This window comes from Manacus candei, unplaced genomic scaffold, assembly GCF_025592945.1.
Source record: "Manacus candei isolate 608988 ecotype Guabito, Panama unplaced genomic scaffold, ASM2559294v1 h1tg000064l, whole genome shotgun sequence".
Lineage (NCBI taxonomy): Eukaryota > Metazoa > Chordata > Aves > Passeriformes > Pipridae > Manacus > Manacus candei.
Window position 1 is genome coordinate 1 of NW_026138112.1, and position 105,901 is coordinate 105,901.

The 105,901-nt window shown below is 57.2% G+C and overlaps 1 protein-coding gene across 5 annotated transcripts; it reads left to right on the plus strand.

Moving 5' to 3' along the window:
- The first annotated feature begins 3,336 nt into the window (after nucleotides 1–3,336).
- Nucleotides 3,337–103,593, plus strand: KSR2 (kinase suppressor of ras 2). Of its 5 annotated transcripts, XR_007907417.1 has the most exons (22): nucleotides 3,337–3,547; nucleotides 12,375–12,515; nucleotides 14,705–14,855; nucleotides 25,446–25,950; nucleotides 43,608–43,789; nucleotides 53,564–53,633; nucleotides 54,232–54,315; nucleotides 57,222–57,289; nucleotides 57,453–57,551; nucleotides 58,806–58,924; nucleotides 60,314–60,482; nucleotides 63,233–63,274; nucleotides 63,585–63,651; nucleotides 66,677–66,725; nucleotides 67,503–67,870; nucleotides 83,456–83,552; nucleotides 87,948–88,081; nucleotides 92,094–92,225; nucleotides 95,864–95,993; nucleotides 96,832–96,965; nucleotides 98,682–103,381; nucleotides 103,463–103,593. XR_007907417.1 is itself a non-coding variant. In XM_051805275.1 (21 exons), exons 1-21 carry the CDS (start codon nucleotides 3,371–3,373, stop codon nucleotides 98,686–98,688), a joined length of 2,925 nt encoding a protein of 974 aa, XP_051661235.1. In that variant the 5' UTR covers nucleotides 3,337–3,370; the 3' UTR covers nucleotides 98,689–103,593. The 5 variants fall into 5 exon arrangements, 4 of the variants coding, with proteins under 4 accessions (XP_051661235.1, XP_051661237.1, XP_051661236.1 ...); XM_051805275.1 differs by having other exon boundaries at nucleotides 98,682–103,593; XM_051805277.1 differs by lacking the exon at nucleotides 57,453–57,551 and having other exon boundaries at nucleotides 98,682–103,593.
- Nucleotides 103,594–105,901: the final 2,308 nt, after the last annotated feature.

A 105,901-nucleotide genomic window follows, 5' to 3' on the forward strand; every position in this document is an offset into this window, starting at 1 on the left:
ACCCGTCCCCGGTCCGGAATAATTCCAGAATGTGTTGGCCGGGGCTTGGCCCCCCCTTGCACCAGGACCCCCAAGGATGCCCCAGTGCCCCAGACCCCCCCATTCCACCCCCCATTGCAACCAGAACCCCCAACGCCTCAGATCCCCCCAAATCCCCCCATTTCCAACCCCCCTCACTGCCCCAGCCCCCCCAATGCCCCAGACCCCCAATTTCCAAGCCCCCTAATTGCCCCAGCCCCCCCAATGCCCCAGACTGCCCATTTCCACCCACCCCCAGTGCATCAGACCCCTCCCATTCCACCCCCCAATGCCCCAAATCCCCAACTGCCCCAGAGCCCCCTATTTCCCAACCCCCCTATTGCCCCATGTCCCCCCCAGTGCCCCAAATCCCCAACTGCCCCAGACCCCCCCATTTCCAACCCCCTCCATTGCCCCAGAGCCCCCAGTGCTCCAGACCCCCCCCTTTTCCACACACCCCCCATTGCCCCAGCCCCCCCCCATTGCCCCATTGTCCCCTACATTGCCCCAGGTCCCCCCCATTCCCACTGCCCCCATTGCCCCAGGGCCCCCACCATTCCCCCAGCCCCCCCCTCATTGCCCCCAAAGCCCACAGACCCACCCCATTTCCAGCCCCCCTCATTGCCCCAGCCCCCCCCTATTGCTCCAGACCCCCCCAATGCTCCAGACCCCTCCTTGTCCTATTGTCCCCTAATGCCCCAGGACCCCTCATTGCCCCCCAATGCCCCAGACCCCCCCATTTCCAGCCCCCCCAATGCCCCAGCCCCCCCCAGCAGCAGGGTCACCCCATTGTCCCCGGTGCCCCCTGTGGATCAGCCCCCTCCCCTTGCCCCATGGTCGACCACCATTGCCCCCCTCCACTGCCCCACTGCTCCCCCCAGTGCCCCAGACCCCCCCAATGCCCCAGACCCCCCCATTTACAGGCCCCCCCACTGCCCCAGCCCCCCTCATTGCAACAGGGTTCCCCCACTGCCCCACGCCCCCCCTTTGCTCCACTGCTTCTCGTTATCCCAGACACCCCCCACTGCAGGTCCCCTTGCCCCCCACGTTGTACCAATGACCCCAATTGCCCCATGCCACCCCCATTGCCCCATCGCCCCCCCCAAATGCCCCAGACCCCCCCATTTCCAGCCCCCCTCATTGCCCCAGGCCCTCCTATTGCCTCCAGACCCCCCCCAATGCTCCAGACCCCTCCTTGCCCTATTGCCCCCCATTGCCCCAGGCCCCCCTAATGCCCCATTTCCCTCCCAGTGTCCCCCCGTTGCCCCAGCCCCTTAATGTCCCAAATTCCCCCCATTCCCCACCAGCCCTTCCCAGTTCCCCAGCCCCTCTCCTTGCCCCATTGCCCCCCATTGCCCCATACCCCCCTAATGCCCCCAGTGCCCCCCCAGTGCCCCAGCCACCCCACTGCCCTATCATCCCCCTCATTGCCCCAGGCCCCCCATTTCCAGCCCCCCTCATTGCCCCAGGCCCCCCCCATTGCTCCAGACCCCCCACAGTATCCCAGACCCCTCCTTGCCCCATTGCCCCCCATTGCTCCAGGTACCCCTAATGCCCCAGTCTCCCCCAGTGCCCCCCACTGCCCCAGCCCCCCTAATGCCCCATCAGCCCCCATTGCCCCCAGCCCCCCCTATTTCCAGCCCCCCCCCATTGCTCCAGACCCCCCAATGCCCCAGACCCCTCCTTGCCCTATTGCCCCCCATTCTCCCAGGCCCCCCTAATGCCCCTAATCCCCCCGGTGCCCCCACTGCCCCAGCCACCCTATTGCCCCATCACCCCCCCCCTCAATGCCCCAGACCCCCCATTTCCAGCCCCCCTCTATTACCCCAGGCCCCCCCATTGCTCCAGACCCCCACAGTGTCCCAGAGCCCTCCTTGCCCCATTGCCCCCCATTGCTCCAGGTACCCCTAATGCCCAGTCTCCCCCAGTGCCCCCCATTGCCCCAGCCCCCCTAATGCCCCATCACCCCCCCATTGCCCATCACCCCCCCCCCATTGCCCCAGCCCCCCTATTTCCAGCCCCCCTATTTCCAACCCCCCCATTGCTCCAGACCCCTCCTTGCCCCATTGCCCCCATTCTCCCAGGCCCCCCTAATGCCCCTAATCCCCCGGTGCCCCCCATTGCCCCAGCCACCCTATTGCCCCATCACCCCCCCTCAATGCCCCGGCCCCCCATTTCCAGCCCCCCTCATTACCCCAAGCCCCCCCAAGTGCAGCCTCCCCAGAGCCCCCCTTGTCCCCCTCATTGCCCCAAGTCCCCCCCCCGCAACCTCCCCACAAATCACCCCCCCTCACCCCCTCCCTGCCCTCACCCACCCTGCCCCGTGCCCGGGGGGCAGAGGGATGAGGATGGGAGGGGGATACAGGGGAATGAGGGGCTGGGGGGGAGGTGGGGATGAGGATGGCGGGGTGTGGGGGGAGATGGGATGGGGGTGATGGGGGAGTCAGGAGAGCGATAGGGATGGAGAGGATGAGGATGAGGGTTGGGGTGGGGGGTGTGATAAGGATGGGGAGGTGTGGGGATGGGGGGACGGTGGGAATGGTGGGAGGGGGACGGGGAGGGGGGATGGAGGGGGGATGGGGAGGTGTGGGGGTGGGGGGATGGGGCTGAGGGGAAGGTGATGGGCTGGGGAGGTGGGTTTGGGATGGGGCTGGGGGGATGATGAGGATGGGGAGGTGTGAGGATGGGAGGGATGGGGGAAAGGTGACAGGGATGGGGAGGATGGGGGGGGATGGGGATGGCGGGAAGATGATGGGGCCGGGGGCTGGGAGAGGGGTTGGGATGGGGCTGGGGGGGCGGGGTGAGGATGGGGGGGTGAGTTGGATGGGGGTGGCAGGCAAGGGATGGTGCGGGGGGGGCGGGGTTGGGGGTGATGGGGGTGACGGAGTCTGGGGGGGATGATGAAGATGGGGAGGTGTGAGGAGGGGAGGGATGGGGGGAAGGTGATGAGGATGGGGAGGTGTGAGGATGGGGGGGATGGGGGTGCCGGGGATGGCGGGCAGGTGGCGGGTCCGGGGGTGGCGGTGCCGGGCCTGTGCCGTGCCCGCGGCCGTGCCCCGCGGCCGGGGGGTGTGCGGGGGGTTCCCGCGCGGAGCGGCGCGCAGCGAGCGCGGCCCCGCGGAGCCGGAGCGCGCCGCCCCCGCCCCCGCCCCGCCGCGCCCGGTGTGGGGGGGGAGCGGCGGCGGCGCCGCGCTGACGGCTCGGTGGGCACCGCGATGCTGCGGGGCCCGGCGGAGCGGGGCTGAGCGCCGGGGGGGGCCGCCGGGGAAGCCGAGGGAAGGGGGGGGCCGCGGCGGCGGCGGGCGGAGGGGAGGGAGGGCGGGCGGGGAGGGAGGGGGGGGCGCGGCGAGCGATGGATGAGGACAACATGACGAGGAGCGAGGAGCAGGAGCTGAGTCTGCAGAAGGCGCTGCAGCAGTGCGAGCTGGTCCAGAACATGATCGACATCAGCATCTCCAACCTGGAGGGGCTCCGCACCAAGTGCGCCGCCTCCAACGACCTCACGCAGAAGGAGATCCGCACCCTGGAGGTACGGGCCCGCCGAACCCCCCCTCCCCCCCCCCAATACCAACATCAACACCCCCCCATCACCACCCCCCCCCCCCGGGCCGCGGCGGGTTCCCCCGCGGCGCTGCGGTGCGACCGAGTGAGGCTGCGCGCTCTGCAGGTGGCCCCGAGCTGGGTCCGGGACCACCGAACCCCTCCCGCCGGCACCGAGCGGGGGGGGCCCGGCCGCGGCACCGGCCCCCGCCATCCCCTCGCCATCCCCCCGCCATCCCCTCGCCATCCCCCCGGCCCGGCCGCATCACTCTGCCGGGCTCCTCCCGGCTCGGCAGGCAGCATCCCCGGCCCTCCTGCAGCCCCCCGGCCCACCTGCAGCCCCCCGGCTCGCCTGCAGCCCCCCCGGCCCACCTGCAACCCCCCCGGGCCCGCCTGCAGCCCTCCCGGCCCACCTGCAACCCCCCCGGCCCGCCTGCAGCCCCCCGGCCCGCCTGCAGCCCTCCCACCGCGCTGCATCCCCCGGGCCCTGGCCGCGTCCCTTCCTCCCAGCTCCTCCTTCAGCCGGGCTGCATCCACTTCCACCGGGCTGTATCCCCTGGGCCCACCTGCATCCCTGCTGCCTGGCTCCATCCCCCCGGCCCGGCTGCATCCTTTTCCCTGGATTATATCCCCTCGGCCCACCCCGCATCCCTTCTGTGGGGCTGCATCCGTTGGCTCGGCCACATCCACTTCCAGCGGCTCCCACCCTCCCCTTTGGGCTGCATCCCCCTGGCCTGGCTGCCTCCCCTCCCACCGGGCAGCATCCTGCTGGCCCACCTGCATCCCTCCCACCGGGCTGCATCCCTCGGGCCTGGCTGAATCCCTTCCCCTGAGCTGCATCCCCTCGGCCCCCGCCTGCCTCCCGCCCACCCCCCTCCGACCACCCCATCAGGCCGCATCCCCCCAGCCCACCTGCATCCCTTCTTCCCTCCTCCATCCCCCCTGGTCCGGCTGCATCCCCTTCAGTCCAGCTCCTACCTCCCCCGAAGGCAGAATCCCCTCCAGCCCATCTTCATCCCACCCGGCCCACCTGCATCCCCATGGCTCACCTGCCTCCCTCCAGCCCCTCTTCATCCCCCCAAAACCACCTGCATCCCTTCAACCTACTTGCATCCCTCCTGCCTCACCTACATCCCCTCCAGCCCACCTGCATCCCCCTGGCTCCCTTTGCCTGCCCTCCAGCCCCTCTTCATCCTCCCCAGCCCCTCTTCATCCTCCCCAGCCCATCTTCATCCCTTCCAGCCCCTCTTTATCCCCCCTAAACCACCTGCATCCCTCCATTCCCACCTGCATCCCTGTGGCCCACCTGCTTCCCTCCATCCCCCCTGCATCCCCCATGGCTCACCTTCATCCCCTCCAGCCCATTTTCATCCCCTCCATCCCACCTGCATCCCTGTGGCCCATCTGCATCCCCCCAAACCACCTCTATCCCCCCATCCCACCTGCATCCCCCCCACCAGGAGCACCCCCCTGGCTCACCTGCATCCCTCCATCCCACCTGAATCCCCCCAGCCCCTCTTCATCCCCCCAAGCCCCCCTGCATCCCCCCTCCCTGGCCCCCCAGCCCTCCCCCCAGGAGCATCCCCCTGGCCTGGCCGCATCCTCCCCTCCGTGCTCCTGCCCCCAAAGGGATGAGGTTCCCCTTGGAGTGTGCTGAGCCCCAGCTGGGATGAATGGAGGGTTCAGCAGGAGGTGGCTGGGATGGGATGGGATGGGAATGTCCAGGGAATGCCCAGGTAGGCTGGGCTGGGCAGGGAATGCTCAGGGAATGCCCAGGCAGGCTGGACTGGGATGGGAATGCCCAGGGAATGCCCAGGCAGGCTGGGCTGGGCAGGGAATGCCCAAGGAATGCCCAGGCAGGCTGGGCTGGGCAGGGAATGCCCAAGGAATGCCCAGGCAGGCTAGGATGGGCAGGGAATGCCCAGGGAAAGCCCAGGCAAGCTGGGCTGGGCAGGGAATGCCCAGGGAAAGCCCAGGCAGGCTGGGATTGCTGGAGCAGGAGCAGCGAGGCCGTGGTTGTGCCCTGACCCTGAGGAGCCGCCGGCGGGGCCGTGGTGCTCTGGGGGCGGCTGATGTGGAGCCAGGGCTGTGGGTGGGGGGAATTTTGGAGCCTGGCCCTGCTCAGGCCTTCTGGCTGGTCCTGCAGCCCCTCTGTGGGGCAGCTTTTGGCTCTAGGCCGTGGTTGGACCACCCTGTCCCACTGCCTTCACTCCCGAAGGTCCCGTGGGAGCAGGTGGGGCATCGCCACCCACTGCTCTGCCACTCGGGGGGTGATCCCAGGTTTGGGAGCAGCTCCTGCTCTGCATCCCAGCCTGTGTGCATCCCACTCTGATCCTGCTGTCACCTCCCCTTGATCCAAGCTCTGTCCCATCCCACCTCTCTGTGTGGGCTCAGCCTGGAGCCGTTGGTCCCGGAGTGACCTCGGGAGAGGGGCTGCAGCGGTTTTGGGGTGTGCAGGGGACTTTGTGGGGGGGCAGGCAGGCTCAAAACCCCCCAGTGGAACCTGCCTGGAGGTGCAGGACTACAGGAGTTTATCCCACATAGAATGATGGCCGTGTTGGGGTCAGCACAGCCGAGAATTCCCTGTCTCCCTGTCACGGATGGGACTGAGGGAAGGCAGAGTGTGCTGAAGTCCGTCCCGGTGGGATTCCCCTTCCCAGCATCCTGGTGTCACTGGGGCAGCTCAGTGTGGGCTGGATGAAGGGTTTGGAGGAGATTGGGGTGATGCCACCCTGCAAATCCCTCGGGCTCCCAGGCAAACCCCTCTCCAGCCCCTATGGATTGTGCTGTGCCCACCATGGCATCGCCATCCCTGAAACACCCCCAAACCTTGGGATGTCTCATCCATGGGCATCCCTGCTTTCCACCACAAAACCAGGGGGATTCCCACACAGGGAGTGGCAATGGATGAATCCCAGGGCCGGATTCCCGATGCCAGCACTCCAGGATGGGTCTGGTGTTGTCCTGGGTTGTCACCAGTGGGAGCAGGAGCTGAGCCTGGCCCTGAGTCCCTGAATCCCTGATTCCCTGAGTCCCTGAGTCCCTTGAGCCACTGCTGCATCCCAAGGACATGACACAGACTCCAAGGCTTCACTCAGCACCTCTTCCCTTCCCATCTGGTGGCAGCAGAGCCAGGCCATGGCAAAGGGAATGGTGACCAGGAATGTGTGGACTGGGAGGGCATCTCACCTCCAGGGTGACCTCCCAGCCCTCCCACCAGCGCAAGCCTGGAATAAAATGGGTGAATCCATGGTTTTTTGGCTGATTCTCATACGATAAACCTTGATTTTGCTGGATTAATAGAGATTTTTCCCATCTTTTTTTATTTTAAACCACTTTAAGGCAGACATGAGCCCCCATCCTGCTGGTAACTGCTTCCCAGGACACATCCTTTGGAACGGGTGCCACCACTGCAGCCTGGCTCCAGTGGCAATTCTTAGAGCTGGGAGGCTTTTTGGGCTTGCTTGTGCCTTGGGAAAGGCTCCCGTGGAAGCCAAGGTAGTGTCTGGGATCAAACCATCAACCAACAGCACCTGGGGTGGGAATTGGGGCTGGTTGGCTTCCCATGGGTGGGAGCTGAGTGTCCATCCCAGAGCCCTGCCCGGGCTGTGGGGTTTTAGCCCTGTCCAGGTGTGGCAGGTCTGGCTTTGTGGCTCCAAATTTGGGATTTGGGGTGTAGACACGGACGGGGGGAGCTGCTACAGGCGTGTTTGCCAGAGGTTGGGAAGAGCAGCTGGAAAAGTTGCTCAATGCTGGGTGATATTCCCAACCCTCCCACAGAACTGTCCTCTCCGTGCTACCCCCACCCCAACTCAGAACATGTCCCAAAACCTGATGGGTGGCTCCAAGGACAACTCCAGGATTGGCACTTCCCCCTCCCCAGGCTGCCAGGAAAGGGGGAACCCTCCCGGGATACTTTTGGCTGCTCTGTGAGGATGGGAAGGGACACCTTGGGAAGTTTGGTCCTTTCCAAACTTCCACGGGCTGTGGCCAAAGGAGATGCTGCCCCAGCACTGGGATTTGCCAAGAAGCTGTGGCTGCCCCTGGATCCCTGGGAGTGTCCAAGGCCAGGTTGGAGGGGGTTTGGAGCAACCTGGGATGGTGGAAGGTGTCCCTGCCCTGGGGGAGATGAGCTTTAAGGTCCTTTCCAACCCAAACCATTCCGTGATTCCATGATTCCCACTCCTGAGGGTGTGGATTCTCTGGTGTCTAATCCCATGGATGAGCACAGCACACTTCTCCCTGGGTTATATCCTCCCGGGAGTCTGGATGGAGACAGCTCAGCCCCTGTATTCCCGGGGGGAGCCCCAGGGACCCTTTGGCAGCCCCTGGAATAGCGGCTGTGCGGAGGCAGAGCCAACACGGGAGCCCTTGGGAGAGCCCTGAGAGGGAAAACCGGAGCCGTGGGCAGGAATTCCCGACCCCCGGGGCGCTCCAGGTGGCTCTGGAATAACGAGCCCCTCGGCGGGAGCCGGGAAGGAGCCGCTCCCGTTGTGTCTCTGATCCACGGGAAGGAATATCGGGAAGGAATATCGGGAAGGAATATCGGGAAGGAATATCGGGAAGGAATATCGGGAAGGAATATCGGGAAGGAATATCGGGAAGCGCGGGGCGACCTCTGCCCCTCGCGGCACGAAGGCAGGGGCTGATCCCGCCGTGCCATCCAGGCGGGACGGGCATTCCACGGGCGCGGGGCGGCTCCGGCCGCCGTGGCTCTGATGAACTCCCACAGGTGGATTTTCCACCGCCTCTTCCCGGTCTCCCGGCAGGCCGGGCTGACGTCAGGGAGGGGGGAACAGCCGCCCTCCTCCCGCTCCTTGGAGACCTTGGGGAGCGGCTGCTCCGCTCCCGGTGCCCGCCGAGCGGGGGGAGAGAAGCCGCTCCCTGCCCCGTTGGGCTTTGGGGGGGACGGGAAAATCCTGCTGGGAGCCATGGGAAGAGGCTGGAAAGGGAGCGGGGACATCCCTCCCGTGCCAGAGCCCACCCCCGGCCAGCGGGCACCTTGTTTTCCAAGGAGCTGCGGGAGCCCGGGAGCTGTTGGCCCTTCCAAGGGGAAGGGGATCCCCGCGGCTTCATCCCGGTTTATCCGTGGAAGTTTGGGAACGGCCTCAGCTCTTCCCAAGGCGCCTCTTCCCATCCTCACCCCCCGTGTTCCCGCAGCATCCTGGGAGGGCTCCCCCTCCCTCGCCGGAGCTGGAGAGGGAACTGCCAGTGCCGGGGTTGTCCTTGGAGCCACTCGGCGGTTTCTGGGAATCCCGATCCATGTTTTGACGCGGAGTGGGGGCAGTGCAGAGAGCGCAGTTCCCTGGGACAGCCGGGAATATCACCCAGCGCCGAGAAGAACGGGGAACTGCCGATCCTGGAGTTATCCTTGGAGCCACCCGCCGGTTTGTGGGAACCCCGATCCATGTTTTTGCGTCCTTTTCCTTCTCGCTGGAGCAGGGAGAGACACTGGGAAGGGTGTGAAAAGCGACCCCCAGCTCCAAGGAGGGGGTTGGAGTGCCCTCCCAGTGCCCTCAGCAGCATTCCCGGCTGCACCAGGGGTGTATTCCCACGCAGTGAGGAGCGGGGGGATCCATGGAATTCCAGCCCATCCCCGCAGCCCCCCGGGGTGTCCCTCTGTCCGATTCCAGAGGGGGAAGCTGAGGCAGGGGGGAGCTGGGGGGGGGTTGTGCCCCAGCGGGAACGCGGCAGAGCAGCACTTCCCACCTCTGGAAAAGCTCCATCCCGGGATGAGCGGCGGCTCCAGGGGCGGGACAGCCCCTCTGCAGCCGCGGGATGGGGTTTTCCCTGCGGGATGGGGCCTTCCCTGTGGGATGGGGCCATCTCCATTCCCTGCGGGACGGGGCCATCTCCACGGCTTCCCTTTCCAGCTCCAGCAAAACACCGGGCGCTCGGGGACTTCACAGAGGATTTTTTGGGCTTGATTTTCCCTGGGAGGAGTCGATCCATGGGCCAGAGCACCAGCCCGCTCCCGGGGGTCCCAGCTGGGTCCTCGTTGGAAGGGTTTGGGATGAATTTCCCCCACCTGGAAATGAACCCCCCTGCACTTTCCCCACCTTTCCCCCGTTCCCAGCTCCCAGCACTGGTGGCTCAGCCATCCCCTTTATTCCCTCCCGGGCTCCCGGACGGGGAGGTTGGATGGAGAACAGGCTGTGGGGGGCGGAGCTGAGCTTTCAGGATGGATTTTCCCGGTGTTTTGCCGCAGCTGTGTGTGGGTAAGGACGTTTTTTGGGAGGCAGGAGCTGCCCGTGTGTGTGTTTGAGGCTCCTGCCGCCGTCCCAGCTCCGAGGGCCTGGGGTGTGTCTGGGATGTGCGAGCAGGGATGACCCCGAAACCTTGGAAGGGTTGTGTTGGGAGAGTGTTTTTTGGGGCCGGGAATCCCCCGGCTGGAAAAGCAGGAGCGGGAAATCCCTCTCGGCAGGGAAAGGAGAGGGCAGGAGGGCTTGATTTTGGGAGCTGCGAATGTCCCCTCGTGGTGGGAGGGCTCGGGGGGACAATCGAGGGGGTAAAAAAGAGCCGAGAGGGGCGGTGATTTCAGTGCTGGTGATGAGGAGCAGGGGGAGGAAGGAGGGAGGAAGGAGGAGCAAAGAGCCCTGGCCCAGCCTTGGCACCGTGTGGGGCTGTGCCCGGTGCCCTGGGGGGGCTCGGGGGGGGCCCTTGGCAGCGAGTCTGGGTGTGAGAGAGGAGTGTGGCCTGTGGGGAGGTTTGGGGGTCCCTTGGCACTGGGTGTAAGAGGGGAATGTCTGAGTGGGAAGACTGGGGGGGTCCCTTGGAACCAGGTTTGGGTGTGGGAGAGGGGAGTGTGTCCTTTGGGGGAAGACTGGGGGGGTCCCTTGGCATCGAGTCTGGGTTTGAGAGGGGAGTGTGTCTTTAGGGCATGTTTGGGGGTCCCTCTCTCTTGAGTCTGGATGTAAGAGGGGTCTTTGGGGGGGATGTTTGGGGGGTCCCTTGGCACTGAGTCTGGGTGTAAGAGAGGGGGGGGTGTTTTGGGGGATGTTTGGGGGTCTCTCTATACTGAGTCTGGGTCTAAGGGGAGTGTGGCCTGTGGGGGATGTTTGGGGGTCCCTTGGCACTGGGAGTAAGAGGAGAGTGTGTCCTTTGGGGGGTGTTTGGGGGTCCCTCTGTCTTGAGTCTGGGTGTAAAAGGGGAGTGTCTTTTGGGGGATAATTTGGAGGGTCCCTTGGCACCAACTCTGGCTGTAAGAGGGGAATATGGCCTTTGTGGCATGTTTGGGGGTCTCTCTCTCCCAAGTCTGTGTGTAAGGGAAGGGTGTCCTTTGGGGGATGTTTTGGGGGATCCCTTGGCACCAGCCTGGGTGTAAGAGGGGAGTGTGTCTTTTAGAGGATGTTTATGGGGTCCCTTGGCACTGAGCCTGGGTGTAAGATTGGGGAATGTGACTTTGGGGGATGTTTGGGGGTCCCTCTGTCTTGAGTCTGGATGTTAGAGGGGAGTGTCTTTTGGGGGGATGTTTGGGGGATCCCTTGGCACCGAGCCTGAGTGTAAGAGGGGAGTGTGGCCTTTGGGGGATGTTTGGGGGGTCCCTTGGCACTGGGAGTAAGAGGAGAGTGTGTCCTTTGGGGGGTGTTTGGGGGTCCCTCTGTCTTGAGTCTGGGTGTAAAAGGGGAGTGTCTTTTGGGGGATAATTTGGAGGGTCCCTTGGCACCAAGCCTGAGTGTAAGACTGGGGAATGTGTCCTCTGGGGGGTGTTTGGGGGTCCTTCTATCTTGAGTCTGGATGTTAGAGGGGAGTGTCTTTTGGGGGGATGTTTGGGGGATCCCTTGGCACCAAACCTGAGTGTAAGAGGGGAATGTGTCTTTGGGGCATGTTTGGGGGTCTCTACCAAGTCTGGGTGTAAGGGAAGCGTGGCCTGTGGGGAATGTTTGGGGGTCCCTAAACCGCTTGGTTTATGAGGGAAGGGTGTCCTCTGGGGGATGTTTTGGGGGATCCCTTGGCACCAAGCCTGGCTGTAAGATTGGGGAATGTGTCCTTTGGAGGATGTTTGGGGTTCCCTCTGTCTTGAGTGTGGGTCTAAGAGAGTAGTGTCTTTTGGGGAAGATTGTGGGGTCCCTTGGAACCAACTCTGGCTGTAAGAGGGGAGTGTCTTTTGGGGGGGTGTTTGGGGGGTCCCTTGGCACCAAGCCTGGGTCTAAGGGGAGTGTGGCCTTTGGGGGATGTTTGGGGGGTCCCTTGGCACTGGTTTTAAGAGGGGAGTGTGTCCTTGGGGGATGTTTGGGGGTCCCTCTGTCTTGAGTCTGGATGTTAGAGGGGAGTGTCTTTTGGGGGATAATTTGGAGGGTCCCTTGGCACCAACTCTGGCTGTAAGAGGGGAGTGTCTTTTGGGGGGATGTTTGGGGGGTCCCTTGACACCAAGCCTGAATGTAAGAGGGGATTGTGTCCTGTGGGGGATGTTTGGGGGTCCCTTGGCACTGGTTTTAAGAGGGGAGTGTGTCTCTTGGGGGTTGTTTGGGGGATCCCTCTGTCTTGAGTCTGGATGTAAGAGGGGAGTGTCTTTGGGGGATAATTTGGAGGGTCCCTTGGCACCAACTCTGGCTGTAAGAGGGGAATATGGCCTTTGTGGCATGTTTGGGGGTCTCTCTCTCCCAAGTCTGGGTGTAAGGGAAGGGTGTCCTTTGGGGGATGTTTTGGGGGATCCCTTGGCACCAGCCTGGGTGTAAGAGGGGAGTGTGTCTTTGTGGCATGTTTGGGGGTCCTCCTATCCCCAGCCTGGATGTCAGAGCTCCCTGTGCTCACCCCCCTCCCGCCTTTGGGGGATCATCCAGGGGGATCCCAGGGTTTTTTCCCTTCTTTTGCAGAGCAAGCTGGTGAAGTACTTCAGCCGGCAGCTGTCGTGCAAGAGGAAGGTGGCGCTGCAGGAGCGCAATGCCAAGCTCGAGGGCTTCCCCCAGCTCCTGCACTGGTTCCGCATCGTCGACATCCGCAAGGAGGTCATGGAGGTGGGGCTGGAATCCCCTCCGGGGGCCTCAACCCTCCCCGGGGGGGTTTTCCCAGGGGGTTTGTGAGTCCTGATTCTCTCCAGGGTTTTTTTTTTTTTTCCCTGGAGTTTGAGAGTCTTGACCCTCTCTAGGAGTGTTTTTCCCAGGGGGTTGTGAATCCTGACCTTCCCCAAAAGTGTTTTTCCCAGGGATTAGTGGATCCTGACCCTCTCCAGGGGTGTTTTTCCTAGGGATTTTTGGATCCTGACCTTCCCAAGGAATGTTTTTCACAGGGATCTGTGGATCTTGACCCTCTCCAGGGGTGTTTTTCCCAGGGATTTGTGGATCCTGGCCTTTTCCAAAAATGTTTTTCCTAAAGGATTTGTGGATCCTGGCATTCCCAAGGAGATTTTTCCCAAAGTGTTTGTGGATCCTTGACCCCTCAGCTCTGTTCCACCCACCAGCAAGGACACCCTGTGGATGTTCCCAGGGATTAGTGGATCCTGACCCTCTCCAGGGGTGTTTTTCCCAGGGGGTTGTGAGTCCTGATTCTCTCCAGGGTTTTTTTTTCCCTGGAGTTTGCGAGTCTCGACCCTCTCTAGGAGTGTTTTTCCCAGGGGGTTGTGAATCCTGACCTTCCCCAAAAATGTTTTACCCAAGGATTAGTGGATCCTGACCCTCTCCAGGGCGTTTTTTCAGGGTTTTGTGGATCCTGGCCTTTTCCAGGAATGTGTTTCCCAGGGGTTTGTGAATCCTGACACTCTCCAGGAATGTTTTTCCCAAGGCTCTGGGAGTCCTGATCCTCTTGAGGAGTGTTTTTTCCAGGGGTTTGTGGATCCTGACCCTTTCCAGGGGTGTTTTTCCTAGGGATTTTTGGATCCTGACCTTCCCAAGGAATGTTTTTCACAGGGATCTGTGGATCTTGACCCTCTCCAGGGGTGTTTTTCCCAGGGATTTGTGGATCCTGGCCTTTTCCAAAAATGTTTTTCCCAAAGGATTTGTGGATCCTGGCATTCCCAAGGAGATTTTTCCCAAAGTGTTTGTGGATCCTTGACCCCTCAGCTCTGTTCCACCCACCAGCAAGGACACCCTGTGGATGTTCCCAGGGATTAGTGGATCCTGACCCTCTCTAGGAGTGTTTTTCCCAGGGGTTTGTGAATCCTGACCTTCCCAAGGAATGTTTTTCTCAGGGATCTGTGGATCTTGACCCTCTCCAGGGGTGTTTTTCCCAGGGATTTGTGGATCCTGGCCTTTTCAAAAAATGTTTTTCCCAAAGGATTTGTGGATCCTGACCCTCTCCAGGAATGTTTTTCCCAGGAGTTTGTGAACCCTGACCTTCCCCAAAAATGTTTTTCCCAGGGATTAGTGGATCCTGACCCTCTCCAGGGGTGTTTTTCCCAGGGGGTTTTGAGTCTTGACCCTCTCCAGGAATGTTTTTCCCAGTGGTCTGTGAATCCTGACTCTCTCTGGGGCGGTTTCCCAGGGATCAGTGGATCCTGACCCTCTCCAGGGGTGTTTTTCCCAGAGGTTTGTGAGTCCTGATGCTCTCTAAGAGTGTTTTTCCCAGGGGGTTGTGAATCCTGACCTTCCCCAAAAATGTTTTTCCCAGGGGTTCGTGAGTCTTGATCCTCTCCAGGAACGTGTTTCCCGGGGGTTTGTGGATCCTGGCCTTTTCCAGGATCCTTTTTCCCAGGGGTTTGTGGATCCTGACCCTCTCCAGGTGATTCTCCCAAAGGATTTGTGGATCCTTGACCCCTCAGCTCTGTTCCACCCACCAGCAAGGACACCCCATGGATGTTCCCAGGGGGTTGTGGATCCTGACCCTTTCCAAGGGTGTTTTTTTCTGGGATTAGTGGATCCTGACCCTCTCCAGGGGTGTTTTTCCCAGGGTTTGTGGATCCTGACCCTCTCCGGGGGTGTTTTTCCCAGGGTTTGTGGCTCCTGAGCTGAAGTTGCCGCTCCCTGTGTGTTCCCAGGTGCAGGGATGGGTTTTCCTGCTGCCCCCAAATCTCCCAAAGCTGAGCTGGCTCTGGATATACCCGAAACTGTGCCAAAACTTGGGATAAAGCCGAGGCTCCAGCCCTCCCTCCTGCTTTACTGGAGACTGAGAAGGAAAATGAGGATTTTGGGGGGCCGTGACCCGATTTTGGGGGGTTCTCAGGCGTTTGGAGGTGGATTATTCCCGTTCCTCACCCCTGTTCCTCCTTCAGGAAATTGCCCCGGGGCAGCTGAGCCTGGAGGAGCTGCTGGACATGACGGACGAGCAGGTCTGTGCCACCCTGGAGAAGTTTGGTGCCAACAGCGAGGAGTGTGCCCGGCTGAACGCGTCCCTGTCCTGCCTGCGCAGCGTCCACACGGCCGGTGGGTGCACGGGGGGATGGGGTGGATCCAGGGGGATGGGAGGGAGCCAGGGGGATGGGATGGATCCAGGGGGATGGGAGGGAGCCAGGGGAATGGGATGGAGCCAGGGGAATGGGGTGGAGCCAGGGGGGATCGGGGTGGATCCAGGGGGATGGGGTGGATCCAGGGGGATGGGGTGGAGCCAGGGGGATGGGGTGGAGCCAGGGGGATGGGGTGGAGCCAGGGGGATGGGGTGGAGCCAGGGGGATGGGATGGAGCCAGGGGGAATGGGGTGGAGCCAGGGGGATGGGATGGATCCAGTGGGATTGGGATGGATCCAATCGGATCGGGGTGGATCCAGGGGGATCGGGGTGGAGCCAGGGGGAATGGGATGGAGCCAGGGGGAATGGGGTGGAGCCAGGGGGAATGGGATGGATCCAGGGGGAATGGGGTGGAGCCAGGGGGAATGGGGTGGAGCCAGGGGGAATGGGATGGATCCAGGGGGAATGGATGGATCCAGGGGGATGGGATGGATCCAGGGGGAATGGGATGGATCCAGGGGGAATGGGATGGAGCCAGGGGGAATGGGATGGATCCAGGGGGAATGGATGGATCCAGGGGGATGGGATGGATCCAGGGGGAATGGGATGGATCCAGGGGGAATGGGGTGGAGCCAGGGGGAATGGGATGGATCCAGGGGGAATGGATGGATCCAGGGGGATGGGATGGATCCAGGGGGAATGGGATGGATCCAGGGGGAATGGGATGGAGCCAGGGGGAATGGGATGGATCCAGGGGGATCGGAATGAATCCACTGGGATTGGGCTGAATCTGCTGGGACTGCCCTTAATCCACTGAAATTGGGCTGAATCCAATGGGATTGGGCTGAATCCAATGGGATTGGGCTGAATCAAGTGTGACTGGGCTGGACCCACTGGGATTGGGCTGGATCCAGTTGGACTGGGCTGCATCCAATGGGATTGGGCTGAATCCAATGGGATTGGGCTGAATCCAGTGGGATTGGACTGAATCCAATGGGACTGGACTGAATCCAGAGGGATTGGGTTGAATCCAGTGGGATTGGGCTGAATCCACTGGGAATGGGCTGAATCCACTGGGACTGGACTGAATCCAGTGGGACTGGGCTGAATCCAGTGGGATTGGCCTGAATCCAATGGGATTTCCTGAATCCACTGGGACTGGGATGAATCCACTGGGATTGGGTTGAATTCACCAGGACTGGGCTGAATACAGTGGGATTGGGTTGAATCTGCCTGGACTGGGCTGATTCCACTGGGATTGGACTGAATCCAGTGGGATTGGACGGAATCCAGTGGGATGATGTGCCCAGGACAAGAGGGCACAGCCTCGAGCTGTGCCAGGGCAGGTTCAGGTTGGACATTGGGAAGTTCTTCCCAGGAGAGTGCTCAGCCATTGGAAGGGGCTGCCCAGGATGGGGGAGAGTCCCCGTCCCTGGGGGTGTTTAGGGACACTCTGGACGTGGCATCAGTGCCATGGGCTGGGTGACACAGCGGGGTTGGGTCACAGGTTGGACTCGATGATCTCAGAGGGCTTTTCCAACCTGGTTGATCCCGGGATTCTGTGGGTCAGGGCACCCCTGTGCCCTCGGGCTGGTGGGGGTGAGTGGCACCGTCCCGTTGTGGTGGCACAGGAGTGTGGCTTTGGGGAGTGTTTTCCATGGACTGCAGAGCTCCTGCATCCCGGGGGCCTGCTGGGCACCCACTGCCTGCAGGGATCATCTCTGACCTCCTGCCCTGAGAGCAGCCCTGGGGAGGAGGATTTTTGGGGGGCTGGTGGGTGAGGGGCTGGACCTGCCCCAGCACCCAGAACCCCCCCCATGCCCTGGGCTGATCCCCCAGCGTGGGCAGCAGGGCAGGGGGGATTCTGCCCCTCTGCCCCCTCGGGTGAGACCCCCCTGCAGAGCTGCTCCAGCCCTGGGAACAGCACAGGGAGGACGTGGAGCTGCTGGAGAGAGTCCAGAGGAGGCCCCGGAGATGCTGCCAGGGCTGGAACCCCTCTGCTCTGGAGCCAGGCTGGGAGAGCTGGGGGGGTTCCCCTGGAGAAGAGAAGGCTCCAGGGAGAGCTGAGAGCCCCTGGCAGGGCCTAAAGGGGCTCCAGGAGAGCTGGAGAGGGACTGGGGACAAGGATGGAGGGACAGGACACAGGGAATGGCTTTAAATTGAAGGAGGGTATATTTATACCAGATATTGGGAAGGAATTCCTGGCTGGGAGGGTGGGGAGGCCCTGGCCCAGGTTGCCCAGAGAAGCTGTGGCTGCCCCTGGATCCCTGGGAGTGTCCAAGGCCAGGTTGGATGGGGCTTGGAGCAACCTGGGCTGGTGGGAGGTGTCCCTGCCCGTGGCAGGGGTGGCACTGGGTGCGCTCTGAGGTGTGTGCGGTGCCAGGCGGTGGCAGCAGAGCTCCGTTCAGTGTCTCCGCTCGAAGCGGCTCCTGCGGGATCCGAGCGGGGCCGGGACCGCCCGGGGGGGCAGCCGGGGCTGGGCTGGGTCCGGCTCTCCTGGCACCGGGTCCAAGCTGAGCCTTGGTGGGTCATCGTGGAATCACGGAAATCGTTTAGGTTGGAAAAGATCCTTCGGATCATCGAGTCCAACCATCCCCCAGCACTGCCAAGGCCACCACCGACCCATGTCCCCAAGTGTCACATCCACAGGGATTTTAAATCCCCCCAGGGATGGGGACTCCACCCCTGCCCTGGGCAGCTGTGCCAGGGATGGACAGCCCTTTCCAGGAAGGAATTTTCCCAAATGTTCAACCTAAACTTCCCCTGGTGCAACTCCCTCTCCTCCTGTCCCTTGTTCCCTGGGAGCAGAGCCCGACCCCCCCCGGCTCCCCCCTCCTGTCAGGGACTTGCAGAGCCAGAATGTCCCCCCTGAGCCTCCTTTGCTCCAGGCTGAGCCCCCCCAGCTCCCTCAGCCCCTCCTGCTGCTCCAGCCCCTTCCCAGCTCTGTCCCTTCCCTGCACACGCTCCAGACCCCACTGGCACAGCCCATCCCAGGGATGGCACCACAGGACCACGGTGCCAGCTCGGGGGCACCACTGCCAGCACAGGGGGTGACTCTGGAGCAGCAGCAAGGTGGGATTGGGGGGGAATTCACTTTTGGCTCAGTTTGGGGGTCAGTGACCCCCCACTTCTCAGTGTAACCCTCCCACTGTCCCTTTCCCGAGGGTTCCCGAGGGTTCCCCTCCTGCTCCCAAGCTGGGGGATGGTTGTGGGCTGGTTTAGCCGTGGCCCCTGCTGGGAGCCCGTAGGTGGAGCCCAGTGCTGCCAGATCCCCTGATCTGGGGACCCCAGAGCCCTGTGCCTGTCTCCTGTCCCCTCTGGAGGGGCTTCTCCAGAGGGTGGGAGGCTGGAGAGGGAGCCCAGTGGGGTTTCCAGCTGGAAACCTTTGCAGGTTCTGACCCTTGGGGCCAGCAGGGGCCAGGGAGAGGAGGGGGTTGTGCTTTCAGTGAGGAACATCTCTGGGGGACCAGCAGCGTCCCCACGTCCCCCCTGCTCGGCACAGCCTGTCCCAGGGAGGGCTCCCAGCTCCTGCCCTGGAGGGGCCTTGGCCAAAGCCCCTTCCAGGCTTCTGAGGTGGGCACAGCTGAGCCCGACCTGATGGGCACCCCTGGAGTGCTGTGCCCAGCTCTGGGCCCTCAGCTCAGGAAGGACATGGAGGGGCTGGAGCAGGTGTAGGGAAGAGCAACGAGGCTGGGGAAGGGACTGGAGCACAAGTGCTGTGAGGAGAGGCTGAGGGAGCTGGGGGGGCTCAGCCTGGAGAGGAGGAGGCTCAGGGGAGACCTCCTCACTCTCTGCAACTCCCTGACAGGAGGGGGGAGCCGGGGGGGGGGTCGGGCTCTGCTCCCAGGAAGCAGCAGCAGGACAAGAGGGCTGGGTCTGAAGCTGTGCCAGGGGAGGGTTAGGTTGGATATTGGGAAGAAAGTTTTTCCAGAGAGTGCTCAGCCATTGGAATGGGCTGCCCAGGGAAGGGGTGGATTCTTCCCCCCTGGAGGTGTTTAAGGACAGACTGGATGTGGCATCAGTGCCATGGGCTGGGAACCACGGTGGGGTTGGATCAAGGGTTGGACTTGATGATCTCAGAGGTCTTTTCCAACCTGGCTGATTCCATGATTCCATGATTCCCTGTGGAGCACAAGTCCCTCCACGCTCCAACTCCCCAAATCCAGCTCCGCCTGCACTCCTGCCCTGCTCCCCTCTGGCATTTGCACTCGGTCCCTGTGCTGTTTGAGGAAGGGCAGCAGTTCCACCCCGAGGAGCCAGGGCAGGCTCTCAGCTGCTCTTTGCTTAAACCCCTTTGACTTTTAAAGGCTCTTGCAAACAAACCCTGCTTTCCCCTCCCACCCCCGGCCGAGGGAATTCCCTGCTTTGCTTTGGAAAATCCCCGCTGGCCTTTGGCTCAGCAGCTGCAGTGAAGGTGCTGAAGCATCTTTGGTTCCTGTGCAGGTTCCCAGAGGGATGGGGGATCCGGATGGCTGTGGGATGGGGGATCCAGAGGGCTGTGGGATGGGGGATCCAGAGGGCTGTGGGATGGGGGATCCAAAGGATTGTAGGATGGGGGATCCAGAGGGCTGTGGGATGGGGGATCCAGAGGGCTGTGGGATCCAGAGGGCTGTGGGATGGGGGATCCAGAGGGCTGTGGGATGGGGGATCCAGCTGGCTGTGGGATGGAGGATCCAGAGGGCTGTGGGATGGAGGATCCAGATGGATGTGGGATGGGGGATCCAGAGGGCTGTGGGATGGGGGATCCGGAGGGCTGTGGGATGGGGGATCTGGAGGGCTGTGGGATGGGGGATCCAGAGGGCTGTGGGATGGGGGATCCGGAGGGCTGTGGGATGGGGGATCCGGAGGGCTGTGGGATGCCGCCTGCTCCATTTGCTCCCTAATGGGGTGGGTGATGGGGGTGCCAGCACTGCTGGTGGCACGTGGCTGGTGGCCCTTTGGCTCCCTGCAGGAGGGAGTTTTGCTGCTCTCCGGGCGTGGAATGTTTGTCTTTCCCGGCGCTCCATTTAACTCCATCCATCATCCCTCTGCTCCCGGGGGAGCTGCTGCTTCATCCCTCTGGCATTGCAGAGATGCTGCAGTGGCTGTTCCTGCCGTGCTGGAGGTGGAGGTTTGGGATCCTTGGCACTGCCAGCTGGGGTGGGTCTGTGCCTTGCTGGCACTGTGCTCCTGGAGTGTGTTTTCCGATGGGTGACACCAGCCCTGGGGACAGGGAGGGGACAGGCAGAGCCTGAGGGGTGCAGGAGCTCCAGGCAGTGGAGGAGACCAAATCTCCCTGAATTCCTGGAGGATCTGGGGGCAGGAATCTCCACCCAGGATGGCAGATGGCTCCCTGCATCCTGCTCAGCACAGTGGTCCCCGTCTCTGCCGGGTCAAACGGTTCCATCTCGGGATTCCCCCTCTTTTTGTCCCCTGGGAGAGTGGGAGCACAGTCCCTGCCTTTCTCCTGGAGCTGGGAATGGTGGGATCCCTGGCCAGAGGTGGGTGGTGGGAGCAGATCCCACCTGACTGCTCGGGGTCAGATCTGAGATTCCCCACGGTCCAGGCAGCGTGTTTGGGTGGGATGCAGGATTGGGACTGGTGGGACAGCACTGCTGGTACCCTGGGAATGTCCCCTGGAGTTCTTGGGGACAGCTGGGACTGAGCAGGGCGGGGCTCTGGCTCTGGGGGGGGGCTGATTCCGTGCTGCATCCACCCATCCCTCCATCCATCCACCCATCCACCCATCCCTCCATCCCTCCATCCCTCCATCCACCCATCCATCCATCCACCCATCCCTCCATCCATCCACCCATCCACCCATCCCTCCATCCCTCCACCCATCCATCCATCCACCCATCCATCCACCCATCCACCCACCCATCCATCCATCCATCCACCCATCCATCCACCCCTCCACCCATCCATCCCTCCATCCATCCCTCCACCCATCCACCATCCATCCCTCCATCCACCCACCCATCCATCCATCCCTCCATCCCTCCATCCCTCCCTCCATCCCTCAGCTGCATTCCAATGGATGCAGAGCTCCTGGTTGGCTCCACAGCTCCAGGAGCACCCCCAGGTGCCCGTGAGGTTGGCACAGCCCCGAGGAGCTCCCTGGGAGCTTCACCTCCGGCTGCTGTGTGGGATGGGGGGTGGAAAAGCTCCCTTGGGATGCAGTGCTGGGATCTCAGGTCCCCCAGAAGGAACCCCAGACGTTCCAAATTGCCCTTCAATCTGCATTTGAGCTGCAGTTTCTCTCCTTGCAAAGCCAGAGGCCGTCCCAGTCCTAAAAATATAATTAATGACCAAGTTGCAGCCCCTCTAAAATCCATCATTCCTTGGCAAGGGTGGCGGTGGCCGATTTTTGGACGCCAAGATTTGTGTTAATAAAGCAGGAACGAGGCTCTGCATTAACCTTTCCCATCAATCTTTATTTGGGGAGTCATTAATTAGAGCCATCTGATTTCCCAGGCCACTCCTGCCCGGGCAGGGGAAGGGGCTTGGATGCCGTTTCCCGGTGATGGATTTTGCCAGGATGCTGGAAAAGGAGACTTTTCCCATCCCGAGCACCCAGGGAAAGCCCTGGGGCACCTTATAAACCGAAAGCACATTATATTTATCAAAAACAGTGGCAAATCTACATCCCACCCCCCCTTTATTGTGTTAACGAGCCCGTGTTGGATTTTCCCGGGGCGCTGGATCCTCCCCCTTGGCAGGGGTGTTTGATCAGCAGCCGAGGCGTCGGCTCCGAGCTGGGAATGGGATTAATTTGATATTAAATAAGAGCCGAGCGGGGCCTCTGCGGCTCCAGGGGTTGATGGGCCGTGACTGCCGAGCTCCGTGTGCGGGTTTCTTGCTGATCCTCCCGGGAAAAACGAGCTGGAGATGAATATTTAGGAGCTGCCGCGGCCCCGGGAGCGGCTCGGGGACAGCGCGGGGTCAGGCGGGGCCACGAGCAGCAGGAAAAAAACCCCTGTTTGGGGCGGATTTGGGAGTGGTGCTGCCCTGGTGGAGAGGCTGGAAGAGTCAATCCCTCCCGGAATGCCGGGGTCATGCCGGAGTCTGTTTTGCCCCGCGGTTCAGGGCGTTATCCCGGGATTTTTGGTGCAGGGAGAGGTGGCCGTGGGGACAAAACCGGCCCAAATCCTGCTCTGTCCCCATCCGGACCCCTGGGAAGGTGCCTTTGGGAAGGGAAGGAGCAGCGGGGCTGCCTCGGGCATTCCCAGCTCCCACAGCTACACCCGGTTATTCCCGGGGTTTTATTGGGAGGAAATCAAAGGAAAAGTCGCTTTTTTTTTGTTGCTTGGAGCAGGTGGATTTTGGTGCAGGGAGAGGTGGCCCTGGGGACAAACCCAGCCCAAATCCTGCTCCCTTTGGTGCACGTCCCCATCCGGTCCCCTGGGAAGGTGCCTTTGGGAAGGGAAGGAGCAGCGGGGCTGCCTCGGGAATTCCCAGCTCCCACAGCTACACCCGGTTATTCCCAGGGTTTTACTGGGAGGAAATCAAAGCAAAACTCAAAAAAAACCCCAAACAAAACTTGTTGCTTGGAGCAGGTGGAAAACAGGTGCTCTGAATTCACCTCTGGATCCACCTCTGGATCCAGCGGCTCCTCGCTGCCTCCTCTTCCCAAGGGTTGGTTTTCCCGTTGCTTTTGGATGAAGCGGTTCAGGAAAAGCTCCTTCCCTGAGGAAACCGGAGGGAGAGAAGCAGGGAGGGATCCATCAAGGTCTATCCAAGGGGCCCATCCCGCCCTTTGGTGGCCACGGGGACAGCAGAGGTGGCCCGTGGGGCCGGGAGGGGGGGGTGGCTGTGACTAATTATCCCAACGGCCAATTAACATTTCTGACACAAAAAAAACCCCCGAATAAGTCGTTTTTTTACGAGCAAACAGCCCGGGGGAAAAGCGGCCGGAGGGGACTTTCCGTGGGTTTTCCAGCTGGGAATGAGCTCGGGGGGAGCGCCGGGATCCCAAAGCGTTTAAGGGGCTTTGCACGGGGAGGAGCTCGGGGATGTTTGGGTTTTTTTTCCCCCTTTTTAAGCGCGTTCCCGGTTAAACCGATCCCAGCCAGGCGCGTTCCCGCTCCCCGCCGCATTCCCGCTTTAGGAATGGCTTTTCCCGGTTTTTCCGGGGGGTTATTTTGGCTCCAGGGACGGGGGGGGTCAAGAGGCCGGCGGGGCACGGGGAGACCCTCCCTTTAATCTTTGTTAATTACCGCTAATTAGCGGCGCGCGGGCGGCTCCGAGTTATGCAAATACGCGCGCGCGGGGCGGCCAATGGGAGGCGTGGTCATTTGCATATATGCAGAGTGATTTGCATACGCGCGCGGCCGCTGGGTGCGGGTTAATTAAGCGGGGGGAGTTAATTTTATCCCTATTTCTGTTTATTAATTTCTTTTTATTTTACATATTTTTCACTGTTATTTTTATTTTCTTTATTTTTTATTTCTTTATTTTAATCAATTTACGTTTCTTTTAAATGGTTGTAATTTTTAATTTTAATTTATTTTATTTAATTCTATTTATTTTAATAAATTTGTTTTTATTTTAAATGTTTTTATAGATTTATATGTTTATTTCCTTTATTTTTCTTTCTTATTTATTTTAATTCATTAATTTTATTTTAAATGTTTTTATAGTTTTAAATGTTTATTTTCTTTATTTTTCTTTCTTATTTATTTTAATTCATTAATTTTATTTAAATGTTTTTATTATTTAAATTATTTTATTACTTTAATTTTTTATTTTATTTCTTTTTATTTATTATTTATTTTAATTGATTTTGTTTAAAAAGTTTTTATTATTTTAAATTTTTATTTTCTTTACTTTTATTTCTTATTTATTCTAACTAATTTTATTTAAAATGTTTTTATTATTTTAAATTTTTATTTTCTTTATATTTCTTCCTTATTGTAACTAATCTTATTTTAAATGCTTTTAATATTTTAAATGTTTATTTTCTTTATTTTTACTTCTTATTTGTTTTAATTAATCAATTTTATTTTAAATGTTTTTATTATTTTAAATTTTTATTGTCTTTATTTTCATTTCTTTTGATTAATTTTATTTTAAATGTTTTTATTATTTTAAATTTTTATTTTCTTTATATTTCTTTTAATTAATTTTATTTTAAATGTTTTTATTATTTTAAATTTTTATTTATTTTATTTTTATTTCTTTTGATTAATTTTATTTTAAATGTCTTTATTATTTTAAATTTTTATGTTCTTTATTTTTCTTTATTTTTTAATTAATTTTATTTTAAACGTGTTTATTATTTTTAATTTTAATTTACTCATTTTAAATTCCTATTTATTCTCATTAATCTCAACTTTTAACACTTTCGATTATCATTTTCCCTTTCCATTTCATTTCCCTTCTTTCCTGTCGATACTTTATTTTTATTTCCTCCTTTCACTTGTTGTTCTTATCCCTTCAATATTATTTTTTAGTCTTTATTTGGATTTTCTGCCCTGTGTTGCCAAAGGGCCCCTGAGCTCGGATCAGCCCTGGATATCCCATCCCTGGCAGTGTCCGAGGCCGGGCTGGATGAACTTGGAGCAGCCTGGGGTGGTGGCAGGGGTGGCACTGGGGGGGCTTTAAGGTCCCTTCCCACCCAAACCATTCCAGGGTTTTGCAGTATGGAAAAGCTTCTTGCTGGGCTGTGGTGCCAGGGTGGGATCATGGAATGGGTTGGGACCTTGAAGATGATCTTCTTCCACCCCCTGCCATGGGCAGGGACACCTTCCACGAGCTGGGGTTGCTCAAAATCCCATCCAACCTGGGCTTGGACACTTCCAGAGATGGGATGTCCTGAACACATCCAGGGATGGGATGTGTTGAACACTTCCAGGGATGGGATGTGTTGAACACTTCCAGGGATGGGATGTGTTGAACACATCCAGGGATGGGACATCCTGAACACATCCAGGGATGGGACATCCTGAACACAGCCAGGGATGGGACATCTCAAACCATCCAGGGATGGGACATCTCAAACACATCCATGGATGGGATGTCTTGAACACATCCAAGGATGGGATGTCTTGAACACATCCAGGGGATGGGACATCCCAAACAATTCCAGGGGATCGCCTTGGGCACTTCCAGGAATGGGATGTCCCGAACACATCTGGGGATGGGATATCCTGAACATATCCAAGGATGGGAAGTCTCGAACACATCCAGGGGTGGGGCATCCCAAACACGTCCGGGGATGGGACATCTCGAACCATCTGGGGATGGGATATCTCAAACACATCCAAGGATGGGACATCTTGAACCATCCAGGGATGGGATATCTCAAACACATCCAAGGATGGGACATCTCGAACCATCCAGGGATGGGACACCTCAAGCACATCCAGGGATGGGACATCTCAAACCATCTGGGGATGGGACACCTCAAACACATCCAAGGATGGGACACCTCAAGCACATCCAGGGATGGGACATCTCGAACACATCTGGGGATGGGACATCCCAAACACATCCAGGGGATGGGACATCCCAAACACATCCAGGGGTGCGTTGGGAACGTGCCTCTCCCCCCCGCCCCACACGGCCGTGTCTCTGTGCTCTGTCGCAGGCGGGAGCCTCTCCAAGCAGGACTGGACCATCCAGTGGCCCGCGGCGGAGCCGGGCAAGGAGAACAGCCCGGGGTGCCCGGCGGAGCAGGGGCAGTGGGCACGGACGCACCTCTCGCAGAGCCCCAAGGTCCCGCCCAAGTGCGGGCAGCACCACTGCCACGGGGGCTCCCCCCACGCGCCCCTCCACACCCACGTGGACCGCCTGACCGTGGAGGCCCACCCGGGGCTCTGCCCCCCGCTCGAGTCCGGCCACCGCTCGCTGCCGCCGTCCCCCCGGCAGCGCCACGCCGCCCACACCCCCCCGCGCACCCCCAACATCGTCACCACCATGACCCCGCCGGGGACGCCCCCCGTGCGCCGCAGGAACAAGCTGAAGCCCCCCGGGACGCCGCCGCCCTCCTCGAGGAAGCTCATCCACCTCATCCCCGGCTTCACCGCCCTGCACCGCAGCAAGTCCCACGAGTTCCAGCTGGGCCACCGCGTGGACGAGGCGCACACCCCCAAGTAAGCGGGTGTGGGGGGGGTGAATCCCGTCCCTGCTCCCTGGGGAAAGAGCTTTTATCCCGAAATGCCGGAGCGCGGAGTCTCGGTTCGAGCGGTGCGGTGGGAAAATCCCTCGCGGTTCCGGCGGTCGGCAGAGATGGTGGGGGGAAGGTGTGTCTGCTTTGCTCCCTCGTTTTGGGAGCTTGGGGTGGACGGGGAGCATCCTGAGGGGCACCGGGGCTGCCGGTTGGCAAAGCCCTGGAATGCTGGAATGTGGGATGGGCGGGCTGGACGGTGGGATTTTGCGGCCAGGAGTGGCACTGGGGTGCGAGCACACGCCAGAGCGAGGGGGGAAGGATCGTCTTCCAGCTGAAGTGTGGATATATGGACATGGAAAGCCTTATGGGGATGACAGTTAGCATCCCGGGCACCTCCCGGTGTGTTTTCCGTCCCCGGTGGTGTTTGGAGGAGTCTCTGCCCACATTCCCGCCGCTCCTGCTCTGCGGCTCCGGTGCCGGCAGAGGCTGCTGCTGTGCAGGGAAAGGATTCCCCTGTGCCAACGCTCTCCCCCTCCATCTCTTTCCACCCCTTTTGATGTCCGTGCTCAGAAACCCCTCCTGCTGCCCCTGGGGTGGGGGGGAACGACAAAGGGGACCAGCGGCCGCCTTGGGGCATCGTCTGCTCCCCCTGAGGATGGAGTGGCTGCTCCCCTCCCGAAACAGGAGCCCCGGGACAAACTGCCCTGTTGTCCCTAAATCTGGGGTCATTGAGGATAAAAAGGCTGTGGCAGCATCCCTGGCAGGGGTGTGGGGGCAGCCTGGTCACCCTGGCACGGCAGCTCAGCCCCTCCTGCCCAGCCACGGTGCTCCAGCTGGGACACGGGAGGAGTCAAACCCCTCTGTCTTCCTGAGCTGCTCCGACTGCCAGGCCCTGAGCCCCCCTTGGCTTTGGGGTGGCAGATGTGTCTGGTGGCCTCAGCACTGTGGTGTCACTTGTTCCCCCCTTGGCTGTGGTGGCTGTTGGGCTGCGGTCGTTGCACAGAGCGAGGGTGGTCACCCTCCTCCTCCCCTGGGCTGGGAGGTTTTGGTCTCTAAAGGCTTTTAGCTTCTGGAAATTAAACTATTTCAGCTGGAAATTCCTCCTGTGAGGCCACCCCTGCCCACCCCCACCATGCTCAGGCACTGCCAAGTCATGTTTGCTTTGGTCCTTCCGAGAGCATCACCACGGCTGCAGGAGGGAACCCTCACTGAGGTTTTCCTTCTCCTTCTTTCTCCTTTTCCTTTTCCTTCTCCTCCTCCTCCTTCTCCTTCTCCTCCTCTTCCTCCTTCTCCTTCTTCTCCTTCTCTTCCTCCTCCTCCTCCTTCTCCTCCTCCTTCTCCTCCTCCTTTTCCTCCTCCTCCTCCTCCTCCTCCTCCTCCTCCTCCTCCTCCTCCTCCTCCTTCTCCTTCTCCTTCTCCTTCTCCTTCTCCTTCTCCTTCTCCTTCTCCTTCTCCTTCTCCTCCTCCTCCTCTCCTTCCCCTTCCCCTTCTCCTCTCCTGTTTTATTTCCATTTCAGTTCCCAATCCATGCTCTCCCCTTGGCCAGAGCAGTCCTTGCTGAGGACAGAGCTTCCCTCTGGTCCCCCCAGGCTGGTTGATCCCCCAGGTGGGTGGTCCCCACATGCTCCAGGTCACCCTGACACGGGGCTGGGGCAGGTTTGGACCAGAAAACTCCTTGTGCCCCAGTGGGGATGGGATTCCTCGACATCCTGCAAGGGGAAGGAGCAGGGAAGGGCGTGGAGGTGGGAATCCCACACGGGGTTGCACAAACAGGGCGATGCCCCTTTTCCTTCATCGCTCTCCACCCTCCTGGCACAGGTTGCCCAGAGAAGCTGTGGCTGCCCCTGGATCCCTGGAAGTGTCCAAGGCCAGGCTGGATAAACTTGGAGCAACCTGGGCTGGTGGGAGGTGTCCCTGCCCATGGCAGGGGGTGGAATAAGATCATCCTCAAGCTCCCTTCCAACCCCAACCATTCCATGATTCCATGGGCTGGCTTAGATGAGCTATTAGGAAGAAATTCCTCCCTGTCAGGGTGGGGAGGGGCTGGAATGGATTTCCCACAGGATGCCCCATCCCTGCAAGTGTCCAATGCCAGTTTGGAGCACCCTGATCTGGTGGAAGCTGTCCCTGCCCGCGGCAGGAGATGGAATAAGATCCCTCCCAACCTGAACCACTCCGTGACTCCTCTGATCCCTGCCTGACTCTCTCCAGCTTTCCCGGTGTCTCCAGTGCTCCCTTCCCGGTGGTGCCGGGCAACCCGAGCCCCCGATTAGTGAATTAACAGAGGAAGGAGCCGATGTTAATTGGGCTCTGCTGTGCTCACACCCCGCCAGGGGCCACCGTGGCGCTGCGGAAGGACCCGGCTTCCCGAAAGCTGCCGGGAGAACGGGGGAGCTTCATTTGCTCTGATGGCACTTAATGATTTTCCAGGAGACAACCACTAAATCCTGCTTTCTAATCCCATTAGTGCTTCGGGATCGTAATTAGTGCGTTAAAGAGGCAGCTCCTTCTTTTCTCCAGTTCGAGTCGGAGTTGTTTGTTGACCTGGATGTGGTGGATCAGACGTCTGGAACAGAGGGAAAAGTGGTTTTTTGGGGGGCTGTTCTTGGCTAGTTCTTGTTTTCCAGCCGTGCAGTTGTAGGGTGGGGTTTTTTTATTGACACCCTTCCGTGGTGCCCGAGTCCTCTGTGCTCTCTGGGTTCCTCCAGACCTCAAACACGGAGTGGAGCTCATCCCTGGACAGATGAGTTCTCTGATCAACCCCTTCTGGTCTCAGCTCTGCTTGCTTTGGGCTGGGGCTTTCTGTTCCCTGTGTTCCAGCGTGGAAGGAGGTCCTGGACCTGAGAGCTGATGGTCTGAGGACACTACCGGGGATCCCAAGGGCTGGGTGGGATCTCCTGGGGTGATTTGGGGTCTGGATTCCCCCCCCTCCTGCCTCTCTGCTGACCATTCTCTGGTAGGACCCATCGGGTTGGTGTCCCTCAGGCTGCTCTGTGGAATCACAGCCTGGTTTGGGTGGGAAGGGACCCTAAAGATCATTTAGTTCCAGCCCACAGGGACACCTCCCACCAGCCCAGGTTGCTCCAAGCCCCGTCCAACCTGGCCTTGGACACTTCCAGGGATCCAGGGGCAGCCACAGCTTCTCTGGGCAACCTGGGCCAGGGCCTCCCCACCCTCACAGCCAACAACTCTTTCCCAATCTCCCATCTCTCCCTGCCCTCTGGCAGTGGGAAGCCATTCTCTGTCTCCTATCCCTCCAGTCCCGTGTCCCAAACCCCTTTCTCTCCTCCCCAGCCATCCCCCATCCCCGGGGTGGGGCCAAGAGGGCTCAGCAGGGTTGGGGAACCCCTGGCAAGGACAGGAAGGTCTCTCCCCACAAGCTGTGGGTTGGGATTGATGGAGGGAGTCTCTCAGGGTGCTCTGGGACTTCTCTCCCAGATTTTTCCACCAAAGAAGGAAAACACCCCCCTATATTTGTGGCAGCAGCAGCCACCGGTTCCTCTCCGGAGCGAGGTCCCCACGTACCACTTGACCCTTAAACTTCCTGGAGTGTCGTGTCCTGGACTTTATTTCCAGCCTTTAATCCATCATTTTTTGTGCACCAAGACCTTTCTGAAGCAGGGGTTAAGTGTTCTTTGGAGCTCTCAGCCTCCCATTTCCCTGCCCGGGAGCCTCCAGCTGGCCACTGTTTAACTCGGAGGAACAGAACGTTTCCTCCTAAAATGAAAAAAAAAAAGGATCCCCCGGCTTCCATAAATCCACCATCCATAAACATTCTCCTGAGTGGTCTCCTGAAAGGGAAACAAACCATTTGGAGTGGCTGAGATAATATATAATGCCCGTTTAATGGCTCCTGGGTTCCACGGGCCATTGACATCCTGCAGGGCTGGTTAATGATTGTTCACCAGGAAGGAGCAAACTGGGAATGGAAGGGGCTTAAAAATGCAGAGGTGGGGAACTGAAGCCCAGCTGGTTCAGGGTGAGGGGTGTTAACCCTTGGAAGGCAAGGTCTGCCCTGGGGTGTCCTGCCCAAAGAGGTGCTTGGGTGGTCTTTACCCTTAGACCCATCCTTGGAGACATCCTTTGTCCTTGGACCTGGACTTAGACCAACCTTTGTACTCAGACCCACCCTTAGAAACATCCTTTACCTTTAGACCTGTCCTTGAACTCATCCTTGGGCCCCTCATTAGACCCATCCTTCATCCTCTAACCCATCCTGCATCCTTTGACCCTTCCTTCTTCCTTTGGCCCATCCTTAGACCCATCCCTCATCTTTAGACCCATCCTTAGACCCCCTCCTTCATCCTTGGACCTGTCTTTGGACCCCTCCTTCATCCTTGGACCTGTCTTTGGACCCCTCCTTCATCTTTAGACCTGTCCTTTGACCCACTGTTCATCTTTGGACCCCTCATTAGACCCGTCTCTTGTCCCATCCTTGATCCCCTGCCCCAACCTTTGTCCTTTTACCTGTACTTAGACCCACCCTTCGCCTTTAGACCTGTCCTTAGACCTCTGCTTCATCTTTAGACCTGTACTTAAACCCACCCTTCATCTTTAGGCTCATCCTTAGACCCATCCTTTGTTCTTGGACCCCTCACTAGACCCATCCCCTGCCCCATCCTTGTCCCCTGCCCCATCCTTGTCCCCTGCCCCATCCTTTGTCCCCTGACACATCCTTAGTCCTTAGACCCATCCTTCAGCCTTTGACCTGTATTTAGACCCACCCTTCACCTTTAGGCCCATCCTTAGACCCCTCCTTCACCCTCAGCCCCCTCACCAGCCCCATCCCCTGCCCCATCCTTGTGCCCTGCCCGGTGTGAGGGGGAGCTGATCCCACCCCCCCTCTGCTCCCCAGCCGTGTTCCCGTGTCCAGGCCGGTGTGTGGCCCAACCCCTGGACTCCGTGGCCTCCAGGGAACACCGAGCAGCTGGGGGGGGGGCTGGGGGCCAATCCCCAGGGAATTCCAGCAGGCTGAGCCCTGCAGGAAGCACTGGCCTGTCCCCAGGGCACAGAGAGCAGCTGCTGCACAGCACAGGCTGTTGTTGTGGTGCCCCCAGGCCGGGTTTGGGCCGGGGGGAGGCCCCTCTGGCTCGAGGCAGCCGGATTTTGGAGAAGTTTTCCGTGGAGTCTCCTTGCCCTGAGTCCTTGCAGTCACATCCCAGGTGTTCTGGTGGAAAATCCCGTCGATTCGGAGCCTTCCCGTGGTTGTTTTCCTTCCCTTCAGCCCCTTTGGCACCAGGATTGTTCTCTGGGGTGGGTTTTCCACACCAGGGAGTCCTGGATGGGTGAGGTCGGGTGGGGAGTTCACATGTGATCAGGTGAAGGGATCTGATCCCCGTTTCCTTCTTTTCCTTTTTCCTTGTGCTGTTTCCAACTCTGAGCCGACTCCCAGCTCGACCCTCTCTGTCCTTGTGGGTGTTTTCCTCCATCCCACAAAGAAACCCCTTGGAACAGGACATTCCCTGGGGGGCACCTGGTGAAGTCTCACACCCTCCTGGGACTGTTCAGGCCAGGATTGAGCCCAGCAGATTGATGGCTTTTTGACCGACTTAATTGCCCAATATTCTGCATTAAATCACAGCAAGGAGCAGGTGAAGCTTCCCCTGGGCCTCAGGAGCTCACCCACAATGGGCAGCAGCTCCAGCCCCAGCCACCAGTGCCTGTGAGCAGGGGCAAAAAAAGGAGCAAACCCCTCCAATTTCCTCTGGGAATTTTGAAGGCAAGAATCAGGGGATGGTTTGGGTTGGAAGAGACTTTAAAGAGGAGCTTATTCCACCCCCCTGCCCTGGGCAGGGACAGCTTCCACCAGCCCAGGGTGCTCCAAGCTGGCCTTGGACACTTGCAGGGATGGGGCATCCTGTGGGAAATCCATTCCAGCCCCTCCCCACCCTGACAGGGAGGAATTTCTTCCTAATAGCTCATCTAAACCAGCCCATGGAATCATGGAATGGTTGGGGTTGGAAGGGGGCTTAAAGATCTCATTCCACCCCCTTCCCTGGGCAGGGACACCTCCCACCAGCCCAGGTTGCTCCAAGTTTATCCAACCTGGCCTTGGACACTTGCAGGGATCCAGGGGCAGCCACAGCTTCTCTGGGCAACCTGGGCCAGGGCCTCCCCACCCTCACAGCCAACAATTCCTTCCAGTGGGAAGCCATTCCCTGTGTCCTGTCCCTCCATCCCTTATCCCAAGGCAGGTGAATCACAGACCCCCAAAAACTGGCACCAGGGGTCTTCTCACCCCCCCCTGCCCCTCCCAAGCAGCTGGTGGTTAAACTGTCCCTCAGAGTTAATCACCTAAGCTGGTCTTAAACACCACTGAGTGACAGGTCATTTGTTGTGCTGCTCATTTAGGGTGTTCCTATCCCAGGTACATCGATTAGCTGATGTTCTGCATGGGTGGGATTTGGGAGGAGGAGACAGCTCCTGTTCCTGGGGGTATTTCTGACGGTTCCCAGCTGTGGGAAGGCAGGTGGGGCTCTTGGCATCGGGGAGGAGCAGGAGGTGGGTGTTTGCAGAGCAGGTGGATGCAGCAGGGCGCTGGGAATGTGTGTGGATGATCCCTGTGCTGTGTCCTCCCGGGGGGCAGGAGGCCAATGGCCCCTGGGCTGTGCCAGCCCTGCTGTGTCCCAGCCCCAGGGCAGGGCCTGTCCCTGTGCTGGCACTGCTGGGGCACCTCCAGCCCTGGGGGCAGCTCTGGGCCCCTCAGACAAGAGAGACTTGGGCACTCCAGGGGTGCCCATCAGGTCGGGCTCAGCTGTGCCCACCTCAGAAGCCTGGAAGGGGCTTTGGCCAAGGCCCCTCCAGGGCAGGAGCTGGGAGCCCTCCCTGGGACAGGCTGTGCCGAGCAGGGGGGACGTGGGGACGCTGCTGGTCCCCCAGAGATGTTCCTCACTGAAAGCACAACCCCCTCCTCTCCACCAGCCCTGGCCCCTGCTGGCCCCAAGGGTCAGAACCTGCAAAGGTTTCCAGCTGGAAACCCCGCTGGGCTCCCTCTCCAGCCTCCCACCCTCTGGAGAAGCCCCTCCAGAGGGGACAGGAGACAGGCACAGGGCTCTGGGGTCCCCAAATTGGGGGGATTTGGCAGCACGGGGCTCCACCTACGGGCTCCCAGCAGGGGCCACGGCTAAACCAGCCCACAACCATCCCCCAGCTTGGGAGCAGGAGGGGAACCCTCGGGAAAGGGACAGCGGGAGGGTTATCTGAGAAATGGGGGGTCACTGATCCCCCAAGCTGAGCCAAAAGTGAATTCCCCCCCAAACCCCACCTTGCTGCTGCCCCAGAGTCACCCCCTGTGCTGGCAGTGGTGCCCCTGAGCTGGCACCGTGGTCCTGTGGTGCCATCCCTGGGATGGGCTGTGCCAGTGGGGTCTGGAGCGTGTGCAGGGAAGGGACAGAGCTGGGAAGGGGCTGGAGCAGCAGGAGGGGCTGAGGGAGCTGGGGGGGCTCAGCCTGGAGCAAAGGAGGCTCAGGGGGGACCTTCTGGCTCTGCAAGTCCCTGACAGGAGGGGGGAGCCAGGGGGGGTCGGGCTCTGCTCCCAGGGAACAAGGGACAGGAGGAGAGGGAACGGCCTCCAGCTGTGCCAGGGGAGGTTTAAATTGGACATCAGGGATAATTCCTTCCTGGAAAGGGCTGTCCAGCCCTGGCACAGCTGCCCAGGGCAGGGGTGGAGTCCCCATCCCTGGAGGGATTTAAAACCATGTGGATGTGACACCTGGGGACATGGGTCAGTGGTGGCCTTGGCAGAGCTGGGGATGGTTGGACTCGGTGACCTTGGAGGTGTTTTCCAACCGAAAGAATTCCATGATTCCAGTGTTGCTCATCCTGTACTGAAGATCCCCAGCTGGCCCTGCACTGAGGGGAGGGAATTTGGAGAGCAAAACGAGCAGCATCCCCCCTGGGCTTCCAAATCCCCTCGGTGATTAATCCGGGTGAGTCAGGGCTGGGAGCCTCTGCAGCTCCTGGAATGTCTCCTGGAATGTCTCTGGCTCTCCCGAGGCACGGATTGCACTCCATGCCCTGGCAGGGATGGGCAGCCTCCCCAACAAACTGGCTCTGGCCTGTGATTTTCCCGATTTTCCCGCTGCTCTGGGCTGTGGTTCCCCTCAGGGGTGTCATTGTGCTGGTTTAAAGGTAAACCGGCAGGGGAAATGAACCTGACTCAAAAGAGAGATTATAAGTCAGAATAACAATTTAATAAAATAGTACAATAAGTACGATTATACAGACAAACAGTTGGTTTTAACCCACAAAACCCAAATGTATAACCCAGCAGCTTGGGGCATGAACAGAGTGGTGTTCTTTGGGCCCCCTGAGTCCAAAGGAAAAGGAGAGGGGAAAAACCTGTTGGTGAGAGTGGAGGTGCAGTCTGGTCAAGAGTGGTGATTGCAGTCTGGTTCAGAGTGGTGGTCACAGTCCTTCTCTGTTTCCCACCAGTGGTTAAAAAAAGTCCCAAGTCTCCAAGATTATGTATCCTCCAGTTCAGGCAGGAATGCCCAGTACCTCCCTCAGGATGGGGAGTTCCACACTGGGTGTGAGGACAGGAGCACCCTCCTGTCTGTGTCCAGTTCTGGGCCCCTCAGTCCAGGAAGGACATTGAGGGGCTGGAGCAGGTCCAGAGAAGAGCAACAAGGCTGGGGAAGGGACTGGAGCACAAGTGCTGTGAGGAGAGGCTGAGGGAGCTGGGGGGGCTCAGCCTGGAGAAGAGGAGGCTCAGGGGAGACCTCCTGACTCTCTGCAACTCCCTGACAGGAGGGGGGAGCCAGGGGGGGTTGGGCTCTTCTCCCATCAGCAAGACAAGAGGGCTGGGTCTCAAGTTGTGCCAGAGGAAGTTTAGGTTGGATATTGGGAAGAGTTTCTTTCCAGAGAGGGTGCTCAGCCCTTGGAATGGGCTGCCCAGGGAGGGGGTGGATTCTCCATCCCTGGAGGTGTTTAAGGACAGACTGGATGTGGCATCAGTGCCATGGGCTGGGAACCACGGCGGGGTTGGATCAAGGGTTGGACTTGATGATCTCAGAGGTCCCTTCCAACCCAGCTGATTCTGTGATTTTATGATTCTATGATTCTATGGTTCTGTGATCTCCCAGGCCTCTGAACACCCAGTTTACAGCCTGAGGGGTCAGTGCTGCTCTGGGCAGAGGGTGTAGATGGTTCATTGATAACAGTGTCTGGGCAATGGCATGGAAGGCTCTGGAATACACAGCTTTGGGTTACACCCATCCAGCCATGAACTGGTCCCAGCTGTTGTAACCAGGACAGTCATCCATGGTAATTCCTGCCCTGGTGTTCCATCCAGAGGCTTGGGGAGCTTCCCATGTGCTCCCAGGAGGAGGAACTTTGTGCCCTGCCCTTTAAGGAGAAGTTGAGTCTCTGTGATGGGGAATCAAGATGAGGATTAACACCCCCGGGGGAGGGGAGGGGAGAGGGGGCAGAGCTCTCCTGCTGCCTGCAGGCTGTCCCTGTGGCAGCAGAGGGCACGGGGAGGGCAGAGCTGTGGGCAGTGCCCCTGGGTGGTGACCAGGAGGTGGATGCTGGTGGCACAGCTCAGGCTCTTCCCAGCTCTCTCTTCCAGCAGGAAAGACAAGAGGCAGCTCCTCTGGCCTTTTCTTTGTGGCCCAAGAGGTCTGTGGGTGCTTTTCATCCCCACCCTGTAAAGCCCTGGCTGGGCCAAGCTCCGTGTGCTGCCCTTTCCATGGCAATGAAAGTGCTGGAGTTGATCCCATCCCTTTTCTTGGGTGGGTTTTACAGCCATGGAGGTGGTTGGGGCTGGGAAATGGGATCATGTGCTGATGGAGAGCTCTGTGGTCTTCAGCCCACCCTCCTCTGCTCTGGAGCCAGGCTGGGAGAGCTGGGGGGGTTCCCCTGGAGAAGAGAAGGCTCCAGGGAGAGCTGAGAGCCCCTTGCAGGGCCTAAAGGGGCTCCAGGAGAGCTGGAGAGGGACTGGGGACAAGGGATGGAGGGACAGGACATGGGGAATGGCTTCCCACTGCCAGAGGGCAGGGATAGATGGGATATTGGGAAGGAATTCCTGGCTGGGAGGGTGGGGAGGCCCTGGCCCAGGTTGCCCAGAGAAGCTGTGGCTGCCCCTGGATCCCTGGGAGTGTTCAAGGCCAGGTTGGACGGGGCTTGGAGCAACCTGGGCTAGTGGAAGGTGTCCCTGCCCATGGCAGGGGATGGACCAGACCCTTAAAAGTCCCTCCCAACCCAACCCATTCCATGGTTTGGAGGCAAAGCTGCTCTGCCGGGCTGAGGTCCTGCTGCCTTGGGGTGGGAAAACCCCCTCCCTGGGGGCACCCACAGAACATTCCAGGGCCAAACCGGTGTGGAAGAGTCTCCAACAGGAGGAATTCACCCTCCTCACCCTCTGTTGGCCAGGGCTGGTGCTGCTCCCCCCCCTGCCCTCCTGTGTCCCTCCAAGGGACGTAACGGTGGAAACCAAGAAAACAGAAGGGCCTTAATGAGAAACAGGTCCTGCTCCAGGATCCTGGAGGCAATTACCTCCTCCAGCTCCTGCCCTGCTCCCAGCCCCATTCCCTGCCCTCCTGCAGCACCATCTCCTTGGATCCCTGGGAGGAGGGAGGGAAAAAAAAAACCCCAAACCTGCTCGGCTCCAACTCCCTTCAAAGAATTTTTCCCCGGCTTTTTTATAATTTGCAGCCGTAAGGAGAGGAAAAAAGTCAAGTTCCACTTTGTGCTTGGAAAAGAGAATAATAGATCAGTAAGGCTTGAACCTTCCAATTCAGCCTTCCAGGGAAGTGGGGACAGGCCCTTGGATAAATATTTAACTGCTGAGGGCTTTGATATGAAGAACCTGCTTTTCCTCCGGCCCGGGGAGGGGGGGAGGGAGGGTTTGTTGCCTCTTGTGATAAGGAGGAGGATAAATGGAACATCTGCTGGAGAGTCCCTGTTTGTTTTTTTTAATGTCAGGCCCGGTGTTGTGGGGGGTTTGCTCGGAGCTGGGGGGTGTAATGAAGAAGTTTCAGCTCTTCAGACAGGTCCAAATAATCCAAATAATCCCAATGGCTTCGCCCTGAGCCCTAAAGCAGCCGGTGCTGTCCCTGCTGGACACTGGGATTGGGATGGCACCGGGAATGGGAGCTGGATGCTTGGTTTCAGGGGTGACAGGTGACCAAGAGAGGGTGGGGAGGTTGTGTTCCTCTTGTTGGAGACTCTTCCACGCCCCTTCAGCCCTGGGATGTTCTGTGGCTGCACCCAGTGAGGGGGTTTTCCCATCCCAAGAGCTTTCCAGGCTGGGATGTGGCTCCAGCCTGTTTGGGGAGGCTCAGGCTGCTTGGCCAGGGAGGCCACGGGGGGTTTGGGGGTTTATTTGGGAATTCCTGAAGAGAAGAGTTGGATTTTGCCAGAGTGGGAAGCCAAGAGGAAGGGAGAGCTGAGAGCTCTTCTTCTGGAGAGGGACTTGGGATAAGGGATGGAGGGACAGGACACAGGGAATGGCTTCCCAGTGCCAGAGGGCAGGGAGAGATGGGAGATTGGGAAGGAATTCCTGGCTGTGAGGGTGGGGAGGCCCTGGAATGGATTTCCCAAAGGATGCCCCATCCCTGGGAGTGTCCAAGGCCAGGTTGGATGGGGCTTGGAGCAACCTGGGCTGGTGGAAGGTGTCCCTGCCCATGGCAGGGGGTAGAATAAGATCATCTTTAAGCTCCCAAACCATTCCATGGGCTGGTTTAGATGAGCTATTAGGAAGAAATTCCTCCCTGTCAGGGTGGGGAGGGGCTGGAATGGGTTTCCCACAGGATGCCCCATCCCTGGAAATGTCCAAGGCCAGCTTGGAGCACCCTGGGCTGGTGGAAGGTGTCCCTGCCCAGGGCAGGAGGTGGAATAAGCTCCTCTTTAAAGTCCCTTCCAACCCAAACCATCCCCTGATTCTTGCCTTCAAAATTCCCAGAGGAAATTGGAGGGGTTTGCTCCTTTTTTTGCCCCTGCTCACAGGCACTGGTGGCTGGGGCTGGAGCTGCTGCTGGTTGTGGGTGAGCTCCTGAGGCCCAGGGGAAGCTTCACCTGCTCCTTGCTGTGATTTAATGCAGAATATTGGGCAATTAAGTCGGTCAAAATCCATCAATCTGCTGGGCTCAGTCCTGGCCGGGGCCCTGTGCTCCAGGCCAGGCAGGAGCTTTAATCCCTTGCAGCTCAAATACCGAGGAGAGGATTTTTCCCCCCCCTTTTTCACTCCATTTCCCTTCCTTTAAGAGAAATTGGAGCGTGTGGTGAATAAAACATAGCCCGGCTCGCTCAGCTGCAGGGTCAGCTCCCCTCTTTTTGGCTACACTTTAAACCTAAACCTCCTTTAATTTGAATGTAAATGCGAATTAAACCTCTTTTAATTTTTTTTTTTAATGGCAATAAGAGCGGGAGCGACAGCAAATACCAGCGGAGAAAAGAGTTATTTACCCCATTTTCGCCTTTTTTGAAGAGCCGGGCGGGGAGTGCAGGGGGCTGGGGGCGGGGGAAGTGTCCCCTTTTGGGATGCCCTTTGGGATAAACCAGGAGCATTCCCGTTGAACCTCCCCTCCCCGCAAGGCGCAGATCCCCCCGCGTCCCTCCTCACATTCCCGCTGGGAACGCGCTTTCCTTTCCCAGCGCATCCCGCTCTTCCCGCCGGGATCCACCCGGGCACATCCCACCCAAAACTCGGCGCGTCCTCAGCGGGCACCTTCCTGCCGGGAGACCCCCCAGCACCCCCGGGGTATCCCAGCCCTCCATCCCTGCCAATCCTCGCTTCCTGCCGGGAGACTCCCCAGCATTCCCGGGGTATCCCAGCCCTCCAACCCTGCCAATCCTCGCTTCCTGCCGGGAGACCCCCCAGCATTCCCGGGGTATCCCAGCCCTGCATCCCTGCCAGTTCTCGCTTCCCACCTTCCCGCCGGGAGACCCCTCAGCATCCAGGGGTATCCCAGCCCTCCATCCCTGCCAATCCTCGCTTCCCACCCCCTTCCCGGCCCGCGGAGCCTCTCCGGGGCTGAAAGGAGTGACGAGCCCTTTGTCCCGCTGTCTGCTCCTGTTTTTTCACCGCCTCTCGAAACCTTCTATTTTATTTATTTTTTTTTCCGGTGATAAACGTTTGACTGATCCCAGGGAACAGCCGGGAACGAGCCATTCAGGCTGGAATGACACCTAAAGGGATTTGCATGAAGCGATTCAAACTCGCTGAGGCTTTTTTTTTTTTTCCCCTTCCTTTTTTTTTTTTTTCTTTTTTTTTAAACCCATCATCATCTATTTAGCAAATCCTCGCACGAAATGACGGCCCGCAGAGGTGGCATTCAGGTGGCACCGATTTGTCCCCGAGCGTGGCAGGAATTAGCCCTGGAATGTTCTGCTCTGGGGGGGGGTTGGTGGGGGGTGTTCGCTGTTCCCGCCGAGAGATGGGTGGGATAAAGGGGGAAAACGAGGATTTTTTGGCTGTGGAAGGTGCAGGCAGCTGGTTTAGGAGCAGATCCTGGTGAGGGAAGGGCTGAGAACCGGGGATTTTAGGAAAGGTTTGTGGGGCTGGACGCCGTTCCCAGCCCCATCCCGCTCGGGGAATCCTGGGAATACGCAGCTTTGCAGCCTCCTGCAGCAGGGATGGGGCTGGGACAACCGTGGAAAGGCGTCCCGAGGCTCCCAGAGTGGCAAAAAAAACCCCAAACAGTTGGGATGTTCAGGTTTGTCCTGTGGCAGGAATTAGCCCTGGAATGTTCTGCTCTAGGGGGGGTTGGTGGGGGGTGTTCGCTGTGCCCGCCGAGAGATGGGTGGGAAAAAGGGGGAAAACGAGGATTTTTTGGCGATGCAGAGGGTTTGGGAATGGTGGAAGGTGCGGGGAGCTGGTTTAGGAGCAGATCCTGGTGAGGGAAGGGCTGAAAACCAGGGATTTTAGGAGAGGTTTGTGGGGCTGGATGCTGTTCCCAGCCCCATCCCGCTTGGGAATCCTGGGAATACCCAGCTTTGCAGCCTCCTGCAGCAGGGATGGGGCTGGGACAGCCGTGGAAAGGGGTCCCGAGGCTCCCAGAGTGGCAAAACCCCCCCAAAGAGTTGGGATGTTCAGGTTTAAGGATCCAAACCCGGCAGGAGAGGAGCCCTTGTCCTTTTCCTGCCGTCCCCGGGGGATGCTGTGGTGACCCCCCAGGGTGTCTCTTAGATTTTGGGGGGCTTCAAGCCCAGAGGTGGATTGTGTGTGGTTCTATTTACTCCCCCCAAACCTTTTAAAGCTGAAATAAAATCGATCTGGTACAAACCCACTCCCCTCTCCCCCCTCCCGGTCCCTCACAGCCCCCGGGTGTGGGTGGAGGCTCGTTTTGGGGGATGTCCGGCTGTGCCTGGAGGGAAATGGTCCTTCCCTGGGGCTGGGAAGGATCTCCACCGTCTGAGTGGTCCCTTGGCTCCTCCATCAGTGACCCTAAAGCCCCCCAGGGCCCCCTCAGACCTCCCCAAATCCTCCCCAATCCACTTAATCCCCTCCCAGACACTCCCCTCAAATTCCCTTAGTGCCAAATCCCTCTCCAACCCCCCTCTGGGGACCCCCAAACCTCCCCCTGAACACCCCAAAACCCCCTTAATCCCCTCCAAGATCCCAACCAAATTCTTACAAATGCCCTTAATTCCCCCCACATCCCCTTCAGTCCTCCCCAACTCACCCCCAAAACCCCTTTAATCTCCCCAAAATCCACCCTAAAAAGCCTTTGGGCCCCTCAACTCCTCCCTAGGGATCTCCAACCCCCCACCTGAGTGCTCTCAAATCCCCCTCAAACCCCTTAATTGCCCCCCAAACCTCTTTAATCCCCCCCAAATTCCCTCTGAACCGCCTCAATCCCCCCAAAAGCCCCCAAATTCCCCAGGTCCCCTCAACCCCCTGCTCATAGCAGGATCCTCGGGTTTTCCACAGGTGAGGATGCTCATCCTGCTCCTCTCTGGGATTCATTCAGCTCTCAGGATTCCCTGCTCCCCCTTTTTCTGGGATAAGGAGTCAAGCCCAGGGTGAGACAGGCAGCTCACCCTGTTGTCTCTTGGTGTTTGTGTGGATTTATTAATTAATTTTTTTTTTTCCTTCCCCTGAAAAAACAGAGAGAGAGAAAAAAAAGTCTCTCCCTGTCCAAAATCCCTCATCCTTCCTCCTAATGAGAGCTGTCACCAGCCCTGCTTGGTGAGGAAATGATGCTCCCACAGTAAAGATTCCATCTGGGACTGATTTATGGGTGGGAAAACAAAGAGAAATGAGCTCGGGGGTTGATTGGGAAGAGCTTTGGGAAGAGCACTGGGAGCTGCTCCGGGGGTTTGGGGGAGATGTTGGGGTTGTATCACTGAGGGGGGGTGGAGGGGATGATCCAGCTTTGGGAGCACCAGGGGGGGTTGGATGGGATGTTGGGAAGGAGTTGGATGCTCAGAACAAGGGGCTGCTGTGCCAGGGGGTCCTGCAGGAACCACAGAGTGCAGGGGGTCATAAAGGGGGGGTATAAACCTGGAGAAGGGAAGGCTCCAGGGAGAGCTGAGAGCCCCTTCCAGGGCATGAAGGGGCTCCAGGAGAGGGACTGGGGACAAGGGATGGAGGGACAGGACACAGGGAATGGCTTCCCAGTGAAAGAGGGAAGGGTTAGATGGGAGATTGGGAAGGAATTGTTGGCTGTGAGGGTGGGGAGGCCCTGGCACAGGTTGCCCAGAGAAGCTGTGGCTGCCCCTGGATCCCTGGAAGTGTCCAAGGCCAGGGTGGACGGGGCTTGGAGCAACCTGGGCTGGTGGAAGGTGTCCCTGCCCATGGCAGGGGATGGAATAAGATCATCTTTAAGCTCTCAAACCATTCCATGATTCCATGGGCTGGTTTAGATGAGCTATTAGGAAGAAATTCCTCCCTGTCAGGGTGGGGACAGGCTGGAATGGATTTCCCAGAGGATGCCCCATCCCTGGAAGTGTCCAAGGTCAGGTTGGACGGGGCTTGGAGCAACCTGGGCTGGTGGGAGGTGTCCCTGCCCATGGCAGGGGATGGAATAAGATCATTAAGGTCCCTTCCAGCCCAAACCATTCCATGATTCCATGAACACCAGCTGGGGGGCTGCTGATGTGTTGGACCCCGAGGGGTTCCAAGCCAGGAGGAGTGTTCAGTGGGAGCAGCCTGGGGGGAATCATCCCCCCCATCCCGAGCCCAGCACACCCAAAGCCGCCGTTCCAGCCACCCCCAACACGGCAGCAGCTTTTCCTGTGTGAGGAAATCATTAACTTATTAAAGGACAGTTTAATTTTCTCCTGCTTTAAGTGACCATTTCCCATGGCCTGGCAGGGCCAGATGCCCCTGGGCACTGCTGGCAGCCCAGAGCCAGAGCTCTGGGAAAGGCTGGCTCACCCTGGGATGGGAGTGAGGGTCTGGGCTCTGGGGCATCTCTGCTCCAAGGTGCTGGAGAGATGGAGCAGGTGCCTGTGGATCCACGGGCAGGAGAGCAGCTGTTGGACATGGGATGTGGGCAGGGATGTGGGCAGGGATGTGGGCAGGGACACCTCCTGCCAGCCCAGGTTGTTCCAGCCTGGCCTTGGACACTTCCAGGGATCCAGGGGCAGCCACAGCTTCTCTGGGCAACCTGTGCCAGGGCCTCCCCACCCTCACAGGGAGGAATTCCTTCCCAATCTCCCATCTCTCCCTGCCCTCTGGCAGTGGGAAGCCATTCCCTGTGTCCTGCCCCTCCATCCCTTGTCCCCAGTCCCTCTCCAGCTCTCCTGGAGCCCCTTTAGGCCCTGCAAGGGGCTCTCAGCTCTCCCTGGAGCCTTCTCTTCTCCAGGTGAACCCCCCCAGCTCTCCCAGCCTGGCTCCAGAGCAGAGGGGCTCCAGCCCTGGCAGCATCTCCGGGGCCTCCTCTGGACTCTCTCCAGCAGCTCCACGTCCTCCCTGTGCTGTTCCCAGGGCTGGAGGCAGTGCTCCAGCTGGGAATGTGTGGAGTATTTCATGGAGTACATATGGAATATTGTATTCCAGGAGTCCCTGATGACCATGACTGTGCTCCAAGGATCTCAGCCCCAAATCCTGCACATCTCCAGAGGGGCTGAGCTGCCTTTCCCAGGGGCTGTTTTGGGATCTCCTCCCCGTGCCATTGGGATGGGGGGGGCTGCAGTGCCAGGAACCCACACCCCGACCCCTCTGGGCCCATCTGGGGTGGCTGGTCCTTGTCACAGCACAAGGCAGGTGGAAAACTGGGCTGATGGAACATCTCTGGTGCTCAGCCTTGTCCACACCACTGTCCTGCTTCCTGGGATCCCACTGGGGCTGCTCCCGTGCCCCTCTGCACCCCAGTCCTTCCTTGGACTCAGTTCTCCTGCTTGGGCCCCAACATGGATGTAGGTGGCACTGAATGTAGGTGGCATTAAATGTAGGTGGCACTGAATGTAGGTGGCATTAAATGTAGAGGGTTTAGGGGACGTGATAAGGTCAGCGAGGCTGGGGGTGATGGGCTTTTGGGCCAACAGACCCTTTACAGCCAGGTTTTGCAAGAGGAAAAGCTCTGGAGTGTTCCTTAGTGAGAATTCCCTTTGTTTTGGTGGTGGAGAGGGTTTGGAAATCCTCGTAGGGAAAGGGCTTTAATTCTCCCAGGCTCAGGAACTCCCCCATCCTACAGGTGCCACCCTCACCCACACCCCTCCCAATTCACTTTTCTCTCCTTTTTCTCCCCCCAGGGTCAAGAAGAAGAACAAGCCCCTGAACCTCAAGATCCACAACAGCGTGGGGAGCTGTGAGAACATCCCTGCCCAGCGCTCCCCCCTCCTGGCCGAGCGCTCCCTGCGCTCCTTCTTCGTGGGCTACCCGCCCTTCCTGCCCTCCACCCCTCCCGTGCACACCGAAGCCACCTTCTCAGCCAGTGAGTGTCCCCCTCGGGCCCCTCTGCCACTTTGGGGGGGGTGGTGGGGGCCAAGGAGACCCAAGGAGACCCTCCTTCCCCTCCCGTTCCTTCCTTCCTCCCTTTCCCCTTTTTCCTCTTCCTCTTTTTTCTTTTCCCCCTCTCCTTCCCCCTGTTTCCTTCTCCCTCCTTTCTTCCTCTCCCTTTCTCCCTCACTTTCCTTCCTTCCTTCCTCCCTCCCTCCCCCTCCCTTCTTTCCTTACCTCCTTTCCTCCCCTGCTTTCCTTCCTTCCTTCCTTCCTTCCCACCCTCTCTTCCTCCTTCCCTTCCTCTCTCCTTCCCTCTCTCCTTTCCTTCCCTTTCTTCCTTCCCTTCCTTCCTTCCCTTCCCTTCCCTTCCTTCCTTCCTTCCTCCCTCCCTTCCTCCCTTCTTTCCCTACTTCCTTCCCTCCCCTGCATTCCTTTCTTCCCTCCTTCCTTCTTTCCTTTCTCCTTTTCTTCTCTCCTTTGCTTCTCTTCTTCCTTTTCCCCTTCCCTCCTTTTCTTCCCTCTTTCCCTCCTTCCTTCTTCCCTTTCCTTTCTTCCCTCCTCCACTTTCCTTCCTTCCCTCCTTCTTTCTTTCCTTTCTCCTTTTCTTCCCTCCTTTCCTTCCCTCCTTCTTTTTCTCATTTCCTCCTTCTCTTCCTCCTTTACTTCCCTTCTTCCTTTTCTCCTTCCTTCCTTTCCTTCCCTTCTTCCTTCTCCCCTTTCCTTTCTTCCCTCCCCCCTTTCCTTCCCCTCAGCTGCTCTTTGGGATCCCTGAGGAACCACCAAGCCCTTCCCACCATCCTCTTCCTCCCCTTCCTCTGCCTTTGGGGACGGTGGGACCTGGCAGGGGACACTCTTGTTTTCCTGGGAACACCTTTGCATGAACAGCTCCTCTTGTTTTTATGGAAAAACCATAAAAACTGCACCAGCAGTTTCTTTTTAACCAGTAATAGGATCAGTAAAACAGAAACTAAATACAGACAAAGCTTCCTGTCCCTTGGAAAGGTTCTAAGATACCTTTTTTTTGAAAAAAAACAAAACAAAACAAAACAAAACTAGATTATCCTTCTGAACATGAACTCCGTGGTGAGCTTAGAACTGATGAGTTTGTTGTGCCCAAACCTCTGGATTCCATTTCTGATACTGTTTTTGCACATTGGCAATTCATTGTTCACTGTGCCTTCCTTGGCCCCAGTGCAGTGACTTAGTCTTGGAAGGAACATTTTACCTGATTATTTGTGGGTTTTACCTGCACAAACCACATTGATTGATGAAGCAGAGGCACTCCCCTGCCACAGCAACGCTGGGGGGGTTGTTGTCCCTTGGGAAAGGGACCTAAAAGGGGCTTTTCCAAGGGTTTCTTTGGAAAGCCAGCTTTGTTTTTCCCTCCGGGCAAGGCGGTTCCAGCCTCTCCTGCTCGCTGGGTTTGGAGCCCAGGCAGAGTTTTGGGATAAGCCAGCCCCGGTGCAAATCCCACAGAGCTCCATCCCAACCCTGATCCCAACCCCGTGAGGCTGCTGGGACGGTCCCTGCTCTTCCAGGAGGTGCTGTGATGGGATCAGAGGGTGGGGTTGGCTCCACGAGCTCGCCCGGGGCGTTGCTGCTGCTCAGGGACAGACAGGGACAGACAGCCTGACCCTCACTTCCCGCTCTCCATCCTGTGCCTCAGTGCATCCCACAGGGATTGAAGGTTTTACAAGCCAGACGTGGCTCCTGCTCCAAACAAAACCTCCCAGGGAACACGTGGTAGCTGCTGGGAGTGACTCCAAGCCAAGAGCTCCGAGGAGAGGGCGAGGTCCCCCTGCCTCTTGCTCCCCAGCTCAGAACCTCCTCCAGCTCCGTATCCAGGCTGGGTTTCTGTCACCTTTCCCTCCCTGGACTTTTCCCTTGTTTGCTTTCCCAAAGTGTGGCCTTTCTGGCTCGTTTTGGGCTCTCCCAGCTGCTCTCCCTGCTCAGCTGTTGGCTGAGGGAGGGCTTTGCATCCAACCCCCCTCCCTGCCCATCCAGCCCCCTGGAACCTGCAGCTTTTCCTCCTCTCTGTCCTTCTCACCAGGGTGGGAAGCAGCACTGGGAAGGCTCCACTGGCCCCCCTGAGCACCAGTTTGCAGGTTGTGGGTGCCAGTGGGATGGGGCAGCTCCTTCTCCCTTTCCTTCCTTTCTTCCCCCCTTTTCCTATTCCTCCTTTTCCCCTTCTCCTTGCCCCTGTTTCCTTCCCCCTCCTTTCTTCCCCTTCCTTTCTCCTCCATTTTCCTTTCTTCCTCCCTTCCTCCCTTCCTCCCCACTCCCTTCTTTCCTTACCTCCTTCCCTCCCCTGCTTTCCTTCCTTCCTTCCTCCCTCCCTTCCTCCCTTCTTTCCTTACCTCCTTCCCTCCCCCACTTTCCTTCCTTCCCTCCTTCCTTCTTTCCTTGCTCCTTTTCTTCCCTCCTTTCCTTCCCTCCTTCCTTTTCTCATTCCCTCCTTCTCTTCCTCCTTTGCTTCCCTTCTTCCTTTTCCCCTTCCTTCCTTTCCTTCCCTCCTTCCTTCTCCCCTTTCCTTTCTTCCTTCCCCCCTTTCCTTCCCCTCAGCTGCTCTTGGGGATCACTGAGGAACCACCAAGCCCTTCCCACCATCCTCTTCCTCCCCTTCCTCTCCCTTTGGGGATGGTGGGACCTGGCAGGAGCTCTGCAAGCAGATGTTATTCCCAGAGAATTCCAACTGCCTGCCTCAGATGTTATTCCCAGAGATATCAGCATCCCACAGGATCAGCATCTGTGTGGGAGTTCTGCCAGGCAGGGCAGGAGCACGTTTGTTTGTGGGAAGGAATCATGGAATGGTTTGGGCTGGAAGGGATCTTAAAGCTGATCTTATTGCCATGGGCAGGGACACCTTCCACCAGCCCAGGTTGCTCCAAGCCCCATCCAACCCTTCCCTCAGGTCCTGTCGCTTCTCAAGAGCAGGGATTGGAGCTGCCCCTCCTGAGGAAGTGGCAGAAGGGGTGAAGTCCCCTTCCCACGGGGCCAGGAGCCCTGGGGATTTGGGGTTTGAATTAGTTTTCCCTTAGTAGCTCTTGGAGGGGAAGCAGAAAAGGGGAAGCAAAGACTTTTGAGGCGCCTTTGAACTCTCATTTGTCCCTGAAAGAGCCCAGCCCCGTGGCTGAGGGACAGAAGATGTTCTGTCCTGCATCCAGGGCCTCTCTGGGTGCATCTGGTCACTCCCAGTGACCAAGTGATGGCCAGAGTCGTGTTGTTACTTTGAAACTGGATTTAAGACACCCCATGTCTTGGCTTAAGCACCCAGAAATCAGGTTGGACCTTCTTTTTATTGTAAAGGCTCAGGACCAGCAGGTCCATTGTCTGGTGGTCCTGGGGGGGGCTGGCATTGCCAGAACACTGTCACCACGTGCCCCCAGCTCAGGTCACCTGCTTGGAGTCCTCCAGGACGAGCCAACAATGACATTCCCACCCTGGACCCCGTAAAACAAAAGTGGGTGGAAGGGAAGGGCCAAAACAAGGCTGGGAGTGACTTCACTGGGGAAAACAAGCAGCTGGGCACGGGGCCGAGCAGGGAATGTCCTCCTTGCTGCCCTTCCAAGCCAGGAAAGGAGCAGCCAACCCAACCCAAGCGTTTCTGTGCACCAGGAGGGACCAACCCACCCCTTGTCCCCAGGCTGAAGCCACATGTGAGGTCTCTCCGTGACCCTCCTGCAGCACAAAGGCTCTTCCCACGTCCCAGGAGCCAGGCAAGAGCCATGGAACATCCCCTGGATGTGGAGTCACGGGCAGTGACCCCTCCAAGCCTCTGTTTGTCCCTGCAGAGCCAGTCCCTGCTGGTTTGATGTGGTCTCAGGTGATGCCCAGCTCCCAGCCCTGCCCATCAGCTCCATCCCGTGCCCCCGGTGCTGTCCCTGGTGGGCACTTCTCCTCAGTCCTGCTCCTGGCTCTTCCTCTTGGCTCTGTGGCCAAAGGATTTGCAGGTTGTGGTGCCAACCCCCTGCCCTGGGGAGCAGCCTGGCTGTGCCCACCGGGGGCCTGGGTGGGCGACCAGGGATGGCCAAGCCAGCAGCGAGGGCTGGGATGCCACCAGAGCTCTTGGAGCCTCCTCAGCCCCCGAAGGGTCACCTCAGGTGGGTGTGGCTGGTGGAGAGGGCATCAGGATTATGTCCAGTGGGTCCAAATAGGAGTCCAGGAGCCCTAAATGCAGCCTTTGTGCTGGGAAGGACCAGGCAGGACCCCAGAGCACTGAAGGTGCCGTGGGGCACAGGAGCAGCAGTGGGTGCCATTCAGACCATGGTCCTGCTCCACAGGCATCCCACCCCCAGTGTGGGAAGAGAATTCCCCTTAACACTGCCCTGGCTCAAACCACCCTCATTCCCAACATTTCTTAGTGCCCATCAGTGGTCTCCTCCTCCCTGAACCTCCCCTGCTGCCAGGCCAAGCCAGGAGCACTCCAGAGGTGTGCTGGCAGCCTAGCTGGGAGCTCCCACATCTGGCCACATCTGGCTGCCTCACCACGGGGGTTTTTCCAGCCAGCAGTGAGGCTCCAGAGGTTTTCCTACCCCGGCAACGCTGTGTGGAGCCACAGAACCCAGCCTGGGTGAGCCTAATTGAGCCTGCAAGGCTGAGAACTGGGAGGGGGGAAATCCCACTGCGAGGCTCCAAGGCATTGGAGCAGCTGAACACGACGTTCCAGCTGCACAAACAGGATTGTCACGCTGCAAAGAGGAGCTGCTGGGATTAGGGAGAGACTCTTTTCTTCCCAGAGAGACACTCTGAGAACAGCTCTTCCCTCTTTGCCTGCTGGGGATGATCCCCTCGGCTACAGCCGGGGTTTTGTTCCGTCCCACTGGATCATCTTTCCACCCACAGCCCCCGGGTTTGGGCCTGGCTGAGATCCACGGCAGCCCAGAATGGTTTGGGTTGGAAGGGACCTTGAAGACCATCTCATTCCAACCCCTGCATGGACAGGAGCACCTCCCACTGGACCAGATTCGGTGCAGAGTGTTTGCCACGTGCACCGATGGAGGGAACGGGTGACTCCCTTTGGGGCTTGAATCCCGCATGGATTTTATATCCCGGGCAGGGAAAGCTGCTGGAGCTGCTGCTCTGAGTGTTGCTCCAGCTGAGCTATTCAGGGATCTCTCCCATCATGTTTTGGCCCTAAAACCAGCGTGAGCAAGGACCAAGGTGTCCCAGGGAGGGGCTTTGAACCCTTTGCTGCAGAGCATCTCCCTGGTGGGGAGCCTCCCTTGGCCCCTCACCACCATCAGGGTGGTGGTGAGACGTGGGAACAGCGTCTCTGGCACAGGCACAGCTTGCCTGGAGAAGCTGCCCCATCCTGGAAGTGTCCAAGGCCAGGTTGGACGGGGCTTGGAGCAACCTGGGCTAGTGGGAGGTGTCCCTGCCCATGGTGGGGGTGGCACTGGATGAGCTTTAAGGTCCCTTCCCACCCAAACTTTTCCAGGGTTCTGATGCTGTGCTTTGGCTCAGGACTGTGATTTCTGCCTGGGGCTGTGGGGGTGGAAATGCTCCTGATACTGGATCTCTCCTGATGTTGAACTTTCCTGGGAGGAGACACCCTGGTGTCTCCCCATCATCTCTCTGTGGGACTCAGCCACCCTGGGGCTGGCACTGGGAGCATTCTGGTGGCAGCCAGGGGTGGACACAGGTCTGTAGGACGTCTACAGACAGGTGCAAAGTCTCCTGGCCATTCCTTGGCCTTGCAGTGATTCAGCCCGGGATGCTTTCCGAGTTCACCTCCATGGATTCCATCTGTCCCATTCACACTGGGAACGTCTCCTGACGCCCTTTGCTGTAGGAGGAGGAGGAGGGTTTGTTTGTCAGGCTGTCTCCATGATGGAGAACACGTTCACACCACTTCCCTGGGCGCCCAGAAAGGTGCCAGGAGATGGAGAAGGGGGGAAAACTGTGACCAAACACGGTCCCCATCGCTGTGGGGCCGCCCCCGGAGGACGCTCCTGGGCTCCTTGGTGAGGGTGTCTGCTCTCTGAGGGCATCGCTGCCCTCCTGCTCTGCCCCCGGGGAGGGCGGCAACCCAAAATAACGAGGCAGGGAAGCTCCAGCTGCTCCTCTCCACGCGGGAGATGCCCGGGCATCCCAGCTGGCAGCCGGGGAGTGACGGGAACCATCAGGGCAGCGGGGGCACGGAGGGCCGCGGTCCCCGTCACCTCCGAGGCGCGCGGGTGCCACTCAGGGAGCGGCGGTGGCTGTCACAGCTGCCTGTCACCGCCGGGGAGGCGGCTGGCAGGGCTCTGCTCCCGCGTCGCCTGTCAGAGCCGCGCCGGAGGTGGCTGTCACCCTCTGCCCGCTCGGCTTCCCCCCTTCCCCGCTCCCCTCCCGGCGCATCTGATCCCATCAAGCTCCGGCTGTTGACTCAGGGATAAGCCGTGCCGGAGCTGTGACCTTTGCCGCTGCGGCGAAGGCGCCGCGGAGATTTTTGGGGCGGTTTTGGGGCGGTTTTGGGGTGGCCACCGCCTGGCACCGGGGGCTGCGCCGCCCTGATGTGCTGGATGTGTGTGTGGGCTGCGACATCGGGGAGCGGGGTTTGGCTTTCGGGAGCCCCTCCGGGTGCTGGGGAGGCAGGAAAGGGATGGGGGCTCGCCCTGGGCTGCTTCTTCCCGGGGAAATTCCACTCGTGGCCCTTAAGTGTCGTCCCGGAGGAGGAGAGCGGGGCGGGGGGGGTGGCGTGTGTGCGAATTATGCGAGGGGAAGAGCGAGGGGAAGAGCTTGGAGTTTGAAGCCGTGCAGGAAAGGTTGCCGGTGATAAAGGTTTAAGTAATGACTGACACGCGGGCAGGGGAGGTCGGGAGACATCAATAAGTCGGGAGCAGCTCGGCGTGGCTGGTGCGGGGAGGAGGAGGAGGGAGAGAGGAAGGGGGAGAGGGAGAGAGGGATGAGAGGCAGCCGCTGTCACGCTCCAAAGCTTGCGAGGATCAACTGATCCCGCTGCCCCCGGGTCTGGCATCTCTCCAGCCCGGGGTCCTCACGACCAAGCCTGGCCCCCCCTCCTGCAGCAGCCAGACGTGCTCGCGGGGGGTTTTGTCGCAATTACCTCTAATTGTGGCAATCCGGGGGCTTTCTGTGAGAATATTCCTCACCTTCCCTCTGCTTATCACCCCGATTTAACACCGGCAGGGAGAAGCAGCTTTTCCTCGGGGTGGGAATCTCAGTGCACAGGTTAAAGGGGAAGGAATTGCCAATTAACCCCGCAGCTCCCCAGACTCTCGGGGCTGTTCCCCGCGGCCCTGGGGTGCCTTCCCCTGCCCTCCCGCCCCGCTCGGCTGCTTTTCCCTCCTGCAGACAGCGGGTCTATTGTTAAACGCCGCCATCCAACGTGTATCGCTGCCTCTAATGAGCGTAATTAGCCGCGAATCACGCAGGTCTCATTTGTGTTCGGAGATCAAAATCCCCGATACACTTTAATACCTTTTTGCAGTGAGCACATTTAGAAAGTAATTAAAAGGCTCAGCAGCCGCCTTTGCCTCCGTTCCCTCTCCCCCCTCCCCGGGCTGGCAGGATTTAATTGAGGCCAGCTGAAAGTTTAGTGGAAAATAAATTGTGGCTGATAAAGCGGAGGATGTAATTTAATTCTGGGAGAGGAGCTGTTCCTGCCCGGGTGTTTAGTTCTTCGGGGACCGGGGTTGGAAGGGGGGATGATGACAACTCATTTGTGTAATGTGATTTACTGATGAGACGGGGACGTTCAGGGAGAGATGGGGCTGGGGAGTGGAGTGGTGACACTCTTTGGAGCGTCACCTCTGGGATTTGGGGACCAGCTCTCCACCCCCGGGAGGCTGCAGGCGCTGGGGCAGTGGGAGGTGGGTCGTCTCAATGGCTGGGGAGAACCACGGGTCAGAAATATCGGCGTGGGATGAGACGGCCGAGGCAGGGATGGGGAAATCAATCCCCCTCATCGGCTTGGAAGGGGCTCAGAAAGATCAGCCAGAATGACTTTTACGTGGGTAGTGACAGGACACAGGGAATGGCTTCCCACTGCCAGAGGGCAGGGAGAGATGGGAGATTGGGAAGGAATTCCTGGCTGTGAGGGTGGGGAGGCCCTGGCACAGGTTGCCCAGAGAAGCTGTGGCTGCCCCTGGATCCCTGGGAGTGTCCAAGGCCAGGTTGGACGGGGCTTGGAGCAACCTGGGCTGGTGGAAGGTGTCCCTGCCCATGGCAGGGGGTGGCACTGGATGAGCTTTAAGGTCCCATTCCATGATTCTGTGATCTGACATCTTCATTGCTGGCTTTGCCTGTGGAATGTCCGGGACGGACACAGCGGAGTGAGAGAAGGAGCTGGAGCAGCTGCTGGAGGGAGGTGCTGGAGAAGGAGACAGCTTGGGATGGTGCTGGGGAAGGAGGCAGTTTGGGATGTTGGAAAAGGAACAGTTCAGGATGATGCTGGAGAAGGAGGCAGTTTAGGATGATGCTGGAAAAGGGCAGCAGTTTAGGATGATCCTAAAGAAGGAGGCAGTTTAGGATGTTGGAAAAGGAACAGTTTAGGACGGTGCTGGAGAAGGAGGCAGTTTAGAATCCTGAAGAAGGAGGCATTTTAGGATTATCCTGAAGAAGGAGGCAGTTTAGGATGTTGGAAAAGGAAAAGTTTAGGATGGTGCTGGAGAAGGAGGCAGTTTAGGATCCTGAAGAAGGAGGCAGTTTAGGATGTTGGAAAAGGAACAGTTTAGGATGGTGCTGGAAAAGGGAGGCAGTTTAGGATGGTGCTGGAGGAGGCAGTTTAGGATCCTGAAGAAGGAGGCAGTTCAGAATGTTGCAAAAAGGAACAGTTTAGGACGATGCTGGAGAAGGGAAGCAGTTTAGGATGGTGCTGGAGGAGGATGGAGCTCAGGACGCTCCCAGGACTCGGTCCCTGGCACAGGAAGCAGGATGTAAATGTAACCTTCAGCAGGCGAGTGCAATTAGAGCTCCCCTCCGCCTGCTATATTAAAATGGGATATTGGAGCAAACAGTGGCTCTCTGACTCCCAGGGATAATATCCAGCGCCTGTTTGCCCGGGGATTTGCCGGCACACGGAGCAAACGGCCGGGCTGTGCCACAGCCCTCGGCTCGTGCTGGGCCTTGGGGCCTGGGCCTGGGAAACCTCTCCAATCCCTTATTGAGAATCCAGCCCTTGAATCCCAGCACAGATTCCTGCCTCTCCATGGCCTCTTCTCTGGGAGGGAGAGGAGGGACTGTGCCCTTGCGAGGCTGAAGGGGGATGTGGAGCCCGAGGCCACGCTGCTAATTAATGTCCTGCTCCAGTGCTAATGAACTCACCTCTTCTTCCTCACCCTTTCTCCCTCCTTTTCCCACGGAAGGAGAGCACCGAGGCTGCTTTTTGCTCTCTTCTTCTCTTGGAATACGAGTGGAATCTCCTCCTGACCGCCTGGCACTCGGTTTTTTGCTCAGCCCTCCCCGCCAGACGTGACGTCTTATTAGAAAGTGTAAAAGATGTTGTTCCAGCTTTATTTTCCCTTTCCCGTTTGGACATCACCACGTGGTCTCAAAAACTTTGCAGTCCTGCTCTGCCTGCACGTGGGGGCATCACCCCCCTGGTCCCAACTGGGTTATGGGGGGACAGGAGACCCCCCTCTTTCCCTCACCCCCAAACACAAACCCCAGAGGCCTCTTCTTTCCCGAAGGGAAGCGTCTCCGAGGGGAAATATCAGGAAAACCCCATTTGGTTTTTTTTTGCTGGTGTGCATCCTTTGCTCCCCTCCCCAGAAAGCTGAGCCCTGGCTCTGGTTTGCCCTGATGGTTTGCCCTGTCTCTCCTGCAGATACGCTGTCAGTGCCTCGCTGGTCCCCGCAGATCCCCCGGCGGGATCTGGGAAACTCCATAAAACACAGGTACTCCCACCCTGCCGTGCTCCCGGGGCAGGAACATCTCCCTTTCCATCTCTGAGCCAGGGCAGGGGGCTCAGGACTCTTCCCCATCTCTCCCCTGCTGTGCTGTGCTGTCCCAAAAGCCCAGTTCAATTCCCTTTCAGTCCAGATCTGGGTTAGATAAGGCCCTACCAATAAAAGCTGGGTATTATCCATGACCTTGCCAACCTCCAGCAAATTCCCCATCTCTGGATTACTGCCCTTCCACATCCACCTGAAGAGGGAAAGCCACTGGAAATGGTCTCAGTGCTGCTGTTTGATGGGGCAGCTGCTGGGCTGGGCACGGGTCCCCAGGGCAAGGAGGGGTTTTGGGGGGTGCCTGGGCTGGGCAAAGCTGCCTGAGGTGGGCAAATGCCCATCCTGGCTGGCTCAGAGCACTTTGGAGCAGGTTGTGCCCTTCTGCATAACCAGAGCGGGGTCAGGTTTGGGGTTTGGCATCCCTGGAAAGATTCCTCAGCACCCGCAGCGGTGTCTGAGGGCAGCAAGGGCGGGATAAATCAAGGCTCAGGAGATAAGTGGGGCTTCATCCCTCCCTTCCCACTCTCTGTGTTTCCCTCCGCAGGTTTTCCACCAAGTACTGGATGTCTCAGACCTGCACTGTCTGTGGGAAAGGAATGTTGTTCGGCTTAAAGTGCAAAAACTGCAAGTACGGCGGGGCTGGAGCTCGTTGGGTCTCTCCTGGAGCCTGGGAGGGGATAAATTCAGGATCTGCTGGTGGAGCCCAGCAGGAACTTGGGCGTGAGGAGGCCAACCAGCTCATCCTCCCAGGAAGCTTTAATGAGAGAGGAATGGGGTGAACACCAGCTGAGGTTGGGGGGTCCTTGGGGACGGTGTCGCTCACCAGAGCCCGGCTCTGCTGGCACCAGAGCTCTGAGTCAGATCCTGGCAGTGCCCCCTGCTCGCTGCCATCCCTGGCCTGGCTTTAGCTCCTCACATCACGTGTTCCACGTGGAATTATCTGCAGGAGATGGGGATGGATGCACTGGACTGGGCTGGCTCTGGGTGTCGGGGGGGTTTTGCCCCCAGCCTTGGGCTGCAGCTTCTGCTTTTTTCTTGGGGGGGTCTCTGTTTCCTGGCACTGAGGAGCCAACCCACCCCACCCTAAATCCCAATTCAGCCACGAGGCAAAGGAGAGAGGCTGTAAAACCAGAGAGAACTGGGCAAAGAGAGGCTGGGGCCACTTCACTGCTCTCAATCCGGCAGAGCCCAGCTCAGGCAGTGCCACACGGCCACCAGCTCTTGGGCAAGCTGCTGCTGGAGACAGGCTTGCCCTTCCTAGGGCTGGGAGCTGGGAATAGGCCCGTTGTCTGCAGGTATCTGAGCTGGCTGGAGCTGTGGGGTGGCCACGATCGCTCCTGCCGTTGATTAAATGCTGACGAGTTGGGAAATTGGGATTTAAACCTGCCCAGAAATGCCTGGTTACTCCACAGCTGGGGGTGGCTTTCTGGAAGTGATATTACCAAATCCAGAAGTTTTAAAGGGGTGATTCCTGTTGCAGTCCCCATCTCAAGCAACTGGAGGCTTTGCTGCCTGCAAGCCCTGCCCGGTCTCCGTGTGGGAAGAGGGATGTTGTGCCTGGTCCCTGCCAGGAACAGGGATGCTGTGCCTGCCCCAGCAGTGCTGTGGCTCTGGCTGTGTCAGTCCCGCTCCCTGCAATCCTACAGAAAGGAACAAATCCATTCCCTGGCTGTAAGAAGTCGGGGTGAACGCAGGTATTTAGGTTTTCCAGCTCTGCCGTAGCCAACCCCGGCACCGCTTCCCCCAGAAACCAGGGGGGGAACCAGCAGGTAAAACAAACCACCAGACCCCAAACCCCCCAAGCCTCAAATACCAAATTAATTCCTGCCTTTCCCTCTAGGAACAGCTTTGCAATAAAAGCTAACACGCACAGCTCCTGAATTTTCATTACCCAGCTCATTGGCTTGGAGCTGCCGTTCCTTTTTTTTTTTTTTTTTTCCCCATCCTTCTCCCTTGTTTTTATAAATCTTTTCCTCCTTTTCTCACCTTTTCCCCCATGGCTTTCCGCAGCCGTGGCAGAGCAGGAGCCTGGGATGCATTTCCATGCCTAATTAAGGAGGAATGGGGAGCTCTGGGGAGTCTGCTGATGCCTAAATGCATGACCCAGGGGTGAGCCCCTCCATGGATCCCTGCCCCTGCTCCAGGAACCAGGCAAAGCTCCACAGGATATTCCGTGGAGCCGTAAATGCTCTCATTATTTTGGCTAAATGGCCCTCAGAAAGCCAAGTGGGGAGGGCACAATGACAGGGACACATCAGGGGCCAGGGCAGCTGCTTCCTCCCCTTCCACTGCCCCTGAATTTTGGTGGTTGGAAGGGTGGGGGTTTCATGGAATCATGGAATGGTTTGGGCTGGAAGGAACTGTAATGACCATTTAGTTCTGAGCCACTGCCATGGGCAGGGACACCTCCCACTGAACCTTCACCCCCGGGCACGGCTCTGCTGCTTTTATTTCAGCCAACACTGGCAGGAGGGGGAATTTGGGGCACCCTCCAGCTGGTGGGTGCCTGGTCCTTGACAGGCAGCAGGAAAAGGGGGAGCTGGGCAGTGCCCCCCGATTTGGGAGCTCCTGTGCTGCTCCATCCCAACAGATGCATTTGCCAAGGGGTTGCAGCCCCCGTGTCCTGCCAGCCAGCCCACCCTGCTGCTCCACCCTGGGCTGCTCCCTGTCCCTGGGCTGCTCCCTGTCCCTGGGCTGCTCCCTGTCCCTGAGCTGCTCCCTGTCCCTGAGCTGCTCCCTGGGAATCGTGGGGCTTCCCAGGCCCCCGGGGCTCCCCAGGGTTGGCTCAGGCAGTGACACCCAGGGGCTGTGCCCGGCCAAGGCCTCCCCTCCAGTCACCTTCCCGGGGGCAGAGGGGCTGATGCTGCTCCCTGTGCCACGGCACATCATGGATTCATAGAATCCCAGAAGGGTTTGGGTGGGAAGGGACCTCAGAGTTCATCTGATCCATCCCCTGCCATGGGCAGGGACACCTTCCACCAGCCCAGGTTGCTCCAAGCCCCATCCAATCTGGCCTTGGACACTTCCAGGGATCCAGGGGCAGCCACAGCTTCTCTGGGCAACCTGGGCCAGGGCCTCCCCACCCTCACAGCCAACAATTCCTTCCCAATCTCCCATCTCTCCCTGCCCTCTGGCAGTGGGAAGCCATTCCCTGTGTCCTGTCCCTCCATCCCTTGTCCCCAGTCCCTCTCCAGCTCTCCTGGAGCCTCTTTAGGCCCTGCAAGGGGCTCTCAGCTCTCCCTGGAGCCTCCTCTTCTCCCTCACACCCTCACAAGCCGCTCCCTCTGTTTCCCCTCCCAGCTTTTCCCGCTGGGATGTCACTTTTGGAAGGGGACATTTCTTCCTGCTAATCAGACAATCCTTGAACGTGCGCCAGGACCTCCCCACCCTCCCAGGGAGGAATTCCCTCCCGATATCCCATCTGACCCTGCCCTCTGGCAGCGGAAAGCCTTTCCCCCTTGTCCTGCCCCTCCGTGCTCTCCATCCCGGGACGCTCCGTGTCTCCCTCACTCCTCTCTCTCTGTTCCCTGCCAGGCTCAAGTGCCACAACAAATGCACCAAAGAGGCCCCTCCGTGTCACCTGCTGATCATCCACCGAGGAGGTAAGGGCCTTTCTCCCGCCCCCCTCGTGCCTCCACGGGACGTTGCCAGCAGGTAAAACTTCCAGCAGCCCCCCGGGGCGATTCGGGAGCCGGGCCCTGGGAGGCTCCCGAACCGCTTCGGGCGCTCTGGGAAAACTTTACCCACCGTTTTTTCCGCTTGTAGGGAGACGAGCCGTGCGGGGCGAGGCAGATTTGCATTGCAAACCACTTCCACCCACCCTCCCCCTGCCTCCTTTTCTTTTCAGATTCCCCACAGCACGGGGTAAGTCCAACAGGTTTTAGCCTTTTTTTTTTTGCTCAGGGCGGACGGTGGGACCCCGAAAGCGGTGCATGGGGGTCCCCCCACACGACGGGGATGTGGCCACGTGGATGCTCGTGGTGCTTTCGGAGCTGCCTTATCCCGCTCTAAAATCCGTCCTAAAACCCGCAGAGGAGGGAGAACTTTGCAGCAGGAACGACCGATGGGGCCGCCGCTTCCCCACCCCTTCTCTTCCAGATTTTGGCTGCCCCTTGACGGCCAGAGGACTGTGACCACCTGCCAGTTGTTGCTGCCTCGAATTTTGAGCTCTTAAAGCTGTGGCTTTGTGTTTAAATATCCCCACAAACGTTGTTGGTTTGCTGGCGGGGGAGTGGATCGTGTTGGTGGCACCTCACGAGTGGGGACGTTGAGCCTCGGAGGGGGCAATTTTACAGCTTCCACTTCACCCCCCTCCCCCTCCCCAGGCCCTTCCCTGCAGCAAATTTGGGTGGAAGGGGTTGAAGGCCCCCCCCGTCACGCTGAGAGCTGCTGCAGACCCTGACCAGGAGGCAGGGAAGGCAAGATCCCACTGTTCCAGGGCTCCTGGGATGGGCAGACATTGGAGTTTGTGGCTGTGGGACGTGAGGTTGTGAGAGCTGGAGCTGCCCACGGTGTCTTTGAGCATGGGCACAAGGAGCAGCGGGGCTTTGGGGTGGCCTCAGCACCAGTGAAATAGCTCTGCCCCCCCAAAGCAAAACCCCCCAAACCCAGCTCTTAAACACGTTTTCTTGCACACCAACCGTTCCTGAGCCCCCCAACCTGCAGGCCGGCTTTCCCCCCTGAAAAGAAGTCTCCCTGCTGAGAGCCAGCTCTTTCCCCTCATCCCAAAAAAGCTGTGGGGAGGAAGAGGATTGTGCCTCCTCCCGGTGCTGGCTGATCCCTGGCTCTGGGGGTGGCTGTGGCAGCTGCTGAGCCCCCCCAAACTGCAGCCCCTCGGTGGGGGGAGAAGTGGGCACTTCACAGCCCACCACGAGGGGCTTTAAGCCCCCCACATCCCAGGGGGATTGGGCTGTAGCCTGGGAGCAGGGGATCCCAAAGCCCAGCTGCCATCCCAGGGCAGGATCCGAGCTGGAGGTGCCAGGGGGAAGGAATCGCTTGGCAGAGCGATTCCAGAGTGGTTTGCAAGCACAGGGTGACCCCGAGGGCCCCTGCAGAGCTTTGATGTCTCTCCCTCTCTCTCCCCCTCCTCTCCATCCCCTCTGTCCCTTCCCAATCCAGCGAGGTTAGTCCGGACAGAGTCGGTGCCCTGCGACATCAACAACCCCCTGCGGAAGCCGCCCCGGTACTCGGACCTGCACGTCAGCCAGACCCTGCCCAAAACCAACAAACTCAACAAGGTGAGCTGCTCCCCCAGCCCTGAGCACCCCCTGTGCCCACCCCCTGTACTCACCCCCCATGCCCACCCCCTGCCAGAGGGGGCCAGACCCCCTGCACCTGAATATCGGTGGCTCTTCACGGAATCATGGAATTGTTCTGGTTGGAAAAGGCCTCCAAGATCATCGAGTCCAACCATCTCCAGCACTGCCAAGGCACCACTGACCCATGTCCCCAAGGGCCACATCCACATGATTTTAAACCACTCCAGGGATGGGGACTCCACCCCTGCCCTGGGCAGCTGTGCCAGGGTTGGACAGTCCTTTCCATGAAGGAATTTTCCCAATACCCAACCTGACCCTCCCCTGGCACAGCTGGAGGCCGTTCCCTCTCCTCCTGTCCCTTGTTCCCTGGGAGCAGAGCCCGACCCCCCCCGGCTCCCCCCTCCTGTCAGGGGGTTGCAGAGCCAGAAGGTCCCCCCTGAGCCTCCTTTGCTCCAGGCTGAGCCCCCCCAGCTCCCTCAGCCCCTCCTGCTGCTCCAGCCCCTTCCCAGCTCCGTTCCCTTCCCTGCACACGCTCCAGCCCCTCCGTGTCCTTCTTATCACATGGACATGGATCCAGACAGGGACTCTCCCAGCCCTCAGGGTCTGCCAGGATCAAACCTTGCAGATGTCCCCGTGTGTCTCCAGGCACATCCACAACTATGGATGTCAGCACCTGGGAAGGAGGTGCCTATAAACCTGCTTGGAGGCTCCAATTAATCCAATAATCCCATGGATTGGTGCTAATTGAAGGAGCAGGGTGAGGGTGAGCTTGGTGGTGAGGGAGGATGAGTTGAACTGCAAACCCCTCGCCCCTTGGGGTTCCTGTTGTGGGATGCATCCCACGGGGTTCTTTCTTCTAAAAATAAAATGGAATCAGCACTTTTAAACCAGCTGGGTCCTCCTGTCCTGGTCCTGCTCCGTTGTGGCCTCTCAGTCTCCGGATCTGAGCTGAATTTGGGGTGTTTTGAGGCCTCTGCTACCACCAGAGACTTGAGTAAATGAGGAATTTATTGTTACAAATAAAACAAGGCTGGAATTTGATGGTCCCTGGCAAAGCTGGTCAAGGTTCTTCCCCCAGAGGGTGGTTGGGCACTGCCCAGGCTCCTCAGGGCAGTGGGCACAGCCCCAAGGCTGCCAGAGCTCCAGGAGGGTTTGGACAGCACTCTGAGGGGCAGGGTGGGGTTGTTGGAGTGTCTATGGACTGGATGCTCCTCGGGTGTCCCTTCCAGCTCAGGACATTCCATGGCTGTATGACCCATGTAGCTGTCACTTGTCCCCGGGGTCCTCTGCCCTGGAGCACCTTTGGGGTGTCACCAACCGCTCTCACCGGCCCCTCTCTCTTCTTCTCTCCCGCCCTGTGTCCCACAGGACCACATCCCAGTGCCCTACCAGCCGGATTCCAGCAGCAACCCCTCCTCCACCACGTCCTCCACGCCCTCCTCGCCGGCGCCGCCGCTGCCGCCCAGCGCGACACCCCCGTCCCCCCTGCACCCCTCCCCGCAGTGCCCGCGCCAGCAGAAGCAGTTCAACCTGCCAGGTACCTCCACGTCCGCCTGGGCAGAGGGGCTCGTGCCCCCAGGGGGTCCTCAGGGTGAGGAGCTGCTCCCTCTGGGCCTGGGTCGGGATAGGGAAAAGGCGGAAGCGGTGATGAGCGGCAAGGATGAGTTTAGGGGACTTCAGGTGAGGAGTCTCCATCAAAGCTCTGGCTGGAAGAAGGGTGAGAGCCCAAGATTTGGTTCAGTTGGGTCTTGGAAACCTCCCAAGGATGGAGCCAGCACAACCTGCTGCTCTTGAGGCTACGAAATCCTTCCCAGGTTTGGGTTCTCCAGGGCTCGTTGACTCAACTGTGAACGGAAATCAAGGTCTTCCTCCCTCTCCAGGGGCTCTTTGGGTTGACTTCTCTGTGTCTTTGGGGTGATGGGCCCCCAAAATCTTGTTGGCAGCACATGTGGGGTGATAGTGGAGGGGAGGTGATGCTGGGGGTGTCTGACATCCTTGTCCCATCGAGGCTTCTCTGGGTACCTGGGACCCGTCTGCTCCTGGAGAAGGGACAGCCAAGGATCAGGCTCTTCAGGGGTGGTGGGAGGGGCAGGTGGGTCCTGGTGGCTGCAGGACACAGGAGTTACAACATTAAATGACCAAAAAAAAATAGCTCCTCCTGGGCTGAGGGAGTCTCAAAGCCTGTCCACCTTTGGGATGGCCTCGGGGCAGTGCTGCTGCTCCAGGGAAGGTCCCTGCCTGGAGGGGAACGGCTCAGCATCACTCCTGGCGGTGTGGAGGGGCTCAGCTGTCCTCAGCCACCCACCTGCCTCTCCAGCCGCTCCCAAAAAAGTCCTGGAGAGTGGAGAGGAGGGGGAGCCCTGGCCCTGACCCATCCCTGAGGTGCTGAAGCACCCACAGCTGCCCTGGGGCTGGTGGCCCCTCTGTGCTCTGTGACCTCAGGCCTCTTTGCTGGAGCAGAAGTTTGGGGTCCCTCCTGCACCCCCAAACCAGCAGTTGATGAACTGGTCCAGTGGGAAGAGGGATCAGGAGAATTCCTCCAGAGGAACCAGGTGGCATCTTCCTGCTCTGCTGGTCCTGCTGCACCCCGGTGATGCCACCCTTCCCTCCTGACAAGCCCTGAGCTCGAGATGAGGAGGAGGGAGAAGAGGAGGAGGAAGTTGACTGGCAGGATTCATCCCAAAACAAAACAAACCTTTCCAAAAGCCTGGAAAAACCCCAACGAGCAAGCAGCAGGTCCTGGTGTGCCTGGAGAGGCTGCAGCCACGCCCGAGGCTCCCTCACTGGAGTGCCCAGGACTCGAGTGGGGGGCTGGAGGGGCCTGAGGAGGACAGGGGAGGAGCTGGGAGGAAGCTCTGAACACCCCAACCCTTGAGGCCGGGATTTTGCCAGCAAAGCTCTGGAGTGTCCACGTTCTGGGAGGACAATCCACAGTGCCAGTGAACTCCTGAGTGGGTTTCCATCCTGGTACAACCCCAGTGTGTGGTGGTCCAGTCGGAGCTGAAGCATCCTGAGGTCTCCACAGTGGGATAATGGGGATCAGAGCGATCAACATCCCCAATCCACCTGCTGGGCCAGCCCTGGAACCTCCCTGGGCAGGGAAGAGGGGCCTGAATTTGGTGACCCCATCGTGTGTCACTTCTGGAGCAGAGACCTCCCCGAGGGTCTTTTTGAGACATTATTTCATGTTGTTTAAAGCAGAAACAACAGAATTTACCCCCAAAAATGGCCACCTTATGTGGACCTGGCAGGTTTTCCTGGCCAGCAGGGATGGAGCAGGGCAGGATCAGACCCCGGCAGCTCTGGGAGTGCTTGTTCCCTGCTTTCATTCCCTGCTTTCATTCCCTGCTTTCATTCCCTGCTCCAAATGGGAGCTGGACCGACACAAAGCAGAGCTCGCTGTGCTTCCATGAAGTTCTCTGTGGTTCATCCCATCAAGATGGTCATCCCGGGGATTAGGATTTGAGCTCGGAAATGGCGACACGGGGACCTTTTCCTGCCAGAATTACCTCCGAGGCTCCTTTGATCTCGGCTCAGGTCCTGCTGCAGAGCTGAGGTCGGGCTCCAGGGTCTCAGAGCTGGAGAGGGGAAGGTGAGGGTTGGTCCTTGGGGTCTTGGAGCTTAAGGAAAAAGTGGTTTTTGAGCCGGTGCCAACCTCTGGAGGCCTCGGCAGCTCTGACTTGCTCCGTGCCCCTGCACACAGGAGCTGAACCAGCCCTTGGATTTTGCCCACTGGAGATGGGGAGCCAGTGGAGGGTCCCACCACCCAGAGCCCTTCTGCAGCAGCCCCTACAACTCCTTTCAGTGCACCAGGAGCTTGACAGGGAGCCCAGGAAGGACACAGTTCCAAAGATGGAAAAAAAGGGCTGAATTGGGCCAAAATGGGCGGCAAAATCCATCTCTTGGTGTCTCCGTGATGCCAAACGACCCCCAAAGACTGGCAGAGGGCCAGCACTCAAACCCCACGGCCTTTTCCTGGCAACCAGGTGTCCAAATCCCACCAGTGACTTCACAGATGACATGAACACTCTCCAGAGGGTGTAGAAGAGCAGCTGATGGGGGCAAAAATCAAATTATAATCCAGCCAGAGGTCTTAATTTTTGTCCTGGGCACCCAGCAGGGGTGGCTTCCTCTGGAGAGGTGAGGTTGGGAGAGGTTGGATCACACAGGTGGGGGTCACACAACAACTCCCCCTGGGGTTGAGGCTTCATGGAGCAGGACTGGGCGTAGTTTGGAGCCTCTCCAGCTCTAGAGATGGATGTTTAACCCCTCTTCTCTCTTTTCCAGCTTCCCATTACTACAAGTACAAGCAGCAGTTCATTTTCCCAGGTGAGGTTCCCTGGATAACGTGGGGTGCTGGGATCTCCCCTGGAGGGGTGGGTGTGTGGCTGGCCCTCCTAAATCCCTGGATTTGTGCCAGGGAGGTTGTGCTGGGCTGGGATTTGCCCCCCCAAGAGCAGTATATGGATGCAGGGCCGTGCAGTGGGAGGGTGCTGCGGGGTTGGGTGGCCCTGAGTGACCCCCAGCCCCGGGTCGGGGTGTCACTAAAGCTGACCTGGGGGCGAAGGGAGGTTTTAAGCGGGGTTTAGTCACCCTGGGTGCCCCCCAGACCTCTCTCACTCCGCTCTCCTCTTTCCAGATGTGGTGCCTGAGACTCCAACCCGAGCCCCACAGGTTGTCCTCCACCCCGTCACCTCCAACACCATGTGAGTGGCTTCTCCTTCCCGTTCCCAAGCGGTGCCTCCTCCTGCACCCCTGTCGCTGTTTGGGTTTGACTTCCCACCAAGTCCCTGAACCACACTGAGCGTTCCCCCCCTTCTTATTAAAGGAAAGGGAAAAAGGGAAAAAAAAAAACCCCAAAGGACCCGAAATAAACCGAACTAAAGCAATATATATATATGTATTTACACATACATGCAATTACAGAACTATATACACATAAGAAAAGAGAACCCCAACACCCCAAAACTAAAACAGAAAAGCAGATATATGCAGATGTACACAGCTAATGGAGAGCTAGCAAACAAAAGAATCTTAATACTTTCCTTAGGAAAGAAGAACTGCTCTTGAGTTGGCAAAACAACAGGCCTGACCAGGCCTGACCAGGCCTCGCAGGCCTGACTAGGCCTCACCCCCACACGAGCAAGACCGGCCACAGGGACCTGCTGTCTGCAAGTCAAATGGAAGAGAAAAGGGAAGACCCTCCTCTCTCCTCCTTATTTATACTCTTGCTTGCATAAAAAATAGGATGGAACACCGGGACATGGCCACTTCCCTTGTTTCGACCTGGTTACCAAGTCTAGTCGGTTGTAGTTGGCCTCTTGCCAAACCCCAACAGACCACAGCGAAAAAAAACCCTCCAAAGGAAAAAAAATGGAATAGCAAAAGCTATATTAAAAAAATATATATATATTTTACATATATTACAGATATATACAATTAAAATACTATGTGCATATAACCAGAGAAACCCCAAACGGCTCCCAGAAATGGGGAAGGGGAAGGGAAAAAGGAAAAAAGGGACAAAAAGGGACAAAACCACAAAACAGATATGCACAATCAACAACTCAGGAATTAGCAGAATAAAGAATTAGCAAAAGAATATCTTACTACTTTCCTTGGGACAGCAGAATCGCGCTGAACGACCGCCAGCAACCTCCACCTCCCAAGGTCTACAAGGCCTCACTAGGCCTCACTAGGCCTCACTAGGCCTCACTCCCCCACACAATGAGAACTGACAACAGGGAACCTGCACCTTCAGAACCACCGGAAGGGAAGAGAGCGAAGACTTCTCTTCCCTTCTTCTTTATACCCTGGCTTAGGTAAAAATCATAGGCAATACCGGGAACATGGCCGCTTCCCTGGTTACAAACTGGTCACCAAGGAAGGCCTAGACTAAAACTATCACACCAAGGAAGGCCTATATCAAACCATCACAACCCCACATCCTCTGGGCACCCCGGGGTGCCCCCCTGGCTTCGCTGGGGCTCAGGGAGGCCTTTGGGGTGGGTGTTGCTGCTGCCCTGACCCAGCTCACAGCTCTGGGTCGTGTTTTGGTGAGGAGAAGAGTTGAGAGGAGAAGAGAGAAGGTTCATTTATAACCCACAGAAACTAGAAAAAAAATGGCTTTCAACCCACGAAGCCGAAACCCAAGTGATTAATTAAATGATAATAAAATTACGAGCAGATAACCAGGGTCTTTGAGACAGTTTTAGTAAAGGCGGTTCTTGCAGCCCCACCTCCAATATTTTCGAGTCCCATAAGTTTTGCACTTAAATGAACTGTGAAATGCAGTGTCTGATCAACCTTAGGACTGTCTCTTCCCAGCAGGTTGAGTCCTAATCCAGCATTCCCTGAAGTCCTTCCACTGCAGGGTCACCTGCTGAGCCTTTTGCTAAATGCCATTTTGGGAGGATTTGACAAGGCAGGAGTTTAACAGACAAAGATCTGACTCCAGGGGGATCTCCCCTCTGGAGAGGGGATGGGAGGGACAGGGATGAAGCCACTGTCCCTCGGGAAATTATTGGAAGAGTGGTGAAGTCGAAGCCCTGAAGTTTTTTTTTCCTAAAGCAGGGTGGCAGGTGTAGGGCTGGCAGGATTTGGAGTGGAAATAACTTTTAATATGTGAAATCTCTGATTCCTCTCTCCCTTCTCCCACTGAAAACAATTCATGGGAGTCACTGAGGTTCCCCCGGGCTTGGCTGAGTTAAACAGCAGCCTCTGCTCTGGATACTCAGGATACTCAGGAGACAGGAATTCGTGCCCTGGATGGGTTTCAGGCAGGAGGAGCTGCTGCCCCTGCAAACCACCTGTCCATCCTGATGCTCTGCAGCCGCCCTGGGCTTTTCCTGCTGCTCCAAAAATCAGGATTGGCTCCTTTTGTACAGGCAGCTGGATTCCCCTGGGATTTATGGCTCTTTAGAGGCCATGGAATGGGATAGGACTCACAGGACCACTGAGCCTGAGTGGCTTGGGGAGTGTTGTGCTCTGCTGTCTCTGGGAAAGGACGTTGTTATTTATGTTATGGATAATAATAATTATTATTAATATATTTATATGATGCTTGAAAGCACCTGAGCTGCTCCAGCCAATTCCCTAACTCAGAACATCCCTAATTCCCTGTTAACTGTTGGATGCTGCAAGACCCTGGTGGTGGGAGGTGCTGAGTAAACAGAGAAGGCAAAAAGCAGCTCCTGGCACAGGGAGCTGGAAAACTCATCAAATTTGGGTGCTTTTACTGCAGGGAGGGTCTTTGAAACTTCCACTTCTCCAAAATAATTGAAAAAACTTGTTTTCTTCTCTCCTGGCCGCAAATCAGTGTTGTTTTTGGAATTCTGACCTTGGAAACCCCTAAAAATGCCACGAGGGTGTCAATCTGTCCCCAGGGTTGGCCAGGGGTGACACCTCCCAGGGCACAGGGACATGGAGCCTTCTTTCCTTGGGAGGTGGGAAGGAGACCCGTGTGTGCTCCCAAGTCACCAAACCCACCCTGGAATGTCACACATCCGACCTGAACGGATCATTTTAATCATCCCTGCTCCCTCCCCCTCTCCCACGGGAGCACCCAGGGATGGAGGGTGGGAAGGGGCTGCTGTCCCAAATCAACCTGACTCTTCTCCCGTCTGCTCCCTGGAATCCTGGTGCAGGGATCAGGCCTCCACGCCCACACACCTTCCCAACCTCCCCGTGGTTTTTACCTGTTTTTTTTTACCTCAGTAATTCTTTCAACAGCCTGGAAGGAAACCCATTGCTTCAAATTGAAGTGGAGCCCACCTCGGAGGTGAGACGCTCGCTCCTGTGCTTAATGGAGCTTTATTTGATCTCCATCTTGGGGCACATTTTGCAGAAAGGGGAGAAGTCGAGCAGCTGTGCAGGGAAATTGCTGATAATTGAATTAAAGGCCAGGCATCCGTGTCCCCACCCCGTGCAGAGGGACCCTCACGGGCTCTGTGGGCGCCTTCAAAGTTTATCATTCACTGGGGGCTTTTTAAGACGCATTAAAAACGTGGTGGAGGGGAGGGAGGGAGGGTGAGGATGGAGCTTTTAAAGGCTGTTGGAAATCCTGCAGAAAGCATAAACATGAAGGGAAAAGTCAGAGCCATTCTGGGGTGGGAGCAGTGGCACAGCTGGGCCAGGGTGGGAGGAAACTCAGCTTCCAGAGGAATTAATTCAATGCTCTGATGTGGCACAACCTCATGTTTAACCCGGGGGTAAATAAATGCCTTCCTGCAAACCACAGGGACGTGGTGGAGTCACCACCCCTGGGGGGCTATAACAGACTTTGGGGACACGGCTTAGTGGTGGCCTTGGCACTGCTGGGTGAATGGTTGCACTTGATGGTCTCAGAGGGCTTTTCCAGCCTGAAGGATTGTGTGATTCCCTGAAAATCTGGGATTCTACCGACTACATAGAATGCAGTTGGCTTTGGAAGCAAAGGGAGCCTGGCTCCTCTGGGGCTGAGCGAGTGGTAGGTGGGTCGGTGGGGTTTGATCCGGGTGTTATTCCTCATCCACAGTTTCCCCACACTCACCACCCTTTCCCACCCCCCCCCTTCCAGAACGAGGAAGGCCCCGAGGAGGCGCAGGAATCCGAGGACGACTTCGAGGAGATGAACCTGTCGCTCCTCTCCGCCCGCAACTTCCCGCGCAAGGCCAGCCAGACCAGCATCTTCCTGCAGGAGTGGGACATCCCCTTCGAGCAGCTGGAGATCGGGGAGCTCATCGGGAAGGGCCGCTTCGGGCAGGTCTTCCACGGGCGCTGGCACGGCGAGGTGGCCATCCGGCTCATCGACATCGAGAGGGACAACGAGGACCAGCTGAAGGCCTTCAAGAGGGAGGTGATGGCCTACCGGCAGACGCGGCACGAGAACGTGGTGCTCTTCATGGGAGCCTGCATGAGCCCCCCCCACCTCGCCATCATCACCAGGTAACCAGCCTTGGTGCCCAGCTGGGAGCGGGTTTGATTCCCACAGTGGTCAGGCTTTGGTGTTGGTCAAACTTTGGTGTTGCTCAAACTTCCTGTGGTTCGAGCGCTGGTGTTGTGTGGAGGGACCTGCCCCCACAGAGGGGTGTTCTCCCCGGGCCGTGGAGCAGAGAGCAAACCCACCAAAGTGTGTCCGGGCACGTTCTTGTCCGGGCTCACTCTTGTGCCAGTGCAGCTCGAGACAGGAATGGTTTGTTTTATCCAGGGATGGGAATAATCATAGAATCCTGGAAAGGTTTGGGTTGGGAGGGATCTTAAAGCTCAGCTCGTGCCACCCCCTGCCATGGGGCATCTTCCACTAGCCCAGGTTGCTCCAAGTTTATCCAACCTGGCATTGGAGACTTCCAGGGATCCAGGGGCAGCCACAGCTTCTCTGGGCAACCTGTGCCAGGGCCTCCCCACCCTCACAGGGGAGGATTTCTTCCCAATATCCCATCCAACCTTACCCTCTGGCAGTGGGAAGCCATTCCCTGTGTCCTGTCCCTCCATCCCTTGTCCCAAGTCCCTCTCCAGCTCTCTTGGAGCCACTTCAGGCACTGGAAGACTGGAAGGTTTCTTGCATCTTACAGGGGAGCAAGCTGGGATATGAGGGTCTCCCAAACCATGGAACACCTCCAGAGCTTCCTTAGTCTCCAAGAATTCCCCCGTACCTGCCATCACCCACGTGCCTGGTGGGAAATGCAGCGTGGAGCCTCCCGCTGTGCTCCTTCCATGGATGGGCAACCACAAAATCCCAGCTGGCCTTGAGGCAGAGAGGCTGCAGCAGCTCCTGGAGCAGCTGCTGTCATGTGAAATACATTTATCCCCGAGAATTCCCTTATTTCCTTCACCCCCACACCACGTTTTCCACCCCAGTGCCGCTTCGCGTCCCACCACGGGTGACTCTCTCTCGGAGAAGTTTCCCCAAGGTGAGGTTGAATTTTCCTCCTGACAGCATTTCCAGGAGCAGTGAGATGGCAACGCTTCCAACAGCCATCAGTGATGAAATATTGCATCATCCTTTCCTAACATTCCCTTGGAAGTGGCACCTCCCAGCCCACCCCGAGCCCAGCTCTGCGGGGGTCGGGGCGAGGGGGGAGCTTTGCTCTGCTCCTCAGGCAACAGCAAAGGATTCCAACCCAAATCCGTGGCCCCTCCTGCCACTCCCTGCCCTGGTGGGTTCATGGGCTGTGTTTGCCTCGGGAATTACATCCTCAGGAGACAGGGTGACTCCAGAGCTGGGCTGGCTCTCTCCCCCCCCAGCTGGAGACTGGGAAAATTATGCCTTTTATTCCGGACCAAAAATTAGCCATCTGGGAAAATTCAGCAGCGTTTCAGATCTCCATCTATTAACCAGCTTCGGGCCAAAAAGCTCTCGGAAAAGTGTGCAAACACATGTATTGATGGATGAGTCAGAGCCCCCATCCATGTGTTACACCCTGTTCCCAGAGGAAAACGCGGCGTCTCCAGCCCCGCTCCCCGATCCCTTTGCAGCCCCTGTTTGCTCAGCTTTTCAGTGCTATTCAATATCAAACCCAATATATTCAGTACCAAACCCAATATATTCATTTAGTTATTTTTTTTCTCTTTTTGAGCCGCGTGGTGTCTTCTATCCTAATGCCTCTTTATAAAAAAACCATAAAGGTGCCACTTGTGACAGTTTGACAAAATAAATCCGTGCTCTGCAGCAGCCTGATGCCTTAATATGAGGGCTGGGAAGTGCTGCTTGCCTTGTTTCTCTTCCCAGCTGCACTTGGTCCCTTTTTTTTTTTAAGGTCAAAGTACAACTTGATTGAATTGCCCCAAATATAACCCGAGCTCGGAGCGTCTCCGGGCATCACTTTGCTCTTTGCCTACAGCCAACAACCCATTTTTATCCACATTCTTCAAAAGCTGAAGCAACATCAGCTTTAAGGTGAAGGAGAGGAGATTTAGATGGGATTTTGGGAAGGAATCCTTCCCTGGGAGGGTGGGGAGGCCCTGGCACAGGTTGCCCAGAGAAGCTGTGGCTGCCCCTGGATCCCTGGAAGTGTCCAAGGCCAGGCTGGATAAACTTGGAGGAACCTGGGCTAGTGGGAGGTGTCCCTGCCCATGGCAGGGGGTGGAACTGGATGGGCTTTAAGGTCCCTTCCCACCCAAACCCTTCTGGGATTCTGGGACCGTGATAATTCTGCAGTTGCAACTGGAACTGTTTGGTTTTGCCCCACTGGGATTCCTGGGGCACAATCAGCTCATGGCCAGGGCTGGTTGGCACTGAGGATGCAGGAAAGCCCATGGAGATGCTGGAAGGGGACTCAGCTCAGTCTCAGAGAACTTTTGGGAAGCCCAGGACTGCATCAGTGTGTATTCCTTAGCCCAGGGCTGATTTCCAGATGCAATTTTCCCGCTTTGAAGCTTCCCATGGGGCTGGTGCTTCCCCAGGAGGCACCTTGGAGCTCTCAGTCTCATCCTTCCCATTTTCCAGGGTGACAGCTCAGGGATCATAGGATTATGGAATAGTTTGGGTGGGAAGGGAGCTTAAAGCATATTCCAGTCCCAACCCCTGCCATGGGCAGGGACACCTTCCACTAGCCCAGGTTGCTCCAAGTTTATCCAACCTGGCCTTGGACACTTCCAGGGATCCAGGGGCAGCCACAGCTTCTCTGGGCAACCTGGGCCAGGGCCTCCCCACCCTCACTGTGGAAAACTTCTCAGGTCCAACCCAATCCTTATACCTAAGGATGGTCCTTGCCCTCGTGCCCACAGTCCTTGTCTGGTCTGTCCTTGGTTGAACATTTTTGGGGGCTTCCTGGGACATCTCTGATCCTCTCCTGTGGGGAAAACCCTTCTCACTGTGTGGAATTCTCTATCCCATGAACGTTTCAGGTGTTTCCTAAGGGATAGGACAGCCCTGGGGACTCTTCTGCCATGGCACAGGTGGGAGCTGTGCTTGGGAATGAGTCTGGGGAGAGGATAACGTAGCAGGAGATGGATTGGGAATGGTCGAGGATATTTGGAATGGTCAAGGATATTGGGAATGGTCAAGGATATTGGGAATGGTCAAGGATACTGGGAATGATTGAGGATGTTGGGAATGGTCCAGGCTGTGGCACTGGGAGAGGAGGGAGACCGATGACCCCGAGCAGTGCAGAGTGTCACTCTTCAAACAGGAATTTTCCAAAGGGACTCAAGTTCTCCCCGTGGGTTTATTGGGATAACTTTAAACAAGGCTTTGCTTGGAGTGGGGAAAAACCATTCCCAGCTGCCCAACACAAAGCCAGGATGTCTGGAATTCCTCACCCACTCCTCCCTGTGCTCCTCCCCGGGGCAGGACTGGGGCTGTGCAGCCCCTTTTTAATTCTGGATGCCCAGAGGTGGTCGCTGGAGGCCGTTTTTTTTCCACCAAATCCAATTTCTTGGAGCTGTTAAAGAAATCTCTGCTTTCCTGCCGGCACCCTGGGAGCAGCTGCCTGTCCCTGGAAGGGGCTTCACCACGTCGAGCCACCCGGCGCTGCCGGAAGGGGGTTATTTATAGAAGGGTTTATTTTTACTTTTTCCCATCCCTACGTTTTCCTTCCTGATTGCTGGTGATATTCAAGGATTGTCTGATTAGCAGAAAGAAATCTCCCCCTCCAGAACTGACATCCCACGGGGAAAAGCTGGCAGGGGAAACTGAGGTAGTGGATTGCTGAGGGTGTGGTGGAGAAGGGAAGGCTCCAGGGAGAGCTGAGAGCCCCTGGCAGGGCTTAAAGGGGCTCCAGGAGAGCTGGAGAGGGACTGGGGACAAGGGATGGAGGGACAGGACACAGGGAATGGCTTCACAGTGCCAGAGGGAATATTGGGATGGGATATTGGGAAGGAATTGCTGGCTGTGAGGGTGGGGAGGCCCTGGCCCAGGTTGCCCAGAGAAGCTGTGGCTGCCCCTGGATCCCTGGAAGTGTCCTTGGCCAGGTTGGACGGGGCTTGGAGCAACCTGGGAGAGTGGAAGGGATTTGGAACTAGATGATCTGTAAGATCCCTTCCAACCCAAACCATTCCATGATCCCAGAACATTTCTGAGGTGCCTGTCAGATCCCACCCCTCTCTCCCCACTCCTGGGTGTATTTTGGGAGCAGAAGCCACGGATTCCTGCCTCCCCTAACCCTGCCCATGTCCCAGCACCCACTCTGGGAGCTGGATCATCCTGCTCTCCTCAAGTTGTTTTTCCCTTCTCTCTTCCCACTGCCAGAGGGTTAGATGGGATATTGGGAAGGAATTCCTGGCTGTGAGGGTGGGGAGGCCCTGGCCCAGGTTACCCAGAGAAGCTGTGGCTGCTCCTGGATCCCTGGAAGTGTCCAAGGCCAGGTTGGACGGGGCTTGGAGCAACCTGAAGGTGTCCCTTCCCATGGCAGGGGGTGGGATGAGATGAGGTCCTTTCCAACCTTCCAGGTCCCTTCCAACCCAGACCAGTCTGTGGTTCCTGGGTTATGTCTGAACGCGACCGGCAAAGGCAGAAATCCAGCATTTTTCAGCACTGGGAGGTGGTGACTCCCAGGAACACTTCCATCAGAGCCACTAATAGATCTTCTCTGGGGTAATGAGCAGTGGGGACAGTTAACATTCATCTTAATTAGTCCTGAGCAAGAGGAGTGGGAGCCTCGGTGCTTTGAGCGCTGCCGAGCGGGCGGAGCGGAACAGCATCAAAGTCCTCGGCTCGGTGGAAATGAAAGCACTGAAAAAACACCCTGTTTGCTGCTCCCAGGGAAATAACAACCTGGGCTTGCTGGTGTTCAATGAGACAAAGCCAGGCCTGGCTAAGCTCCTGTCAGCTCTTTGAGTCTCCTGGCCCCGGCCTGGGATTAGAGGTAAAGCCTCAGCCACCCAGGGGTCCTTCAAAGGACAAAGTCAACCCCTTTTCTGTTCCCCACAAAGGTGGTGGACTGCAGAAATCACCATGGTTTAGGGTTCTGGGGGTTCCTTCCAGGAAAAAAAAAAAAGGGGGTGTGTGGATTTTAATGCTTATTGATCCAAGGCTCCAAGTTCTCATCAAGTCTGGGATGGAAGAGGGGGGATCAAACACGCTGGATGCGGGAGCACCGGTGTCTCCTGTGGGTTGGGAATGTTGTTTGGAAGGTGGGAGCGAGGTTTTCTGCTCTGAAGGGCAGGAGAGGAGGTTGGGGCTGGAGTTTGCCTGCACTTGGAGCTCCCTCTGCCTTGTGGGGTGGGGGACACCGGTGCAGCTTTGCTCAGATTACTCAGTTTTTGGTTAAAAGCCCGAATGTGGCACTCGGAGTCTGCACAAAGAGCCTGGGATTTGCTCCCTTGGATGTTTCCAGCTGAGTTTTGGCCCCTCTCTTGTCGTGGTGTGATGCCAGAGCGACCTCAGCTTCACAGGAGCCCCCTCGATGCCACTGGTGATGCCACCAGGGCCGTGATTTATGTCCCTGCTGTGACGTGCCAGGAAGACCAAGGGGAACAGGGAAGAACATTAGGAATTAAGCTTGACCTTGGCAGAACTGTATAAAGAGAATTAATTTGCTGAAGGTGCCTCTCAGCAGAGGAACTCGGAGTGTTTCTGTCAGAGAGGGAGCATCTCCCAAGCCCTTCCCTGGAGCTGGCTGGCAGTGGGGGAACACAAACCCAGTCCCTCTCCTAATGTGAGACACTGAAGATGAAACAAGAGTTTTTTGTTTTGTTGTTTTTCTTTTTCTCTGTGGCAAACTGGCTTTAATAACAGGGAAACAAATTACCTGGTGCTAATTAACAGGGAAGGTGTGAGAGTGAGGGATGGGAAGAATATCCGAGATGTTACAGCTGCATTTTCCTGGATAACCTTCTTGTACCACGTGGGCTAAATATTGGGGGTTGTTTTGATTTTATCATTTCTTTCCATGCTGGATTTTGGCAGCATCTGATGCTTGGCTCTGCTGCCTGGAGGAACAAGCCCAGCTCCTCAGAAGGGATGCTCTCCCATCCCTGGACCCTGCTCCCTGTGGCCGTGGAAGAGCTCTGGATAAAGCTCAGCTTTAAACCCTCGGCTCTTCCAAACCTCGCCCAGTGCCAACCCTCCTAACATTTACAGTGTCCTGGGAAGGATTCCAAACCCTGGGAAGGATTTGGGGCTTGTAAATCTTGATGCTGAGGGAGCTGGGAGCTGGTGAGGGGGGTATTCACCAGGGATTGAAGGGTGGGAGGAAAGGGGAAGGTGTCAATCATCATGCTCAGGGCAGAACAGGTTGCAGGGCTTGGATTTTCCCTGTGGATGCTCCAGGGCTGTGCAAGCCAGTGCCTGGTGCTTGCAGCCAGCCCGTTGTTCTCCCCAGGGATCCATGTTGTCCATTTGGTGGACAACAAATTGAAGGAAGAAAGAGACCAGGTTGGATGGAGCCCTGAGCAACCTGACCTAGAGAGGGGCATCCCTGCCCATGGCAGGGGCTTGGAACAAGAGGGTCTTTAAGGTCCTTCCCAACCCAAACCATCCTGGGATTCGGTGAAACTGGATTTTTCTCCTTGCTGCAACTCATTAAAGGGCATCCTCTCAGCCTCCTTTCCTGCCCTGGAAAGTTAAGTAGAAGCTCTAAAGCCTGAGCAGTGGGAGGGAAACTGAGGCCCGGAGCTGGCACGTTGTTTTCCTCCTCATGGGCAGGACGAGGGGGAATGGCTTCCCACTGCCAGAGGGTTAGATGGGATACTGGGAAGGGATTCCTCGCTGTGAGGGTGGGGAGGCCCTGGCATAAGTTGCCCAGAGAAGCTGTGGCTGCCCCTGGATCCCTGGGAGTGTCCAAGGCCAGGCTGGACGGGGCTTGGAGCAACCTGGGAGAGTGGAAGGGATTTGGAACTAGCTGATCTGTAAGGTCCCTTCCAACCCAAACCATTCCATGATTCCAGAACATTTCTGAGGTGCCTGTCAGATCCCACCCCTCTCTCCCCACTCCTGGGTGTATTTTGGGAGCAGAAGCCATGGATTCCTGCCTCCCCTAACCCTGCCCATGTCCCAGCACCCGCTCTGGGAGCCGGATCATCCTGCTCTCCTCAAGTTGTTTTCCCTTCTCTCACTTTCTGCTGCGTCCCCTTTGCTGGCAGTTAAATAATGGAGCTCGTAGATCATAGAATAAATAGGTATTGACTTCATGCCAGAGGCTGGATCAGAATTGATTGACCCGTGGGAATACACTCCCTCCCGATCAATAGGAGGCCATCAGGCTGGATAAATCTTGATAACGACCGACAGCAGGAAAGTCAATATGTGTATTAATATATACATTAAGTGAGTGTGTATCTTCCACCTGCAGACAGTGTGGCTTTGGGCTGCTCGTGGAGAGGGATGGGATGGGCTGGGGAGGAGACTGGAATATCCTGAGTGAAGAGGATCATGGAATCATGGAATCATAGAATCATGGAATCATGGAATCATAGAATCATGGAATCATGGAATCATAGAATCATGGAATCATAGAATCAACCAGGTTGGAAAAGACTTCTGAGATCATCAAGTCCAACCCTTGATCCAACCCCGCTGTGGTTCCCAGCCCATGGCACTGATGCCACATCCAGTCTGTCCTTAAACACCTCCAGGGATGGAGAATCCCCCACTTCCCTGGGCAGCCCATTCCAAGGTTCCTGGGAGAAGAGCCCGACCTTCACCCAGATCCCCCCTCCTGTCAGGGAGTTGCAGAGAGTGAGGAGGTCTCCCCTGAGCCTCCTCTTCTCCAGGCTGAGCCCCCCCAGCTCCCTCAGCCTCTCCTCACAGCACTTGTGCTCCAGTCCCTTCCCCAGCCTCGTTGCTCTCCTCTGGCCCTGCTCCAGCCCCTCCATGTCCTTCCTGAGCTGAGGGCCCAGAACTGACACAGCACTCCAGGGGTGGCCTCACCAGTGCTGAGTCCAGGGGCAGAATCACTGCCCTGCTCCTGCTGCCACACTCTTCCTGATCCAGGCCACGATCCATTGGCCCTCTTGGCTACCTGGGCACACTCTGGCTCACGTTCAGCTTCCTGGCACGGTCCTGGCACGGTCAGGATGGTCAGGGCTGGGGTGTTTGATGCTGGAATGGCGTCGGTGCTGGCCAAGCTCCCCTTCCCTATCAGAGCCCCAAATCCCTGCCCACGGCTGCTCGGCCAGCGGCGCCTCTGGTGCTGCTCTGGTGGAGGGGATCAGGGGAAGGGTCTGCTCTGGTGCTGCTCTGGTGGAGGGGATCAGGGGAAGGGTCTGCTCTGTGTTCTAAGGGGGTTTCAAACTACCATAGTTCTCTTTTGGCTGCAGTTTCTCAGGGAAAGTCCTTCCCGAGGCGCTTTGCCAGAGAGGAAGGGATTTAAGTGGGGTTTGAGGGAACGCCTGGGATGAAGTGCCCTGCTGAGACACCATCCCACCAAGCCTTCCCACTCATGCCAGCTCTTCCCTCTGCTGTTCAGTGACATCTGAGCATCGTCCCTTGTTTTTTCTGAGCACCCTCAATCCTCTTTCTGGGGCCTTTCCTTAATTTTTCTGAGCACCCTCAATCCTCTTTCTACATCCATGCCTTATTTTTTCTGACCATCCTCAACGCCAGGAATCCTCTCTAGGCCACTCCTTATTTTTTTTCTGAGCACCCTCAATCCACTCTACATCCATGCCTTATTTTTTCTGAGCATCCTCAATGCCAGGGATCCTCTCTAGGCCATTCCTTCTTTTTTTCTGAGCACCCTCAATCCTCTTTCTGGGGCCCTTCCTTAATTTTTCTGAGCACCCTCAATGCCAGGGATCCTCTCTAGGGCCATTCCTTATTTTTTTCTGAGCACCCTCAATGCCAGGGATCCTCTTTGTGGCAATCCCTAATTTTTCTGAGCACCCTCAATGCCAGGGATCCTCTTTGGGGTTGGGAAGAGCTGCTTGTGAAGGAACTACATGCTGGCATCCTGCCTAACCAAGAATCAAATCATTCCTGAGAAAGCATCATTAGTTTTTTAATAATAATTATAATTGTTATTACTATTCCAAAGTGGAGTTGGGTTCTAGCAAATCCAAAGATTTGCTTCATCCCCCTCTTCAAAAGAAGGTGTTGTTTTTTTTTTAAATTTCCTTTCTTTCCTGTAGTTCAAATAGTTCAAAATAGCAGGAGGATCAGGGCACAGGGAATATTTAAGGCTCCTTCAAAGGCAAGGAGGTCAAAGAGCCTTTCACATCCCCATGCACCTTTTGGAGCCTGTTCCAAGGGTATCCTTTCCAAAGGCAGCGAGTGGCCGAAGCATCGAGTATTTCTGGCTGAGTTGGTTGCCAGCAGGGCTTTAGCCAAGCCACAGCACTCACCTGTCCCCCAGCTCTTCCCCCTGCAGCTGGAGGAGAGCTCGTCTCCTCTGCCGCTCTCTCCCTCAAATAAAAAATGCCTGCAGTTGGCTTTTTCCTAAATAGCTTGGTTTTTTCCGAAGCGACGATGGAGTCGGAGCGACTTTTCGGGGAGGCTGATCCCCCTCCTCCTCCTCCTCCTCCTCCTCCTCCTCCTCCCTTCCCCCTCCTCGTGCAGCCCTGGTGGCTCGGCTGTGCCGGCTGCAGTTATCTCCCGTGCCAGCTGCTGGCAGGAAAATTCTGCTGCCTAAGTAATATCCGTCAAAAGCCGGTGCTTCCATTGGGAGATAGCGGGAGCGGGATGAGGGATCGTCTCTCCGGGGCTTTTCTGTTTCCCCGCTCTGGTTTCGCCCTGCAGAGGCTGCTCTGTGAGGAGCAGGAGCCAGGTCTCTCCGAGCTCCAGGGTGGGGGGATCTGGGCTTTGCCGTGGCCAAAAGTGTCGCTCGTGGCAGGTCTTGAATTCCTTGTTTTCCCGTTGGGGTTGCTTTGGGAGACTTGTGTAAGGGTTGAGTTCAGAGCTGGAGTTTGGTGGGACAAGTGTTTTCACCCCGGAGGCTCTGGTGGATCTTGGTGCTCAGCGTCAGCAGCTGCAGGTTTGGGTCAAGAATTTTGGGGCACTGAGCTGCTGCTGCTTTCAGGGAATCACAGAATCATTTGGAAAACGATCCTTCAGATCATCGAGCCCAACCCTCAGGTTGGAAAAGATCCTTAAGGTCATCGAGTCCAGCCATTCCCCAGCACTGCCAAATCCACCACTAACCCATGTCCCCAAGGGCCACATCCACATGGATTTTAAATCCTCCAGGGATGGGGACTCCAGCCCTGCCCTGGGCAGGACAACTCTTTCAGTGAAGTCATTTTCCCTGATATCCCAGTTTTCCCGCCCTGGTCATGGTCCAGTGAAAATGGATGGTGCTTCTGAGGGTCTGGGGAGGAAGGAAAGCACACGTTGCCTTTGTTTGAAGCAGCAGGAATGGGAGGAAAGGCAAATCCATGCTTGGGATGGAAAGGAGAGGACAGTTGTTGTCCCGGGGCTGCAACATTCCCATGCTAAACCTCGGGATGCTGGATATGTGTGGCTCAGAGGAGACCTGCTTCACTTCACCCGGAGGTTTCGGTGGTGAATCCCAGTGAAACCGGTCCTGAGCATCCCTCAGGGGACAGGGGAACCTGGAGACATCTTTGTCCTTAGACTGAGACCCAACGAACTCATTGCAGCTCCCGCTGGGGTGATCCTGGTGTCCCTGGGGTGATCCCAGTGTCCCTGGGGTGATCCCGGTGTCCCTGGGGCGGTGTTTGGATGCAGAGGGTTCGGGGAGCCGGAGGTGGATGGTGCCACTGCAGGGAGGACGTGCCTCCAGGGGCTGAGATTCCCTGTCAACTTAGAGGAAAACAAAGCCTAGGGGATAAAAATTCCCCCAAAGCTCTCCCATTTTTTTGCTGCTCTTCCAGCCTCGTTTGATTTCCCGTTTCGTGAGACGCGCCGGGAGCTGCCGAGATGCAAAAGCACAACTGCCAGACACCTCCAAAAGAGAAAAACAAGCTAATGTATGGAAAGAGCTTCTTGAAAACTTCCCAAATAAGTCAGGAAGGGGCAGACGTGTGCAGCACTGCTTCTTTTCCCTCTCTGCCACGGCTAGTCCTGCTCCAATGAAATTAAATAAGTCCCAGCTCAGTGGTTCCTGTTGCTCTATCTTTCTTAATATTCCCCAAAGGTTCCCTTTTTTTCCGTGAAATACTAAAAATGAGTAAACTGGTGGGGAGTGTGGCAGCATCCGAGCAGCCCCTCCTCGGCTCTGTCTTTCCTCCAGCACAGACGTAACCTGCCAGCAGAGGTATTTTTATATTAAAGCACTTCTTATTAATTCCCCCTCTCTCTCCTGTCTCCCCTGGGTGTTCAGTGCCGACTGTCACCATGGAATCGGAGCTGGCTCCCCATAAATCCATAGGCGGGCAAGGAATGAGCTTCCCGGGCTCTGGCATTTGTCACTTCGGGGTGTTCCAACGAGCCTGGTTGGATTTAAGGGGCGTTTCTGGGGCTGGTTGGGCAGGGGGAGGAAAGCACAGAGCGCCGGGGAGTAACGGCAGCGAGCTGGAAGGGATCCCTGCTCCGGGCCAGGCTGGGGCTCCAGCCCTGGGGAAGTGCTGGCCATCGATGTAGAGATGGTGGCCACCAGTGTTGAGAGGATGGTTACCAGTGTAGAGATGGTGGCCATCAGTGTAGAGATGGTGGGCATCAGTGTAGAGGTGGTGGCCACCAGTGGAGAGGTGATGGCCACCAATGTAGATGTTTTGGCCACCAATGTAGATGTTTTGGCCACCAGTGTAGAGATAGTGGCCATCAGTGTAGTGGTGGTGGCCACCAGTGGAGAGGCAATGACCATCAATGCAGAGGTGGTGGCTATTAGTATAGAGGTGGTGGCCATCAATGTAGAGTCCATGGCCATCAGTGTAAAGGTGGTGGCCACCACTGTAGAGGCAATGACCATCAATGTAGAGATGGTGGCCATCAATGTAGAGATGTTGGCCACCAGTGTAATGTTGGTGGCCATCAGGGTAGAGGCGATGACCAGCAATGTAGAGGTGATGGCCACCAGTGGAGAGATGGTGGCCACCAGTGGAGAGGTGATGGCCATCAATGCAGAGGTGGTGGCTATTAGTATAGAGGTGGTGGCCATCAATGTAGAGTCCATGGCCATCAGTGTAAAGGTGGTGGCCATCAGGGTAGAGGCAATGACCAGCAATATAGAGGTGATGGCCACCAGTGAAGAGGTGATGGCCACCAGTGTAGAGGTGACAGGCATCAGTGTAGAGATGGTGGCCATCAGTGTAGAGGTGATGGCCATCAGTGCAGAGGTGATGGCCATCAGTGTAGAGGTGATGGCCATCAGTGTAGAGATGGTGGCCATCAGTGCAGAGGTGATGGTCACCAGTGTAGAGGTGACAGGCATCAGTGTAGAGATGGTGGCCATCAGTGTAGAGATGGTGACCATCAGTGTAGAGGTGATGGCCATCAGTGTAGAGGTGATGGCCATCAGTGTAGAGATGGTGGCCATCAGTGCAGAGGTGGTAGCCATCAATGTAGGGGCAATTGCCACCAGTGCAGAGGTGACGACCACCACCATTGCAGAGCAGGGTGAAGCCCCCAGGGGAGGGCAGACGGCCGAGGCAGTTTTCATGTCAAACAGCAAGAACCCCAAGAGGCAGCGCTGCAGCTCTTCCTCACTCATCCCTCCCAAATCGTTCCTCCGCGAGTCGCCTGGGCTTTGCTCCCGTTGCTGATGCCTTCAGCCCACGTTGGTAAATGCAGAGTGTTTATAAAGCAATTTGGGATTTGGCTTGCTTGGCTGAACACTCCAGAAACTCATTTCGAGTCGAGAGTTGCATCTGCAGCGGGATGGGGCCGGGACTGTCCTGGCGCCGGGGAAGGCTGCGAGCCGTGCCCGCGCCGCGGGCCGGGGTGGAAAAGGACCTTTGCATCTCCCTGAGCCAGCTGGATGGGCTGTCCCTGCTGCCCCTCGGCTCTGGATGGGGTTTGATGCGCCATCAACCTGCCCGCTCCGCCGACAGGTGGGACGGAGAAGTTCGGGAGGAGAACACAAGTGTTCCTTCCTGAGCGCGCTCTTCAGCGGTGAATGAACCGGCACCCGCCTCGGGATGCAAAATCTCCTGCCTTTGTTTGTGGCCCTGTGATCCTCAGCCTCCGGATGGTGCCTCAATGCCCCCGTGGAGCGCGGAGCTCTCCGGGCGGGAAGGCGGGACAGGATTCGCGTGCCCCGCGCTTTGTTCCCGCTTTGTTCCCGCTTTGTTCCCGCCGCTGCCGCCCGAACGGGGAGCGATTGAACGGCAGGCGAGGAACGAGGAGAAGCGAAATTGTTGGGCTCTGCCATGAAAAGGTTCTGCAGGTGGTGGCTGAATGGGCTCAGGTGCTGCATAATAGGTATCAACCGGGCTTTATCTCTGCGTTGGCAGCTCCTTATCCGGCAAGAAAACCCCGATGTGCCGGCGCGGCGGTCGCCGGTTGAATTAATTCGGAGCGGTTATTCATCGAGGGGAGGAGAGGAGCACCTGGGCTGCCTTGGAGGCTCTCCCGGGGTCTGAGGAGCAGTGGTGACATGTCCCATGTGGTGGTGACACGTCCCATGTGGTGGTGCCACCACCCCGGGGCTGAGCGGTGGCCGCTCTCCCTGTGCCGGCGCTCGTGCCGGCTCCATCCGCCGCCTCCTTTAATGCCATCCCTCCGTAAATGAAGTGGAGAGATGGCAATCTCATCAGTCAAGGGCTGCAGGCTCCGCTCTCGGGGTTATCTCGGCAGCTCAGATAGGCAGAAATGTGAGGATTTTCCTCTAAACAACCCTTTGCCAGGAAAACAGCTGATCTTAACTCGCTTTAGGGCTGAAATGGAGCCCGGTTCCAGCACTAATCCACTCACTGCATTTACAAATGTCAATTTGGGACCAATTCAGACCACAAGCAACTCGCTGCAATGGTTTCCTCTGGGGGAAAACAGGCGTTTGCCCGGGAATGGGGAGGGCTGGGGGAACTCCTCTGGGTGCAGGCAAGTCATGGAGGTGGCTGTTGTGTAGCAGAGCTTAAAACTTCACGGGTTTATGTGCAGGAAAATACACCGTGGTGGAAGGAGAGTTTGTGCCTGTCGTTATTTTGCACCCTCTAATTCCGGTTGCAGAAACCCAAAGGGTTTTATCACTGATTTCCAAGCAGGAGTTTGAGTGCTTGGATCCTAATCTTCAGCAAATTCACATTTGAGTGCAGCCCAGCTATTGCAGAAGATAGGGAGCGACTGGTTTAGGGGGAGATCGTGTTTGGAATTGCGGTCGCCTCCGGTCTGCATCCAGCTGGGGTGCTCAGGGACATGCTGAGACACCTGAACAGGGAAAACCATCCCTGAGGAAGCAGCTGCTGCCCTAAAATCCCCACCACTTGTGCCCAGCAAGGCTGTTTCCAACACAGCCAGCGATGAAATACTTTGGAGGACGCTGTTGTCTTTCCCAAACCCATGAGATATGGGGCTAGTCCTGTTCCTGCTTTGCTGCTTGACCTGAAAATTGTGCTCTCTGCCCACGGAAGGATGTGGAGCTTTTGGCTCAGGAGCAGGAGGGACCTTTGTGCTCATGAGCTTCTGAAGTTTGGGTTTCTTCTGGGTTTTGTAGGCTCATGGAATGGTTTGGGTTGGAAGGGACCTTAAAGCTCATCTCATTCCACCCCCTGCCATGGACAGGGACACCTTTCACTGTCCCAGGTTGCTCCAAGCCCCGTCCAACCTGGCCTGGTGTCCCTGCCCCTGGCAGAGAGCTGGAACTGTACAGCCTTAAAGGTCCCTCCCAACCCAACCATTCCATGATTATTTTCATCCAAAAAGGACAAACCCTGTTATTTTCCAGGGGACAAATCCAGCCCAGTGCTTGGCATTCCCAGGGCTGCAGGAACCGGGCGAGGGCAAAGCTGGGGGAGAGCAGAGGAATTAAACCCTGTAACTTTTAATTTGGTAACCAGAACAGAAGCAAATTAACAGCTGCGGGCGCTGAAGGCTCTGTAACGAGATGTGTGTCGGGCACTCGATTTCCCAGGCACAGGTATCCAGTCTCTTCCTTCCAAAGTTGCCCCTAATGAGCGTGGGTGGATACAGAAAAGCAAAAAAGCCCTTTTTTTGTGGGCGGGAGTGGAGGCAGCATCCACCCACGGACTCCATTATGATATTCAAATGTCAATATATTTTTAATTGGTTTATATCCCCCCCCTCTCCCCCCCCCATCCAGCTGCCTTTGGTAATTAAGGCTCTGTAAATAGATTTTACTGTAATTGGTACGAGAAGGAAAATTGGAGGACATTGTACAGTGCATCGGGTTGGGCTGTTCTTTTTTTTTTCCTTTTTTTCTTCCCCCCCTCCCTGTCTTCCCTCTTTTGACTCATGTTACATCTGTGAGCATTGTATCCTCTGGGGGGGAAGAGGTGGGGGGAGCCGTGGCCAGTTTTGCACAAAAAACTCTGGAGCCAGAGGCCCAGGTGGTTTGCTCATGGCTGGGACACGGGGAAGAAAGAGCCAGGAACCAGCCCAGGATACCCCTGATGGTGCTCAGCTCCAGCACCAGACTGGGGAGACCCCCCAATTTCCACTCTGGATTCCACCTGCCTGGAGATGTGGCCAAAGCTCTTGTGATTATTTAGAATTCCCAGCCGCTGTCTGTTGTCATTTGGGGATGTTTCTTGCCATAAACTGTGTTTTTTTCTCTCTCCCTCTCGCTCTTCTTCCAGCCTGTGCAAAGGACGGACTCTCTACTCGGTGGTGAGAGACGCCAAGATCGTCCTGGACGTCAACAAGACGAGGCAGATAGCACAAGAGATCGTGAAGGTACCGTGGGGTGGGGGCAGCCCGGCACTGGGGGGGTCTGCATCCAGCCCAGATCCCGGTGGGATCACCCTGGGCAGTGGGAGAGAAGCAGCCAGGGGTTCTGGGCAGGATGGCCCTGCTTGGCTCTAAAATCCAGGTCTCCTTGACCTCCCTTCCGTGCTCTGTGTGGCACCAAGGCCTCCATGGGGTCCCTGTGACTGGGGCTCATCCTGGTCGCTGCTCCTCTTCCCTCTTGGAAGCACAGGCCTTGGAGCCCAGCTTTGCTCTGGGAATGAGTTGCTGGTTGGATATTCCTGTCCTCTTGTAAAAGAAAGTAATAACCACGGAATTCCAGAACGGTTTGGGGGGGAAGGGACCTTAAATCTCGTCTCATTCCACCCCCTGCCATGGGCAGGGAGACACCTTCCACTATCCTGGGTTGCTCCAAGCCCCATCCAGTCTGGCCTTGGACACTCCCAGGGATGGGGCAGCCGCTTTCCTGGCCACCTGTTAATAATTCCTGCTGTTAATAACCTGCTGTTGGTCCGAGGTTTCCACGGCAAAAGCATTCCCAGAGCCCGGGCTCCCGGCGGAGCCAGCGCCGTGGTGCCGGTGGCAGGACACTGGGGTGCCACGAGGCAGGGCACACGTACAGTTCTGAGACCTGAGAAAGCTTCTCCTCTCCCAGAGATGACTCAAAGAGCATCTTTGACACTTCAGGCGTGACACCGGGGAGGATCCTCACGTGGCAGGGTGGAGTGGCTGGGAATTTGGGTCCTGAGCCATCACAGCTCCCCAGAAGGTGTCTGCCACGGCCCCTGTGCCCCAGAGGTGTTGAGCTGTCTGCCAGAGCTGGGCTGTGCTGTGATTCCAAGCCTGTTTATCACCAAACGATACCAAAAGTATTTGGCACGTGTCCCACCCTGTGCCCTGCTCAAGGTCAGCCAACACCTCCACCCCAGAGCCCAGATCAGCTGGGGCTGAGCTCACATTTAACATTTTTCTATGGGGGGGAAAAAAAATAAAAATAAGGTTTTCTGGCAGCTCTTCACCCCCCTTAAATATTCAAATCTGTGTTATAAACCAGAGTGTGCAGATCCTGCAGTAGATCCTGCATGGTGCCATCCCCTGGACGGTGCTTAGGCTGGCTCTGATTGCCTGTTTTGCATTTTATTTACACCCAGATTTAGCCAAGAGCAGATTGTTTCTAAGCTTTTTAATTTCAATCCCTCAAATTCTCCTGAAGTCTCTGGCAGGGGAGCCCAGCCTGAACCTCTTTGCTAAGCCAGCATTGCAAGGGGCGTCTCGGAGCCACGGCCTGAGCTGGGGGTGTCTGAGGCACCAAGAGCCTCTTTCCCTTCCATTTCTACTTCTGATCCATATTTTCCTCTTTTGAGATCTGGATTTTTCCCACTGAGGCATCACATAGTTTGGCCTCATGTTTTTCCCCCCTGACTCGTGCTCAGGGTTCTCACCTCCTGGGTGTTCCCAGAGGGAGATCCTGGCTCCGTTCAGCCCCTTTCTCTGGGTGGGTTCATTGCTTGGTGTGGGTTTTTTGAGGACGAGGATGAGAGTGTTTTCTCCTGCAGCTGGTGTGTGTTAGGGACAGCTTGGCAGCCTCAAACAAGGGGTGTCTTGGAGCCACAGCCTGAACTGGGGGTGTCTGAGGCACCAAGAGCCTCTTTCCCTTTCATTTCTACTTCTGATTCATATTTTCCTCTTTTTAGATCTGGGTTTTTCCCTCTGAGGAAACACCTGAGGCCTCATATTTTTCCCCCCTGACTCGTGCTCAGGGCTCTCACCTCCTGGGTGTTCCCAGAGGGAGATCCTGGCTCCGTTCAGCCCCTTTCTCTGGGCAGGTTCATTGCTTGGTGTGGTTTTTTGGAGGATGAGGATGAACCTCAAACTCTTTGTGGGGTTGAGAGGCACCACCAGCACTGGGGGATCCTCACCAGGTCGGTGAGATGGAAGCACCACCATGGAGAACATCAGCACCATCATCACCATGAAACAAATCAGATGTGGAGCTGGCTGTACCCCCGACAGCATTCCTGTATCCCTGCATTCCTTCTCCTTGGAAGGACGGGATTGGGTGATCCTGTTTCAACCTGCAGGGCACAGGGACTTTGTGTCCAGTCCAGGTCCCTGGAGGAATTAGCAGAGGTCCAAAGGCTCAGCTGGGTGCTGAGGCCGTGCTCTCCCTGTGCTCCAGAGGGAATTTCAGGCAGAGGGAATTTAGGACCAGCACAGTAACAGCCGTTTTGTTGCAGAAATAATTCTGAGAGGATTTCTGAGGCCTGTCACTGGAGAATGACTGCTTGTTTTGGAGACAGGGATCAACCCTCTGAGTGGGTGGTCACGCGTTCAATCCTTTCTCTCCGTGCAAAGACTGAGGGAATTTAAGGCAGGGGAGGTCCGTGACAGCCCTGGCACTGTGCTGTGACCCAACCACTGCTGAAGGTTCCCAGCCTTCCCACCTCTCCACACCGGCTTCCAGCAGATGTTAAGGATGTTTTGGTGGCCTCGGTGTGGAGAAGCAAAGGAAAAACCCAACACCTCGGTTTGGGTGGGCTTGGGCCTGCATTGCCCAGAGGAGCTGGAGGCTTTGGCTCTGCTACCCCATCACAGCAGTTGTTTGACTTTATCCTTTGAATCCTGGTATGTGATGGAAGAGCTGTTAAGCTGATTGGATTAGTGCGTGCAGGGGCTCTCCTTATCCCGGGATTCTCCAGAGGCAGAGTGGATTTATCCGGGGATGGATGCCGGCAGAGGGAGCTGCCTTTTCACACACACGCCCGGCAGCCGAGCAAAGGAAGGCGTTCCTGGGCCCGGAGGGTTTCCTCCCGGATCATCCCAGGGCTGAGGGTGGCAGGGCTGGAATTTGCAGTGGGATCTCCGTGGAGCGAGGTGAGGGATTTGGGTTTGGCTCAAGGCCTGGGCTGTGTCTGGTGGCCTCGTGGAGATGAGTTCCCACCTGGCTGGGTGAGCACGGGAGCAAAGTCCCTGCTGCTGCTCCATGCTCCCAGCACCCTCAGCCCACGGGAGCATCCCCATGGAACTGGGATCCACCCTGTCCCACGGATGCTCCTTGCAGGAGGAAAGCTGGAATGCTGTCCCTCGCTCAACCCCGGCACTTTGTGAAGGTGACGGTGACATTTGAAAGCAGGTTTTTAAATCTCATCATTATTTCATGTGCTGGGAACTGGGGACCCCTAATTAATCCCGGTGCCTGGAATGCTCCTGACATCCAGCTGCAGCTGGAGCAGCTCAGAGCCAGCCACAGCCTCCCTTGGCAGAGGCTCTTCAGGATTTGACTGCTACAGGGTGCAGAGAAACCCCTGTAACTTGGTGGGTCGGGGTGTTTTCAGTTTGCCTTCCCAGTTTTTCCAGGTGGTGGGATTTGGATCGCGTCCTCCAGCCCTGCATCCGCCACCAGCTGAAAAAATGTGCTCTTCCTCCCCACCCTGCGCGGTTAATGGTGATAGATGAAAAGATCAGGCCTAGGATGGATGGATCCCTGTGGAAATCCAGCTAATAAATCCCCCTTGCCCGTGACAGGCAACCCATAACTCGCTCTTAAGCAACAGTTTGCCGGCCTGTTGGGCATCGATCCTCCCGCAGCCTCCTCTACATCAAGTTTTTCCCTTAGTCTGCTCGGGAGGACGAAAAGTGGGCCAGCAACAAAACCCCCGAGGGAGCCGGGATGAGTGTCTTTTATCCCCCTCCCCATTCCCAGCGCCGGTTCCCCCGCGGAGCCGAACATCCGCCGCGCGGAGCTGCTGGCGTTCCCTTGATTTGCCGGCGCCGAACGAACGAGGAGCGCTCGGATTTTCCCACCCGTGGCCTTTTTTTTTTTTTGTTGCATCATTAGCAATAATTTTAATTAACCGCCGACTCGTTTTTTTTTCCTGGGGGAAGGGGAATTAAGGCGAGGGCTCCTGCGAGGAGCTCGTTTCCGGGCCGATGGGGCCGGCGCGCGCGTCGGAAGCGCCGACGGCTCAGCCGGGGCCTCGCGCTGACTTATTACCCTCCTCTCCCTCCTCTCCCAAAGAGAACGGGGGCGAAAACATCATCATCATCATCATCCATTTCCCAGCGGAGGACTTTCAGGGAAGTGGCTGCTGGTGTGTGGCTCGCCGCTAATTTCTCTCGCGTAATCAATTAATCAGGAAGATGAGTCGCAGCCGAGAGACGCCCACGCCCGTCCCCGCCGGCACCGCACGATGCCCGTCCCCTGCCAGGGATCCCTCCAGACACCTGCCCTGCCCGCAGGGGTGTTTTTTGGGATGTGTGGCTCGGATGTGCCGTGGCAGCCCCGGCTCTCCCTCGGGGGTCCCCCCGCTCGGGTGCTACCCTCTGGGTCTGTGCCGCTCTTTTAATTTTGGGGGGTTTTTCCCTCTCTCTGTTCCCTCCTAGGGAATGGGTTACCTGCATGCCAAGGGGATCCTCCACAAGGACCTCAAGTCCAAGAATGTTTTCTACGACAATGGGAAGGTGGTGATCACCGACTTCGGCCTCTTCAGCATCTCGGGTGTTCTCCAGGCGGGCAGGTAGGACCTGGCGTGGGGGAGACACCGGAGTTCCTCCCTGTGCCCTGCCGAGCTGGGCACGTTGGGAAGGAGCCCAAAAAGCCCTTCTGTGCCTTTCTGTGTCTGCAGCCTTGGCAGGCAGGAGTTCAAGGTGCCTTTGAGTGCCCTGGGGCTGTTTGAAGCCCATTGGTTTTGGTCAGTAGGAAGGAACACGATGCCATGTGGGAGTCTCTGTGGCTCTTGGACCCAACCTCTTCCCATGGGATGCATCATTCCCATGGCCAAACCACCCTGCAGCCATCCTGGGGATGCTCCTCAGGCTGTGTTTCTCTCTGGCAGGTTCATCCCTTGGCCTTTCCCTAACATATCACTAAAAACTCCTGGAATCTGCTTCATCTCCTGCCTGGGTGGAGTGGTTCCATCCCTGTGCTGTCCCTTCACTGCTCTGGTGACATTTTGGGTGTCCCAAACATCTGGCCATGGTGTCTGTGCCGAGCACAGAGCAGGACACAGAGAAAAGCAGAGCCAAGCCTGGGACATTTACAGCACTGTGACATTTCTGGGGTCTCCGGGGGTTTAAATCCAAACCAGTTGGTAAATGTTCCTTATGAAACTTCCTTTTCCCAGTGCTCTGGGGGGTTTTCCAGCTGTAGGCAGGGCAGGGCAAAAGAGTTTCAGCAGCTGGGGAAAGGAAGAAAAGCAAAGCTGGGAGGGGGGAAAGGAAACAGAAGTGGGGGGGAAGAAAATGGAAAATAAGAGCATTGCTGACTTTTCCCACCTTTTTCACCAAACCCTTCGTGTCAGAAGCAGCACAGGAAGGTTTCCTCTGTGGAAATGATATATTTTTCCCTAGTTCCCACATGATGAGGCCCAAGGATTAGAGGAGAAGGTGGTGGCTGCTTCTCTCCATCCCCTGCTGCTCGTGGTGGATGGGCAGCCAGGCTTCCCCTTCTGCCTGCACAAATATCATCTGCTTTGGCACAGGCTCAGCCAAAAGCTTTGGGAATCTGAGAAATCCCATCCAGAGTGGGTTTTGCCTCTGGTTCAGCAGCTGGGCAGGGGGTTTGGGGCTCAGGTCCTGCCAGGGTGGAGGCACAGCTCGTTCCGGCAGCGGGAAGAGGATTTGGGCAGAAATGTCCTGAGTTTTGCCAGGAATCTTTGCTGTGAAGGTCAGAGATGCTCTGGAGAGGAGATGAGGGATGAGATGCTGGGGGAATGGGGTAGAGGACGAGGTGGGCAATGCGTGGCCATCCCTGCTTAAGACCGGGGTGTCACCTGGGGGGTAAAGTCCAGGGGATAAAATCCAGGGGATAAAGTCCAGGGGATAAAGTCCAGGGCAGGGAGGATGGCCAGAAAAGCAAGGCTGGACAGAAAATGAGCAGTGTTTGGAGAGAAAAATTGAGAGAATGAGAAAATCTCTGCCCTGAGGGGCTTCCAGCATGGCCGTGGGTGGAACATGCCTTCTGCTGAGGGAGAGCTGAGAGAAGGCTCTTCAAACACCACGGATTTGGAAGCAGCAAATGTCTGCAGGTCAGCTGTGCAGGGTGGGTTTTCTGCTGGTTCTGGTTCCTCCAGAAGAAGAAGGGTGGTGAAGCCCAATTTTGGGTCCTTGGAGGCTTGGACAAACGTGTGGAGAAGGCAGGAAATTCTGCAGGTCAGGTTAAGGGTGGTGACATTTCAGCTGTGAATGAACTCCAGACCAGCCTGGTTCAAAGGGTTTAAAATACTTTCTGCAGAGACCTGGTGATTTGGTGGCTTCTCCTGGCAAAATCAGATTTATTTCTCTGTTATTGAAATGTTATTTGGCTTGGGAGGGCTGATCTCTAATTAGGAGGAGTGTGAGGAGCTCTTGCTTTGCCTTGGGGGTGACTTGCCCTTGGTGGGGACTTGTCCTTGGTGGGGACTTGTCCTGGGTGGGTTTAGAAGCAGCTCAGCAGGTCGAGCTCTCTCCTGCCCGTGGCAGTGGCCATGTGGGTTGGGCAGTCAGGGCAACTTTTGTCATAAACCCTGAAATTCCTGCCATTAAAACACTCTTGGGATGACATTAAAGCTCAGCCCCCGTTGCTGGAAGCTCGTAACCCACAGCTGAGTGCTCAGAGCTCTGGAAGGGACGATGGGTGGATCCAAACCCCGTCCCTGGAGCATCCCAAGGCTGAGCCTGAACGCCCCTCGCGGGATATCACAGCCCCGAGCTGCTGAAATGAGCACAAATAAAAGCTCCGGGAGCAAAGCCGGCCTCGCTGAGGGGTGGTGGAGCAGATCGAAGTGCTGCCCACTCCCTCCTGCTCCCCGCTGCCCGCCCGGGGCGGGGATGGCACACACCGGCGAGGACGGGGTAGCTCCTCCGCATCCTCCCTAATTGCCCAGGTGCTTAATGCTGGCTTGTAATTAAGAGCTGTGCGGGCTGGAGGATGGCGGGGGGAGGGTTGGGGAGGAGCTGAAAGCCTCCCCTCTGTGCCCAAGTGCTCTTTTCCCCGCGGCTCCCGGGGCCGGAGGGGCCGCGTCTCGCCGGAGCCGCTGATTGCGGCCGCGGCTCCGTCCCAGCGGGGGGAAGAGGAGCCCTCCAGACCCCAGAGGGGGCGAGGAGGCCTAATCAGTGATTCCCTGGGCCATCAGTGTCCTTCCCTAAGGAGGGGGTTCCTCCTCTGGTGGCTGCCGGATTTCTAGGGGCTGCCTCGGGATGGGGATGGCTTTGGAGACAGGAGGATCCGGCCGTGTGGGAGAAGTTGTGGTGGGAGCTTGTCCTGCTCTGAGGGTGGATGGAGGTGCCTGTGCCTGGGTGGGGACCCCTGGGCTCTGGGATTTTGGCCCCAGGCTGACGTTCAGGAGGACAGATGTCCCCCCAGCCATCCTTATCCCTGGGCATCCCTGGTTTTAGGAGGGCTCCGAAGCACAAACGGGGAGAAATTCCTGACAGAGGCTCCTCCTTCTCCATCCCAACATGACGTGGGACAGTTTTTGTTGCCTCTTGCTGCTGAGTTTGGGCTCAGACACACGGTCAAGCTGCTTAATGTGTCACCCCCAGCAGCGATTCCTGCCTTTTTTCCCTGCCCAGGGACCGTTTTCAAGCCAGTGGTGCATCCTGGAGGATGTAAAGGATGAAGGAGCAACCAACATCATCCTCAGCTGTTGGCCAAAGGAGCCTCATGTGTTTATACAGAGCAGGGGGAGCTCAAGGAGGTGGAGGAAGGACAGCTGAGGTTAAATGAGGGGCTGTTAATAAAACCAGGCTGCTCCTGTGGGCGATGGCATTGGAGGCTTGGACATGAGGATGGGCTGGAGGGGCTGTGTGGGGGCCAAACACCTGAAAACACCCATTTCCAGGCGATTAATTCAGGGTGGGTTTGCTCGTGGTCCCCAGTCAAGGGGAGGTTCAAATTTGGAGTGAGACTCCCCCTAAATCTCCAAATCCTCCTGTTGTGGTTAATGCATCAGGGTGGCTCCAGGCAACAGGATCTGGAGCATCCTGGGCGTGCCAGCCTGGCATCATCTCCCCCCTGCATCCTCCTGGGGTGGTACCAACAGGGAAGTGTTGGGATGTAGGATGGGGACATGGAGAACTGGGGACACAGGTCCTGTTCTGAAATCAGAAAACCCTCCTGTTGTGGCAATGGACAAGGGTGGCTTTGGGCAGCAGGGTCTGGAGCATCCCAGTTTGGGATGAGTTTGCTTAGTGGTCCCCAGTCCAACACCCTTCAGCGCCGGGGGAATTCCCCCCCAGCAGTGCTTTGCCCCCGGGGCTTTGAGGGTGTTTTGGTGCAACAGCCACACCAAGAGCCCTGTCAGACCCTACATCCCCCTCAGCTCCCCCTCCCCACCATCCTGTGCTCAGATTTTGCCCTGCAGCCTGGCAGGGATCAACGCACACCCGTCACGCCGACGTTCCTCAGAGCGAGGTTAAAACCTGACTTTGCGAGGATGACAAAGAGCAAACCAGGCTTAAACGCCGTGGGCAGAGGGTGGCAGGGCTGGGGGGGCTGCCTGGCAGCGGTGACGTGCCCCCCGTGGTAGCCCTGGCTCCGTGTCCCGGCAGGAGGGAGAACAAGCTGCGCATCCAGAACGGCTGGTTGTGCCACCTCGCCCCCGAGATCATCCGCCAGCTCTCCCCGGACACCGAGGAGGACAAGCTGCCCTTCTCCAAGCACTCGGATGTCTTTGCACTGGGGTGAGTCCTGTGCCATGGGGGTCCAAAGGGCTGCACAGAACTGGTGGGGACAGGGATACTGCCTGCTTGTCCCAGAGCCGAGGGGACGCTGCCTGTGGGAACCCCCCAGGCTGGGCTGGGAGCACCTTCCTGCTTTGAGATGTTTGGAGTGAAACCCTCCCTACACCATTAAATCCTCCTGGTTTGGCTGGGGACCAGGGTGGCTTTGGACAATGGGATTCAGAGTATCCTGGTAGTGCCAGCCTGGCATCATCTGTCCCCTGGATCCTCCTGGGGCAGGTACCAGCCAAAAGGTGCTTGGGTGTTGGATGTGGATGCAGGGGGTGGAAGACACAGGTCTGGGAGCTCCTAGACATGCTGGTTCTCCCTAAATCACCAAATAACCCTGTTTTGGTAATGGACCAGGGTGGTTTCAGGCAATGGGATCTGGAGGATCCAGAGGATGCCAGCCTGGCATCCTCCTCCTCCTGGGGAGGCTACCAACAAGAGGGTGCTTGGATGTTGGCTGGGATGCAGAAGGAAGGGGGTGCAGGGGTTGGGGACACAGATCTGGGAGCCACTGGATGCCCTGATTCTCCCTAAATCACCAAATCCTCCTGTTTTGGCTATGGATGGCTTTGGACAATGGGATCCAGAGTATCCTGGGAGTGCCAGCCTGGCATCATCTGTCCCCTGCATCCTCCTGGGGCAGGTACCAACAAGAAGGTGCTTGGATGTCAGCTGAGGATGCAGAGCTCTGGGAATCCCTGGACACCTCAATCCTTCCTAAATCACCAAATCCCCCTGTTTTGACTCTGGACCAAGGTGGCTCTGGGCAACGGGATCCAGAGCAAAAAGATGCTTGGACAGTGGATGGGGATGCAGGGGGTGGAGGCCACAGGTCTGGGAGTTCCTAGACACCCTGATTCTCCCTAAATACCCAAATAATCCTGTTTTGGTAATGGAGCAGGGTGGCTCCTGGCAACAGGATTTGGAGCATCCTGGGAGTGCCAACCTGACATCATCTCTCCCCTGCATCCTCCTGGGGCAGGTACCAGCCAAAAGGTGCTTGGATGTCAGCTGAGGATGCAGAGGACTGGGGTTGCAGGGCTGGGAGCCCCTGGACATCCCAATCCTCCCTAAATCACCAAATCCTCCTGTTCTAGCTATGGATGGCTCTGGGCAACAGGATCCAGAGAATCCTGGGGATGCCAGCCTGGCATCACCCTCCTCCTGGGGGGGTGCCAAGAATAGCTTGGATGTTCTCTGGGGATGCAGGGGTGAGGGACACAGGTCTGGGAATCCCTGGACACCCCAATCCTCCCTAAATCACCAAATCCTCTTGTTTTGGCTGTAGATCAGGGTAGCTCTGGACAACAGGATCCTGGGAATGCCAGCCTGGCATCATCTGTGCCCTGCATCCTCCTGGGGGCAGGTACCAACTAAAAGGTGCTCGGGTGTCAGCTGAGGATGCAGAGGATGGGGGATGCAGGTCTGGGAATCCCTGGACACCCCAATTGTCCCTAAATGCCAAATCCTCCTTATTTGCCTGTGGATTAGGGTGGCTCTGGACAACAGGATCCGAAGTATCCTGGGGCTGCCAGCCTGGCATCATCTCTCCCCTGCATCCTCCTGGGGGCACAAGAAGGTGCTTGGATATGGGATGGGGATGCCACAGCTGGAGAGCACAGGCCTGGGAACTCCTGGACTCCCAGATTTTCCCCCTCACCCAGCTGCAGGAAGGGGATGGTGGTGCCTGTGCTGCCAAAAGGCCAAGAAAAGGAGAATTCCTGAGTCTCCCTCAGCGACTCCTGCCCTTTGTCTGCCCACAAACCTCCCTCGGGGCAGGAGCCCAATCCCACCCCGACAAACCCCCGGATTTTCCCCGGGGGATTCATTTTCTCATGGATACCTTAAAGGCTGGGGGGATTAGGGTGCGTGGGCCCCTTAGAGGAGGTGATATTTCCATCAAACCCAGAGTAATTACAGCCAAAACGACCTGCTTGGGTTTTTTTTTTTACCCTCCCCGAGGCACAACTTCGGCAGGAAAATAAAGAAGGAATTAAGGGGTCGTAGGGAACGGAGTGAGAGTGGGTTGCTGAGCCTTGATTTGCCCTTTTTCTCCTTGAGTGTGAGCTCTGCCCGTGCGTGAAGCACCAGTTTCCTTAAAAGATTAAAAGATTTTCCCACGTTTTCCCTCTTTCTTGTTTCTGCTGCCCTCGGTTAAGCCCTGGAGGCTCACGGATGATCCGGAGGGTTATTTGCTTCCCACGAGGGATTTGTGGGATCAGCGACAGCAAGAGGAAAAGAGCTTTTAAAGAAGGCAGAGATGTTAAACTAAAGCGTGTGAGGGTGGTGCAGAGCAGGGGGCTGAGGCTGGTGGTGTGTCCTCACCAAAACCCGAGAGATCCCATCGATAATTAACATTTTGACGTGTGGTCTCCTCGTGCAAAGAGACACGGAGCAGCATCCCGCTCCCCGGGGCGCCTCGGGAAACGCAGCCCAAATATTTTGAAGGCATCCAGAAGCAGGAAGGTGAAAAATTAATCCCCAAACTCCCGGCTAGGAACTTGAATGAACGGGTCGGATGTGCTAAATCCGACTGTTTAGGAATCCCTGAGCCTGCCCACAGGATCCACCCCTCCCCAGCCCCCCCCTCCTCTGCACCCACAGCACCAACGTTACTGCCACGTTATTCACATTTTTCTGGAGATTTACAGCCAAACTGGGCGTGTTTTTCCAAAATCAGAAGAGCCGATTTCCAAAATCGGGGAATGATCTTATGTCTATCAGACCCCTTCTGCCAGGTTTTTCCACCCCGATGTCGTTTCAACCTTGTTTCTTGCTGCTTTACCTGGTCGTGACGGCATCCCTGGGAGGGAAAAGCAGGTCCATGGAATTTGCCTTGGACAAGAGGGGCGGCACGGCGGGAGTCGGGGCTCATCCAGCCTCTGGGTGCCAGAAAACGAGGATGCAAAAAACTCCCGGGCGGAAGCGGGGGCGGAGGGCCGTGGGGGCGGCTGCCAGCTCAGCCAGAGACGCCGTTGGTTTGGGATATTCCCTTGGATCTGGGATTCCTGGCGGAAGGGAGGGCTCGGGGCAGTGGCAGATGGCCGGGGGTTCGCCTGTGCCATCGCCCGGTGAGGGCACCTGGGACGGTTCTTGCCACGGCTTGGACGGGCTTTTGTAGCTTGGAAGAAGAAAAAGGGGAAAAACCGGAGTGCAAGTGGATAGTTGGGCTCGTCCTTCCCTGGAGGGGGTGTCGGGAACACCAGCCCAGCAGCGGGATCCCCCACGGGCAGAGGGGCAAAGTGTCACTGCAGCAGGGTGGGAGGTTCCCACTGGATGGAACAGGATGGCTGGAGGCTCTGCCTGGACCTCCAGCACCCCTGTCCTCCTTCCCATAGGTTGGGATCATCCCTGGTGTGGATCAGGGCTTGCTCTGGGTCAACCCCTCTGTTTTCCATCCGGAAAATAGGAGAGGTGACACCCCTGTAACGAGGGCTGAGCCCCTCCGGGGTCATGAAGCGTGTCCTGGATGTCGGGGATTTTGGAGCGGGGAGAGATGGTGGGGGTGGGTGCAACGGGCCGACATCCCCACACCCCGAAACGCCTCCCAGCTCCTCCATCTCCCTCTGATTCCCGTTGTGCCCCCCCAGCACCATCTGGTACGAGCTGCACGCGCGGGAATGGCCCTTCAAGACGCAGCCGGCGGAGGCGATCATCTGGCAGGTGGGAAGAGGGATGAAGCCCAACCTCAGCCAGATCGGGATGGGCAAGGAGATCTCGGTAGGTGTGGGGGGGGAGGCGCTGCAGCTCTGTGGGGAGGTGTGGGGAGGGACCGGTGCACGTCCTGGCTGCTGGGTCCTGGGAATCCACACATGGATGTGGTGATGGAGAAGGGCCCTCGTGGGATGGGCACATCCCCTCCATCCCAAATCTTCACAAGGATGTGGTGATGGAGATGGATTCTTGTGGGATGGGCACATCCCCTCCATCCCAGCCCTTCACAAGATGGAAATGGTGTCCCCATGGGATGGACACATTCCCTCCATCCCAGCCCTTCACAAGGGTGTGGTGAGGAGACAGGGCCTTGTGGGATGGGCACATTCCCCTCCATCCCAAATCTTCACAAGGATGTGGTGATGGAAATGTGTTCTTGTGGGATGAGCACATCCCCTCCGTCCCAAATCTTCACAAGGATGTGGTGATGGAGACGGGTCCTTGTGGGATGGACAAATCCCAGCCCTTCCCAAAGATGTGGTGATGGAGTTGGGTCCTCATGGGATGGACACATCACCCCTTACCCCAGATCTTTACAAGGATGTGATGATAGAGATGGATTCTTGTGGGATGAACACATCACCTCCATCCCAAATCTTCACAAGGATGTGGTGATGGAGATGGGTCCTCATGGGATGGGCACATTCTCCCTGTCCCAGCCCTTCCCAAGGATGTGATGATGGAGATGGATTCTTGTGGGATGGGCACATCCCCTCCATCCCAGCCCTTCCTGAGGACGTGGTGACGGAGGTGGGGTCCCTGTGGTGTGGATATTGGGCACTGGGGGTCATGGTGGGCGAGGGACTGGCTGAGTTTGCTCACCCCCCACCCTGTGTGGCCGCAGGACATCCTCCTCTTCTGCTGGGCCTACGAGCAGGAGGAGAGACCCACCTTCACCAAGCTCATGGACATGCTGGAGAAACTGCCAAAGCGCAACCGCCGCCTCTCCCACCCCGGGCACTTCTGGAAGTCGGCAGAGTAAGTCCCTGCCCCTGCCCAGCCTTCCCTATTCCCAGATTTTACTGCTGGGGGGATGCCCTGCCCCTGCCCAGCCTTCCCTATTCCCAGATTTTACTGTTGGGGGGATGCCCTGCCCCTGCCCAGCCTTCCCTATTCCCAGATTTTACTGTTTGGGGGATGCCCTGCCCCTGCCCAGCCTTCCCTATTCCCAGATTTTACTGCTGGGGGGGATGCCCTGCCCGGGGGTCCCTCCTCAGACCTGCAGCTTCCAGGTCTCTTCTTCTCCCATGGCCAAATCCTGCTCTGTTCCACCGCTCCGGCTTAGTCACATCCCTCCGCTTCAGGGAATGCCATAAATGAGTCCCCAGCCACGGATTCAGGATCTGCCCTGTTGGAAACAGCAGGAAAAAGGCAGAACAATCACTTAGAAACTCATTTTCTTCCCTTGAATTTGTCATATTGTGACAAACAGAACCAAAAGTCTCACCCACGCAGGGCTGGCATTCATGGTGGGGGGGTGTGTTTTTCCTTTCTCCCGGACTGTGGAGGCTGGAAATGGGGATGGAGGGAGGGAGAAGGATGTGAGCTGAGGGAGAGGATGCTCCAAGCACCCCTCTTGCTCCTCCCTGAAGGTTGGAGATGCTCATTTCTCCTGCTACATCTGATAAGGACCTTCCTGGCTGCCTTATCTGTGCGGCGAAGGCGGGCGGCCCCAAGGTTACTGGCACACTGGAGTGTCCCCTGTGCCACCTCCTGTCCCCACACGGGGCTGAGCAACACAAAGCCCTCGGTCAGATGGCCCCTAGATCACCTTGAACATAAGTCATTAATCAGGGGGGAAGTTAATTAGCAATCCATGCTGGGAGCAGGCACCGGGGTGGCTCCAGCAGCCGGGCAAGGGAAGCTGAGGGTTGATGGCCTCCAAAGCAGCAGGTTGTGGAATTGCTCCGTTGGGTTGGGGAAGGTTTTTGCCATCACCTGCCATGGGCTGTGGCTGCCCTGCAGCTCCCTCTTAATGACCAGCCCCCTCCTAATGACCAGCCCCCTGTTTTGCTAAGCACAAGTGGAGGGAGGATGTCTCAGCTCAGCGCTCGTTTTCCATCCGAGCTGGTTCCTTCCACAGGGACTCAGCTCTGGCTGTTGATCCTGGTCTTGGCTTCCCTGTGGGGGTCCCTGCTCACCCGAGCTGGGTGTGGTACCCAGGGCTCTGCCACCCCTGCACCAAGGGAATGGGGGACAAAACCCCCTCGGGGGTCCTGGACGCACAGGGATGGGGGTGAGGCGTGTGGAACCCAGCAAACCCCCTGGAGATGATGCACCAGGAGAGCCCAACCCGGGCTGGCACAGGGCAGAAGTTCACAGAATCCCAGGATCAACCAGGCTGGAAAAGCCCTCTGAGATCATCCAGTCCACCCTGTGACCCAACCCCGCCGTGTCACCCAGCCCATGGCACTGATGCCACGTCCAGAGTGTCCCTAAACACCCTCAGGGATGGTGACTCCACCCCCTCCTGGGCAGCCCCTTCCAGTGTCCGATCACTCCCTCTGGGAAGAACTTCCCAATGCCCAACCTGACCCTCCCCTGGTGCAGCTTCAGGCTGGGCCACTCTTTGGGAGGGGGCAGCTCCACCCAAACCTGGTTGAGGAGTTTTTTTTTTGCCGTGGGCCGCCCCACAAACCCCGCGGTGCCAAAGCCAGCCCCGAGCGCTGACTCGGCTCGTTGTGTCCCTCGCAGGCTGTGACGGGAGGAGCCGAGGGACGGTGCCTTCCTCCCCCAGCACTTCTCCTCTTCCTCTCCGCTTCCCACCCCGTGCTGCGGAGGAGCAGCGGGCGCCGGGGGCCGACGGCGGGACGGGAATGAGACGGGAATGAGACGGGAATGAGACGGGAATGAGACTCTTCCCCGCACGTTTCGCCCCGGGAAGCTCTGCGAGGGCCGGAGGAGCCGGAGCGCGGCCGAGCCCCGGGAATGCCCGGTGTGCTGGGATGGGCTCTCCGCGCACACGGGGTGGGTTCCCCGCCGAGCAGGGGTGACCCACGAGGCAAACGACTTCAATTCTGGGCTCCTCTGACCCCACCCAGCGCTCACGACGCTCGGCTGGGGGAGGGCTTGTGTTCTCGGTTCTCCGTGGGTTTATTTAATTTCCCTTATTTATTGCCTTTATTTTTTTTTTATTTTTTTTTATTTTTTTTAACGGAAAAAAGGGGGAATGTTGCTGATTCCCGAGTTCGGCACCGGAGCCTGCCGGGGCCGGGGAGTGCCGCTGCTTTTAGCTGCACCCCCCGCGGGGAAATGCATCTGGAGGAGCCCCGCTCCCCCCACGGCCCCTCGGGGGCGGCCGTGACCTTTCACAAGTGGCTTCTCTGCCTCCCAGCCGTGTCCACTTACGATTCCCCCCGCGGGTCCCCCTCCCAGCGGGACACATCCCTGCATTCCCGCTCATTTATCGGCGTGTGGCTCATCAGCCGGCCTTGACCTCTCGCCCTCCTCGCCCCTGCTCCGCTCTTGCCTTCTCCTCCCTCCCCAAATTCCGGGTTTGGGGGCGTTGAGGGGGCTGAGCAGAGCCGGGCTCGGGCTCATTCCCCTCTCCCGTGGCCTTCCCTTCGCTGCCGGAGCTGGGAATGCCAACAGGCTCTGGTTGTACAGAGCCTCTCCCCTCCCAGCCCCGCACGTGGGACGATCCCGGCTGAACGACCCTTTTCCCCCTGCACGTTCATCTTCCCCCTGCCAAATCCCAGCCCTTCCCGAAGAAACGCTCCTCGGGCAGCAGCTGGGGGCTGGCGTTGCCGTCGGAACGCCGTGTGCCGGCATTTCCCCCTCCCACCAGCTCAGGTGGCCCCTCCAGCCCGTCAGCTGAGCTGCCGAGCGACAGATGATGGCAAATTGCATTTCCAGGCCCTCATTGAGCATAATTGCTTGACAGGAACCATCCTGGATAATTCAGTTGGAGCCTCAGTTTGGCTTTAATTTGGAGACACGATGAGGCTGCGCAAACTAACCAGCCTTGGTTCGTTTGCTGCTCTCCTCCAGCTCTTCCTTGCTGGTGTCTGAACCACTTCAGCATAAGTAAAAGGAGATTAGAAACCTAATTGGAGCCGGGATGAGGCGGCACTTTAATCGTGGGGGCGTGCACGAAGGTGCTTTGATGGCTTAAAATTCCCACACGTGCTGATGTGTGAACTCTGAGGTGGGCAGGAGCAGGGTGGGGGTGAGTCCAGCCCCAGAGGGGGCACAGGGTGGGGCTGGAGGAGTCTCCTGCTGATGCTTTTGGGACATGTGCAGCCACACTGGAGCTGGGATGAGGCAGGATTGCCTCCTTCTGCCTTTGGTGCTGAGGCCAAGTGGGCTGAGCAAGGGAGGGCAGGATGAGCCCCTGTTTTGGGCTGATTGCCCCCTGCCCCAGCAGCACAGGCGGTTTGGGGTCCCTGAGTGAGGAGCATCCCCTCATGCCATCGATGCAGGGAGATGCTCCGTGGCTGTTCACCCTCTGCCTCCTCCACATCCCACTTTTTCCCTTGCTAACACCCCCCCCATCTTCATCCCACCCCAGAGCAGAGCACCAAGGTCCTCTGTCACCCATCCTGCCCATCCCAAGCCCTCCTGCTGCCTCCCCCCTGCCCGTGCTCATGCCATAAACGTTGCACTAAAGCCTCAGAGTCTCTCTGAGGTTTCACCAATGCCTTCACCCGGGGTGCTCCTGAGCTCTGGGGCAGGGAGAACACCCTCCCTGCCGCAGGTTTTGGCTGCCAGGGGGGCACGGGGAGGTCTCACCATGAAATCACCCGGCCCCAAAACACGTTCAGGAGGGGAGGGGTCGCTGGAGAAAGGTTGGTGTCCTTGTGGCTCCGTGGGTTTAGTTTCTGAGCAGGAAAAACTTACCTTTCTTGGTGAGGGGAAGGTGTTGGAAGGATGAAGGAGGTGATGCCACGGGTGCTGCTCGTCCCCAGGGGTGGCAAAGTGCTGTGGCTTCATGGATGTGCAGGTTTCCTGTGGAAGGGACAGTGTCCATCCCAAAAGGCTTGCTGTGGGTTTGCTCCCTGCCCCCCAAGTCCTCACCTGGCCTGGAAAGTCTCACCTTGGCACGTCCCCCTGTGGGCTCTCCCAGCTGCTGATGGGCACCTGATGGATTTTAAGGGCCAAGAGTCAAGGAAACAAGGGAACTGAGCAGTGTGTTGGTTTGGTTGGTTTGGTGTCAGGTCCTCACAGGGCTCTGCTGCTGCCTCGGCCACACAACCATGGAATGGTTTGGGTGGGAAGGGACCTTAAATCTCATCCCATCCCACCCCCTGCCATGGGCAGGGACACCTTCCACCAGCCCAGGTTGCTCCAAGCCCCGTCCAACCTGGCCTGGAACACTCCCAGCAAAGTGGCATCCACATTCTCTGGGCAACCTGTGCCAGGGCCTCCCCACCCCCCCAGGAAATTCTCTCTCCCCAACCTGCTCTCTTTGGGTTTAAACCCATTCCCCTTGTCCTGTCTCATTCCCCCTCGCCCGTGCTTTTTCCCCACTGGATTTTGGGCATCTGAAAGGAGCTAAGTGCTCCTTCTAGCCAACAAATGTCACCAAATCTTCCCTCTTCCCACCCTCCTTGTCCCCCTCTTCCCTCACTGGGGCGTCTCAGCCAGGCCACGAGCAGAGCTGTCACACAACAGCGTGGATGGCACAACAGCTGCCCTGTATTTATCATAAATCAGCTCATGAAAGCAGCTCCTTCCACTCTGTTCAGCAGTGGTGGTTCAGGCAGCAGTGTTATTTGCATCCTGCCTTCTTATTTTTGAAAGTCTTAATTATTAAAAAAAAAACCCAACCACAAACCACCAAACCAACAAATCTTACTTTTTGGTTGCCGTTGTTGTTGTTGTTCTCTGGGTTTTTTTGACTCTGGCTTTGTGAGGGTGGTTTGTTTGGGTTTTTTTATCTCCCAGTTTAAAAATATCCAGCCCTTCAGCAGGGAGAGAATGTAGGAGAAGGTCTCAAAAAAGCCTTCTAACAGGAGATCCTAAGGAGGGAAAAGGTCCATCCAGTGGCTTGGTCTAGCTGTGTGAGCTAGAGGAGAGACAGGGCTCTTTCCAGAGGTGCCAAGTGAAAGTAGAGCTGGTCTGAGCAGCAGTTTGAGACACCACAACCATCAGAGCTGGTTTGAGCTCATCTTGAGACCCCAAAACCATCAGAGCTGATCTGAGCAGCAGTTTGAGACCCCAGAACCATCAGAGCTGGTCTGAGCAGCAGTTTGAGACACCAGAACTATCAGAGCTGGTCTGAGCAGCACTTTGAGACCCCAGAACCATCAGAGCTGGTCTGAGCAGCAGTTTGACACCTCGGAACCATCCCCATCCTTGGGGTCTGGCCCCAGGCCCTTGCAGCAGGGATGTTCTCCTGGCCCAGCCCTCCATCTCTCAGCTGCTTCATCCTTTCAGTCGCCCTCCAAGGCTCCCAGAGATCCCAGTCCTTGCCTGTGCTGCTGCCTGGGGGTTTTTCCCGGCGCTCCAGCGCCGATGGGGAGCAGCACGTTTGGGGATGGGTGGTGCAGGCACTGCCAGCCATGGGAGGGTGGTGCTGGGTGGCCCAGGAGCAGCACGGCCTCCTCTGGCTGCCAGGTGGGATCTCCTGCTCCGGCTTCTCCTTCTCTCCCCCTTTGCCCCCAGATCGCCCCAAACCTCGCTGAGCCCTGACCGGGCAGTTCCTGGGTATGATGAGCTCAGAGTCCCCCCCCGTGACTTCCACCCAGTCCTTGGCCACGGCAGGAGATGACTGAGGTTTCGGAGGGATGGGAGGCAGGAATGGATGTCTTGGAGGTGGAGGAGCTGCTCAGCCTTTGTTAGATCACAGAACCATGGAACGGTCTGGGTTGGAAGGGACCTTAAAGGTGATTCCATCCCACCCCCTGTCACTGGCAGGGACACCTTCCACCAGCCCAGGTCGCTCCAAGTTTATCCAACCTGGCCTTGGGCACTTCCAGGGATCCAGGGGCAGCCACAGCTTCTCTGGGCAACCTGTGCCAGGGCCTCCCCACCCTCCCAGCCAGGAATTCCTTCCCAATATCCCACCTAACCCCCCCCTCTGCCAGTTCAGGACGCTGTGGGCGAGTTGGTGCCTACGCCCTGTCCCTCTGGCCACGCTGAGGAGAAGGGCTCTGTGCTGGGGGTGCCCTCAGACGTTGTTTTTCCCCCCCAAGTGCCACCAGTGGCCGGTGCTCTGCCGGGCACCTTGGCTTTTCCTTCCTCCTTTCTTTCTCCCCGTTTATTTATTTTAATTTATTTGTATTTATATCTCTATTTTTTTCTATTTATTTTTATTTTTTTTTTTTATTTTTTGGTTGCCAACAGCGATTCCTGGGGAAGCTGCAAGAGCCGCCTTTCATTTCCAGCCCCTGTAAAGTTTCCTTTCCTTGTCAGAGGAAAAAAAAAAAAAGTTACATTTCCTTGTACATAAGGTATATATAAATATATATACATATCTCTATATGTATGTATATAGATATATACATATATAACGAGCTCTAAATCCTGTACAGTTTCCAACTGAACTCGATGGCCTGCTTTGTTTTTCTCCGTGTTTTCACCGTTGCAGAATGAGCTGACTTTCATCTCCCTTTTTTTTTTTTTTTTCTTTTTGGTGCCTCTTCCCCCTTTTTTCTTTTTTTTTTATAAATATATACAGAAAAATATATATATATACATATATATATATTTTGTCGTCGTCGTTGCAGAACTGGAAAAAAAAAAAAAAAAACGAGACAAAACAAAAACAAAAACCCAACGACAAACAGTGAAAGAAAAAAAAAAAAACCAACCCAAACCTTACAAATCAACCCCTCCAAAAATATAAAAACAAACAGCAAAACGACAGAAGAGCAGCGCTGAGAAAGGCACGATGGATGTCCCCCCCGATGTAAATTTGTACAGTGACGATTTCTAACGTTTTCTACACTCGCAGAAAAGTTATTTATAATTTCCGCTGTCCGACTGGGTGCGAATCTCTGTGACCTGCAGACCTGGATCGCCGTTTGTTCCCGTGGTTTCTCGTGCAGTGTTTGGTGAGGTGACAGTGTATGAATTATTTATGCCAATAAAAAAAAAAAAAAAAAAGGAGAAAAAAATAATAAAAACAACAACAACCGACCAAACAAAACACCTTGGAAAAAACGTTGTTCTTCCCACCCCCCTCCTCCCACCCAGTGCTGCTCCCTCCCTGCCCTCTCCTGGTCACATCCCAGGATATTTATCCATGGTGGATCTGGGAGACCCTTCCTGCCCTCTCCTTGTCACATCCTGGGAATATTTATCCATGCTGGGGGCTGGGAGACCCTTCCTGCCCTCTCCTTGTGACATTCCCAGGATATTTATCCATGGTGGATCTGGGAGACCCTTCCTACTCTCTCTTTGTCACATCCTGGGAATATTTGTCCATGGTGGGGGCTGGGCCATTCCAGACCCTCCCTGCCCTCTCCTCATCATAATCCAGGAATATTTGGCCATGCTGGGATCTGGGCCATTCCAGACCCTTCCTGCCCTCTCCTTGTCACATCCCGGGAATATTTGTCCATGGTGGGGTCTGTGAGACCCTCCCTGCTCTCTCCTCATCCCATCCTGGGAATATTTGTCCATGGTGGGGTCTGAGAGACCCTTCCTGCCCTCTCCTTGTCTCAGGAATATTTGTCCATGCTGGGATCTGGGCCACTCCATCAGACCCTCCCTGCCCTCTCTTCATCATAATCCAGGAATATTGGTCCATGGTGGGGTCTGTGAGACCCTCCCTGCCCTCTCCTCATCACATCCCGGGAATATTTGGCCATGCTGGGGGCTGGGAGACCCTCCCTGCTCTCTCCTCATCACATCCTGGGAATATATATCCAGGCTGGGATCTGGGCCACTCCAGCAGACCCTCCCTGCTCTCTCCTTATCACATCTCGGGAATAGTTGTCCATGCTGGGGTCTGGGCCATTCCAGACCCTCCCTGCCCTCTCCTCATCATAATCCAGGAATATTTGGCCATGCTGGGATCTGAGAGAACCTTTTTGCCCTGTCTGTGTCATATCCCAGGAATATTTATCCATGCTGGGATCTGGGCCATTCCATCAGACACTCCCTGCCCTCTCCTCATCATAATCCAGGAATATTTGTCCATGCTGGGATCTGGGCCACCCCAGCAGACCCTTCCTGCCCTCTCCTCATCACATCCCGGGAATATTTATCCATGGTGGGGTCTGTGAGACCCTCCCTGCCCTCTCCTTGTCACATCCTGGGAATATTTGGCCATGCTGGGGGCTGGGAGACCCTCCCTGCTCTCTCCTCATCCCATCCCGGGAATATTTGTCCATGGAGGGTCTGGGCCACTCCAGCACCCTCGGGAGCACCTCTGACCCCGCCATGCTCAGAGGGACAGACGGCGCTGCCCAACCCCCCTTCCCTCTGTCCCGCTCTCAGCCCATCCCGTCGGGGCTTATAATTCACGGGGAACATTTGGGTGGGAGCCACAGGGAGACGCAGCAGCCGAAAATCTGGGATTTGGGCAAAGGCTGGGCCGGCAGCAGCTGAGTCCCCGCACGGCTCCGCTCGGCAGCGGGGCTGGGTGGGCGCCGGGCGGGGGGATGCTCCTCCCCAGCCGGGCCCCCCCGGGGATGGCTGAGCCCAGAGATGACGCTGGAGGCTCTTGGCATCTGCTGCTTTGTTTGTTTGCTTCTCCCATGCTGTTTTACTGGGAATGCCACCATAAATCTGCGGGACGGCCCCTTGGAAAGCGGCGGCGGCGGCTGGTGGGGCTGCTGGAGACGGGGGAGGGAACCGCGGAGGGTTCGCGGTGCTTTCCCCCCTCTCCTTCCCTCCTCGCTGTTGCCCGAGCACTTGAAAGGTAAAATAATGATGGCTCCCCATTAATAAACCATGAACGCTCCACACTTCTCCCGTCGAGGGCTTTTCATCTTTCAAAGCCTGCAGGAGCTGGGAACCAATTA

Bases quoted from the DNA above. Each gene is read 5' to 3' on its own strand.
- KSR2 (XM_051805275.1), top strand. From the start codon at position 3,371: ATGGATGAGGACAACATGACGAGGAGCGAGGAGCAGGAGCTGAGTCTG. The intron at 3,548-12,374 runs GTACGGGCCCGC...CTTCTTTTGCAG, and splicing joins AGGAGATCCGCACCCTGGAG to AGCAAGCTGGTGAAGTACTT. The intron at 67,871-83,455 runs GTAACCAGCCTT...CTCTTCTTCCAG, and splicing joins CACCTCGCCATCATCACCAG to CCTGTGCAAAGGACGGACTC.